The following is a 121,896-nucleotide window of genomic DNA, read 5'->3' on the forward strand; positions in this document are numbered from 1 at the left end:
GATCATCAGAACCTCATATTTTTTTGCACATCGTTCTGGATTCTATTCTTAATGAGAGACATCTACTTCGGATATAAAGTCGAGTTATCCTTACAATTCCATTCAAGATTCTGTCTTGGTTACTGAAAAAGATACGTTAAATAAAAATTAATCGAATCCAATCGGAAGTTTCTTATGTTGTTAGTTATAGTAGACTTCGAGGCCTAAATATGAAGAAAACATTCAGTGAAACGAGGAAAAAACAGCAGCTAAACTAATTAGCAAATGGAGGTGCTGTAGTTAGTTAACAGGAAGGGGTATCAAAAGTTTATACATTTCTGTGCTATTGCGTAATGCTAGGAATATAGATTACTTGCCACTGGGCAGTTTGCCACTATATAATTTGCCCCCTGACAACCTGTTACTTTATAATGAGATATAGTATATTAAAGATCTTTTTTTAAATAATAATAATAATAATAATAATAATAATAATAATAATAATAATAATAATAATAATAATAATAATAATAATAATAATAATAATAATAAAACTGATTTTGTAAAAGAAAAGGAATAATGTACGAGTAAAAGCAAAATATTGTAAGCAGTACAAATGAATAAAAAAAAAAACTTATGTGTTTTATGTTTTCCTTTCTAAAGAGAAGCAAGATCAATGTAAAATTAATAGACATATTTCAATGAGCTTACCCGGTCATTATACACAGATAATATTCAGAAATGTTGAAAATTAATATTATATTGCTTTATGGAATTGCGATACTTTGGTACAATTGCAAATAGTAAAGTAGATAATGTAGAATTTAAGTGCTTTGTCATTACAATTTTTTTTTAAATATCTTGCTGAACAGAAGTAATAATGAAAATGAAATCATTCAGCTTAATGTCCCTTAGCTGTCCGTTAGGCTAATGGAGACGGATGATTATGGTAAGTTAGGATGGAAGAATAATGATGGAAGAATTGGTAGAGTTGAGTTGAGTTGAGTTTTGTTTAGCGTCCCGTTCAGCAGCGAGGCTATATGAGACGTGGACCTACTGATTAACGTGGAATCCGAACCACATGAGCTCCCGCCGGGAATCGAACCCGGGTCTCACACGCCAAAGGCGCGTACGCTAACCGCTTAGCCACGAAGGAGCTCTGAAGAATTGGTAGAATAAGAAAGTGGGAGGAAATGGGAGTACCTCGAGAAAATCCACGGACACGATGTTATGCATCACAAACTTACTTGCCCGGCCGGGGATCCCAAGCTCCAAAAGTAAATGCTCTACCGCTGAGCCACTGTGCCCCCGATATAGTGAACAGGAAACAATATACATTCATGTTGGTTAATGGTCAATTAACGAACTTTGGTTTTATCAATGTTTGCCTTATGTGAATAAGAAAGAGAGGCAATTTAGCGGAAAGGAAATAAAGAGATACAAGCTACAGGAATTTGTATCTCTTAAGAAACCAAAAAAACCTATTATACTATAACACAGTTCACTGAATTTAAGGCATATATTCATCATTTTTTTCATAACAAAATGAGCATAAACAATAGTATTAATATTTTTACAACGTAACCTTTCGCTACTTACTAAATATAACATAAAATAGCCAATTGTTCACAAACTTGATTAAGATGTACTTCCGCGTCAGTTTCATCTTCATAAGTGATGTGGTTATTGCACAACAGCAACTTGTAGATTTACAAAAAGAGTTGAGTTGATTTTGAGTTTAACGTCCCGTTCAGCAGCGAGGCTATATGAGACATGGACCTACTGATTAACGTGGAATCCGAACAGCATGAGCTCCCGCCGGGAATCGAACCCGAGTCTCCCACGCCAAAGGTGCATACGCTAACCGCTTAGCCACGGAGGAGCTCTAGATATACAAAAAGGATCGCTTTCCTCAATTTTTTTCGAATAATGTGCATGAGTATTCACATTTAGCCATGTCATTTAGTTCAACACAATTAGAGCTATCGATTGCTACATGTCCTATTTTTTCAGACTTTATTTTTTCGTTAAACGTTAATAATATTGTACACTGTACCTAATATATTAGCGTTATTGAGCAACACGTCTGTTAATTAACTAAAACGCTTCAGTGACGCATTTATCAACAATTACATGCTGAAACATCTTGAACATATTAGACCAGTGATCGCCAAACCGTCGGTCGTGAGCTACTAGCAGCTCCCGGGAACTTTTCGGTAGATCGGGTTAACGCTCCGGTTGGCTAACCTTGATTCCTCCACTGAGCTGACGCTAACGATAGGGGGCGCTAGCGACAACAACTGCTTGTTTCTCTTGCGCAACTGCCATTGTCAACCTCATCTCATCTCTCTAAACGGTATGGTAGCTCAGAAGTTTCAGTGGTGACCACTGATTTAGCTGTACTAGCAGAATACCCGTTCCTCGCACGGGGAGAATAGGTTTCATTTTGGACCTAAAGGGTTAATTTTAATTTAAACGGCATCGGAAGTGTCACAGTTCGTCTCAGCGATCCCAAAAATTATGGATTCAACACTAATATCGGTCATTTTCGATCGTCTTGATATATCCCTCATTCCCTTTCCCTGAAGTTGTGGGGCTGAATTTGGATTCAAATGGCACCTTGTCACTGTTCATCTCAGCGACCCCAAAGGCTATGGATTCGACACTAATATCGGTCATTTTCAATCATTTTAAATATATCTCTCCTCCACTCCCATAAGTTGCACCATCAAAGTGAAATAAAAACCATCCCAGGCTCGAACCTCAGGTATGTTGAAAATCTCAGATTGTGGTCTGTAAACCACAAGTAGTCCTCTTAGATTGAAGATTAGCCACAAAAAATAATAAATAAATAAAATTCAATGAATTGCGTTTCATACACTATACTATAGACAAAGAGGTATACTGTATAGATTTATATAGTTTAATAAGGTGCAGATTACACAAATTCTAAATATTTATATAGATGTATTATTACAAAATATTCTTGATAATTTTCAATTATTAAATAGAAGAAATAAAATGTATTTTCTTGTATTAATACCAATATAAAATTAAGGGAGTTTTAATTAACACTTATTTTCATTATCTAAGTATACTAGTAAAGTGGTATATGCTCAAAAAATTAAAATAATAATAATAAATCCGCTTTCAAAGGAAGACGAGTAGGGTAGTCTGTAGAATGTTCTGATTAACAAAAATGGTCTCCACTTGAACAAAAAGAAATTTGCCTCTATACTTATTTCTAGAACATTTCTATTTCAAGTGAGCTCCTACTGGCGCTGCTGTCGATTTGTGTTTTCCCATACCTCCCTCGAAAGAGAAGAGACAAGTTACTATGGCTGAGATCCTTCAATAGTTAGATGCGAATAGAGTTGTTACCAAGGATATTATAAATAGAGGATCTGCCCATACCTATCTCTCATCATATGAACTCAATGAAGCCAAAAAACAACGGAGCATCGTCTGAGCCAACACGTCTGATTGGCTACTCTCTTATCCGCCATGATTGTTGGCTCGAAACATTATGATCTTAGTGGCTCGGAGTGGGCAGAGTAGGTGTGGCGAGGCTGTGACGTATGGCTTCACGATTTTGTTGTATGAGCATATCCTCTATTTTATAAATCCTTGGTTCTTACCCCAAAGCAAAGGGAAAGTTTCCTTTGTTAAAGGGCGGCGGGGGTGGGACCGAAGTATGTTTTCCGAGGCATACTTGAAACAGAAAGGTTTTAGTATTAGTATGTGCGTCAGTAGTCTATTATACATAAAAGTTTTCTTTTATACTTTATATTTGTTTCTATGCACTAACCAACTCATACGTCAATTTACACAATTTTCTTGTTTATTTTAGTTGTTCGTCTTCATTACTGTCCTGTCAGTCACTGCAGCTGAAGTGTCGCCAACTGCGTTGTACACTGATGCCTCTCTGACTTCGGATAGTACTGTGAACAACGTTCGTTCGACGGACAAGAAGAGCGATAATGAAGTTCCTTTCTCCGTCATAACAAAAGCTGAGCTCTCTGAGGATAATGAGGTTCCTGAAGCAGAGGCAACTGATACGCCGCCGTCGTCGTCGAAATTCCCACCAGAAGACATGCAACAGAATATTCAATCAACGGATTCTTTTTTAGCCGAGCGCCAGCCGATCGTTCATTTTTTAGGACCAGGCCGAGCGACGCCCCCTACAATCCATATGACGAGTACCACGAACCATATGCTAGACTCAGGCCAATGGATTATACCGGACTCCTCAGGCCACAAAAGTTCGACATTGCCCACATTAGTTCAGGAAACTACGAAAGAACCTATATCAGACCAGGGAGCATGGGAAGCTTCCAGCCTTTACAATCCCAAGCAGAAACTACATCCTTTTTCAGGTGTTGCGCTCCGTCCTACCGCGTGCGACGAAATGCTGCACGTCCATTTAGACGATGTACACGTCAGTTACGTGTCAAAAGAGGTCTTTTCTCCCCAAGGGTTCGACCTGAGATCTGTACTTGCAATAACTATAATGGTCAGTGTCACTGCAGGGGTGTATTTGAAGAATGCCTCTACTGTTCGTTAAATCTCGATCAGTGTTTCAAATGTAACCCTAATATGCAAGATTGTATCCCAATGGCCAGTCTAAATATGCCTCGCTATATTCCATATCCAGTGCCACAATCATCGTCATTGTTGTCACAAGAGTCGTCTCCAACTGAGTATGTTGCATTGCAAAGAGTTAACCGTGGAGGTAAAGGATCACAAGCCGCACATTCGACAAAATCTGAACCATCTTTCGCGAAAAGATTATGGGATCCAATTCGAATATTAGGTTCTCGAGTATCAAGCTATATATTCCCCTCTAATAACAATAAACATGACAAACATGACAGACAGAACAAGCATGAAGTGAGCGATAATTCTACTACCGAAAGCGAAAAACACAGGCGACATATTCATGGGAATAACTCTACTAAAAAGGGCCGAAACAATAACGGAATAACGCTAAACCCTTTCTTCAGTAGATTGGTATCAATACTCCCATCTTCCCTTACAGGATATTCAGTTGTGACAGAAGAGCCACCAGAGCCAACGACAACTGAGCCACCTATAGTTGATGATCCTTATAACTCATCCTTTGTTACAAGGATTATGAATGCTATTCTCCCCCAGAGTTTTGCAACGAATTCCTTCATCAACAGAATTATTGCTGTTCGATCAACGCCCACGGAGAAACCACTGTCCCCCGCATACTTTTATACTGATCCTCCTGATGAGGATTTGTACGATGACCTTTACGCTACCACGCCACGAACTTATTGGCTTGATGAATTTGAAGAAGATTTCCCCACATTACCATCATCGACGACAATAATAACAACAAAGTCGGACGTTAGCACAGATACGTCTTCAGATATTACTACTACTACTACTACTGCTACTACTACTAGTAGTAGTAGTACGACTACTACTACATCTGCGCCATCTACACAGACTACATCAACTTCCATTATCACGCAAATATTAACATCATCCACACAAGCAACCACAGTAAGTAACATATTATCCTTAAAGCATAAATCAAACAAAATGCTGAATGATACTGAGGAAAACGATGTAATATCGTATGAAGAAAATATAAACTCTTCGCCTCAACTACCAGAAATAATGAACTCTATCAGTGAAAATATAACAGCATATCAATTGATAGATAGTTCCACTACAAGCGCAAACGATATTATGAATACTACCCGTTCTGTAGATCTCTCCGAGGTAAACGAAACGACTGACGTGCAAAGAAGTTCATCAACAATTACAGTCGAATCTATGAATTCGTCTGAAGACACCACGTTACCTTTAATCACCAAAGTTACCTCTAGTTCCAACACAACTGAAGCTAGCACAAATGAATCCGACGATGTGACAGAAGATACCACCACCACATCGACAATAAAACCTACAACTAAGAAAACTCATATATTGTCACTTAAACCAAAGCCTAAACCATCATCGTGAAATAAAACGCGTGAACATTCTTTACCTCTTAAAGATTTCGGAGTACCCTGGGACTGAGACTAAAACAATACAATACTGTATATGAAGTTGTTCATGAAACTTCACAGGTAATCTAGTTCCTAGTTTTAAGGATTTCTCTGTATTATTACCAACATAAATAAAAAGACAATGAATGATTCAAATTTCGAAGAATAGTTTCGTATTAGATAGAATTTTCGCTATCTGTATGAATATGATTAAGTTGTTATCTGTGATATATTTGACAATAATGCCACAAACGTCGTTCGATAGATTAATTGAAGGAAAATATTGCAGTATTACAAATACAAATTCTCATTACAAAATAATTACATGCTAAAAAGTAACTTTAATTTCCTTTAATTAATACATTAACCAAGGAATGTTTAATAATACTCTCTTGTACTTTGTATAAGCAGGAAGAATTCGCATGTACAAATTGAAATCAAAATGTGAATCGTAAATGAGTAAAATCAAGATATGTGTGTTTTCTTGTGTATGTAGGAGTTTCATCTCGAGTTCAAGAATTCTTATGAATGCCTCTAAGTTGGAAATTGTCAATTTTAATTCTTATTTTAAAAATGTATTTTGCATATTGTTTACTATTGACTTAGATCTTGCTTCAAGTGGAAACATGTACTTCTACTGCAAATCAACATTACTAGGAATAAGAAAATGATGATTAGCTTTAGGTGATTATCTAAAGAACTTTCAAATGTTGATAACTAAACACTTAACAAAGAACGTTCGCTGAAAATTAACAAAATCAAGTTTTAAAGTTGATAGCCATGTAGCCACGAAGCCCGCGAGGGGCATTTGGACAAAGTTGGTTTGATCTGTAACAAAAATTGTAACTCAAATTCTTGATCCTTATCCAAAAATACCTATTCTGTAATATTCCACATCTGTACTGAGGAGGTCAAAATCTACCTACATGCCAAATTTGATCAATATTGGAAGAGTCCCTAATAGACGTGTAAGAGTTATACTGACCCTTCCATTGAATTTTCAAATTCAATTAAAGGATGAAAAGCCAATCCTATACATTTTTAAATGTCTCAAATACGGTTAAAAATAGAAAGGTATAAATTAAATAGTAATTTTTAAAAATACTTGGAAAAACATAAAAATGAGGAACTAAATTGTATTGTAGAGAACCGACTAAGACTCGAAACCTTGCTTCATACTAGATAGTGCATGTTACTATCATAACTTTAGAATTTTAATTTCAATTCTTAATTTCCAATAGCAAAAATTACACATATGAATTGAAACAATAAGCTCATTTTCCAATGTAAATTATACAACAAGCAATTATTATATTCAATTATACTGAATTCAATTATATCAAGCAATTACTTTCAACGTCAATTCTGAGGTTATAACCAATCTATCACATGCCTCGTATATACAATTTTATCAACTCATTTATGTCCTACATGAGGAATAAAAACAAATTATAAGCATACCCACCCACATGCATACAGCACACATGAAAAACAGTATTCTCCTTTTAGTTTCGCTACAGTTGGGTAAAATGATTTAATATGGTTGTCCAGTGGCTTGTTTTGTTGAAAAGGAAAGTAAAGAGAAACACTCATTTTCATAAATGAGTTTATATATTTAAAAAAACTGTAAGGTCAAATCAAAAAAATTAATAAGTGCATATGTGCTAAATTAAACTAGACTTAGCCAATAGGAAATTAACTTGACCAATTTGTTAACTATTACTTATTGGTAAAATTAACCATAATTTTAAATGATTTTACTCTTTAACGAACCGCAATCTGTTTTCTTCCTTTCCTTTCTTTCTTTCTTTCTCTCTCTCTCTCTCTTCCTCTCTCTTTCTCTTAACTTTTCTATAATTTTCTTTTTGTTTCCTTTTCTTTTCTCTAAACTTTATATATAATATACATAATATTTCATTCTGAACTATATGTTATCAATTACATCTTCATAATTGCAATATGTATGTATAGTATCATATTATGAATATAATGCACATTTTTTGTTTACGGATCGAACTTTTAGAGTGGAACACAAGACGGAATATTCTAAATGACAACAACTTTTATTACTTTTGCATAAACTATATTTCACACTGTTTTATTTCATTACTACTAGTTTAAAAACTAATAATAATAATAATAATAATAATAATAATAATAATAATAATAATAATAATAATAATAATAATAATAATAATAATAAAGTTTTTAAGTAAGCATTCAAATTACCAGCTGTCATATAGACAAAAAGACAACCAAATATATTAGATCGTATTTATTGTATCTGTTGTGAAAAACAGACTACACAAAGCAGTTAAATAATTTCCCTGCTTGACCCTTTTATATTACTCTCAACTTTACGAGCCCGAATTCCACTTTCATTATTCAGCTCATTCATTTCACAAGCATCTTGTTTAATGGTCTTCTTGTGTTCAGTTGTGTCAGCCAAGATAACACTATGCTTAGGTATATACACCAGTCTGCATGAACAGACTATTGTATTCTGTATATTATTATTCACTTTGATGAGTTTTAAACGTGAAATAAATTAAATCGAACATGAACGGAACAATATGAGAAAATTAAGCGTTATATATACAAGATAACCAGGCCCCATCCCTGTTCAAATAAGTGTCTTAACTTCTTTAGAAATATTTTCTGTTTGTTATGACAACTGTATTTACAAATACTAATTATTGACAGCCTACATCTTCTGTAGTCATTTCTGATACTTGTATGTTCCTTGTCACTCAGTACTAGCTTTTGCCGTCTTCCATTTTGAGTAGCAATAGTTTATGTTTAGATACTATTGGAAAATTGCGAAAAAAAAAGGTTGGTACAAGTTGTTTCACTGTAAATCTGTTATCCTTCTTTTCTGCATATTTTACCTTCTTTATCTCATATTCTTTCCTCAGAGTTTATTCTTTCTATGAAAAATATCTTCAACTAAAGTAGAATCAGGAGTGGAGTTATTTTATCGTTGTTACATAACCGTGAATTCTCCTTTGAAATTGAATTTACACAGTTTTGAGGAATATTGTTAAAAGCTCATAAATATATATGAAATATTATCTTAATATATGAACATTTAGAAAATAAAAGTGTGAAAATTGTGAACTGACCAACACTTGAAGTTGAATATTAGATGATTGGTTATGTGTGGTTCATGTCCGAAGGAATTTGAATGCTTAATTCTCTCTTTTAGGGCATTTATATTTTAGTTAATATGAGGGATCGAAATAAATAGATTCATACACTTTTTTTTTTTTTTTTTTTTTTGCAAGATTGCTTATCAAAAAGTAGTATCATGAATAAGAAACGACAGTGAATGTTATTTGTTTTAGTATGATTATATTATATATTAATAGAGAAATTATCAAGTGGTTGTTTTAGGAATAACGTTTCTCAAGACAGTATTAGTATTGTTTTATCAGTGTGTTCGTTCGTTCTAAAGTGAAAGGAACTAAATCTTTTTCTAACTTAAGACGCTAACCAATTTTGGAACAATTTCTATAGAAACGTTTTATGATATTAATCTTCCCTTCCCCTCTCACAATATCCTTTCATTTTGATCAGTGAAAACAGGTCCGGATTTTCCCCGTAAACATGCATTTTAGGATTTAGTTCATCTCTCTACCTGACGGTTTAATTATGAGCTTTATAAAATATAGATCAAAAAGTAAAGTGTGTGATTTCATAATGTTTAAAATTTATTTGAAATTCTGGTTAGTACAAATTTATTTCTTTGTTTATTTAAATAGGGCAAAATCTTTTTCATACCAGATTAATCATGGAAGTAATCACCAAAATATAAATAAATTAACATACATATTTAAAATTTGTATCAGATATTAATATTACTTTTTACGTCATATTTCTCACCCGGAACTAGAATCCATGGTGATTTAATATGCATTGATTTGTTTTACTACTATGAAGAACTAAACTTCTTGACACTATAAGAAGTCAGAGTGCCTTGTATTGAAGGCATATTAATTGATATCTGAAACTGAATATCTATGCACTGGTATCGTTATTACTCTACCTTTGTATACATGGTACCCTTACTCCTAATTATCAATTTATTTATTCATCTCAGCTCCAAAACTTCGTTTCCCAGATATCGTTATATCGTTTTGAACCGCACGGGAAAGAAAATGGTCTCCCTATCCCTGCTTTACTTGCTTAGTAGCCCTGCCTAATTGCGTTAGACAAATGAGATAGTATCAGCCTTCCTACAAAAAATTAAGACAAACAATAGTTGTATTAGGGATAATAATTTTTTCTTTCTATCTAATTATTCTAACATGTACAACATACATAAAGGAAATATCCCATTTCTTCGAGTTCGTGAAAGGGAGGTACAACCCGTTCTGTTTTTGAGTCCCTTCGATTACGTACTTCATTCTGCTTTTTAAACTTTCAATTACTGAAGTAGAACACACTAACATGAAATGAGTTTTCAATTGAATGAAATTCAGATCCAAAACTACTTAGAGAATGAGTAATAAGTCTGAACTTAAAGAAGCTTATACTGAAAGGAGGTTATACTGTTTTACTTTATTTTATTGGGAAGAGGGATAGTGTTTGTACAGACAGTAAATAATTATTTTTTTTTATAAATAAATGTTTTCTTTTAAGGCATCACTCGTAATATTTCGACTCTTCCTCTATTATTAAATAAAAACAAATGTCATTTCTTAGTGTCAGGAATATAATTGTCTTTCTCTGATTATTTTTTACAATAATGTTTGCTCTATTACAACTCTTTCTTAGGTAGTTTCTTATCTATCTTATGTTACATTTTTTTTTAAAAAAAGTACATGTCCAGTTGGTATATGTGATTAAGTCCAGTCCCAGCAAATTACCTGTATTCCGGCAAGTTGATGAAGCTTCGTTGAAATATAGTTACGAAATGACCTCAAACCAGAGCACACTAAATGACGCGTGTTGTTCTTATGATTACAGCTATTGACCTGGTCATCAACAATGTGAAAGCAATGTAAATGTAATTGGGGCAGAAAAGAACACAAAAGTCCCTATGATAATAATTATTATGCAAGAGTGTGGTGTGTACGTAACTCTATTACTGTCAAAGAATGCAAACTTATAATTACATTATGATTCAAGCTTTGAAGAAATAAGAAAAAAAGTAAAAGGAAATTATTAAATATAATTGTCGCTGGTACGATTATGTCCATTTGTTATTATCTTTATCTTTTAAGATGGAGACGTAATGTAAAAAATTGAACAAAAAAAAGGTTATTTGATGAACTTCATGTTAGTTATGTGTATGTAAGCGAGAACTAAGTGTATCTGTAATGTTGATGTTATGTAAGTAAATGTTGATACTCATTGTTCCAAGACAAACTGTTATATTGTATGTACTCTTCATTTCATGTCATAATTGTTTGTTTGTAAATAAATGTTTTTTCAATAAATAAATAAAATTAAATTGTTTGATTTTATTTCAATTTATAAAAGATTTTTTAAAAAATTCTTAGATCAGGGAAGACTGTGAACAAGTTTGTTTGCAATTAAAATAGAAATAATCTTTATTTATTATTACTACAGTCGCCCATAGGGTTCTATTTTATAGACAATTGATTGCTCCTCCAAGCTCTCGGCTTGCTGCACTCTGTAGGTTAAAGTCGTGTTTAATTAAAAATTATAATTATCTAGGTTACATTTAACTTTTTTCGTTTGCGAATCAAATAAAACGAGAGTTTACACAAAAATTAAATATGGTTGCGGTAATTGTTTTAATAATAAAGAGCAAAGAAGCATGTTTATGTTCAGCATCATCACAATCCATTTTCAAATAATAAAAAGTGAAACAATACAGTTTTTAAGTTGCAATTAAATCGTACAATATTTTAAATCCAAATCGCGCCAGGCAGACAGCTCATGTAGCGCGATTGTAAATGACATTAGCGCGATTGTTGACTATTAGAAAATTAGCGATAGACATGCACTGAGATATTTCTCATTTATCTGCGGTTACATTACGGCAATTCTATGATATACAGTCAGCGACAAAAATTCTTTCCGTTTGGTAAAATTTATTTTTGGGAATAACAGTGGTATGACTGAAACTTACAACGGTAGTATGTCTGGAACGTACAGAAAGTTACATTTTATTTAATTTACTGAAAACTACTCAAATTGCCCTTCCATTCTAAAGTTATTTACGAAACGAATTTCATTAAACGGAAATAAACTTTTACCGCTGACTGTACACCAGTTTGTTTGCGGAAGAAAAGCAAAACTCTCCCATATAAATAGTTACAGATTTCTCATTAGTACCTATATTATTAAGCTATTGATACATATCAAGCTACAGGGCAATTACTTCCTACCCCCTACACCCTGCAGACAGGCACCCATCCAACTTCTTTGTTGGGAGGTGTCCAATAATACTTTTATATAGTTCCGAATTACTGTTATTCTACAACACGAAAAAACAAGTACAGTATAATTGATTTTTAAGTACTCTTACCTATATTTTCACGAAAATAGATAAAACTAGACTTTTATCAGAAAAGAAATAGTACAGATGATGAGTAAGGTCAAACTTTAGTTTACAATAATTCATTCATTTCTCTGCTAAACAAGTATAGTTTTATTAACAAAGTGTGCAAATGTATATTGAGTTACGAAGTTTCAGGGGAGGGAGTGCGGACCCATGGGTACGCCCCTGCCTACAGACTCAAATGACGTCTATTGTGTACAGTTTTGCTAAAAAATATCCTAGCCACCAACATATTTTTTTTAAGTATTGTATTCTTATCGTAAATGAAATAAAATGAAACAAACGTTTCTTTTCGTCAATTGAGATCTTCATTTGAAGGTAAAAAGTATGAGATTAAAACTTCCTGAGTAGAGTTGTAAAAGTAAGGTCATTTTTAATGGAAGGGAGTGGCCAGGTTTTCCTTTTCTTTCTTTCTTTCTTTTTTTTTTTTTTTAATAAAGAAAACTGTACATTATGATTGATGAAACAGTTTAGAAGTATCACATTCCTTTTATTGACGTGAACAATATGTGTGTTGTGTTACTGCCCTATTACTTTAAAACTCTAGTTACATTGTCATTTAGGGACATTTATTGGCTTATTAAAGGTCTCTGGATAAAAAAGAACGTATTTCCGAAAACATACTATCTATATATTGTAAGTCAAAAATATAAATAAAAAGTCATATGTATCCAGACGTGTATGCAAGGACAGATGAATTCCGAGTTATTTAGCTCCCCCTCTAAATAAGATGTGAAAAACAATCTTTTATCATATTAAGATACGTATATAAAAAATCCTGAAACTATATGAACTTGGAAGCTAAACCATCCCTTTGATGAAATTCTTCGTATGCTACTGTATGCATCTGTTTCATATTCATATTTATATTATCATCATCATCATCATAAGTACTCTGTCATATTGATAGGCCACTAAGAGCACAATTTGAAAATCTTCCACGTGCCTGGTCATTACCATTATCATAATTTTGACATTATAGACCCCTTATTACTTTCTTAATATCGACCATCAATAAGAGTTCACATTCTCCTCCATATTATGTCTTTAACCGTACATTTTATTACATGTGTAACATAAATGGTCTCAGGACCTTGGAACAGAAAATTAACAGACCCTCAGGTTCAAAGTTTGGGCATGGTCCAGGTTCCACATAAAACTTAGGACAAATACTGAATTCCACAAATTTCACACTTGCCTACATCATTTCACAATTTCTCTCCATTTTATACGACTTTTTAACTTGAATTCCTGGAAAGAAGCAAATAAATCCAGACATAATATATTTCTAAATTCATGTTTCATTACGACTTTCAATAATTAATAAAATTCGCATTGATAGACTTTGGTTAGTTCAAACAAAAGGTACAGGTGGGAACTACACACGCCTTTGTAACAGCCTACATGATCCCTAAAACTCTCCGATAATGTAATGTCCTAAACACTAATTTCGTCATGCACGTTTTCTCTCTCTCTCTCTCTCTCTCTCTTTCCGTCATGCATGATCTACCATATAAGCTTTCATCACCCACCTGGATTCTGCCCTTACCTCTCCTAACTTACAGTAATTTAAATTGTTAATGCTTATGCTATTAAATTAGAACAGAACTTTGGATTGATTTGATTTGATTTTTGAGTTTAACGTCCTTTCAGCAGCGAGGCTATATGAGACGGGACCTACTGATTAACGTGGAATCTGAACCACGTGAGCTCCTTCCAAGAATCGAACCCGGGCCTCCCACTCCAAAGGCGCGTACGCTTAGCCACGAAGGAGCTCGACAGAACTTTGGAAACAAACGTTTTTGAACCAAACTCAACCAAACTTGTCCAATCATTTTTTGGTTCAAATCTTTAAAAGCTATCGCTAACAAATAAAAGTTTATCAACGGTTGATATAGTGAGAGACAATGACGATTCTCCGCGGAAAGTGTCAGGGAATTAAATCTTACTTGATTTCAAGCAAGGTGAGTAAGTACAATGATGTATAAATTACCTTCGGTCAAAATATTTATCTATTTTTTTATTAATAATTTCAGTCAGTGTGTGTTAAATAAAAGCGTCAACTACAATTACTTAACATACATAAATACCGTTCAAAACAATAAATGATGTGTACGTCTATCTCTCCCTGTTTCGTAATATTTTTGTAAAAAAGAAACCCAATTTTGATTAAATTTATTGTAGATGCGTTTTTTCCCAATTAGACCATTGCTTATTAAGATTGAAATCAAGGGCCTTAACTTTAAAAAGTTATCGTGAAACAATTCTGATTTATAAGAATTATGACATACTAATATAACTTTTACATCTTTTTATCCGATTGATGATATCCGCTATATTTATTTTTAAGTAGTTATTGAGATTTTTTTATCTCTCGGACGTGCGGACACACAGACGGAATAATTATAAATTTTATAAAGTAGTTTTGGTAAATCAAACTCTTTAAAAATATTTTTTTTTTTTAATTGTTCATGAGATGACAATACGAAACAAGTTTGAAACCTTGAACTTCGTCACATTTTCGTGCGTTAGCTTATATTTCTCAAGTTTGACACTTTCAATCCTACTGTAGTTCTGGAACGACAGACTGTAAATTTAAGTGAAATCCGAATGTTGTTTGAGAATGACATGGCCATTTAAATTTTAAAATACAAACCAAAACTAAATTTTGTGTGCTCTTTTATTTGAGAAAATAATTCTGAGTACTTTGTGAATAAATTATCTAGTGGTAAACCTGATCCAACAATGCAGAAGGTGTGTCATTACCATTCACAACACTCAAGCATTATTACTCTGTAAGAAATATAGTTGTTGTTTGCAATGATTATATTCACACATGTCTTGTACAGAAACCGGCATCTTCTAGTAGATTGGTACCTTTTCTTTCATTTTCGAATGTTTCAATCGTTTAGAGTGAAAAGTTAGCAAGATATATTTAAAAAAAAAATAACCCTTATTTTCTCCAAGACACTAGGCTTTATCAATTTAAATACTTCTAGGATCCAAAGTGTTAGCTCTGTCTTTGTATTTTGAAGTGGTTGAAAGTTACAGAAAGGTAAGAAACCTTCTCTTCTGCTTTCTAGCTTTACAAATTATTTCAAAATATCGGAAATTAGGGAATCAATCTTACTATAATTAAAACCTATAAACAATCATTACACTTGTGACTTTTTCGAAAATAACAATATTAATAAAATTAAATAAAGATATAAAATAAAATATAAAAATGAATAATTACATAATTAAAATATATCATGGTCAAAAATCAATCCAATTATTATCAGTTATTTTGCATCAATTCGAGCGAAAACATATTATCGTAATATTCGTAAACAGTAATAAACCTATTATCGTAAATTATTAACTTAAATATAGTGATTTAATTTACATTTCCAATAACAAATCTTTAGCTAGATAATCAGATCATCAGTGATAACTTTATAAGTTGTCTTATGATTATTTTAATGGTATTTCTCGTCATAACGTTCCAAAAAATATGAGGTTAATTCATGTGACTGGGTATTATAACTTATAGAAAACAAGCTATGCTATTGACGTAAGTACACCTACGAATACGCAAACTGACGCAACACAAGCGTTGTGCATCAAAGTTGTCGTCCGTAACCTGAATTTCAACTTGCTAACGGTAGGCGTGACTGGATTTAACAAGAATAATTTAAGTGAAATCCCAAGCGTTTGTTTCTTAGCTTGAAAACCCTTTTACTTTTAGAAAAAGAAAACGCTGTACTAATACAAGAGTATCTGACCTAACCAAATATGAAATGCTCAATTCAATGCTGGTCGTGCGCTTCACTCCATTTTGTCAATTTGGAAACGATACACTTGTTTTGAGGATTTAAATTACATTAAATTCAGATAAAGGTGCAGCAAATAGTATGTAACAGTATGTTTCACATTATCAAGATTAGGATATTACCAAAATTCATCTTTCTTAAATTCATAATATTCAACTTTCATGCTTAATTAATGCATTTATTTTAGATAAATTTCACAAAAGGAACGTTTTGAAGTTTCATAGAAGGGGTGTTTTCTGACATATATTTTTCAGGACTACAACTTTATTAATTCTCAAGTTTCAGATCATAAAACTAAACTTTACTATTCTAGTTTCATTTTTCAAATAAATAATTATAATTCAATTTTTTTTATTTGTAAGTAAGTTATACACATGCTATCACTTTAAATTTCTAATATTAATCAAGACTAACAATGTTGAATACTGCGCCATAGCTGTGTTTTAGCCAATTGATTTATAGGGGGAATTATCTTTCTGTTTCCTGGAGTATTAACGGTTTGTATTTCACTGATTTTTTCTTCAAATTTACTTAAATATTTGTTACATCGTGACAATGAAATTTTATTCCATATAATTTTATATTATTATTATTATTATTATTATTATTATTATTATTATTATTATTATTATTATTATTATTATTATTATTATTTGTGTTTGTGTTTGTATTTAATGTCCTACAATTATTGCATCGAGACTAAGAAAGACTGATGATGGCATGGTGATAATGGTGGAGTGACAAAAGTGGGAGGAAATGGGAGAACTCAAGAAAACCCATGCAAACGGTGTTTATCCACCACAAAACCCACTTGCCGCGAGGTGGGATCGAACCAGGAACCACATGCAACAGAGGTAGTCCCATATTAATATTTATTTAATTGTATTATTATATATTATGATAAATATTAAATTTAAATATAGTTACATATTCGTCTTTAACTGGATTTAAAGAAAAATCTAAAATCATTTAATTAAAATTCCAGTTCATTAAAAGAAATAAAAACAGAAAAATAGTCTATATAAATAAATATGAAAGTGACTATGTTCGTGACTTAATAAGTCTTGAACCACCTGACCTATCTCGATCAAATTTTCGACATAGATAATGTTCGAGCCTGGGATGTTTTTTATCATTTCACTTTGACAGTGCAACTTACGGGAAGGGAAGGAGGGAGATGCATAAAAAATGATCGAAAATGACCGCCATTACTGTCAAATCCATAGTTCACGGGGTCGCTGAGATGAACAGTGACACTTCCGATGCCGTTTAAATCCAAATTCAGCCCCGCAACTTGAGGGAGCGGGATATATATATATATATATATATATATATATATATATATATATATATATATATATATATATATATATATATATATAAATGATTAAGAACAACCGATATTAGTGTTGAATCCATAGTTTTCAGGATCGCTGAGACTAACAGTGACGCTTCCGATGCCGTTTAAATCCAAATTCAGACCTCATTAATGCTCCTACGGAGGGATGGTAACATGTCAAAATAATTGAAAATGACTGGTATTAGTGTCGAATTCAGTTTTTAGGGTCCTTAAATTGATTGGTGACAGTTTTCGTGTCCTTTATATACAAAATGAAACTTATTCATCCGTGCGAAAAGCAGGCATTCTGACAGTTCACTATAAATCAGTGGGATCAGAAATAAGGATGGCGTAGATATTCCACAACGTTAGTTGTTGTAAAGGATCCCTCCTGATTCACAGTATTGCATGAAGTGTTCCAGTTCATGATTTAAAAAAAAATGAAATCAGTTTTTTAGATAAGTAATTTTGTTCGTTCAATATTTATTTCTGTGATCTACAGCAAAGAATATAAATTGAAAAAAAGATTTTGGTAAAATCAGAACCATGATCGGAAACATAGTTCACGTACAGTCATGTCCAAAATAATTGTCGCATATCTATAACTGACTTCTTGTGAGAATATAATTTGATAATGATTTTGCAGGGTACTTTTAATAGTGATATTATGTGTAAAATCGGGAAATGTATATTTGTGGTAAATTTCATAGGAAAAGAATTATAAATACGAAAATTAGAATGAGTAAAACAAAATGTTGCTAAATGAAGAAGAAAGTTTTATTTTCGTTTTATCGTTCTTATTTACTGCTCTTTTGACAATGAAATTTGTCACATGCATATTTTTGCCGATTATACACTTACTAACATTATAAGAAATACTGGGCGAATTCGTTATCAAATTATATTTCTACAACATTTTTATAGACATGCGACAATAATTTTGGACATAGTATACATATAACAACCCTCGCTTACGTACCAAAATGCACCTAAATGACAGTAAAATATTATCGGTGATTTGCATCCTTCGTTCCACATAACTTTGGTAACTGAATTTCAAACAAATAAACAACTCAATACATACTAATGACAATTTTCCTGCAGTATCTCACAACTTTCATATTGGTATTTGAGTTCATATGTCTATATCTTTTATTTTACAATCACATTCTTCTAGAGTACTTTTCCCTGACTACTAGTTCCCTTTCCAAAGTGATTTGAGTGGAACATTCCAACGTTCTAAACCAAATTTTAAATAAGTAATTCAATAACATGATTGAGATCAGAACTGAAGCTTTCCTGGTGTCGTGATGAATGTAATTGTTCTTGGGCAATCAGCCAGGTGAATTCTACGTCATCCAACGTCGTTCAATGTTGTCAGTTCTTGAAACGTTGGACGACGTGGAATTCATCTGGCTGATTAGAAGAAAATTAGTTTATAAGTTGAGATGAAAAATTCTTGCATTTGCAGAATTCTTTAAATTAAAATGTTTATACTAAATTATACTAAAATCAACAAACCTTTGGGCTTCTTTACTCTGCATCCAGTTTTGTCAACTTAAATACTGAACCATTGAGAGTTTTAGTTTTCGAAAATTACTGACAACCTTTGACATTTCATTTTTATATATATATATATACCTATATGTAATCAGGTCACAAGGAGTTAAAATGTCAACGTACCCCAACAATCTGGGTACTATGATACAATTAGTAACCTTTTTTAATTAAAGAGCTCCTTCGTAAGTAAGAGGTTAGCATACCCGCCTTTGACACAGGAGATCCCGATTCGATTCCCGATGGAGCTCATGTGGTTTGGATTCCACGTTAATCAGTAGCTCCACGTCTCATATGGCCTTGCTGCTGAACTGGACATTAAAACTCAAGAACAACAACAACCTTTTTAATTAAGAAAATTTAGCTTATGATATACTATTGATATCCCATAAAGACTAAATGAGTTTCTTTAAGTACAAAGGATTATTTTATATTTGATTTTTTTATCAAGTGATCACTGACCATACAATATAGTTTTATGTGTATTCATCAACACGTGTAAAGTTTTCACTCTTGTGTTGTGGCTTTGAGATAATGAACTACATATTCTTGTCAACATTTCACAAGTTCAAGTTCAAGTTCAAGTTCCGGAAGAGAAATTGTTATTATGAAGAAAAGGAAAGTCAACCGACAGGAAGGAAGATCGAGGTGGGTTGTCTGCAGAGAAAGTAAACTAAGGTTGCAACGAACGATGAATAACGATGCCTTTTTCTACTAATGGAGCTCAGCCAAACAGTAGAGGGGAGAAGGCCTTTCCAGTCTTTCCAAGGTCATAGCACAGTAGAATTTTCAAAATTACATTAATTTAATCTTGAAAGTCAAAGAAGTGAGTTATTTGAGAAATACGACGTGTCCCTATAATTATTTAAGAAGAAAATGGGAATAAATGTTCTATTATTTTCCAGTATGTTGATAATTTCACCTGGTAAATCAGGATATCCAAGAACCTTAACCTTATTGACCAGTTACTTATTTTTCAACTACTAGACGAGTTATACTAGTCTACACATTCCCAATACAAGACTATATTACGAATTTACAAATGAATTATTTTCTACAAATTTGTGTAAACCTTCAATAAATTATTCTGTCCCACAAAATGATAAACACTGTAAACTTGAAACTAACTTCCTCGCTAATAATTTAAGAATTGCAATATTACAGATGAAAATTAGCTCTGATTTTTGTTAAGAAACACTAAGTACTAGTGTTGATTAAGTGCTTCGCTGCGTTGAAATAAAAACTTTAAATACGTAACTCCTTTATATATCTTCCCCTCCTCTGCCACCAAGTTGCGGGACTGAATTTGGATATGAACGGCATCGGAAGTGTCACTGTTGATATCAGAGACCCCAGAAACTATGGATTCGATACTAATATCGATCATTTTTGAATATTTCCCCTCTCCTCCTCCCCTGAGTTGCACCGTCAAAGTGAAATGATAAAAAAAAACATCACAGACCCGAACTTTACCTATGTGGTAAATTTGATCGAGATCGGTCAGATGGTTCAAGAGTTATTAAGTCATAAAGGTAGTCACTTTCATTTTATATATATATATATATATATATATATATATATATATATATATATATATATATATATATATATCTCCCCATCCCCCTTCCATAAGTTGCACCGTCAAAGTTAATTGATACAAACCATTCCAGGCCCGAACCTCATCTATATTGAAAATTTGATCCAGATCATCCGGGTGGTTTAAGAGGAACAGTCACAAACATTGACTTTCATAGGTTATAGAGTGACATATCAAATTAATGCTTTTTTCGTTACAAATTAAAAATATCATTATCAACTATTTTTCAATATAAGAAAATACAGTCGTAATTACGTTCTTTGTGAAAAATGTGATCGAGCAATAATGTGATAAATGTGTAAACAGCAAATAATCATAAAAGTTTATATTATATATACTTGTATATATAATATAAACTTATATGATTATTTGCTGTTTACAGTTTTCATTCAACTCAACATAGTTTTATCATGCTGTATAAATGAAAGGCTCTGGGGAAGACGATGCTAAGCGCCACTTGGAGGTGAAAGTGAGTTATTAGGTGGAATGGATTGAGATCGGATCACAGAACAGTATGTAGGTAGTTTAATTTAGGAAATGTGTCTGCAGATGGCTGCGGAAAGCTTGTTTGGCATACGTCATTACATTGCACGGGAATGTTGAAATTTCTTTTCTAGTATACTCGAAACTTAGAAACTTTGACTACCATTGTCTTCCTCCTGAGCCGATTAAATATAACAAGTGGTTAGGATAGTGAACCGAACTCAGAAACTTCTTGCACCCAAAGATATATATATGTAAAAAAATAAAAATAAAAATGACTGCCTTTGTGACTTCATCACTCTTGAACCACAAGACCGATCTCAATCAAATTTTCAACATAAATGAGCTTAGGAGCAAGGATTACTTTAGGCTACTTACTTTGACGATGCAACGTAGGGGAGGGGAAGCGGGAAAGAAATTTTAAAATGATCAAAAATGACCCATATTAGTGTTGAATCCATAGTTTTCAGGGTCGATTAGAGAAACAGTGATACTGTTTTTGCTGTTTTAATCCAAGTTCAGCAATGACAGTTGGGGACGGGGAGGGGGATAAATATTTAAAAATGATCGAAAATGACTAATATTAGTGTTGAATCCACAGTTTTAGGAGTAGCTGAGATTAACAGTGACAATTCTGATGCCGTGTGCCGCACCACGGAAGAGGGGAGAGGAAGCTACATAAAATAATGATCGAAAATGACCAATATTTGTGTCTAATCCATAGTTTTCGGGATCATTCAGATGAACAGTGACATTTCCGATTCGGTTTAAATTTAAAAAAAACACTTGGGAGAGAGGTAGAAAGAAATATATAAAATGATCAAAATGGCCACTATCAGTGCGAATTTATAGCTTTCTGCGTCCCTTAGGTGAACAGTGATACTTTCAATCCCGTTCAAATTCAAATTCAAACCCGCAACTTGGGGGAGGGGGAGAAAAATATATAAAAAAGATCAAAATAACCACTATCAGTATCGAATTTATAATTTTCTGGGTCCCTTAGATGAACAAAGATATTTTTGATCCCGTTTAAATCCAAATTCAAACCCGCAACTTGGGGAGGGGGGAAGAGATATTTAAAAATCGTCGAAAATGACCGATATTAGTGCTGAATCCACATTTTTTGGTGATCGCTGAGATGAAAAATGACACTTCCGATGCCATAGCCTGCAACATGGGGGAGGGGGAAATATATTTGTATATATATACATGGTCAAAAAAGACCGATATTAGTGTTGAATCTATAGTTCTGGCGGATGCCGAGATAAACAGTGACACTTCTGATGCTGTTTAAATCCATTTTCAGCCCCGACACTGGGGTGTTGAGGAGGGGTGGCATATATTAAAATGATCGAAAATGAGCAATATCAGTGTTGAATCCATAATTTTCGGGGTCACTAAGATGAACATTGATACTTACGATGCAACATAGATCCAAATTCAGCCATACAACTTGGGGGATTGGGGAAGGGGGACATCATACTTCAGCATAAAATGTAAGTTATTATCAATCTACAACATCGTATTATATGATCTTTGGAACTTGGTAACAAGCTACAAGGTAAATTTAAATTATTTATTTCAACCCAGCGAAGCGGGTAATATATGCTGGTAATTATATAAATTATAATAGTGTGAAACTGTACGTTGCTATACAGTAATGAACCTACACAGAGCATTGTTGTTGCCGCTGAAGGCATTGACTGCAACAGTCTGCTTCAAAATTGATTTTAAATAATTATCAAATGTTTCATGATTTTTAAATTCTAAAATTTCACGACACATTCTATGGAATTGCGAGATACACCGTGTGTCGCGACACATCGGTTGAGAACCACTGCGTTAGTAGAAAACATATTTTAACACTTTATTCCTGTCGTTGCAAACATCAACGAATCTTGATATTTTATGCCTACAGTCACACCGAAATATTTGGGTCGCGTAGAAACTCTATAATTTGCTTCAATAGTTGGAGTTTTGTCTGATATCCTGAAGGCGAACCCATATCAAAGTCTTAGTTGCATGTGCTCTACAGAAATCAGTATCAAAACCAACGTGGCAGTAGGTTTCCATCTGTTTCAATGTCAACAAAGGAATTATCCGGTTTCAATTGCCTTCTTATAGCTAGTTTGGAAGTCTGCCACAATTTTCCTAAAACATAGCTTTCGTAATATTTGTGAAACGAATTGCTGTCGGTTATTCCATAATGCCTTACTGTTCCGCATCAAGATTGTGCCGATAAATGAAAGTGGTTATTACCTCCGAGCTTAAAACCTTATTTTCCCCTTCCGAATTCTTAAGCATGAAAAATTATGGAATATGAAATATAACATAAAACAATGTTGTTCTTGAAAATTTCTTGTGCAGTACCGCATCGCAATATCTGATGAATCAACTTACTTATTATATGACTTAAAGTGAATTCAAACGGTAGTAGTTTTTTTTCTATTTTCTCTGAACAGTTTGATTACAACTTTGAAGTTATTTCTATAAATAAAATTTACTCTAAATGAAACTAAATCCAACTCTATCATAACAGAATCTTCTTGTTCCACTTTCTTCTACGTCATTGCCACAACGGTCTACATGTGTAGGAGGCAAAAAAGTTATCTCCTAGATTTTAAATGCCACCAGACAAGATGTCAATGTTATCAAAAACTTAAACACCAAACCACTCCCCTCCCCCAAAAATTGTGGATATCAAATACAGCATATTATTTTTTTCTAAAAAAAAAATAGCTTTAAACTACAATATACAAAAGGCAAAAGTACAAAAATCGGAGATTATACAAATATTAAAGTTACCTCCAAAATGACTGAAAATTAACTTTCTATTATGTTTGTTAAAACGTCACAAATATTCCAAGAATATGAATGTGAAAAGATCAAGAATATTAGTAGAAGAGTATGAAAAGAAACAAAACAAAGTCATGTCAGTAAACGGCCATTAGGTGTCAGCCGATAAAAATATAAGGTAATGTATATACAATTAACATTACAATGACATTTTATTTTCATGAATTCAGTTATAATACCATTCATTTTTCTTGATTGTAACAATAGAAACGCTCATATTCAATGAAATTATTGTGATGGTGAAGAGGAATCAACCGTAAGTGTTCACTGATTAACGTAATTATTATTTTACTTAGGGTCTATTAATATTCACCCTTAAATTACAGTGATGCCGTTACTTAAACTAATTGAATTCCCTAGTGTTCCAATGCACAAAGGGCTATGATACTATTACTACTACTACTACTACTATGATCAGTATATACGTTCCCATTGCTGTTATTTCTGATTTAATAGGATTTGGTTTGTGGTTTTTAATTTAAGTAGCTCCCCACTTGTATCTTGATGCAGAATCAAGACTATTTTGTGTGTGCGCGCAAAAATGTCGAGGATTTATTTTCTCGAAAAGAAAATGCTTCACTAAATGACTATGGTTTCAATAAGCTCCAAAAAATCTTGATCTATTACATCTGTACCATATTTCACCATTCCATGACCAATAGGTAAACGATTTTGACTTTGTGTTAATGTGAAGGAGATAACTGAAAAAACTTAGCTATGTTGTAAGTCACTAGCTATGTATGGTATATCGAAACCAAACATGGAACTCTATCAATTATATTCAACTGTTACTACTACTACTACTCTTTCCCTCAGTACGGGGAAGTACGGATCAGTTAATAAATTTATTGAAGTAACACCTAAATGTAGTCGACAGAGTTCCACGTTTGGTTTTTATATACATTGCTAGTATATTGTCAACAACTTAAAAATTAATTGACTAATTTGAGTACAGTTTTCATTACAGTAGGCTACATACCATTTCATCATCGTTATATTAACGAAAAATTGTACTAAAATTGGTTAAATCGATCTAAAAACAGAACCTTATTTCCAGAGTCTCCCAACAGAAATTCATGTTTTCCTTTTCACTCTCAGACTTTCTTAACGAAACAGCTTATAGTTTAGTGTTTAATTAATACTCAAGTTCAAAAGCAGAAATGTCAATACAAGTGACTCTATATCATAATTATAATACTGCAAAATTAGCCATGTTTTGTTGTTGTTGTTTTGTTTTCTGTAAGTGTTTTATCCGAAAGTAGATTCTCCTCTTCTTGCCTTAACGTGACTAGGTGCTTCCTCTAAGCAAATATTGCAAGAATAGGACGTCCAGTTCCCTTCCCCTGTGGTTTAAATATTTTAAATCAAAAACTAACAACTAACAAATTAAATGGAGAGATGAATGTTGCCCACGAGACGAAACGAGAAATAAGCTTTTTTTAATCTCGTGGAGGGAAGGTGTGCACTTTGATGGCAACCGTATTTATTTCGATGAACTCCACAGCCATTTTAGCGCTCTCACCTTTGATAAGACAGATCCAGATTCGAATACTGTGGTGAAAACATGTTCTGATACAATGTTTAGCTGTAGATCTACACCTCATATAGGGTCCATGTTAAAGTGAAACATTAAAACAACCAACTTGGCAGCTTTCTTTCGATCTATCGATCTACCTGAGGAACTGTACCAAAAGTGGGCCCCCATTTTGTTTTTTCCATATATCTAAGAAAATATCGATCAGAAAAAAATGATATTCAGGCTGAAAATAATACGATATGTAATTGCATTGCTTGTTTCTTCCCATAACAATCAAGAAAAAAATAGGTTGAGAAAAAATGGATTTTCATATGGACTGCATTTTCGGCATTCGAAAAAACTGTTCCAAAACCGGGCCCCTTTAAATTTAGATAAATTACACAAAACGAAAACCTGTGTTACTTAAATGAGTTACGCATTTAAGCTACAAACAACATCCTAAACACTGGGGATTGAAATAAAATGAAATATGAATGTTTAAAAGACTTTATTAGAAGAAATTGAAACAAATTCCGAAAAGTAAAGAACACACTAAAATTGAACTTAAAACTTAAATATTCTACATTCTAGTGGCCGAAATGCAATCTGAGAGTCTTTTTCTTAACTCCAGCACAACCTTTCAAATAGATTAAACTTGTAAACTGAAAATGTATAAACTTAAATATTCCACATTTTACTAGCGGAAATAGCAGATCAAAAAGTCTTTTTTTCTTTTTTAAGCTCTAGAACAATCTTTCAAATAGACTAAACTTGAAGACTGAAACTTTCAAAACCGAAATATTCAATATTCTACTGGTAGAAATAAGAAATCTAAACATCTCTCTTTCTGCAACCTACTTATTTGGCATTTAAAAAAAATCCTCAAACTTCAGAACCAAAACTTCCAAATTAAACGTGATAAATGAAATGTTTCACAAAGTTAAGATTTATACTGGCGAAAGTCACCAATATAAACGACTTTGGCAGTCTCCTCACAATCTACATGGGCCCACTAAAAGCACATGATACAATGGACCCAGAGTTCAACTCTCGTATCACTCAAAAAAGTTTCAGTGCAGAACGTGCAGGTGGCATCGTCATCCGTGGACGATGTTTTCCCCGGTGGAACGTTTAAAGTTTAGAATATTGTTGATGCTTCCTTATATCAGAGATTGAGCCACAAGTAGAATCGTCTTCCTTGGCTCTTCCTTTCACCTTCAGCGGTATCTTTTACTTTCCTGGATCATAGGATCTTGATAATGACTTGACTCTACCACGTCCTCGACCACGATATTGAGTAATTAGTTTCGACTTTGTTTTGGGCATTTTGGTCCTCTTGAAAATTGTAAATAAATTGCACGAATCATGATAATTTGGTATGAAACATATCTTTTACTTTTGCACAACATAGTAGGGGCTCGCTTTAGGATTGACAAGGGGGCCCACTTTACGACCATACATGTTTCTACTTTCGCTGCAAATAATTTGTCACTCCTACGTCTAAATTACTAGCTAATTACATAGAACATACCTCTTACCATTAAGATTAAATAAATAAATAGTTGGTTCAATTATCTCTTTACTAACTATGGAAAACAATGCTTGCTCGTCGGAGCTTCAAAACTTTCCATTGCATGAAAACTCGTCAGATGTTCATTGCAGAACAAAGGATTAACTGATCAACACAGGAACTAGCGCTGCATGCAACAGTAACGGTAAACTACAATTCAGCTTATTTCTAGCATTCTACGCCAATACCCGGAGCAGCAATTGAGGGGGCCCGCTTTATGGACCCGGGCCCGGGTTTGGTACAGTTCCTCTATATATATATATATATATATATATATATATATATATATATATATATATATATATATATATATATATATATATATGTGTGTGTGTGTGTGTGTGTGTGTGTGTGTGTGTGTGCGCGCATTTACATTAAAGCGGAAAGTGAAACGGCTCATTTTTCCTGTATACATAGTAATTAAATGGTTTCCACATATTATCTAAAAGAAAACTCTTTTCCATATCACATTGCCTTTAACCCGGATTCAAATAACCCAAATTTCCTTATACAATTTATTGCGTAGTTATCAGTTTGGCCGTCCCACTTATATCATTTTCAAAGGACAACATAATTAAAACTACTATATCTAAAATTCAAAATAGTCGTCGTCTGCAAACACACACTTTTTTCCATCGTTCACTCCTCATCGATTAGATTCCGTGGGGAAAGAAGTCGAGAATCTCGAGATGCGAAGAAGTTGGATAGACTGCACCGTCCTTTCCGCGACAGCATTGTCGTCCAACGTGAAGACACCACATTGACCATTACTGAAAATTTGCGGACAAGATATACTACATTCAATGAAGTTTAGTACTGGAACGATCATCAGTGATGGTTCCACCTCGCCTGAGAAAAACATGATCACTCCCATCCTATACCATCAACATCTTCTGTACATAGAGAGGTGATTTAGGAAACAGTCATGGACGTTGATCACGATCCAACCATAACCTGACGCTATACGATTGTCAATATTGCCATAGCACATCCTTTGTTCATTTGAAATGATAATCCAAAGCGGGAAACATTCGTATTCCTTACACTCAGAGAATTGCATACCTGCAGATGGCGATTCTTGTTAGCTGGCATCACCTAATATTCACACATGAGTCTAACTTTTTATATTTTACCGACTCCACAGAGCAATCAAACGACAGTGGTATAGCGTATACTTAATTCGTTTGCAATGGCACGAACACTTTCTGAGAGTTTCCTTGCATGACGTTCATGACGAGCTCATCTGAACCTGTGCAGAAGCAAAGAAATGATCAGTACCCATGGGACTCTCTTTGCAATGCTGTGACACCGGAAGGAGATTTGACAAACCAACGTCGAATTTTGCATCCATTTGCCATTCTTGGCCCAAAAGCACTGTTAATATGTTTCGCAGCTTGCTGTGCAGAATGTCCAAGTTTGAACACGTAAAGAGTTTGCAATGTGCGTTCCCCATGGTACATTTTCGTACGCTCCTGTTCAACAACACACTGCCGCTGTCTAGGTACCCCAGCCTGTTTGCTTAACGTTAGACATGTGACCTTATAATCTCTGTATTGTATTGCTGAGGTGAGTTTCCCACCAGACATCGAAGCGAATATTTTATTAGCACCAGCTTTTGCAAGTTCCTATTGTGCTTCCTTGACTCGCCTTTGGAAGGAAACATCAAATGAGCTTTGAGACAACATAAGTTAATTAGGTATTTGATTTTTCTCTTAAAAGCTTACTCTGACAGTAATAAAATAGGACACAAACTTCATTACCTGTGATCCGGAAAATCGAAATAGCTTGGATCCTTGACCCAAACAGACTCGACCCAGTGAACCACAAAGATCCTTTTGGCCCAAACACAACAAAACATCATCATACATACGTAGAGTATATACGAGGCAACCAATGTAATTCTTTAAAAAAAAATCTCCCATCTCCCTTTTCTCTCTAAATCTATAATTTATTTCTTTGCTTGTGTCAAAGGTCACACTAAAAGATAGATCTATCAAATTGTAAGTGCGTGGGAATCACAGGTAAGAAAAGCTACAAGTTTTTTTTTTTTTTTTTTCTTATAAGACATGTCAAAATAATCGAGTAAGCCTTGTAACTTGTGTAGTATACGAAAGTTACCGCTGAGAACAGTTTTGTCTGAATTCAAAACTACTGTTATTTATCAGCATGGGAAGATGAATAAACATGAAAACATGTTTAAAATATTCAAGACATGATATCTTAATTAAACAATTGTCACATCAGGAATCGAACACGTGAATATTTGACCTAGAACGTTAAACATAATTAATCCATTACTAAATTATGTAATGATGATGTACAGTTGACATTATATCGACTACTTTCGAGCCAGCAGGTCGGTCCGAGTCTGAGAAGCGAAATGTAAATCCAGATGACCCGAATAAATATTGTGACCCAGATGACTCATATCTCATTTTTGTTCCGTACACGAGAGTATACTCCGAATTCATTATTTTCTCACCACCTGGTAATATAAGCTTCGGATGTTGATAATATAACTATGTTAACAGCAAAATTGAATATGCTACTATATTGCTCGCCATTGAAAATGTGACACCAAGAAGAAGACAAGATAGCACCAAAGTTGGCAGATAAATGCCTGGATGATACAAGTAGCAAATGACTAAACTTACCGATCTGTGCGACGCTTGTCAACGTAGTGACAGCAGAGCAGAATTGGCGACGGTCCAATGGCCAGTGAACACAGGATTCTTCGAATATTCGTTATTCGAATATCCGAAAAAATTCGTTATTTCAACAATTGTTTGGATAAGGAATGATTATTTAAACAATTGTTCGAATAATGAATAATTACTCAAGTATTTGAAACCAGGTATTCGGATAATTTTCAACAACACTTAGAATCCACCATATTGGCAACAACACTGGAAGACATAGAGAGAATGAGTCCTTGGATGTCCTCTTGGGGTAGGCAAGCCATACATCTTCGTACGATGGCACAGCTCATCAACTGTAGCTGGTGGAGTTCGCAGGTGTAAGAGGTGTTGTGCAACTATCGACCAGATGTGTTCAATTGGTAAGAGATCGGGGAAATGATCCGCCCAAGGATACAGATGAATATTGTGCCCAGCCAGGAAGCATGGGATAGTAGATGCAACATGAGGCCGCGCGTTATCCTGCTGGAATGTAGTTCCTTCCAGGACCTGAACGAAAGGAAACACAGGCGGGTCCAACATTTCCTCAATGTAGCTTTGACTATTCAAATGTCCTTCAATGCGTAGAAGAAACGAACGGGCACGAAATCTAATGTCACCCTACACCATAATACCCGAAGCTATTGACGTAATGATACAAAATACAGGTGTCGCCCAGTCTAGATGCGGATGTGGTCATCATGATACTGCAGACAGAAGTGGAATTTGTCAGAAAAGAGAATGTCTTGCCGTTCGTCTCTCTATGCGCGACCTTAGCGATACCATTGTATGGTCCCTCATATCTATGCTGTGCAATCAGAGGAAGATGCAGCAATGGGTGCGAGCAAATATGCCACAACATAGAACTGTTTCTGGAGACACCGGCGCTGTGAAGTAGCCTCCAGTACTAGTGCCAGTGCACAGGATGTGTAGGGATGCGCACGAGACAAGATTTGTGGCTGTCTCGTCTCGAAAATGTGCTGTAAAAGTGATGTCTCGACTCGAAAAATGCGTATTTCTCTATTGGAAGAGCCGTGTCTCGACTCGAATTTTGTCAGGAAAATCCTGTCTCGACTCGTCTCGTGCGCATCCCTAATGGATGTGACTGTCCGATCCGCCAGAGCCGTAACGCTCAAGCTGTCTGTTGTCGCGGCCTGTATTATTGCACGATCATTAGGATCCGTCGTGTCACTGCGTAGTGCCTTCGTGGAGCCATTGAGTCACATCACATCAGCATTCGCCTACCACTGAATTGCGGACTGCGTTTGATCTCACTAAATGGTATGCTCGGTGCGTTTGTTGCTTCACGATGCTGTCGTGGTAATCAATTGTTTATCCTTCCATGTTTTACGTATCATGTGTATTGCATGTTAAATGGCGAGCAGCGTATTAAAGGAATCAAGATAACACTACATACAAAGCCCAAATTTAATCGCAAAAGCTCATTTATTTGAATCATTAATAAGGCATAATTGAATGTATTCGAGGGAGACCCGAGTTCGATTTCCGGAGGGAAATTATGTAGTTCGGATACAATGTTAAACTACAGGTTTCCATCTCATTTAATTTCGCTGCTGAAAGACACACTAAACTGATATCAAGCTATTGAACGTATTCATTCAGATACATAAATGCATCCATGATTATGCCCTGTTGGCTAAAGGATCGGGAAAATAAATAAAATGAATAATTATGAAAGATGTCAAATCAATTCAATCCAATTGAACGACTGATTGATTGGATCATCTCTTTTAGCCTCTAGTGTTATGAGACTGAAATTACTGCTTAAAGTGGAATCCAAACCACTGCTCGGGTGTGAGACAATCATTCCAATTGCAAATTGAATATGGAACCACACGCACGTTGGTTAGCCATTTGGTCACGAAGAGGAGTTGAATAAAGATAGGGCAGGGTTTCTCAACCTGGGGGTCGCGAGAGGTTTTCATGGGAGTCGCAAATATAAGCGGAAGAGATACATATAATTAGAATCTACTACCGGAAAATATTTTTAAATATTATTTGAATTTTGTTCTGACAGGGATATTTTTATTTTTATACATACTCTTAAGAACAACGAAAAATAGGTCTACTAAACACTTTCCACAAGTGTAGGGTTGTTTAAAAATTAATTTAAATGAAAGAGGTACGATACGAAACTAATGAGAACTGCATATTGAAATACCAGAAAAATACAAATGCAACAAGATCTGCATATTGAAATACAATTAAAATTTAAAGCTAATGAAATACCTGAGCCTGGTGTGATTTCACAAGTGCGGCAATGTCCGGTTCAATCTTCGTGACGCACATTATCAAGTCATTTAAAATACTCAATAACTTTTTCTAATAACTGTTCAAGCTTTCTAAAACCAAAATTAGACAACAGTTTAAAAATTTTCAAACGGGCTCCGTTTTGAAACAGTACGTCGGATCAAATTTGATATTTGTAACATGAATGAACTGACCAAATTTGGTTTTAATCCATTTGTTTTTAGGGAAGTTACTATATCCACTATATGCAAGAAATGGATTGTATTATACAAATAGATGGATATCGTGAGATTTCCTCAATAGGAATATTAAAAATCCCACATAAGCTTATACAAACCAGAAATTATAAGGGGAGTCTCTGGCAAGAGGATATGATAAAATGGGGGTCGTGATAGGAATTAGATTTAGAACCACTGAGATAAGGGATTCATTTTTCCCCAAACTAAGGAAGTCCACGGCTAAAACATTGTCCACCACACACTTACATGCCCTAACATCAAATCAAATAACCTTCGTACTAGAATGTTCTATTATTGTACTACCGTTCCTTTCAGTAAAATGTATTTCAGCTGCATAAAAAATTGGCTTCTTTTAATAACACAACAAAGCGTCATTTTTATTTATTAGATTCATGCTTTATTTATATAATATTGTGCTCAATTAAGATACAACAAAACAAGTTATAGAAATAGCAATAGTAGCTGGGTTTTGTACACACGTATAAAGATAATACGCTGTATTGCATATAATGTTCAGCATAACAAAAAATAAAATCATCTGAAGTCATTGAACTCAAAAAGTTTTGCAATGGTTATTGTAATTACATTATTACCGCAAGTTGATGAACATAAAGTATACTAAAACTAATTATGAAAAAGGCAACTGCAACTGCATTTGGAATGTAGTAATAAAAAAATACATTTTGTTGAGAAACTATGGAATAAGAACAGCATAATGTTGATGATCTGTTACATGAGTAGAACAGAGCGTGAGGTGATGATTACATGTTTAGCGATAATAATGAAGAAAAAAGAATTGTCCTGCGAGATGTTGATTATGTAGGGTTTACGCAGTGGGTGTGGCAAGGTCAACTAAAACTTACTTAATATACACACAATTTTATTCTCAAGTTAATAAGCAATTATATATTACTTCAAGAGCATAAATTAACAAGGATTTGCATTCTCGTGTAATATATCATTGCATTTCTTTCTTTTTTTAAAAAAAATCAAAAATTATATAACAAATGTTCCTAGATTTTATTCGGTGACTTCTGAAAGAATAAAAAAACAGAGTAATGCCTTGAGGGATATCGCATGCAACGCACAAAGCATAAGTCAAATGAAACACACACAAAAAAAATTGTTTACAGAATTATGCGTTAATTGACACAACAACATCCACCATTTAGCATACGTACAATTCTGACAGTGTATATTCTAGTATTGCATTTATATGTTTTGCCCGTCGAGATATTGTTTTGTAGCTCGTAAATATGCACGTTAACATAGGAAGAGAAAGATTAAATAGAAAGAGATTTATTGCTGGAATTCCAGTAACAGTTACATGTAGAAAAATAATCTATCCAGAAAAGTAGAATTTACTGTGATTAAAAGTACGACGATAGGTGTAACCAAAGGAAGACAAGGGAGGGCTAGGCTCCCCCTTAGAATACCGTTGGACCAGAGATATTCTTTCAATTTTCAGATAAGAGACTACATGCTCCCCTTGTGTATTAAGAAAGCGGACGGAACAATTCTCACTCTTACGAATAGTACTTTGAATACATGGAATGATTTCTTTGACAATTTGTTTAACACGCAGCCAAAAAAATAATATGAAAGTGAAAGAAAGTGAAATGCATACAGCAGAACCGTATATTCCCAGAGCTTGACCGAACAGAAATAAAAATTGCTAAAAAGAAACAAAGAAAAACAAACCTCCGGGTGTAGACGGAGTTCCTGTTAACTTTTGCTGGAGGAGAAAAATTGTGGAATGAAGTACACAAACTCATTTTCCTCATCTGAACAAGGAAGGACAACGAGAAGAGTGGAAAGAATCAATCATTGTTCCAATTCACAAGATAGGTGACAAAACTGATTGTAATAATTATCGAAGCACCTCTCTTCTGTCAATATCCTATAAATTTATCTCAAACATTGCTATCAATATGGTCCCACATACAGATGAAACTATTTAGAGATTATTATCAGTATGGATTTAGGTGAAATCGATCAACTATCGACTAGATATTTACCATTCATCAAACAGTCGAAAAGAAATGGGAATACAATAAGACAGTACACCAATTACTTATTGATTTCAGAAAGGCCAATAACTCTGTTTGAAGGGAAACATTGTACAATGCTCTTACCAAATTTGGTATACCGGAAAAGACAGATTAATTAAAATGTATTTAAGTCAAGTGTATCCCAAAGTGAAGTCTGCGTATGAAAGTATTTAGCCACGAATTTTCACGTTAGAATGGCCCGAAACAACTAGATGTACTGTAGCCATTATTATTTAATTTTATTGTAGAATAGGCTATAAGGAAAATCAAAGGTAACATCCAGGGTCTAGAGCTAAATGGCGGTCAATAAGGTCATAAGCTGATTATGTAAATCTGATAGGAGATGATATGTGGACAATAGATAGGCGGAGATTATTAAATGCTACGGGGATATAGGTTTGGAGATAAATACAGAAAAAAAACTAAATACATCAAAGGTCACAGTGACCGTAGTACTTTAAGTTATGGATACCAGCGGCTGCTGGTACTATATGTTGCATGGTTGTGCAACCGGATATTTTTTTAATACTAAAACATTTTTAGGTATTAAAGTAGTGTATCAGTAAAAAAATAAACCTTTGCTCTTGAGCAAGAAACAGTATTGATGGATTTCTTTTAAAAAATCAATTTAAAAAACTGAAAGAAAGAGAGTGATTTACATTTCCAGTTGCAGTGAGCCTTGCCACTGGAAGCAGTAACATTGAGCATATGGCAGCGAGCTCCTATCTCTTTAACATGAGGAAGTGGATTTATTCCTGCATCGCTGCTATCCTCCCGTATTGCCCTCATCCAGTTGCACCTTTTTCTGCCACTGGTATATAGTCAGCTTCTGTAATAGTTACGAATTCCTCCGCTTGGCAGCGCTTGACTCAATTGATAGAGTGAGTGAGATATAGACGCTTGAAAAATAGAAGTCATTCACAAAACAAAAACTCGTAAAGAACAAATACGCGTCTGCCGGTAGCAGGGGCGGATCCAGGCTGAATGTTTGGGGGAGGGCGGTCGTTCGAAGTCAATAGGTTTTATTTTACATTTATAATACAAAGGTGAAAATTCTTGTTATAGGTTTTATTTTTAAAATAAAAAATATCCTATTCTGCGGCGGGGGGGGGGGCGATCGAGTCTCGAAGCGGAAAATGTCTTACCACTGGTCAAATTCCTAGCTCTGTGTCTTTCGTGCACATGATCCCGTGTTCGATTTCCGGCGGAGAGCATAAAAAATTAATCTCAAATCATTCACTTTCAATACTCATCTGTCTTCTTTCGCCTAAATTGCTGGAATGTTAAACTAATATTTTCTTTTTTCATTTTCGAAGGAAAAAATATTTCATGCTTCTTTATAGTAGAACAGCAGACAAAAATACGTGGTTTCTGAAAATGAACTCTTTGTCCCTTATATTCATACAAAGAAATGCTAAGAAAATGCAAATTGTCGGAGGAGAGAGGTGTTTCTGTACCCTAAAGAAAATAAGCAGAAAATATTTGCAGTAGCGATGCTTTCTATTCAGAAAAACTTGGCGAGCAGCATTTCAGATTTCAATGAAGTCATAGAAAAATTTGAAGCTCGAAAAGGACGAAGAAAGATCTTCCATTTTAAAATAATGCATAGTTTACTTAATTAAATAATTTTGTTTAACTGCGTGCATGAATATATGCAATTTTCTTGCTTTTTTCTTCTTTTCGGGTTAACGATATCATTCATGGCTTACGGCACATGCTATACATTCGATTTATCTTTTGTTCAATGACATGAATGAAGAAGTTTTGTATATAAATAGTGTATAAACGTACATTGATAGTGGTGTTTGAAAAAAAAAAGGAAATAGCTGATATTAAACCAATATTAGAGAATACACTTTAATCAATAAATATACAAATAGAACTTAAAAGGACTTTCCTCTTCATATTTCCTGAATATGTTTTGGATAAGACTCAAGAATGCTGGGAGAAGGGAACACTTGCGCGTACCCACACATCTTTGATATTGCAACATTGCAACCGGTGCTTCTACAGACCACGAACCGCTATTGATGGATAAGTTAAAATATCAAATAACACTTTCGAGAAAGCGGGTACTTTCAAATGTCTAGCATCAATATTAACAGACAGCGTTTCTTCTAGTTATATAGTTCCTTTATTCTTTCCAGATCCTAAGGATACGTAGTCACCTTATTAATCTTCGATTCCGAACATTTCACCTTTTTCCGACCATCACACTTTACTCAAACCCACTATGTTTACATTTATCCACTTCCACTTTAAAATTTTAAAATTTACCGGCACTTTGTAAAGTTCATCTTTTCCATGTTCCTATGCTGAAATGAGGGTTATTATTTTCTCCTTTCATGAATATCCCCGGAGTAATCCCCACCCGGAGATCCGAGTGGGGGACTATCTTACCTCCGGAATATTTTACCTCAGGAAGAACCAACATTGTGCTCATTATCCTCCTTCATCCCTCCTCGGAAAAATAATGTGGTAGTACTCCCATACCCTTTCCACATCTCCATGTTGTTGACCATCTTGTGATTCATCCATCTTTTAGAACAATTTTCCCTCCTAAGGACAAGAAGGTGCTCTGAGTTCCATTCGTTCATCCGCCCTCTAAGAAGACCGTCAATACCTCTCCAGCACTTTTAGAAAGTAAATATCGGATACTTTTTACAGTGGTTTCCAAAATACATAATTCTTAGTAATGTGAATGCTAAATCTCCCACTTTTAACCTCCTGTGATATTAAGTTAATCTTCCGTAATATTGAACTTTCGGTTTCCAGAGAGCGGGAATGAGAAGTTTAAAAAATCCGTCCTAATACTGGATAGTGAACAATGGATATGCCTAATATCGGATGGGAATTTAACAAGAATTTCAATTAAATTACATGTATTGAAAGATGGCAAATTATTCCCACAAACTGTTACACTTTAGTTACATATTATTGTCATTACACACTCTTATAGTTACAACATGGCTATTTATTTTTACGTTCAGCTGCAATTAGTAGAATTTATTCCTTTCAAATATCATGCGCGTATGTCTTCCAGCTACCACTGTCAGCACACAATTCATGTGCTCATCGTAGGCAATGGGTGCACCGAATTCACTCCACGAAATTATAGAAAAATGTTATAATGTAATATCGGATATCTGATATTTGGCAGGCCTAACTATCCGATATAGACGGAAGGTATTACAAGGGAAACAGACATATTTACGAAACAAATTCATTTAGCGGTCTCTAGAATACGCGAGCCACTACCTTATATTTCTATAATAAGTTAGTATCTTGTAGTTCCTCCTTATCTTTGGCGTGAAAGAAACCGCTTTGAAAAATATTCCGAAACTGATAAATGTTGTTTTCTTCTTAATAAACTCACAGTTTATCCTACGACGTTTCAGCTTACAATGGAACTCCGCCAGGAGTATACACTCCCAACCCAGTGGCAAATGACAGGAAATAGAACTTATTTCCCCAGAAACGCGAGTACTTATTCGATATTAGGCTGGTATTAAAAATGAAATGAAATCTTCGTTTGTCCTACGATTATGCCCGTTAGGCTAAGGGAGCAGGGAGTAGTCTACACCCCCCAAATTTCTTTACACACACCCTTGGATGGAAAAGGTATACTCCCCCAAACCAATTGTATCAATCAGTATCATATATGTTATTTATTACATCAAGTTAAAAAAGGTTTAGCATTTAGGAAAGAAGGCAATATTCTTATTTATTTATTTATTTATTTATTTATTTCAAAATACGAAGCGACCTCGTTCTCATGTACGGCTTCGAGAACCACATGATATTGTTTCGGGCGGTATTTTGATCAAAACAATTGACAAAACAGACCCGCTCATACTTACTCTCCTGGGCTTCGCGGTCGTTTCCGAGAAAAGAGATTGATGGACAGATGTAGATGACTGAAATTGGCTACGTCTTGAACGGTCATTCACCTAGCTTTTCCTCAATAAGAAAAAAGTGACAATATAGTAATAAGCCTATACCAGATTCAGTTGGTAAGTGCTACTCTGCAAGTGGTGTATCAACGGATGGAAGTTAGAAGGGTGTAGTCAAAACGTTTTTAGAAATGAAGAGATCGATCGAGGTAAGCATTATCTGAGTCTAGTGTTATGCAGGAACGCAATTATCGTTAGCTTAATTTTTTGTAAGGTATATTTTTATTCTTTGAGTTTGTTTAAAAATGTATATCACTATTCTGAGAGCACCCCGTTTTATTTTGACCCCCCCCCCCAAATGAAAATTTCTGGCGTACTTACTGTAAGGGAGACGAATGATTAAGGCAGGTGAATGATAATGAAAGAACTGGTGGAATGAAATTGTGGGAGGAAACGCGAGTATCCCGAGAAATCTCATGGACACGATGTTCTCCATCACAAAGTTACTTCATCAGGGATCAAATCAGGCACCCCGCACACCAGAGATGAGCGCTCAACCACTAAGCCTCCGTAGGCTGGTATTACATGTTCGGTCTGTTTACCATATTTCTGAATGCTTGATAGAACATAGAAGTATATCGACCAGTACTATGTTTTGCAATATTTTAGTTGCAACATAGCCAGCCACTACCAAGCAGGGTGCCTGGAGCCCTCAGGTCTCGTTTTAACTCCGCTACTGCTGTGCTAACTAGAGAAACTCAGAATATGGTCTTCGTGTCTCTTTAAGAAGCAAATTATACATGTAGATATTATAATTTTCTTGTATTGTTTTATATTTTTTTCACCATTACAATTTGTGTATGCGTGTGTATACTTAGTATTTGTACTGTACTTCAAGATGTGTAGAGTTGGGATTGAAGTGTTTGCACGTTTACTTACATTCATACAAAGCACAAGCATTCTACCTTTTTCATGTTTTTCTTTTCTAAAATAAGTTAGTTTAGCATTGTAGAATATGCATATTTTCCTTCACTTACTTATGCACGTACGTAGTACTTATGTATCTTTTCCTTTTATTTTCATCGTAACGTTTGTTCGTTTATTCCATTGAAAGTGAAAGCGACCACTAATATTTATTAAAATCTTGTCCTGTTCTTCTTAAACAACTTGTTCCAAAAGGTGCCAAGCAGGTTTAGAGGTCAGATGGCAACAACTGCCCGCGTGCTTTACTGATTTGACAGTAAAGGAAATACTTCTCTTTGAACCCAAACCTCACGTGTACATAATACAAAATTACAATGACATAGAAATGCTATTTCTACATTGATTTTTTGCTTCGTATTACTGTTATTTAAAATGAATTAATAAGTAAAATATTGTAGATAGATTGATGAATTGGAAACATTTTAGATGGAATCTATTTTTATTTGCTGTATCGCTGCATAAATATTTAAATGACTTGTCCACTTGTTTGTTGAAGTCAAAGGCGGCTCATGAGGGAAGCCACACTGGTAAAATTTAGTTTTATCTTTTTAAATTAGGGGAATAAGGTTATATAATGTATTAATTGTTGTATCCAATAGTTTAGTTAGAACATTAAAGAAATTCTCTTCTACTTTCAAACAAAAAGAAACTTTTTTTTACCATGTCACTTCTTTGACAAGCCACTTGAATTCATTTGTAGAAACATAATTAAGATCACTTCACAACAACAACAATAATATTAAAACAAAACAAGAATATAAGGAAAATAATATCATTACGTCTATTTATGGACAATGATGTTTAGGATTAAAATAAGCATATTACACATATCATTTAGATATCCCATCAAAGGACAAGATGTTATAAAAGAAGAAAAGCTTCTTTGTGTGTGCATACAAGTGCCAAAATATGACTTACAAGGAAAGCTATCCAACTCCTCGGCGAGTATCGCATTGAAACTTGCACAAGTGGAAGGACATATTGAAAGATTGAAATGTGCTTACTCTTACGATTCGCAACGTCGTTGAACCGGGAGTAGAATGATCGTTCTCTCATAGCCCCTCAAAGTTATGTACTCTGGTCATACATGCCAGAATGTGATACACTGGAACCTGTTTTCTCACGAAGACAAAATAATATTGCAAACGCAAGATGATAACAGTCGATGGTGATTGGGATCTCTAGTACGTCATTGATGCGAACCGATGTCAAATGGAACACGATACGATACACCGATCGTAAATTCGAAACGAACACGTTTACCCGCTGGAGAAAACGGACAGGCTGAAACCACAACACAAAATTGGCCTTCTATGATTATCATTATTGTTATTAGTATTATTGATATTATTATTAGTAGTATTACTAGTAATATGATTAGTATTAGTAATATGAGTAGTATGATGAGTAAAACTAATAATAATGAGAAGAAGACAACAACTGTATTGTTTGGCCCGTTCAGTAACGAAGGACTTCGGCCCGTCTTGAGTGTCCTCTAGCACTACTTTAAAGGTTTTAAAATCTACAAATAACCATGACCCAGCTGGGATTCGAAGTCGGGACCCTTGAACTCTGGCTTGACTCCTCAACCAACACGAACATGAGGTCGACAATAATAGTAAGAAGACGACAAAGAAATAATAATAATATTAATAATAATAATAATAATAATAATAATAATAATCCTATACCAGTGTCCTTAACCTAATTCCGATTACGACCCCCATATTATCACATCCTCTTGCCGGTGACCCCCTTATAATTTCTGGCTTGTAATAAACGTGTCGAATTTTTAATATACCTATTGCAGAGGTCTCACTATATACATCTATTTCTATAATAGTAGAATCTATTTCTTGTATATAGTGGATACAGTAACTTCCCTAAAAGCGAATGGATTAAAACCAAATTTGGTCCGTTCATTCATATTACAAACATCGAATCCGATCTTCATACTGTTTCAAAATGGAGTGCGTTTGAAAATTTTAAAACTTCATAACTCCCTCTATTTTGGGTCCTAGGATAAGAAAATAAAATGCATTTGCATTCTTCTTGTATTTCAATATGCAGTTCTCATTACTTTCATATCGTATCTCTTTCATTTAAATTAATTTTTAACCTACTCTACACCTTCTTTCATTTAAATTAATTTTTAACCTGTTGAAAATGTTCAGGAGACCAATTTTTTGTTGTTCTTGGCAGTATGTATACAAATAAAAATTGTCTATGACAAAAAGTCAAAATAATAATTTTTTTAAAAAATATTTTCCGGTGTTAGATTCTAATTATATTTATCTCTTTCGCATATCTTCGTGACCGCCAGGTTAAGAAACTCTGTCCTATACTATTTCTTCTTCTTGCAGACCTCGTGTTCATGTGGATTGAGGCGTCAAGCCAGCGACTCAAGGGTCCTGACTTCAAATCTCAGCTGGGGTATGGTTGTCTCTGGATTCTAAAACCCTTATAGCAGTGTTAGAGGACACTCAAGACGGGCCGAAGTCCTTCGTTACTGAACGGGCCAAACAATATAGTTGTTGTCTTCTTCTTCTCATTATTATTAGTTTTACTCATCATACAGCTCACATTACTAATACTAATCATATTACTACTAACACTACTACTACTAATAACAATAATACTAATAACAATAATGATAATCATAGAAGGTCATTTTTGTGTTGTGGTTTCAGCCTGTCCCTTTTCTCTAGCGGGTAAACGTGTTCGTTTCGAACTTACGATCAGTGTATCGTATCGTGTTCCATTTAACATCGGTTTGCATCAATGACGTACTAGAGATCCCAATCACCATCGACTGTTATCATCTTGAGTTAGCAATATTTGTCTTCGTGAGAAAACAGGTTCCAGTGTATCACATTCTGGCATGTATGACCGGAGTACATAACTTTCAGGGGCTATGGGAGAACGATCATTCTACTTCCGGTTCAACGACGTTGCGAATCGTAAGAGTAAGCATATTTTTATCTTTCAATATGTCCTTCCACTTGTGCAAGTTTTAATGCGATACTCGTCGAGGAGTTGGATAGCTTTCCTTCTTAGAACAAGAAGCAGGCAGTGTTTCCTCCAATCTAACATAAATACCCATATCACACATTTTCCATTAGGCTACTGATATGCTTCAGTAAACCCTACTAAAACAAGAGTGTTGTTGCATACCAAGAGATAACAGTCTGACTTCGATGAGTGATTAGTCATCAATATATCATCTGTATTACATTCATATATTTAAGAAAGCACTTTAGCCCGTTTAGACACGATTGTATTTTGTATTAAAGCTTCAATGGAACTATATAACTAATCGTTTCCCGGCAGCTCATATGGTTAGGATTCCATGTTAATCAGTAGGTCCCGTATCATCGCTGCTGAAAGGGATGTTATACTCAACATCCACTCAACTCAACGAACTACACAAAAATTTGTATGACGCTGAATTGTACTTGTATGCAATTTTGGGGGTTCCATACATCATTTGACGCAATATTATATTCCCACTCAACATTATTTCGAAGAAAATAAGCGGCAAGCATTGTGTAGTAATGATGTCCAAGCTCGCAAATTGACTCTCGGGTTCAATAGCTGAGTGCAACTCGTGCGCACAAGTCCTATTAATACACAATGAGCCAGAGTCCGAGTACGAGCGAAGGCGAGCCGCAATGAGGCTAGGGAGCACAAGTGAGTGTGTCTCATTGATGATCGCGAGCACGAGCTCGAATTAATCTCAGCTAGCTTGAGTTCCACTGAGAACAGTAGGCCTGAGTCCGCGTAATATCTGATCACAAGCTAGATATCTGCTGTATAGTATACAAATATTTATACTATAATATCCACAGTCATCATGCTCATCCACACTCACAGTCAGATTTTTCTCAGATATGGATATGATATGGGAGCAGGGTTGCCAAGTGGCCAGTATTTTACCGGCAGACCATTATTTTTGTCAGACTCAACTATATATTTTAAGGCAGCGTTTCCCAACCTTCTTCAACTTGCGGCACACTACGGGTATAACTTGAATTCTCGCGGCACACTTACAGATATTATTATTTGTAAACATAAAACACAGTGGTATTTTTTTCTGTGATTACTGATCTTCTTCTCACAGAGAAGAAAGCTCGATCACTAGTTTTCTCCAGTGGTAAATCATTATGCTTATTCTTCATTCTAATTTAAAAATAGAAAACAATTGCAATGAAATATTGGACTCAGGTTTTTAAAAATACGCTTTCTTTTCGAAAACTGTATCCAACCTTTCACTAAGAAGGAAGATCACTAAATAACGAACGAACAAACAAATCTCTTTTACCTTTAAAACACAAATGTACGTAATTTGTATGCATGTTTGCTTTGTCGAAGAGATTGAATAATATTTTAAATTTTCAAGTTACGAAATAGTCTGCAACAATAAAGAAACAATAATGGTCATAGCAATGATAAATATTGTTTTCAACATTAAAAATGTACAAAAAGTAACACGGTATGAAACTTAAAATTATAGATTCATAGTAGAGGTTCATAGTGGTGTGAAATAGAAATGTACATTTTTCACTACGTTTTGTAATGTGATTGCTATAGAACTCATAATTTTGTTTCGATTTCCTCACGGCACACCAGCGGCCCATTCACGGCACACCGGTTGGGAAACGCTGTTTTAAGGTATAAAATACAATTAGAGGAAAGTGGGCGAATACGACACAGGAGGGTAATACCGCGCATCAAAGTTTCTCTATGATATCGCAGAGCATGATATCTGTAATAGCAAGTGATAGGTAGCAAACAAGGAGTGAAACAAACAACATGTAACAGTTGGCTGTGCGCTCCATAATAACTGCGCAGTACATGTTGAAAGAAAAAGTGGGAAGGTGCTTATAACTTGAGCAAAGACATTAAAATGTTGTGTGTTGGATGTATTTTGAAGAACGAAATTATGTTGCTAACGTATGTAGGATACAATGTTCTTTTAAAATATAAAACAAATACCCGATAATATTAGCATGTTCTATTTTCAATTAATTTTGTATGTGTGTGTGTGAAAGTGTATATGGGGTAGTGGCGCAATGTATTCCATTAGTGCGTGGTTTTCCCCCTCATTGCTTTTAGGGTACAAAATATACTCAAAATTTTCTTCCCCTCTTATTTTCGCAGATGCGGAGAAAGTACTTAAAGAATACTAAACGGTACTAAACGCAAAAGCTGGACAAAAGAAGCATTGTGCAAATAAACTTGACAATAGTTTGTGTTAATGTTTGCAGTAGGCCTTATTTCAAGTTTTACCTCAAGTATTTAATTACAAGTTTCAAGTTTATTGTCTCTGTTTTCAGTATTTCAAGTTTTTAATACGTAGTAGATTATAAAATACATAAACATGTTTGGTTTCTATGTTACATTGGGTTATTTACTATTAGAAAATCATCTGCGCGCTATTACCCTACGGGGGTGGTGAATACCGAGCATTTGCCTCACTCACTTTTTCGCTTGTTTTTTCATGATGTAATGCAGCTGACATAATAGCTTATACATACATTTAAAGTTAAAGGATGTGATTATATGTTCCTGAGTTCTTAGTCATTTTCATCCCAAAATGTCTGCGTAATTCGCGATTAAACTTTAAGAACGCGGTATTCACCCACTTTCCTCTATCCTTCATCTGTTTTCAGCATTATGAGCGAGTGCCGGTAATTTTATTTTTCAGAGTTGGCAACCTTACACGGGAGTTCTCCATTTGTGAATATCCAAGTAACAAGAATCTATTTGGCTGCAAAGAGGTAATGAATATTTTTAGTTATGAATTTATGTTTATTATTTCTCTTCTTCAGTTATTGACACCTTATTCTTTTATCGTAATTTCAAAACCGTCCTATTGTTGATTAACTTCCAGTTACTTATTTTTCAATGCGTATCAATCCAGACGCCAGTGCAAGAAATTTAAGACTTTTATTATTATTTAATGGTCTTGCGCTTGTCATTTGAATATTTTAGTCCAATGATTCCCAATCTTGTTTACCTGGCACCTTTTTAGTAAATCCTGTACACTTCACGCCCCCTCCTTTCCGCTCATTGATCTGACCCCTTCTAAAAATTTCAGAGGCAACATTCAATTCTCAAACCTTCAACAATAATAATAATCTCACCAATTTATATTTATTTCCAGCAAAAGTTTTGCATACCATTGTAAAAGTAAAGTACTATTATTATTACCAGCTTTGTTCTTAATGAAATCACAAAACTTCAAGTTGAGTTTGTGCAGTACTTCATTTAGCGCTTTGTTACACTTTTGTAATATTTGTAATTGCGAATATATTGTCAATAACTGCGACTCCTTGCTAGCTGCGGCTTCTTGGGAATTATTGTTCTAGTTCATTGCTTGTAGTTGATAGCTTCCGAGGCAGCCAATCAGATGTAACCAAACTCATACCAATACTCCTGATTAGTTCAGTGCATTTAGGTTTTGACCCGGAATTTTATAAGCTGAAAATTGGTAGAAATGTTTAGATTTTTGTTCTGAACAACACACTCAAAGTCCCAAAAATCCCACTTGGGGGAAACCAAGATATGACCTCATCAAGATGGCCGACAACAGAATTTCTCTCTTAAATTTTAAAACCACGTATCTTCTCGACACTTCAAGGTAGAAACTTGGTTCTTGCTTCATTTCACTCAGATTCAAAATTATTATTTATAACGACTTCTTGTCATACACTATTCTTATCTTTAAATATGGCGCCTTAAAGTGAAAGGAATTTGTATTTTCAATTTCTATTTCAATCTTTAACTGTGAATAACTTTGAAACGCAATTATATACGGGAAGATGTTCTGAAGTAAGCATTATTCGCTGTTTCAAGATATTTCCATCGAGCCCAAAAGCATTGTTCTTTCTCTTAAAATTAACGCAGCTAGTCAGTTTTATGTTGAGCTAGCAGTTATCGCATACCATAATTTACTATTACGCTATATTAGTTGATCAGTAGATGGCGCTACAGCTCAAATTAACATTTGGTAACAAAATCTAATTAATAGACGTTCTATTATTTACGAAAGAAAAAGAAAAAGGGAGATTCCAAATTATTCCGCAGATTCCAAATTGGAATCGTTAGGCTTTTGTACGGTAATGACTTACCAGCGACCTTCGAAGGCAGGAACGTGCTTCTTCAGGTGAAAGATATCAGCGCAGATCCCCCAGAATCAGAAAATATCAAAAATGTTCGACTAGTTCATCTATTCTGAATGTTGGGGTACATAATGGAAGAAACTTCAAGTCCTAGTTGGAACGAAAGTATGGACGCTATGAACACAGCGAGGCCGAAGGAATACGTAACATCAGCCGTTTTGCCGCCACCTTTTGTGAATTTTGCCCCAGGAAACCCAAGGGCAATTTACATTTGTCTTCTGAACGCAGTCGAGCAATGCATGAAAATAAATCAAAAATCCTGTGTAGTGACATTTGATTAGCCACTATATGCTAAAGACATAGACATAGTTCTAGCAGCAGAAAAAGACAGCCCTCTCTTGTGCGTGATTGTGCGCCTTGGTGGTTTTCACATATTTGTCATTTCTTGGTGCTGTTGGAAACATTATGGCTGGTAGCGGTTTGGAAGAGCTGTGGGAGACCATCTACGCAAAGAACACAGTAGCCCACATAATGACTGGGCATACATATGCTCGAACTATTCGTGCGCATTTTCTGACTCAGGTTTCGCTTGCAAAGCTGTTACCAAATGAAATGAATGTAAATGGAGATTTTACTCATAGACTGAAAAGCTTGCACTTAGATGTACTTCGAGGTACATTGTCACAGGAATATATAAGCACGTCTCAATGTCTACTGGACATTCAAAATATGTTACACGAAACGTTACCCAATGTATCTGTCTCAAATCGAATCGGAATACTATGGTCGCAATACTTCGAAACGGTTAACATTATGCGTCTCTTCATTAGAGCAGAACGTTCAGGTGATTGGAAAATTCACCTTTATAAGGTCCAATGTATGATCCCTTTCTTGCATACTGCAGGCCACTTGAATTATGCAGTCTGCCGCACTGACTTGCAACAAATGCTGAAAGTAGAAACAATCATGAGTCCTGAAGAATTTGACAAATTCGTGAAGCATAGCTATTTCACAATTAGAACAACAGAAATATTTTGGTCAGGAATATGGACGGATATGACAATCGAACAAGTGTTAATGCGTACGATGAAGGCTGCAGATGGATTAACACATGGTCGAGGAATGACCGAAAATGTGGTTGTGCGCTGGGTCTGTGCAATGCCTTCACCAGCACATGTTATAGACGCCGTCGAAATCTTCACCGATGTTTTCATTTCAACGTCCGAACAACACGTGGAATTGAGAGAATCTCGGAAAGCCGGGAACAATAAGGATCTTCAGGAGATGATGACCTGCCAGCACTCGCACAATCCTTTTAAAATCTCGTCAAATATGTTGGTGTCCATATCTACTGGCTTGATGGGCGATGAAAGTGTGAATTGTGATGGAGCCCAAGACCGAGGTGTAGCTGCGATTAAATCAGTTGTGGGTCAACGCTTTATGACGTCCATCTGAAGCGAAGAGACGAGGTTCTATCGCTCGCAAGTGTATCCAAAACTATAAAATTTAAAGAAAGAGATGTTGAAGTTAACCCTAACCAGCTCTTTCATCATATTCTGTGTCGTGCGAAGCGATAAGGAATTGGCCGAATACTTAAGGTACGAGTTGGCCGCAAGACTGTCTGCTCTTTCTGGTGGTGTTTCAATGAGATAAGACAAGAAATCAGCATTGATCGCTGTTTTGGAGGAAGTTGCACCTTCCGAGAACATATTACCATCATCCGGTATATATAATCGATGGAGGTTTTCTATTGAATCGTGTAACGTGGATGTGAGCAGCCAACTTCCATCAGATATGTCTCCAATATATTAAATATATTCAGCAACACTACGGGCACAGAGTTAATGTCGATTTTGATAGCTGCTCAGGTACAAAAGATGAAGAGCACGAGATGCGAAGATGTAAAGAATCAGCAACGGAGACAATAATCGACGATTTCAAACCATCGATTGTATCCCAAGAACTGCTTTTGGCAAACGTCTCCAACAAAAGAAGATTTAACAGAGCATCTTCAATCAGCGGGTATTAAGGTACTTCAAACTTCCGCCGGCGCAGACTTCTTGGCGGTTTCAACATCAGTTACCGTAGCAAGAACAGGAGTATCTTCAGTTCTTGTAGGAGAAGACACTGATATGTTAGTTCTTTTGGCTGCACATGATGATGTAGATTTAGAAGTTTCAATGCTAATACCAGGAAAAAGAGACAATCCTCACAAAGTTTACAGCAGTATTAAACTTCAAACTGGTCTTGGGGAAGTTCTTTCTAATATTCTTTTCCTCCATGCCGCAACTGAGTGTGATACAACTTCTACGCCCTTTAGGAGAGAAAAAAGATAGCTTTTAGGAAATTTCGAGAGAACTCTCTTTTTTTTAAAAAAAAAAAAAAAAGTGTAAGTATTTAACAGATCAGACACAACTCACGAAGAAGTTATGAATGCTGGGAATCCTTTCTTCTAGATTTATATGGCTTCGATATAAATTTTAACCTGGATAAAGCAAGGTACCTTCAATACATGAGAACTGTGGCAATACAATCTGTTAAGTCAGCATCTGACTTATCTTCACTTCCATCAGCTGCAGCAAAGCAACATTCTTATGGAGTTTATCACCAGGTTCAGCAGTTGAACGGCGTGAATTTATCACCAACTATTTGAGGATGGATGTTAATAGATGGTCGTTACAAACCTATTTCAAGTGAAAATGCCCCTGTACCTGAAAATATCTTGTAATTGTAAGTCTGGTTGCGAACAAAATTGCGAATGCCGAAGAAGTGGCTTAAATTGTTCGACAATGTGGGATTATTGTGTTGGTCATGGCTGTGAAAACCGTTCACACATTCTAGTTGAGGACGATGACACGGAAGAACTTGAACTATAAGCAGTGACATAAGCAGTTCCACGCTCATTAATTATTCTTCTGTCTAACAATTATTATTTATGTGATAATGTTCATGGCTGAAGGTTAACTTGTTTCACTTTATAATCATAAACATCTTGTTTTTATAAGATATAACCTATACATCAGAAGACATCATAGCAGTTCTGCTAGTATTTTGCATAAAACACCTCCAGAAAGAATTGAACCGAAAATATAATTTATTCTTTGAATATTTATTTTAAAATGGAATTGTTTCAAAAGAAAACAATATGGATCAGTTGAACTATTAAATAGAGAAATATTTTTCAGCATTGAAAAATTAAGTTTTAGAACAATTATAACGTGCATCTGCCTCTTAAGAACATTCCCTAAGCTGTATGTTTCACACTTATTTATGGTAGAAATATAGCAGAAGTCATCCCGAATATTGCAACTATTATTTGCAATACAAATTTCGTTTACTTCCGGTTGCAACGTCATAAGTGATTTTGATGCGCTCATTTTTAAAGATAGTCGGTTACTGCGAGTTCTACATTAAATTGGCTAGCTCTGTTATTTTTATAGGTAGAACAATGGTTTTGGGCTCGTTGAAGAGATCTCAAAACAGCGAATAACGCTTACTTCAGAACACTTTTCCGTATATAATTCCGTTTCAAAGTTATTCACAGTTAAAGATTGAAATAGAAATTGAAAATACACATTTCTTTCACTTTAAGGCGCCATATTGAAAAACAAAAGTAGTGAATGACAAAAAGTCGTTATAAATAATAATTTTGAACCTATTTTGAGTGAAATGAAGCAAGAACGAAGTTTCTACCTTGAAATATCAAGAAGGTACGAGGTTTTAAAATCTAAGGATAAATTCTGTCGTCGGCCATCTTGATCATATCTTGGTTTCCCCAAGTGGGATTTTTTGGGACTTTGAGTGTTGTTCAGAACAGCAATATGAACATCACCAATTTTCAGCTTATTATAAAATTCCGGGTTTGGACCGTTTTTTGTCTAATTGCACTGGACTATGATATGAAATAGCTTATGTAACCAAACTGAATAAGATGGAATAAGAACAGCTTAACATTAACATGACATGCTGAATTAGATTCGGGTAATAGTATACATGAGAACCCCCTGATCTGCGTTTCTTCTGTGTTCTATTACCTCTTCTACATGAAATACCATAAATTTTCTACGTAGTGCAATAGTAAGAAGTATCCATGTGCACAAGACATGCGATATGCGTTAAATTCCCCCCCGCCCCTCGCCACACACACATAGTCATAGATAAAGTACAAGGGCACTACACATGCAGATATAAAGTACAAGTACGTTCTTTTTTATTTTCATATCAGTCGATAAGTAAATAAAAGTCGCTTTGTTACCCCCTTTGTAAGTTCGTACATACTCAATGAATAATCCCTAAAAGTATGAGCGTCCTGCTCCTTCGGGAACTGATGCAGCTTCATGTATACTATATCCTAGATTCGTTCTAACATCATTAATGAGTAAGAATGTATTACGGGAATGTTGTTACTTGTAATTTTGAAGCAGTCATCTATTGTTTCTTTCATTACATTTTATTAATATGGGTGGTGAACAGAAGTTTTGGGAGAAAAATTTCCCCAACTTTAGATTCAATTAGCTTGATATATTTTGCATGTCTCCATTCAAAACCTTATATTTGAGATTGATGATCAGTTGATTCTTCACAGCTAAATCTGCAGCTTTTACCTGCTACGGTTTGGAAATAATTGGTTTTCTCTTTATAGATTTTCTTTTGTCAGAATTACACTGACAAACCAAATTATATGGTCTTCCTTCTTTTAGCAAACTTATCTTCAACAAAACATATTTCTTGTAGGTTTCATTTCCATTTCCATTTGTTACACTATTAGGTGTAACGATATGATTGCAGACGTAAGCCCAAACAGGTGTATTAAAGTTTAACTGTATCAAATTGTTAAAAACGTCTTTTAGTAGTTATAGCACATACTGTATCTGGGTGGCACGGACATGGTTCCGAGATTTCCTGTTTTCGAGTGATATGTTTAAATACTTAAATTGTTATAATAGGATCCTGATACTGCCGTTTGATATATTTTGCTAAACTACATATTATTTAAAAATATCGTAACAAAACATGAGGGGCCTTATGCAGAGATGTTTTGACGCATGGTCAGTGCCATACTAAAGAGTTCGACTAACATATTTCATGCAGTAGTCAGGCCTTTAGTATGATGCTAATAATACGCCAAAACGACTCTGCATACGACGGATAAAGTCTAAAGTAAATATATTTTAAAGTAAGTATTAAAGGAGAGTATAAACTTCTTCCTACTTAATTATCCACCATCGTACTAGGATCCCCCTATAGATTCTAACGTTACAATTTTATATATTTTCTTCTCTAGCATTTTAAATTTTCAGATGTAGGTTTATACTCATTGCCACCTATCATATTTAATTTTACAAAGTACAAATTGAAATTGGAACAGCTAATGTAAATAATGTTGGGTAAAGGGAAATAAATAAGTAAACCGAAAAGGTGTCAGACACTGCCAGTTTTATCGTCCCATTCAGCTACATTGGAAAACTTTTTAACGGAATTATAGATGATTTCCAACAATCACATCAAACAGGTTTTTACCCTCAATATGGCCTCCTGACTAATTTACTACACTTAAGAAGTCCGGTCACTAATCAATTTAAGATCTCATCTTGCATTTTACTATTTGACCTTAAGAGACTTCGATGATGCCTTGTATAATAGATTAATTTTGTGAACTCTTTATTTCTTCCAACCCCAAGCAGTCTTTATTAGTCTGTAGTAAACTTTCTCCATAACAGAAAAACCTATATCGCTATTAATAACAAACAATGAAATTCACGAAGATTCAGTGCTATCTGCACTGCTATGCATGTTACATACAATATCATTCGGCATCTCCATTTCTACTTCACTGTAGATCATCGCTGTAAATCTATTAACCTCTGCAATGTCAATATTTTCAATTGACGCTGGCTTACAACGTGCAATAGGTTTATTCTCTATTTGATGTAATCGATGGAAACCTAACATTAAACCAAGCCTTAGTCAGTCAATTAACAAAGACACGAAGTCGAATACAACGTAACTAAGGTACATGGAGTTCCAGATGTCCAAATTGTAGCGCAACTATATCGCTGGAAACGCATTTAAATACATCAGTATAAAATCACGGATCTGGCCCTAAGTTGATAGAAAAGAAGGTGGTGACAGAAATCCCAACATAGTGTCCGTGGAACATCGCTAACGGGTTATACAGGATCTTGAAATATCTATTCACCTTAACAGTACGTGTCACCACCCCGAGAAGCTGCGATCAGTGGTCTGGCAAATTCCCAGTCGTATAGATGCTGGATGTCTGGACTATGGTATCGCATGCATGCTCTAAATTTTGGAGTAGCTTGTCGATGGTCGTTACAAAAGTCCGGACGTAGCCCCACACGTGTTTGATGGGGTTCAAAATTGGAAGTCTATATCAGAGTACATGAAGTTTATCGAGTGTAACACGATGAGTAGCACTGGTTGTATGGGTACAGTGGTTATCCAGTGTGAAAGTAAGAGCCCCACAGTGTTCAGATAAGTTTAGAGGACAGAATTGACGACCACGCATACGTAGGGGTCATATCCCCTGCATGACGACCAAAGGCATGGATAGTCTATGGTTTATTACCCATACCATAATATCAGGTGTGGGTTCTAAGCGAAAGGAAGCTGGGTCTTCCTGCTAATTTGCACATCCACAAACATGCACACAGCGATGGAATGTGTCTGGAACAGAAACAACTCTCATTGCTCTCCATTCGCCTCGCTACTGCACGCTATAACAATACCATCAAACAATTTTCGTAGATGTGTAGGTGTCAGGGATAATTGGACGAGAGAAAGCGGAAACGTAACTCTGCCTTCAGCAATTGTTCAATGTTTATGAGTTCACATGAGGGTCTATGATGACCCTGATTGTGCTGGCGGTCGCAGTCCAGCCCTACGATTCTTCTGTTCAGTCAGTCCCTAATGTTACAGGACCAGTAGAAAGAATAGTCTGGTGTGAAATTTCTGCACTTGGTAGCACACATAAATTATTTAATAGTATTTCCAAAGTACTAAACCTACCAATATTGCCATTGTTTTTTTTTTTTTGTTCGTACAACAGAAGAGAGTCATAGTAAAGAGAACGGATCAATATCGTTTAATATTTACATCTTTATCTCAACCAATTTCTCATTTTAAGTACCAAATTTCTGCAACACGAAGGATTTTTGAGATGGTAGCACTGAGGATGATGGCTAGCGCCTGCGTTGTAAATCGTGTTCGGTTATAGTAATGCAAAATGAGCGAGCTCTCTGAGTTAGAAAGAAGCCAAATTGTGGGTGTTCAAAGTATATCTAAGATAGCCATTGTGTTAGGTCCTCGCGAGGGATAGTGTCTAACATGATGACAGTCTACAAAATTCATAGCAAAACAACGTCGGCAAAAAGTAATAGTGGACGAAAGAGAAGTCTCAGTGACAGGGATCGCCAACATTGAAGAGGATTGTCAATAAGGACCGTACAGCGAATGAGTCAAAATTGATTATGGAACTCACTAAGCACCGAAAACAGCCTATTGCGACCACCATAGTCCGATGAATTGTATAATCTAAATATTCGGGGTCACGTTGCGATTTCCAAACTGCTGCTTAGAATGAAGGCAATGGTGCAAAAAACATTCATAATGGACGACTGTGAAGATGTAATAAAGTCTGATGAATCCTCTTTCACCTTTCTTCCAGCGACAGGCAGAGCTTAGCCATGGCAGACGCGAAAAGAAAATTCTTCTCCAAACTATCCCATTACCATGAAATTAAGAAGTGGCTCTGTGATACTGTGGGCTGCAATTTCTTGGTATTCTATGGGTCCTGTGATTTCGACACTTACAAGGACGCATCACTCCTAGTGATCGTGGGACATTTTAAGTAATCACGTGCATCTTAAGATCCAAATATTATTTTCGGCAAATCAGAATTTTTCAAAACAACAATTTGCCAATTCACACTGCTGGAGCTATTGACGCGTAGTTACAGTAACATCCGCATGAATCATAACACCTCCCCTGACTCACCCAATCTTCAGATTTCCAGTGGTCGAATTGGAAATAAATTACCATCGGTATGATAAAACAGTACTTTTTAAAAGAAGAAAATGATCGTGTAAATACTGTTCACTAAAATCCACTTTATTCAATTAACTTGGTAAAATTGAGAATAGTAGAGATTATTTAAATTTTTGCGGCTTATATATTACTGGCATCTTAGTTTACTATACAGGTTCATATCAGCCCAATTCAATCACTGTAGACTTCCACATTATTGAACACCTGTAGTCGGTTCTGGAGCTCAGAATTAGGAACAGTCTCTTCCATCTTCCCTGACGGAACTAAGCACTGCAGTGCATGAGGAATGGTACAATGACTTGTATGCCTCCATCCCACGATGAATCAGAGCTATTCTGCACTCTAACAATGGTTTCACGCAATATTAACCAGGTAATTTTTTTCCTTCAAAAATTTTATTATCCCCATAACCATCTGTACATTTTTCTTTATATATTAATATATTTTTAATGTGCTGATATTAAACAATATACACATACACAAACTTGAATATAATAATGACCATCAGTACTATTTCATTATTTACAGAAACCATGGAAACATGTAGTAACAGTTCTTTAGCAATTATTCGAAGTTAACTACAAAGGGCAAGAACTTCGAGACCTTTAAATAGTAGTACAAATTCGTTATTACCAACCATACCGAGTAAAAACATCCTTTAGGAAAAACACAATCACACATAACAATATTAGAATATTAAAGGTATTTCTCCTGAATAACCAAATTCTTACGTAATTTTTAAAAAAATCAGAGGCACGATTAATATCACAGTTACACAAATGTAACAAACACTTCACACTAAAGCATTCAATGTTTCTTAAAAATACATAAACGAAAAATGTTTGCTAATATTAAAAACATTTCCGGCTTTGCTTTATACAATGATTATTTCCTATTGGGAAGAACAAGACAATCATATTTTACACATCTTAACTTGGCAGGAAAGCAACGCCAGCTCACATTCATAATAGTACACAACTATCTTCTTGCACACAAATATACACACTTCCTACGCAAATATTTAAATAAGCATAACTTTAACAGCTAAGCAGTTTGCTCTGCCACACCTGAGTCCGTAATCTGCATTTTACCTTTCTCTAATTCGGATAACTGGAGCTGACTGATTTTATGTGAACTATGCTCAGTAAGGAGATCGCTCAAGGTAGGAACTAACGTATTACATCTGTAATGAAAGATATAATTTATAAGATTCTGACAAAACATTTTGATATATTATTATATTCATTCCTCAAGACTTACAGATTCATGAAATATACAATGTCCAAAATGTTGTGTCATAGAAAGTTTGTCCACTAAATGGTAGGTACTGATACAAGGTGGTTCAATGCAAATCATGCAAACACCACTCGTTGATGTCTTATTCCAAGAAATTCGAATAAACAATATAATTAACATCGGCATTAAAAGTAACAACCGATATAGGTTGAAAGTAAATATGACACACAAAAAAAAAAAAAAAAAAAATTGCATAATTAGATACTTTAAATATATTATTATTATTTGATTTAGTTATAGGACATGATAACCTATCGAATTATAGTATACGATAGCTTTGCAACTAACACATTAACAATAAAACATCAGGCAATGTGTAATAGATGCCTGCACATATCACAAAAATGTAAAAAAAAAAAAAAACAGTTTTATTACATAATATAATTACATTAGGTACACTCATGTTCAAAATTATTGTCGCATATCTATAACTGTCTTCTTGTAAGAATATAATTTGATAATGATTTTGAAGGGTGCATTTAATACTGATACAATGTGTACAATCGAGAAATGTATATTTGTGGTAAATTTCATAGGAAAACAATTATAAATACGAAAATTATAATGAGTAAAATAAAGTGTTGCTAAATGGATATGAAAATTTTATTTTCATTTTACTGTTCTTATTTACTGCTCTTTTGCCATGAAATTTACCACATACGTATCTTTGCCGATTATACACATACTAACTTTATAAGAAATACCGGGTGATTTCGTTATCAAATTATATTCCTAGAACAACATATTTATAGATATGAGAGAATAATTTTGAACATGAGTGTACATATATATCATGTTGGTAACACTGAATCTCGGTTAGAATAGGTATTAAAACTATTTCGCATTCATATATAGATGATGTAAAGCGACGTATTATCCTAAGTACCAGTTGAGAAAATTTCTTGTGAACCTGGTGACAGCTTCTCCACCCTACCCGATTGTATGTAGTGTTGCCAACTCATACATTAAAAAGTACAACTGTAATTGAGTGATAGCCCTATTACAATATCTACGATCTCAGCAGCAATTATAACTCAATTCCTCTTATTATACATCCAAAACAAATCTCTCATACAACATGAAATCACTGGCATTAACCTTTAGAATTTTAAAAACTAATTTTGGTGACTCATACATGAATAAAAGTTGATTGAACGGAGTGCAAGGTTTACTGAAGAATGTGGAAATGCTTTCTGGTTCCTAGGTATCTTTCCTAAAGAAAGATAAATGCTCAACAACACAACCACGTATTATTCTCAGGAAGTTCTACTTTCAGGAAATTACTGTTTATTCTTTTTATTTATTTATTGCATGTGTGCTTCAGATGCAGCGAAGTTTCAGCGTTCGACGGACAATTAACGAAAAATAGGTGGAACCAATTTATTCCTTACCAATGTTAACGGTCACGCGAAGGCCTAAACCTGCAAGTGCCCTTTCGGAACAGTATTCCGAACGCAATGCTTGTCACTTTAAGGTGTATATTGAATAATAATCGGGAAGTATAAGTTCCTGTTAGTCTAGGATTATCATATTAAAATTATCGAATACCAAACATTCAGCAAAAACTGACTTTTCAGGAAAAAAAAAAAGACTTTTGATTTGAGTTTAGCATCCCTTTCAACGAGGATATATCAAATGTAGACCTACAGCTTCACGTGGGATCCGAACCACATTAACTCCCGTCGGAAATCGAACCCGGGTCTCCCACGCCAAAGATGTTTTTAACTTTTGAAAACTTTTTTTCTATCTTCTAATTGTGCTGAAGCTGTCTCGTTTTAAACGGGAAAAATCCCTTTTACAATTGTTGTTCTGACTTTCCTCGATTCTAAAACAGAACGGCACCAAATGTCAAGTTAGTTTTAATACATTAATCGCCACCTGAATATGCTATTCATGTCACATTGCTTTCTCTGTTCAGTTGTCTCGTTTTGCAATTAAAAGTGAATACACACTGAGCGCAGTATTATGTGAAAACAGAAAAAAACCTAATGATAAAAATGAACGGCGATTACGCACTTTTCAAGACAGAATGTCTGACATACATACAAGATAAACATGTAACATGTATAATAATTTACTTATTATATGATACACGTGATACATCCTGTCCTCTGATACATTCTCTATGTCACATCGTATATGTAAAAAATTCGAAACAATATTGTATACTGCAATATACAATAGATTCTATCATTTCATACAACATACTTTAAAACCTGCTACAGCTTTGCTCAAACAAGCAATTCTTCTGTGTTTCCGCTCCGGAATCAGAAGCGACCTTGCCGAAAATACGGTTCCCGGTGCGCAACCTAAAGGCATTTCTAATAAACACCGTTTAAGGCTCGGTACCGAAACCAATCTATATATTAAAATGCTACAATACAAATTAACAGCGATTTTTTTTTAACAAGAGTTTCATTCCCATCCAATGGATGGGCTGGCCGTAGAAGACAACACCTTCTCTGTGGCCAGAGATATTTTCAACTTTTTTGAATTAGATGACATGGAGAATGATTTCAGGCTATAGAATAATGTGGATTGAAGTAAGGAACTAATAGCAAATCAAGTTGACGAGGATGTGTCAGAGGTGGCTATTGTGTTAAAATGTTTCTTGGGTACATGTACGGAGGTTATGAGCAATATATATGTGGATTTCGGTGGTAGATACGGCGGTCAGGATTATACTGATCTATGGCTTCGGTGCATTCGTATATTGGTAACAGATGATCCAGTGGTGGGTAGACATAGCGTGGTACAGCAGGGACTTGGTCTAACAGCTCATGGACGATGGATTAACAGCGACCGAGCTCTAACCTATAACCTTAGCATTCACACCTTTGATTTACGGTTATTTGTCATTTCACGTTTATAACAAAGACAAATATTTTTAAAAGAGTGTACTTTAAATAAATTACTTAAAGAAATATTTTTCACAAAGTTTATCCTTTTAAATTATTGTTCAAAGGCCTTTGCCTTTAGTAAGCATTCTCCGAAATAAATGCAAATGAATTGTGCTGCCATCTTTGGAGCTCTTTTAAAGTAAATTTATATGTTTCTGGGCAATCCTTTCCACAATGAGATCTCGGAAACTACAGGCTCTAGAAAGATGACGTTTTCACTGATCGATTGGAAATTTTGCGTAGATTGTCCAGTTCTAATTGAATATTTTAAAAACATGGCCGTTATTTCTTTATTACATTTTTTAGGGTACGCATGGAAGCGTTGAAATTAAAAAAAAAAAGCATCATACCCTAACGTTATACATTCCAACACCACACTGTTGTATATAGGGGTTGCATATGTCTCAGGCGTTTATTTCATGGCCAAATAATAATCACAAAGGAACGATAACCATTTCTCCAGTTTAACCAGTAAGATGAATCTTTATTTTTGGAGTGATTTGCCCAATGAACACCATATATAACTGCGATTATAATTAATTGCGTATGTAATGTATTTGCTTATTACACACTGCATGGAAGAAGAAAGAAAACACTGGTCATGCATGAATTAGAAACTCCAACCGGAAGTAGGCTGAAATCTTGCAAACGGTGCGAAATATTGAAGTCCCCTTTATGATACGCCATGCCGATTTTTTTTAAAATCAAGACTTTTTTCACTTGTGTCTGTAAATTGACATGTACAGATGTGAGGAATGCGAAGGATATTTATGCTCATACGCGAATGATGCGCTGTGTAGAGAGCGCAGGTTCAGCTAGTTGTAACAAAAAAACGGTTCCGGTCCCAGAACAAAAATTAGTTTTCTGAGAGTCTATTTTCTGATTCGGGGATACTGAAGTGGAAGCGAAATTACAGAGAAAAAAGAAATAGCTCAGCAACAAAATCGCTATAGGTGGTTCCTCTGAATTACCACTTCATAGTCACTCAACATCGTTTGAAACTTGTAATTATCTTTAAGTTAACAATGTTTGCAAATGATACCAAAATCTATTTTGGTTCTCTTCTCGAAACGGTGAATTATGATTTTCAGTTTTATGAACAGAACCGACATGTCGAAATGTATTTGGGTTTTTTTTGTCGAAGCACACAGAACTGAAACCTTTATTTAGGACTTCTCGGTACCGTTACCATTAATAATCCTGAAAAGGACAAGACTACACTGCTGTAAACCTTGTTTATTTGCAAGCCTATTGATTTGAAGTTTAAAGTTCTTTCACCGAGGTTGCTGTTTTATAAGTTTGATTTGATTGACCTGACGATATTTGTTAATGTCTTATTCGTAATACTTACTTTCCAAGATCAATAATCAATAATTTTTATTCCAATTAATTGTAAATCACGTGACATTTCAACAATGTGAAGTGGTTGCTAAGGATTAATTACTTGAATTATATTCTCCACCAGATATATCCTGCTATGTAAGCGAACACATTGCAGGCCATATATTCGTGGACATGCTATATGACGTCATCATCATGCTATATAACTGATTTCATGTTATTGCGGACAATAACAGTATAAGAATAACAGTGCTGGAACAAAACCTCCTTTATCATGAGAATACGATGTGATTATCTTTGTTGCGATAAACACAACAAGCATAATACCTCACTGATCTAATCCATTTTGCGATGGTTTGTCACTTTTGTTATTTGCTGTAACTTCTTAGATCACTACACTTCAATGAGAAAGGATCGACTTATCGGAGATCAGATATCCTTAAATCTTGTTTTTGTCTATAAATCTGATGATCAGTTGTTAAAATCGGCCTCCGTGAAGAGGACCCGCCACTATTCCCCCGTGTGGTTCGGCGTATGGCGATCTTCAAAATCCCCATACACAGCGTGAGATGGTCAGTAAATGCCGCACGTCGCCGGTGACAATCAATCGCGCCATTCACAGGGATTTATGACTCACGGTCGTTTGCAAAGGAGTGTGCATGCCCTGAAACCGTGTCATGTGACTGAGCGAAAATGGAGCTAAAAGAGAAGCTAAGTATGAGAATCATCTCGCGAGTGATCCGTAAAAGTTAGTTATTATCTTTGATGAGGCGCGGATTTATCTTACAGACTGTGGTAAAGTTCGTGACATCACAGACCTGTCAACGTCAAGACCCGAAGTACGTTCTTCTGCCAGTGCAGAGAGCTTCCCAAAAAAGTTCATGATTGTGGCCAGTTTCTCGTAAGGAGGCGAACTGCATCTCCGATAGGTGGAGCGAAACGTCAAAGTCAACATTGTGTACTACCAGACTCGTGTCCTGACTGAAATGTATCAGCATGAAATCCCAGCACTGTACGGACAATGCGTGAAATAGTTGAACTGCACTAAGACAAAGCATCCAGTCACACGGCAAAAACATTGCCGGAATTCTATCGCCGTATGGAACAGAAAACTGGAATTGCGGTAATTAGCTTCTCTGACATCCCTATCAGAGTCCAGATGCCAGTCCAAAGGACTATTGTTCTTTCAGGATTCCTCAAGCGATTGTCCCATCGTCGAGTCCGCACCGTCTCCGGCCTATGTAAAACCTGCAAAGAGGAGTAGGATACCTCCTCTTTGCAGGTTTTACACAGAAAAGCCTGCCGTGCAAGACCAGCTGCAACGCAGTCTCCTGCAATGGAAACTTCGATGCCGAGAAATAGTCAGTAGAGGTTGCCTGCAGATCGAACAAATGGTGGTGAAAACACGGGATTTCCAAGGTAAGTGACACATTCAAATTTGGCTCAATATAAATGAATCAACTCTGTATAATCTGTAAAATAGATTATTGATAACAATATAAAGAATTAGAATACTATTTTAAATATTTGAAAGAACAACCCACACAAACAAATTGTCTGGAATGTCACATGAAGTCAACATAGATCTGGAAGATTACAACCTTTTTATACGTCAGTGTGGGTTTTGCAACAGACTATGGAGTTTCTCTTTGCTTCTATCACGATTTTTCTCGCACATTATTGTCGTAGGTTGTCCACTTTACATCAATCGTGATCAACCGCTTCATAAATGGCTCGAGCTCATTACGTTTCATCAGATTCGCAAGTAGCAATTCATTCGAGTTAATATTTTTTAATCAGATCATGTGGCATCCTAATGTCGGGCTTCTTTACGTAGCCAGCTTTCTCCAAATAGTTTAACACTGTTTGGTGATATTTGATATCGAAATTTACAGCATCTTGGACATCGAAATTTCCAGAACGAAAGCGACTGACCCATCTTTTGGCTGTTGCTTTCGTTAACGTATCTAGTCCATAAACAGCACATATTTTTCCACAGGCCTGCGAAGCGTTTAAGCCTTTACTGAAGTAAAAATTGTAAATATAGCGCAGTTTTAAGCTTTAGCTGTCAAATGATGTTAGGCCTAACTTGCTGCGACTCATTTATCCTGCGATTTGAGACACTAACACCATCTCGTACGCAACAGGCTCACTACTTTTTAGACTTCCTGATATTGTTATATGTCTTTCAAAATGTTAAATTATCTCTTCTTTCTTACGAAAACATCTCTGAACGTACTTGGTATGACCAAAGCCTTCAGCAACTTTCCCTTTATATCTATTAGGTTTGCTAAAATCATTGTTAAATACAGTGGTGGCTTTTGAAGAAAGTCACACCAAATTTTTTTTAATTTTATCGCTACAAGCTAAGGGTACATACACCAAAAAGCCCGATTATCGGAACTAACTATTTGCGCGGGTCTGCACCGCCTACTGAACATAAAAAATGTGTGGCATGAAAGATGACTGGACTAGCTTTAACTTTTTGATAATGCCCAGGCCCATATTATGCATGGACTAACATGGGCCATGGCTCGTATTAGGAAACTTCTAGATCCAGTTTTTCCCATATCCAATTCTAGAAAATTCAGAAATTTATTGTGCACGCGCATATGCATATAGTATACGGGATTTTTACATTCGTTTTACATATTTTTCGCGCAAACAACCTGAAAGCAGAAAACTAGAGTCCTTGGAGTTCTTATATATGGTTTTCTTTTCTTAGTTTGCCGCGATAAAACTGATTTTTATCGATGTGACTTCCCTTAAGAGACGCCACTGATTAAATAATAATTTACAGTAAAAACTAACTTTCTTACCTCTCTTTGCACTTCGTTGTTGCTGTATTTATCTCAACAATATCTTTCATTTTCTCAACTAAGGTACTGCAATCTTCTCCAAACTCCTTAGTAGTAATCCCAACGTAATCCAGCGTTTTGCAAGACTGTTTTAAGCTATTAGTTACGTCATCTGAAAAGAATATTCAAATTATATGAATACTGCTTCAACTAATCATTCTTTTCAATATATATCATGCAAATAAATTCGCAATTGGATGATTGCGTAATATGTGAATTGATGAAAGTTCGGTTGCTAATTAACTAAACAAAGCTCCTGGTGAAAAATCACTGTGTGATTATTATTATTAGACAAAAATATCACTATCAAAATGGTAAATTAAGCTTTGAAGAGCCCCACAAAGAGCTCTCAACCTTCTAAAGTTTACAAAACAGGATTCCCACTTATTTCGTGAGTATTAATTCTCTGACTTTACCACGTTTTCCAGACCACGAATTACATATTTTCGGTCTATATATAATGTACAAAAGCAACTATATCCTTCACCACTTGGTGGTTCATCTACTATGCATGTAGATATATAGCATGTGTAAGCAGAGAAATTTTGCAAAATAAACTATTTTATAAAATATCCCTTACCAAATAGCTGGGTAAGGAAAATGAGAGATGAGTTCTAAGAAGTAAAATCCCGTACTAAAAATTCTGACTTTTGTAGAAGATTTTAACTTTTCACGAAATTCCATGACTTTTACAGGATCTCTAAGTTTTCCAGATCAGTGGGAACTCTGCAAACATTCAAGATCCATACTCTTGAAATTACATAAAAAGTAATTAAGAAAGAAAAACTCAAAAGCAATATTCAAACAATACACAATCACATACGTACCAAATTCTTGTTTCGTTCTCGGAACAGAAAGATCTGATGTTGGTAGTTCACTTTGTACTAGGAATAACTCTCTACTTAGAGTTTCGAAACTAGCTTTCTTCTCTTCATGATCTAAAATGAATAACAAGCTTATAAGCAAGCCATAAAGACAAAAAAGAAAATAAATATAAATAATAAATACATGAAAAAATTAAATTCATTTACACAATAAATATTTGAACATATTTTCTTATTTAATTTTTTATTATAGAAATACCATCCCTAAAGTACATTTGCTACCACATAAAAAAAAATAGAAGTAAAGTTTGATTGAAAAATGGTTCTCAAACTGTCTTTTAAAGCTTTTCTACTTCATATCTGTAAATCAAAGAACAAACAGAACACATCTTGCACAAACTATACTTATCGATAGTAGGTGCTTTCAAATCAAGGTTCCCTAAAGGTTTCGTTACTGAAAAATATATATATATATATATATATATATATATATATATATATTTAACGTTTAATTATATCTATACTTTCGATTTGAGCTTTAGTTTTATTGAAAGGGTAAACCAGGAATATTTTTTTAAAAAAAAGTGAAGATAGGTTTACACTAGCACATAAGCAATAATCGAAGTTACCGATGTTTTTATATCTTCACTCGCATCTTCTGTTGTACTATGTGGATCGCGCATTGTTCACTGCAAAGTTCTGATGCTCCAAAGTTCAGGTTGCTCGAATTTTCGGATACCTTTTATTTATCAGAGAATAAACCTGTGATCAACAAATATTTATGAAAATAAACCATTTATTTTAAGAAAACTTTTAAGTTAAACTGTACAAAGGTGTTTTGTTATGTGTAAATATTTAATTAGCCTCGTTTTCGAAGAACAAACTACGGATCATAAATTTACTATTTGTGTATGAATAAGAAAAATAAATAGAAATTTCGGAATTTTGTCAGTTAATAACTTCCTACTTGTAATAATTATACAGTAGGGCCCAATACTACACAATACTCAAATAATCGGGAAACTACTATGAGAAGACCAGAGAACATAGAAATACAAAAGGAAGAAACTTAGGGGAATAAGATGTGTGGCTAATAACGTTTCGTCAATGATTTGCAAGTTTCTTGTTTATAACAGTCTATCTGTAGGACAATTGGTAGAGATCCTCATATGTTGGCACCGTCTGATACAGTCTGTGTTGCCGTATTACACAATAATACAGTTTTTTTTTTTTAAATAATAATAATAATAATACACAACATGCCATTATCACGGATGTGGGATATCTACACTTGGTGTTAAGGTGTTGTTCCTGTTTCAGAACGATACATTCCTATCCATCCTCCCCATTAAACATTCCCTATGCCCACGAAAAAGCCACAACTGTCTGATTAATTCCCGATTATTCGCGTTTCGTGAAAAAATTTTCTTCACCTTCGTATTTTTCTGGCATTCGTGAGGACGAACGTGCAATCCCCACCGCAGGGTTTAAATCTCAAAACTATGTACAAAGTACAGGCCTTCTGTGGGTGAAAGTTTAATTTTATTCGCAACGCTCTAAAGTTCGGGCTGCGCAACTGTACGGACACACTGCATATTGATTTATTCGTCCCCAAGAATACATATTTCCTTGCCTCTATTATCATTTCTTTTCCTTTTTTTCTCTTTAATACTTTCAACTTCATTCTTTCTTGTGTTATACGATTTCCTTTCCTTTTGTTGCCTTCTTTTCCTAATGTTTCTCACTTTAATCCTTCTACTTTTATATGATTAATGATGCACATATGTGCATTTTTGGCTACATGATTATTTTTTTAAATAACATTTCATTTTGTCTCACTCGTAGTTGCCTGATAGTGACAAGATTCTCAATTTTTCGATTGTCGATAATGCATTAAGGGCTAATAGATAACCTTCTCTCTACATATGGATTTACATGTGGGAATATCAATATGCATCGGTATAGTTTCAGGTGTCAATCATTCTTTATTCTATGTAAGTAAACGTATAGTAATGTTATCTTTAACTAATCATTCTGTAATTACTCTTGCCGACAATGTACTCTGTGTGCTTTCTGAACAAAATGGAATAAAATATTCCCATGTTTATGTCCCGTAGACTCAAGGAGACATATGATCAATTAAAATGAGTAATTTGGTCAAATAAGAAGGCTGGAAAACGCAAGGTTGTCGAGTAAACTCAGACTGATGTTTCCTACTACAATTTTACAATAGCTAAAATCGAATGTTAAGCCCTACAAACTAAAAAAGATCGTTCTACACTAAATCATCTTTTGTTTTCTCATTATTTCCCAAGGTTAACTCTGCGATATTTTTTCTATTGTAACCGCACATTTAACGTTCAAAATACATATTATTTTTATGTACTTACCTAACATTAGGTCGACAGTAGCATTCATTGATTCAATTAATTTAGACTGTAACACTAAATTCTTTATTTCTCTGTTTCTCTTATTCAATTCTGCTAACTCAAGGGAATTATATTCAGCATCCTTCCACAGCATAGTAATTTGTTTCTGAAAATCAGAGACAATTAAAACTACTAATAATATAATACAATGAACAGTAATTTCTGAGATCTTTACCTGTGTTTAACTTACACACAACAAAACAAATTAATGTTTCTATTTCAAATATTCAATGAAGAGTAAATTATAAATTTACTTTATGTAAGGAAAATGTTGCTGCACTAAGATTGAAGAGATTCACAATAAAATAAGCTAACACAATGTGCTGTAGTGTTCTACATAATAATCTATAGATTTAATAACTTCTTTTAACCTCATATATTAGCAAGAGATGATTTTGAAAAATACCACTTCATATTTTCGTTTCTCTAGCTAGTTACAAAGCTGCTACGTTAGAAACCTTTCAAAAATCAATTCTGTTATGCTCATTTCATAAATTCACAAGTTCAATTAGGTATAACTAATATTTGCACTGGTACTGAAACAGACAGATCTTACTACCTTAATGGCTAACAAACTCGAGAACACGGGCGTTCGATTCGGTGAAAATTCATGTAGTTGAATACATCCCCACGCTGAACTATAGGACCATCTTTCGTATTGCTTCTTTGGGGGAATGGCAGGGTCGGCAAAAACTGTTTTTATTGAAAAAACTAAAAAACCCGTTTTTTGTTTAAACCCGTTTTTTTTGGGTTTAAACCAGGTTTTTTTGGTTTAAATAATTTGCTCGATGTATTTATATCACGTATGGACAGAAATAAGTTTGTTTCGTCTTGGTGTTATTATACATCAACCGGGTTGTGCTGGAAGGGGTCACATAAGTTTAAAGCTGAATCAAACCGCTTCTCGGCTTACATCCAAGAGAAATTGTCCTCCATTTGAACTCGAAACCAGAACTAATTAGCCACAAATGCGATACTTCTGCCAACTCACTCACGAAGACTCCTAATAAATATACGTTGTTCTGATCTTTACATATTTGTTAATTTAATTGTGAAGAGTCATTTCAGAAGGACAAAAAAATAAACAGTTGCACAAATGAAACCATTATACAAAATTACATATGAACAATTTCAAAATACTGCAGAGTACAGAAGAACTAATTTAGTCCAAGTTAAAGAAATACGACAACTTAATTTGCATATCAGTAAAAAAGTGAATAAAGATACGAATTATTTCAATCCACTTTGGTTCTGACCCATTTATACATAAATAGATACCAATGATACTTCTGATTTCAATAAATTCCTCTCGCTGTGTTTGTATGACCCTCCCTTCCCCCTCCCCCCAAAAAGTACGGCACTTCGATGTAGTTTATCAACAGTAAATATTATTAAAACAAAACAATATTTAGAATTTTTCTTTGATTGGTACTGTATAGCAATAATAATAAACTATAAAAAAAAATTCATAAACTAAGAAGAACAATAGTTGCTTTTGTAGCATAACCTCTTTGAGTACTGAATGGGGAATTTAGGCCTGAATATAATACGAATAATATACGGGAGTGAAACGTGATAACCCACAAATGTGTTTTCATCAAGATTTTACGAACATTTTACGACTTTTGGTTTAAACCAGTTTTTTTTTTTTTTTTTTTTTTTTTTTTTTTTTTTAAATAAAAAACAGATGGTTTAAACAACGTTGGTTTAAACCAGCCAACCCTGGGGAATGGTATGCTAAACTCGAACGAACTTGTGGCTATATTGTTAGGGTACGCGTCTTAGGCGCCAGGAATCACGGATTCGATTCCCAGTGGAAGTTTACGTGGTTCGGTTGGCCAGGTCCATGTCTCATATAGCCTCGGTGCTAAATGGGATGATAAACCCCAAATCAATCAATCTAACCAATCACGAAATCAAACAATTATATACAATTTTCGCATATGCACATCAGCCTCAGAGGGCCATTAATGATATATTTACAATACCAGATTATGAAGAGTGAATGTTTTTTGTGTTAATCCCGAAACTATTAACCAATTTCGATAAATCTTTAACACGAGCACTTTTCCAAGGGTCTGCTTACACAGTGTTCCTCTGGAGCTCATCAGAGCATGTTCGTCGGTAACCGCGGGAATAATTTTTCAATGTCATAGCCTCAGGATGCAATTTCCGAACATACGCCATATGGTGAGTTAATTCACCACTCCTGACCCAAAACCACTGTGATATTTTTCGCGCCAAATGGGCAAAAGATTTCAGTTTGAAATCATACGAAAGATCACTCGCAATTGTGTTCTCCACGCTGCATTTTCAGACAACCTTGCTAACAACACATTGCTTTCTGGAGACTTCAGCCTACTTTCTGAACATGCACGAAGTTCATTTTTAGTTTGAGTTTAGCGTCCCTTTCCGCAGCGAGGCTATATGAGGCGCAGACCTACAGCTTAACGTGGGATCCGAACATGATCTACCCCTGGAAATCGAACATAGGTGTTCCGTGCCAAAGGCCCGTACGCTATCCACACAGCCACGAGAGAGCTCTGTACGGAGTTCATGATGTTATACGCCTGATCACGGTCCATCTATTTATTGCATTAGAGTATGTGGCTTCCCACCAGAAGTAAAATCGAACATTTCAATTGTATCAATCCAATACATTAGCTGCTCTTAAAGGATTTTCTTTTTATATATGTCTATCGCCTTCCCAGCTTTCTTCTTTACAGTTTGGTCTTCAGACGAAATTTGCATTTTACCATTCAATTACCACTCCATATGTGGAACTTGTTCAGAACAACGAGTCTTCAATCAGATACCTCCTCTTTAACATTATTTAGTCAACTTCGCTTGTTCTTCCACTTGGCTACTGCCATGTTCAATTCTTGTAAAACTTTTTCTCGTTCGACATTTTCGAAGTTCCCTACCGATAATTATTTGCATCTGGTTGTTCATTCGGCGTTAGTCTCCCAAAATTAAAGGTCCTCGTGGATATAAAAAGTCACACCCACAATATATCTACCTGCAACATCTTGATCCTCAACCGCAGATGAGATAAATATATAAAACTTGTTTGTTATGTGACAATTATGATTTCAAAACAGTTCCTACTATAAAAATTGTAAGTACTTTCTTTACGATACACCGGGAATATTAAGAAAATTAAAGGCTATACACTCAAAATTATCTCTTCCTATTGTAAGTCAATTTCGCTAAATAAAATGTAACAAAATTTATGCAACAGAAATACAATTTTTTTTTTTTTTTTTTTTTTTTTTTTTTTTTTTTTTTTTTTTTTTTTAACTCACGAGACGTGACACAAACTATTATAAAACCAGATTAGCACTTCACATTTATTATAGAATTTTAAAGTAGAAAAGAAGAGAAAATAATTAAGGAAACTAAATTTTCTTCTTTCCTAAAAGGATAATCACACTTATTAAAAGATGTAAATAATTAATAGTGTTTAGAAGAACGACCACTAAAGTTCTTGTCTTTTCACGAATATCTACAGTTTATCCGCCATCCGCACAAAAACTACAAAGATAACGACAGAGAAGATAACCCACGGATATGGAATCCGCGCAGAACTATACCCTTCATTATCTGAAGTTTTTATTTCATGAATATTTACAAGTATTATGTGTCACTTCTTGGATTAGGAATAGGAATTATATTTCTGAACTTTCGTCAACTATGGCCATGTTAGTCCGTCACATATGAGGGCTGTCACTTAGCGATCACACTGCCCGGGGAATTGGGGAGGAAGAAAAGAATAGGGAAGAAAGAAAGCAGCCCGGAACCATTATGTAAGGTACCACCCCGACATCTGCATAGTGTGAATGTGGGAAACCTCACTCAGTATGGCTGGCCTGAAAAAACATTTACACTTTTTCGACCAAGGTTCCTGACATGTTTGTCCTCACAGAAACACTGGATACACCGAACACAACTACAACATCTCTTCACTTTCAATCACACCTCTGCAACTTTAACAACCATGCTAAACCTGCAGTAATGTTAAAAATGTGGAATCAATTTATCAGAAAACGTCACTAGGCAACTACCCCCTCCCTCCTTGCTACTCCATTACCTTTTTACACAACAATATGTTGTTGTATGTCAAAACTTATTGAAGAATGTATGAAATATTTTTATTTCGGTATAAGACGCTTCAATCTATCAAAATCTATTCAACTGGCAGTTTTTACTTCTCTTCCCTTTTTGGCATAAGCCATTTTTTGTGTTTAGTCTACAGGGTGTCTACTAAAATTCCACAATGAAATTTCGTGACTTTTTCGTGATCTTTTCTTTACCAAATCATAAAATTTCCTAACATTTTCAAGAGCGAATTTGGATGCGAATTAGAAATTTTGATCCATGCGATACCGTCAAATGGGGTGAATAGAAACATATTTTTGACTATATGAGTATATAAGTCTGGTGATGTTAAAGATTTCGCGTATCAGATTATTCCAGCAAAAAGGTCTTAATATGCTAATGAAGTTCAGTAAACGTCACATTAATTTATCAACTCCACTTTTCTTCACCTTGATTTTTCTTAATGTTTCTAATCACCCCTATCCATGGGGTGAATAGAAACAATGACTTTATTTTCATTGTTGTTTCTTTTATACTATTGGAAAGGTAAAAAGAAACAGCGTATTTGTTGAAACGAACTATTTATTTGATATCTGCAAGATATAAGTTCAATGAGACAAGTATTACCTAAGTTACAAACGTATAAAACAATACAATGCACAATATAGGTACAAACGACCATACAGTTTTGATGATATTTGAATAAGATTTAAACCACTGAAATCACTAGGGAAACTTATTATGAGTTGAGTTGATTTTGAGGTTAACGTCCCGTTCAGCAGCGAGGCTATATGAGACGTGGACCTACTGATTAACGTGGAATCAGAACCACATGAGCTTCCACCGGGAATCGAACCCGGGTCTCCCACAAAAAAGGCGCGTACGCTAACCGCTTAGCCACGAAGGAGCCCGAAACTTATCATATACTTAAAGCGTGTTGACGAACTCCTAATAAAACCCAACAGTTTCATAACAATATCCTCATGTAGTAAGAACGATTCTTCAGAAGTTTCCGAAAATTTCATTGTTTATGCCTCTCTTATAAAACACTCCCTCATATCCATCATGTTCACATTTTTGCACTTGGGTAGTGAATAGTCTCATCGAGTTTTAGCTTCTCATAAACCTTTACCACAGCAAAATCACCAGCTTTAGAAAACCATCATCTAGTTCTTGATCGTCTGGAATGTTGTCTTCTGGAGTGTTGTCTTTCTCCTCTTCCAACAATACAAGGGTAGGTTGAGTTTCGTTGTGATTTGATGAAAATGCATCATTTTCAGAAAACAAACCAAAACTCTTACCAGAAACATCTATTCTTACTCTCTTCTTAACTTGTTTAATTTTTACATCTTCTCTCATGGTCTTGAGAAGATCCATAAGGGAACGGTTTACAGTCTGAGATGCCTTTTGCTGTTCTGTTTCTTCTCGTTTATTGTCTCTTTTCGGCAGCATCCTCAGTATTTGGTCTCGACAAAGGGGAAAAATTCCACACTTTTCAAATCCAGCCCTGATATTTTCCTCCTTCAGTTTATCACACATTTTTTTTTTCAGAACACTTGGAAATTTGTTCTTATTGTTAGAGATTGTTGATTTAATCCTGTCCTTTTTTCCGCTCCTCACGAATTTTCCACTCCTCAAGAAGTGTTTCTATTCACCCCACTAATTAAAAATCATAGCAATAACCCAGTAAAGTTAAATTTTGATTAAAAATAATTTGCAAAAGGAAAACTTTTACTATGAACGTCAGTAAATGAAACAACAAACTACAAAATAGGCATATGTTCAAATGCAACAAATATGAAAATGTCATACTTACCAAGAAAGTTTGAGGAGCGCGAAAATACCGTGTAAGATTTCAGTAACACATTAATGCTACTGCCGTCTACCTCAGTGTTTCCAACTCAGTAAAACATTTTGTCTCTGCCCTGAACACTTTATCCGTTTTAGACTATGTTAAGAAATTTCAGTTTTCTTGATTAATTTATCGTCCAGATAAATCCAAAACTAATCTGAGAGTTTTGTTTCTATTCACCCCCATGTTTCTATTCACCCCATTTGACGGTACAAACGTACTTTGCTTGCGATTTGGTAGCGTCTAAAGCCGACCATAGACATTTTTGGTGTTGAATTTTGATGTTTTATAGAACAAAATTTTCCAATCTGTATTTACATTTGCACACTTAAAAAAAAAAAAAAAAAAAAAAAAAAAAAATCGTGACCCAAAAGCTAAATTTCGGGACTTTTTCGTGACTTTCATGACCGTTTTCTGATTTCGTGACTTTTTCGTGACATTCGTGACCGTTTTCTGATTTCGTGACTTTTTCGTGACATTCGTGACTTTCGTGACCGATAGACACCATGGTCTAGGTATTTATGTATTATTCAGATTCTTAGATTTAAAAAAAAATCTTTAAAGAATGAATTAAGATCGCGCGCTTAATACATGCTAATAAAGCGTATACATTCATTCTGAGGTTGCTGTTTATTTATGTAGAATTTCTCATAATGATGTCTGATGTGCAACCTTATCAGCAATTTTTGTGAACTCAAACACTTCTGAATTAAAAAGTCTTAAAAAAAAGAAAAAGAAAAGAAGTACAATACATTACAATGAAAACATAAAAGTTCGATTAATAACCATGTCCCAAAATCCTTTCATTTATACCAGCTACCTTCACTTACTGCAGGACAGAACACTTATAAAATCGAAACTAATGAGAACTAAGGAGGAAAAAAGATTCGAATTCTGTGCGCGTCAAAAATGTGGGAAGTAAGAACGACAAAAATTCGATTCTGCGCGCATTGAAAATGAATTTACCATTGTATGGTTAATCCAACTGCATTTTATGGATGATTCACCAATATGATATTCCACTGCACACATAAAAAGCAAAAGATACGCATGAGCACACCTGCAGAACATAAGTTTGTTACACATCGTTAGTGGAAAACGGGTAAGTTTCTTAGTTTGAAGTTGTCGAATAAAAACAAGCACTCAACCATATCTGAAATGATCTTAAAATTTTCATTTTTTAATGTTTTTGAAATAATACTCTTGGCAAAATAAAATTTCCTAACTTAGCAGAATTTCCTCTTTTCTCAAATTCCCTGATACATTCCTGTTTTCCAGGTTTATTGCCAACCTGACAAAGTGCCAGTTAGAAAAATTTTTTAAACTAGAATAAAATTGTATGTCTCCTCTCTTTATTAAAAAAAAGATTGGACGTAAGTTTTTTTTACAAGATTTCTTTCTAACAAAAAGTTTCCAAATGAAAATAATTCGTTACCACTTCCCCCCTCCCCTTTTGATACTATGCACATGGGATGGTGGAAAATGAAATTTGAGACGTGCGAAGCGTTCACGCGAGTTACCCAGAACTGCTGCGGAAAGTACGAGGGAGTATTGAAACAGTAGTTAAAATATATATTAATTATTAGACGCAATAAATCAAAAGGTAAATTTACAACCTATTACAAACATGTGTCAGTACCTTAAAGTTTAAAAATATTAACAATTAAAGATATATTAGATATAGAATGTTTGTCTTATGATGATTTGAAAAACACAATAAATTAGGACTTGCAGTACTGTCATCATGAATCGCAATACACTATGAAGGCCTTTTCTTTCAGTATTCAGAGTCAAGATAATCCGATCTCTCCTCCACTTAACGTTAATATTAAGGAATTTTTCTTTCTTTCTTTCTGAAGAAATGTGTTGACTTCTTAATCCTTACTTAGTTAAGCACCATCGTTTTAAAATACTAGTGATTTCAAAACCTAGAAATAGATAATTAAGAAAAAATCTCAAGTAATAAAATCTCTCTCCTCTTTCCTGGAATATAACTCCTTTAGTCCATCAGTTTATTTGATGGTCCTCACTGTTTCACAGCTTGTTTTTACGGACTCATTCTTTAGGTGTTCTGTATAAACTTGACAGAAGTTTATTAGAATATTGTTAACAATTTCTTGTTAGAAAAGATCTTCTGGACGAATTAGTACATGGGAAGTCTATAACCTTAAGTTATACGTTCTTTGCATGACAATAAATAATCGAACTAAAGAATATCACAGATTAAATATTCTACCATGAGAGTTAATGACTTCTTCCTTTTGATTAGTATTAATCAACAATCTGCTTATTAATTGTAGCGTATTCACATTAAAAACCAAGCATTCTTACGTGTCAGTTCTGTTTTCCTTTTATTCGAGTTTCGTTTGTCTGGAAGTAACCAAACTTACATCCACTATAGCTGATATAGAATAATGTTAAGCCTAACTACAACAATATACTTACATCCATATCATCTAAAGCTTTCTTCGCAATACGCTCATGCATTTTGTTCAGCAGAAGTCCCTGCAGGTATCTTCCATAAGCGATATCCAACTCAAGATCCCATTTAATATTCTCATCTCCAGACTGGAATTGAAAAATAATACTGTTCAAATTCTCTAAATCAGACATTTTAATTAGTCTTGTGTCATCACATTAATCGTTTATTTAAAATTACAAGGTATTATCACTATGTCTTGAGACCTTCAAATAATAGAAGACTCCAACTGAAACACCACCACGCATCTACAGAGAGAAACAAAGCTATACTATTTGAAACAACAAGCAGGGTCATTCCATGTCAATTAAACAGATTTTTTTATGACACCCACCATCTCAAGATATTCTTCAAATTTGGTAAACGTTTTTATTTACTAAAACTGTTAACACTGTTGATCTGTTTCTGTATAGCAGTCATTACAAAATATAGAAATGTCACGATCACAGTATTCAGCAACTCATTAAACATACGTCATTGTAGAATTTGAACTACTACACTTAGAAACATGATTCTTATGTCAAAATAACCGCTAATTATTATATATTTTAGAATCACTATTACTGTGAGATTTTTCATCATACATAGAGCCGCTAAATTTTAATGACAAATATTTTTCTCGTTTTAAGAAATTGCTCTATCTTGAAAATTGCTCATATTTACACATTACAGACATGTTCAAATTATTAGACTCACGCTCGAAAAATGCAAAGTTGATGTTGAAGTCCTAATTTCGGAATTTTAGAACACGTAATTTAATGGTTAAACCACCAACATAGGATCCTTCATTTGTTTACTGTACAGTTGAGGCACATCACCATTGAACAACAGATGGCATTAGTGGAGGGGTGGGAGTTCTAAAAGTGGTATTTCAGTTGTAAACAGCTATTGTGGTTTCTATCATCAAGTTACAATCTGAAGTATTGTGGGTGCAGTGCTAAGCAGTTACGACATTCAAAGCGTTCAATAGTTCCAATGGGTCAGTTTAAAGTAACCATGACGTGTTTTGTATATTAATCTTTAATTCTGTGAAGTCCTGTAATCAGGCATACTGAGAAAAGCCAGAGACCTTTCTCGGCGTAAAGTGGAAGTTGTAAAAATCACTTCTGGCGGAAGGAAGATATACACAGAAACAAATTGCTACTAGAGTTGGGGTAGGGCAAAAATCTCTGAGTAAAATCTCCGTTGCAATGAGCTAGAGGCAAATGTATCAGCAAAATAGGGTTGGAAAGTGTGGGGGAAAGCCAAAACTATTCCTAAGAGATATCAGAAAACTACAAAGATTGGCTCTGGGAAACAGAAACGCAACTTCTAGAGACTTAAGCATAAAAATGTTTGAGTATGGTGTAGACATTTCGCCTGAAAATGTTCAAAGGATTCTTTGTGCTGAGGGAATAAAAGCACTCAGGCCAAGAAAGAAAGCAAAAATTACTCCCATTATGGCAAAGAAGCGCCTCGAATGGGCACGAGGACTAGAACATTGGACTGCTGATGATTGGAGAATAGTGTGTTTTAGTGATGAATCATATGTCTTCGTATCTAATGAATGTTCACAATATGTGCGACGTTGACCTGGGAAATCAATTGATCGATGAAATCAACAATTTGTGGCATTATGATGCTGAATTGAAGGCAAAATGTGCTAAACTCGTACATAGCATGTCACAAATAAAAGACTTAATAAAGAATAACAGATTTCATACGAAATATTAATCTTTGTGTAAGAGATCATTTTCTTGTAAGTTTTCCATTTCATTTTTTGTTTCCAATTTGGATATACATACTGTATAGTATTTATATTTGAATGTCACGTATGCATTTGTTTTATTGATATTGGAAAACATGTGGCATGACCACAAGAAATTAGAACAGAGTTACAGAGCAGTAATTTGGACTAAGTTCAAATGTGTTTTCTAATGTAATATTGTAAGAACAATAAAATATTCAGAAACTGAATGTTGAGTCTAATTATTTAAACACGTCTGCAAAGATTTAATACTATAAGAAATAAACTAAAGAAATATTCTAGAGAAATGATTACATTTAAAGGAAAAAAAAAAACTTTAGTTCCACATTACTTACTAGTATTTTTCTGTAACACATACGTAGGTTTAATCCTCCAGTGCACTTAAAACTTAGTTAAAAATGTCTTAAACTAGTAAATGACCCATGTGTTACTGCGGCTAATAGTTTTCGTTCTTTCGTCCATATCTACATATAAAATTCGTTTGGGCTCTGTCTCACGCGAAATTGGAGTACCTCGTATGGACATCTTAGTAAACCACCAAGCCTTTTTCTTTCATTCTATGTCAAGCATTAAAAAATGTTGAAAAATTTCACGTCTCGAACCTTATAGGATTTTGAGTTATGGACATCTTGTTACAATAATTCAACAACAAAAAATATAAATTAAAAACAACATGGAATTCCGCATAAATTGTTAATGTGAATAGTGTTTTTGTTGAAACAATTGACGGGAAATATAGGAACAATTATTAAGGATAATCAAAAATCTAAATTAAGTCAATGAATACTTTGCGTTAATTGTTATTTAAAGAAAACGAAACTTACAATAAATGTAAAAGTAAGGACCCGGTAATACAGTAATATAAATGGTACTCGAGATACTTCGTGGCTAAGCGGTTAGCGTACGCGCCTTTCGCGTGGGAGACCCGGGTTCGATTCCCGGAGTGAGTTCATGTGGTTCGAATTCCACGTTAATCAGTAGATCCTGTCTTATACAGCATCCTGTCGCTGCTGAAAGCGATGTTAAACACAAAATTAAATCAAATCAAAAATGGTGCTCCTGACGTTCCTAGGGAGGAAGGAAAAAATAATAAACATGGAAGCACAAGGTGAGCCACTTTTTATATGAATATGTGCCCTATGGCTTCTATAAGTAGATAATGGTCTAAACACGTTGAACGGTATAGCCCCTAGACGAGTGTACATATATCGGGATCGGGAGGAATAGCTTTTCTGGTATGTAGGGACCACTCCGGTATGCATGAAACATGTAAATTCATCTTTTTTAACATTCACAATACTTCGTTCTATCGGCGCTGGGAAAAATGTAAGAAAATCCGTGGAACTCCCAATATCCATTAAAACCTCACAAAGTAAAGCGTGAATTTTAAACTATTGGCGTCAGAGTTAAGATTTCTACCATTACGACACTATCCATGAACCTCACTTTTACAAATCAGTAGACATGAAAATAAAACTATGGAGTATGAATATGCAGAGATTACTCAACCCCTTAACAAAATGTTAATAAATTATGACAGGAACATATTGTTACTAAGTTACATACATAAGAACATTAGATAAATACTAAAATTGTGTATCGTTTTATGAGAAAAAAAAAAAAAGTATTTAATTTAAAAATTTACATATTTATCTGCTTACATTCAATACGCAACAATGCATTATTTAAGTTTTTTCTTTCTTTTTAAAAATATATGAATATTTATTTATTTACCTTTCAAAACAACACAGCAAATAATTTTCAAATATACTTCTATCCGCACCTTCACTAGAATTTTGTCACCATAGTGATTCGATATTCTTAAAATAAAACGGAATGTATGTTTTTTTAAAAAAAAAACAATAAAACACATTGTTGTACACCGAGGAAAATTAGAAAACTGAATATATAACAAGAATTTTGTACTACTACTACTATATATATATATTAAATTATTTTCTACGAAAAAAATGAAATGAAACCCCTAAGTTTTACGTCTCACGGTTACGCTGGCTAGGCTAAAGGAGACGATGATGAAGAGAAATGAATGAAATGGTGAAATGAAGAAAGTGGGAGGAAACAGGAGAACCCCGAGAAAACCCACGCATACGGTGTTTGTCCTATTTTCTACGGGGGCTGAGGTACTTCGGAACATCGAGACATGTGAAAACAAAAGTACAAACACTTGCACGGTGTGAAAGTAATTTGAAACAGATACTAGACACAAATTAAGTGCATACGTTTCTTTTCTACGGGGAAACGGTTCTTGCGGCCACGAACTCCGGTAAATTGTGGCAACGTCGAAGGTCAGATTCCACGATACAGATAATGTACCTAAAAGAATCTAACATGTCAGTTGATTGTATTACTTTTGAAGGAAAAATATACAAGCAGGGAAATAATACCCCTATTGCAAAATTTAATGTCGTTTATCTCCTCGCCATATGAACTGACGTACGTTTACGTAATATGTGCCCTGTGGTGTTGACAATGCATAGTTGCACGTACCTTTGCTATAAACTTCATGTGACGCAAGTTGCGATACGGAATATTAGTATGTGCAAACTGAATGTGACAGAGAAAGCGCAAGAGCAGTACAAATGTACTCAACATTTTATTGACTATTCGTGACGTAAAGAAGTGATATTGCTTACACGTGCGCATATCATCAGTGCCACTGGTACGATAATCCCCTTACTTTTCCAGGTTGTTCAGGTCGCGATTTACAAATTTCCAGATCTATAAATAATATTAAAAAGTAACTATTTTTTCGATCATGGTATTGCCATGCCATCTACTATGTATTTATATTAGAGTGGGGCGAAAAAATCAAATGTTCGAGTATCGAATTCTAGTAGGGCTCAAAAGTTGCGTATTCGCATGCTAATTAATGGAAAAATAATGAAAAAATCCACACTTTGAATTTTCAGTTCGCGCAAACGGCCTAAAATTTGGAAAAATGACAAAAAAACACTGAAATTTACCTTTACGCGAAAGAAATCAGATTTTTGAGTATCGAATTCTAATAGGGCTCAAATGTTCCCTAACTAATGGGAAAATAACTAAAATAATCATACTTTGGATCTTCAGTTCGCTCAAACGCCTAAAGTTTAAAAAAAAATGATAACACCAAAATTTACCTTTACGCAAGAAATATATAGATTACTTTTTTTAAAAAAATTCCATAGCGTCCAAGTACTTTATTTTAGTTGAGTGAGGTCATGTTTGTTAATAATTCGTTAATGTGAGTAATTTTATACATTTAATTTTCATAATGATTTGGCAGCTCTTCGCCCATTTCTCAACTTCTTTTTTCTTTGAAATGACCCAGAACTCACCCTGAGGAGGTGGCTGCAATTCGAGTTCCAACCACACCCTATCGAACTATCCTATCAATTAGGATGTACTAAATTATGTTGATTTAGTCAAGGACGTTTTCTTAAATTCACAGTTTTGGTATTGTGAGTCTTGAGAGCAAAGTTGCTCTAATGTAGTCATCTCTGTTTTCTTGTTCACACACTTTTCCTACAGACTCTGTAACAAGTTTTACACATCTTTCGACTTCTTGAGTATGAAATAGAAAAATTTAAGAAGTCAAACTCATGAACAGATTTGTCGTGCATAAGTGACAAGATGTTAGGTTAGGTTATGATTTAGATTGTTGGGCTTTCGGCATCTAAGGCCATTTAGCTCTTTACGTTTTGAGGGATGACGTCCCTCGGCGAGCACACAATCCGGGGAAAGGCAGGGAAGAAAGGGTGGGAGAAGGAAGGAAGCGGCTTGGGACCTATAAGTTAGGTACCACCCCGGCATTTGCCTGGTGTGAATGAGGAAAACCCACGAAAACCTCATTAAGGGTGGCTGGCCTGAAAAAGTGTTTTAAACTTTTTCGACCGAGTGCCCCCACCGGGAATCGAACCCGGGACCACTCGCACCGAAGGCGAGAGCGTTAGCAACTACGCTACGCGAGGCCACGTGTGATAAGATGTCAAGCTTTCGAGCACTGGAGGGGGAGACAGGTTACATTTTCTCCAATCTAGAGCTCACTGTAGTCCATGGCATCAACATTTATTGAAGGTGCCATAAAAGTTCTAACAGGGCAATTCAGACAGGGTTGTGTGTTCCAGATGTGACTATAAGAGACACTAGACCTCTCAGTTACTTCCGATGGCTGGATGTGCAAACCGAATCTTACGGTTGTACGTTTCTCAAACAAGTCCTACAAACGAACTCAAAATGATTGTAAATTACATTATGAAGATACATGCTTCTGTCTGGTTCGAACATAGAGAGACATCAGTCAGTGAAATATGTACCTAAACATAACAATTAGTTCAAACAATTAGACATTTGCCAAACAACATTAAAAGAATCATCGATCCTGTGACGCGTTCTTGTCTCATCCAGAGAACATATTGCTGGCTATGACAGTGGACGAGAGACATCACGTACGAGAGTTGGGTCACAGGAGAGTGCTAGAGGCAAGAAATCAAGATCTGAAGGGTAAATCTGTTTGAACTTTTATGGGACCTTTAATATTTTGATGTCACAGACTACAATGAAAAATTGAAGAAAATTTAAGCTGTCGCCCCCTCCAGTGGTCGAAACTTGACAACAGAAACTATCTTATCACTTATGCATGACAAATCTGCTCATGAGTTTGACTTCTTAAATTTTCCGTGCCATACTCAGGAAGTTGAAAGTTGTGTTTAACTTGTCACAGAATCTGCAGGAAGTGTGTGGACAAGAAAACAGACATTACATTAGAAGCAACTTTGCTCTGAAGACTCACACTGCTAAAATTTGATTTTAAAAAATCTGAATTTAATACAACATCCTTGACTAAATCAACATAATTTAGCACACCCTAATTGATAAGGGAGTTGGGTAGGATGAGGATGGAACTCGAATTGCAGCCACCTCCTCGTGGTGAGTTCTGAGTCATTTCAAAAGTTCAGAAATGGGCAGAGCTACAAAATCTTTATGAAAATAAAATGTATAAAATCACTTACGTTAACCAATTAATAATAAACATGACTTCACACAACTAAAATAAAGTACTCGGACGCTATAGAAATTTTAAAAAAACAATCTGTATATTCCTTGCGTAAAGGTAAATTTTGATGTTTTTGTCATTTTTTTCAGACCTTAGGCTGTTTGCGCGAACTGAAGATCAAAAGTGTAAATTTCTTCGTTATTTTTTCGTTGATTAGCATGCAAATACGCAACTTTTGAACCCTATTAAAATTCGATACTCGAGAATTTGATTTTTTCGCTCCACCCCAATGTACAGTCCGCGGAAAAAAACCTGCAACATGAGGATGTAAGTTTATTGTGAAACTACGCCTAACAACGCAGGGAATCAACATAACGTCTAGGTGGCACGAATCATGGCAGGAGAAACCTCGGCGTCCTCCCCTGCACAATTATTTTGGAGCAAAAGACTTCGTCGTCTCACAATAAACTTACATGCTCATGTTGCAGGTTTTATGCTTCGGACTGTACATGTATATAGTGTGTATATAGGTAGAAATATATTTGTTCACTCACTGCGTGCAAAAACACAGAAGAAAGCGATAACGTACATATTGATTACATGGAACTCTTAACACATATATATAGTGATGCATCGTGAATATTTATATGGGTCGGAAACAATACAGTAATGAAGGATGCAGAGGAGAGTTCCTTGATGAAAGAACAAAAGAGTGCACAAATCGACTCCGCTATATTGCAGCTTACATCATTACCATTTGAAGTTTACCAACGTACTTGACAATGTGTTTCTCAGCACATCTTTTTCCTTGATAAGTCCGTTCCATTTTATTCCTTGATGTTTCTATTTTTCTTATTTTTATTCTCCGTGATCAAGACTCCAGCAGAGCAGAAAGCTCGGAAACAGGGTTGGCAAAAACCAACCAGCCATGGTTTTTATTGAAAAAAACAAAAAAAAACGTTTTTGTATGTTTCTTTGTTTAAACCCGGTTTATTTGGTTTAAATCAGGTTTTTTGGTTTAAAAAATTTCTCTATGTATTTATATCACATATGGACAGAAATAGGTTTGTTTCGCTTTGATGTTATTATGCAACAACCAGTTTATGCTGGAAGGGGTCACATAAGCTTAAAGCGGAATCCAAACCGATTCTCGGATTAAATCCGAGAAAAATTGTCCTCTATTTGAACTCGAAACCGGGACTAATTGGCCACAAATGCGATACGTCTGCCGACTCACTCACGAAGGACTCCTGATAAAAATACGTTGTACTGATCTTTACATACTTGTTAACATAATTGTCAAGAGTCACTTCACAAGGACAAAAAGATAAACATTTGCAGAAGTGAAACCATTATATAGAATTACATATGGACAATTTCAAAATACTGCACAATACAGAAGAACTAATTTAGTCTAAGTTAGTTCACTACGACTTTTATAGTCTAAGTTAGTTCACTACGACTTTTATAGTCCAAGTTAACGACTTGATTTGCATATCTGTAAGAAAAGTGAATAAAGATACGAATCATTTGAGTCCACTTTGACTCTGATACATAAATAGATACCAAAGATACTTATTATTTTAGTAAATGCCTCTCGTGGGGTTTGTACTATCCCCTCAAAAAAGTACGGCGTTTCGATGCATTTTATCAATAATAAACATTATTAAAACGAATAAATATTTAGAATTTTTCTTTGATTGCAATTGCATAACAATAATTACAAACTATTTGAAAAATCACAAAAGAAACAGTCATAAACTCATATATATATATATAAAAAAAGTTGCTTTTGTAGTATAATCTCTTTCAGTAATGAATGGAGAATTTAGGTCTGAATATAATACGAATAATATACGGGACTGAAACGTGGTAACCCACAAATGTGTGTTCATCAAGATTTTACGACCCCTTACACTTTTACGAACATTTTTCTTTTTTTGGTTTAAACCAGTTTTTTTTTAACACTTGATTTAAACCAAGGTTTAAACCAACCAACCCTGCTCGGAAGTATAAAGAAAATTTAGGAATACAGAAACGTTACGTAGAATGATAGTGAGAATTTCTGAGCGTAGTTTTACATTGTCTGTAACTGTAACAAGTTGATACCACTGAATCAATTCGCAACATGAGAAAACACTGAGGACTAAATTAAAGTAAAAATGACCTTTACGGACTTTTCTATGAACTAATAAACTGAGCCTCTGAGCAATAATCTTTACGAAGGGACTGAAAATATTTATTCTGGAAAGCAATATGAAATGCTATATTTAAGAATAAATATAGCATTTCATATTGTTAACTAAATATATGAAGTTATAATATTGGTTTTTCAATACAATTTTTACACAGATGATTTCAACTACAATTTCATTATTCAAAATATAAGGAAATAATGATTGTTAACCTTACCGATTCTTCATCCAACCTTAATGCTCTTCGAGATCCAGCAACAGCAGTCATATTCGCACCCTTAAATAATTGTCTTTTGGAAGTGACTGGTGGCTTAAGAAAACTTGTAGAACCTGTAAGTATATTGGTAGCACTAGTATTATAAACCGATGTTAAGTTATTTAATACAATGATAATCCAATACCTTATTGAACGGTTATAGATGAACGGTAAACGTTCTCTAGTAAGTTCAACTCAGGAATGCATCTAAATATTCAAATAATGCAGAACTTGTCAATAGGAACACCCACATTTGTCAGTGGCTTATACTTTAGATAAACACTATATAATGAAATCAATGAGATGTTATTAAAATAGCAGTGTTTGAATTTTACGTCCCACGGTTATGCCGGCTACGCTAAAGAAGACGATGAGGAGAAAATGAATGAAATGGTGAAATGAAAAAAGTGGAAGGAAACGGGAGAACCCAGAGGAAACCCACGCACACGGTATTTTTCCACCACAAAGTTCACTTGGCGCGAGCTAGGATCGAACGAGTGATCCCATGCACCAGAAAGTGAACGCTCTACCACTGAGCCACCGCCGCTCCAACATCAGTGTTTGTTTACGTTACGCTGACGAAGGTGAATATTTCCACTGAAAATTTCGAAATTAATAAATATTTACATGCATTCTTGAGTTTAAGTTAACAGTTGTAATCACGAATCACTTTAGTTTCTTTAGTGGTTAACGTTCTCCTTTTACAATCAGGATATTCCAGGTTAGAGTACCATTGGCAGCCATTCGGACACTATTTTTATTTATTTATTTTCTTAATTTTACTAAGTGAATACTGCGATGGTATCTTGAAACACAGGGCCTGCCTGGCCTTTCTCTCCTTGTTTGATTGTTATTTCCAAATAATTTTACAGCTGTAACTATGTTTACGAATAAAACAAGTACTCTTGAAAACTTCAATTGATACATAATCACGAAGTTGCGTAACTTGGACAAACAGGAAGGACAATATAAACCAGAGTAAATGAACATATTTTACATTTAAAGAGTGAAATTAAAAGAACAGATGTGACTGAACATTCCACCCAACAAGGACACCTACAATATGTGTGTTCTATAATTGCAGTAATTAGCATCAAAGAATAATTAAAGAGTCTATTGATATTAGAAAACACCACAACTTCAACAGTGAAACCGGATACCAGTTTATTTATATATGGAATACCTTTTGAGGACCAGAATGCCAGGAAGCAATCAGATTACGCATCATATACCAGTCTGTGATTGGCCCACTCAATAATCGGGATCAGCAAACAGTAGCAATTACATATAAATATCAGTACCTAGTTTTCTAACTTCATACTAACCCTTAAGACCAGCGAAACGATCGTCAGGATTAAAAATACACTTACCTGAAAACCATAGAGATATATGTTGTATACTGTTCTATGTATTGAGTGAGATTATTTTACATACTTATAAATAGTACCGGAAAAATAATAGCAATATCACGTCATTTTGTAAGTTTACAAAGTTTCTAGAGAAATATCTACCAAGATTCCCAATTACTCCCCGAGCACGAATTTCCTTACATTTCCAGGCTGTTCAGGTCGGGATTTACAGATTTCCAGGTCTACATACAATGTAAAAAAATTAATTTTTTTTCTTATCACGAGATTGTCATCTACTATGTATGTACATGTATATAGTGTGTAGATAGGTGGAAACTTTTTGCAAAACAAATTCATTTATTTCTATAAAATATCCCCTACCTATCTATTTGTGTATGGCAAACAAAGAAATGAGTTTTGAGAAGTAAAAATCCGAACTCAAAATTCCTTACTTCCCCAGTTTTCGGCTATAATATTAACCTGACCTTTCATGGATCTCTTACGAGTAATCTGAATTCCCTGACTTTTCAGGTTCTCCAGGTTGATGGAAACCCTGTCTGCGTAAAAATGTAAATAAATATAATATGTAAATCAATTTAAACAACGTTTTATGCAGAATAAAAATAAACTATTACTTATATCTGCAAGAATGGAAGATAATAGCAAAAGATTGGCACATTGTTAAAGAAATGAAATTGAAGTACACTGTACATTTGAACTAGTACTTGATTGGATGGCCACGCAATTTAAGCACAGTGTTTTGGCATGGAGTCTACTAGTTTCTTCAACAAATCACATGAAATGCATTGTTGCCAGAATTAGTTACTGCTTCCATAAAATCTATTTGTGTAGCAGCATATTTTTCATGAAAAGTGCGTTGTAAAATCTTTATTAATTTTAGATTACATTTAAATTCAATGAATTATTGAGCTAAGAATGTTGTCCAACAAGACTTAAGGGGTCTGGCGCATACTTTACGATTACTTATGTTTGCGACGATTTCCTAGTTCGATCCAGGAGCGTCATTTCAAGATGGCAGGGGGAAAATTGCACTCCCCTGAGTTTGAGAGAAACATGTTCTTTAAATAAATTATATATTAATAAAATAACGTTGACTATCCCCCCCCCCTTCGGACAAAACTTGAAATGACGCTACTAGTTCGATCCCAGGACATGTAAAAGTTTGTGGTGAACATAATTCTGTAGGTTTTCTCTGGGTTATGCCGTTTCCTCCCACATTTTCATTTCACCATTTTTTCCATAACAATTCGCTTTCATTAACCATCTGTCTCCTTTATTAATCCATCCGTCCCTAAAGGGTATAATAGTGTGTATAATAGTATATATTAAATTCGACTTTCACGACTAAGGCAGTATGTATTAATTGAGGGGTTAATTTGGACAAGGCGGTACTAGCAATTCTTCAATTTTTCAGGAGAGAAGAAAAACAAACGCCCTTATCCAATTAATCAACGTATTCACACAATATTTTTGGAGACAGGTGTTCGCTACGGAGCAGATATATTACCTTAACACCACCTAGACACATGCGGACATCCTGAAACTTGCAGAAAATATGTATATCTCATTTTACCGAAAATAGGTCGATACGCCCTTATCCAAATTACCCCTTCAATTAATGACTTTTCTCTGGTGGCAGGGAGCAGAATAGTCTGGAGAAACGATTCTTTCACCATTGAATTGCCCCTTCTCGAAGTCATCATCATTTGGTCCCCGGTATCAGTTTGTGTGTTTCAGAATTATTAACATTACCGCAATATCAACACCATTAAGAGCAAAACACCTCCAAATCTGGGTACCACTTGCTGGGTACTTCGAAATTTTAACAGTATATGCAAACTAAGTGCTTTATTGAATACTAGCAGCGTTCACCCCGCTTCGCTGGGGTCACCCCGGAACGCAATAAACTTTGTTACTTAGATAATTTTTACTTTTTCGCTTTCAAGTGATATGATAAAAACCATAGAAGATTGCAGTAAATGTTAACATTATATCGCCTGTCATTTATGTTAACCCGCCGAGTGACACGGTCATGTGGGTTGCATATAAATACGGTTAGATTTAGCTATGATGAGCTAACAAAGGATTTCTACGTTATGGACACTTGAATGGTCAATTATCTCAAGACACTGGTAATTGAAAATTAAAGTGATATGATAAAAACCATCTAGGGTCCAAATCTTAATAACCCCCCAAAAATGAAAGAAATTGGTTCAGCCGTATTAGCGTGATGAGCTAACAAAGGATTTGTACGTTCTCTTTTATATATATAGATACAATATTCCCTAGCACCATTTCCATAAATGTTTATTTTATCACTCAATAGTACTTTGTGCCATTTATCAACAGTCCAGTCCATGTAGATTTTGACCCATCCTACAAACAAACTTTCTACAACGTACTACTTTAAAAAGTAAATTATATCTATATCTATATCTATATCTATATCTATCTATCTATCTATCTATCTATATATATATATATATATATATATATATATATATATATATATATATATATATAAAAGAGTGATGCCATTTCAAATCGTCCAGGGTGGTCCACACGACTGTCTCAGATTTAGTTCATTTTTTAAAATAAGAAACTACATACAAAATTATTAGACCCATATTTTTTCTTTTTGCTGAAAAAAATTTTTTCTTCGACATACAGCCTTCCAAAATGGCCGCCCTCCTCTCAGATTGCTCGAAAAACTGAAAAACATGTCAAATTAAAAATTTTATTGTAGAGAAACGAGTGTACTTAGTAAAGTAATCGCAATAGCAGGAAGAGTATAAAGTTGTATGTTTCGTTGGAGGGCCAAAATTCGTCTATTGGTCCAATAGGAATCGCGCAATTCACTCGCAATGTTGCCAACTTTGATGAAATTTTTGCTAACTTCAAACCTTTTTTTTTTCTGTCCTCACGAGCAATATCAACCATCTGCTTCTAGCATCGAAATCTACTCCATAAGGTCTCTTGAAAATGTAAAGGACTTACGTTTCTGATTATTATATCCCACGTTATAGCATGATGAAAAGCTGAAAATTGCATTAAGACGCCATGTTTGGACGCCATTTTCTCAAAAACCCCACCTTTTAAAAATCTGAATTTTTTACATGTATTGGAGAAGTACCTAAGTATTTAAAATCCGTTAACCGTTCATGCGGCTGCAGCCCCTAACATTCGCAATTAATTATTGAAATTTCGATTTTTGTACATTAAGGCGATTTGAAAGGGAGTATGAACATTTTGAGAGTAGAATCCTGACATCAAATCCAGTAGAAAAGTTCCTATAAACATGAGTCGAATTCCGCTTCGTTTTCGAGTTACAGGGTTTCCAACTCGGGATCCAAAATCGGTTCGGGACAATAGAAAATGAAATATATATTTCGCGTTAAATCAGAAACTGTGTGTTAAAGCTTTGATAAAGTTCAGAAAGTTGATTTGTATCAATATGATGATTTTTACGTGCGTTGCAATTCAGTTGACAGTGTTGCCAACTTGCTAGAACTTTTATTTGTTTCCAAAAGACACTACGTGGATTTTATTTGATATTTGGTATTCATTAGTGATTGACAACATCACACGAAGCACAATTTTCCCTCACATCACCACAGTTTTCGAAAACTTACATGTATTTCATTAAAAGGTTTTATCTCGTGCGTTATTGATAGTTTGTGTGATTCGGTATCGTGAACATAGTCCTAATGTTCTCTGAAACCATGAAAAATTGTTTACACTGGTAGCATGACATTGTAGTGCACTAGTTAAGTGTTTGTGTGAATAACAATGGGGAAGTCCTATTACAGTAAGGACCGTATTAAATGTGTTGCTTATGCTAAAGGCCGTAAGATGATTGTGCACAGAGAGAATTCTAGACAAAAAAAAATTATCTTGCGGTAAAATATATGGATTGCGTACAGCGTGTCAGCCCAAACGTACTATTAGGGGAGGATGATTATTTGTGTCTTGTACACAAAGCGATTTGAAAGGCAGTATGAAAAATTTTGAGATGTGAATCCTTCACCGTAGTCTAGGTTTCACCGATAACGGCCGTTTTATTGGGGACGCATTCGTGTTTAGCATGTTAACTATCTGGTTAATAGTTTCCAAATCTACATTCAGAGGAACAAATTCTTTATCTTGCTGGTGCATAATTTCATATTTACATCTTCTTTCGTGATCACCAATATATCACACACATTCACGTTGTTCACGGTAAATAGTCAAAGCACCCTTTACACGAATAATCATCCTCTCCTAATATTACGTTTTGGCAGACGCGCTGTACGCAATACATATATTTTACCACAAGATAAAATGTTTGTCAAGAATTCTTTCTGTTCACAATTATCTTATGCCTTTTAGAATCATCAACACATTTAATACGGTCCTTACTGTAATACACTGAGAAAAAAATTGTAGGTGGTAACTTAAAAAGATAGGTTACATGCGTAATTCCTGTATTTTTTGGACAACGCACAGCAGACGTATAACTGAAAATGCATGTTTTATAATACTTTCTGTATAAGTGTTCCATCTATACGTACTTTCTGTATGAAACAATGTAGGCGGTCAGGATCTCAGATACAAATGGACGTATATAACATATAGCTGGCGAAGGTAACATAAGTATATACATGTGATATACGGAAAACTGTTAGATGTCAGACATCCTGCAACAGCATGATGTAACATCTAAGGGCAGTGCCTATGTAGCATACGAATAGCGTATGCTCCGTACTGATTTCTATAGTAAGCAAGAGGATACCGTACATTTGTACAATATACCGCTGTACGGAGAACGGATTTTTCTCTGTGTAGGACTTCCCCATTGTTATTCACACAAACACTGTAACTAGTGCACTACAATGTCATGTTACCAGTGAAAACAATTTTCATGGTTCCAGAGAACACTAGGACGATGTTCACGACACCGAATCTCGTAATAAACTGTTTCGTGGTTGCAGCAGAACTTCTTGATTAAGTTCGAACTTGATGCGTGGAGTTACGAGAAGTTTTGCGATAATAAAAAAATATTTTTCTTCTTCATCTTTATTATTATTATTATTATTATTATTATTATTATTATTTTATTATTATTATTATTACAACTTACACAGATGTAGTTTTTATTCGACATTTTGGTTTTACTAATAATGGCATACATCAAGTGAAATTCACACGTAATGTTGCAAACTATCAATAACGCATGAGATAAACCTTTTAATGAAATACATGTAAGTTTTCGAAAACTGTGGTAATGTGGGGAAAATTATGCTTCATGTGATGCTGGCAATCACTAATGAATACCAAATATCAAATAAAATCCACGTAGTGTCTTTTGGAAACAAATAAAAGTTCTAGCAAGTTGGCAACACTGCCAACTGAATTGCAACGCACGTAAATATCATCATATTGATACAAATCAACTTTCTGAACTTTATCAAAGCTTTAACACACAGTTTCTGATTTAACGCGAAATATATATTTCATTTTCTATTGTCCCGAACCGATTTTGGATCCCGAGTTGGAAACCCTGTAACTCGAAAACGAAGCGGAATTCGACTCATGTTTATAGGAACTTTTCTACTGGATTTGATGTCAGGATTCTACTCTCAAAATGTTCATACTCCCTTTCAAATCGCCTTGTGTATAGGACCTAAATGCTCATAGGAAATATTTACATTGCAAGTACAAAAATCGAAATTTCAATAATTAATTGCGAATGTTAGGGGCTGCAGCCGCATGAACGGTTAACGGATTTTAAATACTTAGGTACTTCTCCAATACATGTAAAAAATTCAGATTTTTAAAAGGTGGGGTTTTTGAGAAAATGGCGTCCAAACATGGCGTCTTAATGCAATTTTCAGCTTTTCATCATGCTATAACGTGGGATGTAATAATCAGAAACGTAAGTCCTTTACATTTTCAAGAGACCTTATGAAGTAGATTTCGATGCTAGAAGCAGATGGTTGATATTGCTCGTGAGGACAGGAAAAAAAAGGTTTGAAGTTAGCAAAAATTTCATCAAAATTGGCAACATTGCGAGTGAATTGCGCGATTCCTATTGGACCAATAGACGAATTTTGGCCTTCCAACGAAACATACAACTTTATACTCTTCCTACTATTGCGATTACGTTACTAAGTACACTCGTTTCTCTACAACAAAACTTTTAATTTGACATGTTTTTCAGTTTTTCGAGCAATCCGAGAGGAGGGCGGCCATTTTGGAAGGCTGTATATCGAAGGAAAAATTTTTTCAGCAAAAAGAAAAAATATGGGTCTAATAATATTGCATGTAGATCCCATATAAAAAAAATAAATGAAATCTGAGACTATGATGGGGACCAATTGTGGTTTGCCTGGACGATTTGAAATGGAATTGGTCAAAAGAAACAAGCTTTTCGAGAGCTCTGTGCGCAGTTTTAACCTTTCTCACTGTACCAGATGTTTCCTGCCAGTTTTTTTGAAAGAATGTTAATGATTGAAATCGATTTGCAAGATTCCCAGTGCACAATTAGCCTGCCTTCTATAGACACTACAATCAGCTTTTCGTCTACGATGGCCAGTACGTGAGACCTTCAAAGTAAGATCAGCATGCTCTCTAAAGACATTTTCTGTTGCAAATTTAGTTTGAATCGGAAGTGTATACGGCATATTCTTAAATACATTTTCACAAGTACGTTTTTCTTCTATATTTTGACTCGCATCAAACGGCAAATGATATTCTCCCAATATCTACGTACAGTAATTTGTATAATATTTTTTGTATGTGATCCGAAATCATGCGATTTTACTCGCATTACATCACGTAAGAGTATCCTTCAATTGACTAAAAGCTACGTTGTCAACTAGTTGTAAATGAAATCCGAAACCTGCAATGACAGCCAAAACTTCTTATAGAAGTGAATCTACTATAAATCGAAATTTCTTTTTTTATCAATGAGTTGCATATTATGTGGCAAGAAGTGTCAGAGTGGACGTCTTTGTCATATTGAAAGAGCTGTCAACCTGACTGTGTGTGTTTGTTAATATTAGAGAGTTGTCAATATACACGTACGTAACCTGAAGTTGTAAGCAGTTTCAACTAAATAGTGTTGTAGTCCCTGATAATAGTAACTGTTCACATTAGAAAAACAACATAACGAGTGGAATCATTTTTTATTGACAGTAAGCCTTATCTATTTCATTAAGCCTATTGCTAGGTGGAGCTAGAAAAATACCTCTTACGTGTTACTGTGAACCTGTATATATGAGAGAATAAAGCAACTGATGATAAGAAGTGAAGGTAATATTACAGAAATCGAAATTTCACACAGTGAGGAACTAATTGAATTACGACAGCCATAATACATAGGAAGTCAATATCACAGATTCAACATAACTCTTTCAGTATGGTACCAACTCCCAAAACACTTATTACCTATAACAAAACGAATCTAATCCAACAACAATTTCTTTTGATAATGCTAAGCTCAGTTTTTGAAGATTTTTTTTAAATTAAGTTGTAGCTTACATGGTGATTCTGTGAACTTATGAATAAACTTGTTTGTTCCACTAAAATTATGTAGGCGCATAAGAGAATGATTCAAATTAACAAAAATTGGCTACTTACCAATAAATCCTCCCGTGGGAAAACTAAACACTCTCTACACGTATTGGAACAACAAGCTAGTTCTGTCTTCAGTGGTAAGGTAACAAGGATAAAAACGGATGAGAGAAAAAAAGGGCGTGGAAAAAGGAATACATATCACAGAATAAATACAACGTAAAGGATGCTAAAATACCACGAGCAGAGCACAGTGCAAAAGAATGAGCCGAATTGAAGGAAGCGCGCGTTACGTCACTATTGCCAGACCCAAAATATACATCAAAGGTAGGTAGCCAGACTATATCAATGTTGTGAAAATCCAGATTTAAAGCCAGTTTATATTTACGTATGAATAAAGAATGATTCTTTAATCTCCCGTTGTTTCTTTGTTTTTGCTGAACCTATTACACTAACCTGTTTTATATTGTGTGTGTATTGTTTTAAGTGAAGCGCTAATCCTGACATGTCCTCTTCTTGTGACCTTTTTTGATTGTCTAATATGTTCTTTAATTTGATTGTTAATATTGCGTTTTGTTTGACCTATATACGAGAAGTCACATTCGCTTGAGCACGATAAATACCTGACTTATTTACTGCATCAACAAGATAACTTTTAAATCCGGTAAGATGTTTTTCTAAAATTTTCGGGGGGATACTGAAAAGAGATGTTATCCTTTGCAAGAATACGTTGAATTTTTGTCGATAATTGTGGAAAGTAAGGAATTCCTATCCACGTTTTTGCTTCTTTGGGAGTAACTGTTTTTTGGGGCTTGCACCGATCTGCGTGTTTGGTTAAACCACTTTTGTAAGGTACGCAATTTATACTCGTTTTTTCCCTACTTGATGTAAAAAACTGTATTTCGTCATTAGGATCATTTGGACGATCACAAATTAATAATGCTCTGCTAAAGCATTTTTTCGAAATATTGGTCTTGTGCAGAGGTGGAATGGGTTGACTGTAGATGTATGTAAGTAGTGCCCGCAGTAGGTTTTCGATATACTTTTATTATAAATTTATTGTGTGATCGGCTAATCAGTAAATCGGAAAATGGAAGACAGTTATCAGATTCACGCTCGAAAGTGAACTTCAGCCTAGGATGCTAATTGTTCAAATATTTGTAAAAGTGTATTTTTATCACGTTCAAGTAGTAAACTTTACAAATATTTGAACAATTCAATAACAAAATTTTACGTTATTTCGTTTGCTCCATTCTCACTCCATTTGACTACAAGAGAAAGAGTAAAAATATATACTCCCTGGAATACTTCAGAATTCTCATAATCGAATTAATTTGCTTTCGAAGAATTGTGATTCTCACCACAAAAATCCAGGTAATAATAATAATAATAATAATAATAATAATAATAATAATAATAATAATAATAATAATAATAATAATAATAATAATAATAATAATAAACTTTGTCACAATTTTCCCACCATTTTTGGGGCAATGACCCCCCATTCCCTTCCCGTTAGGTCTACTCCACTTGGACTAAACTAGAAATCTTCGATTAGTTTGTAATTCGTAACTAGAAATTTAATTTAATATTTTAAAAATTTAAAGTTTGCTCCTATTTTATGGGAGAGCTTCCCAGGTTATTATTATTAAGCTCATTGAGCCATATGCATATTCAACCTGAACGGAATACAGTGGCCTCAGAAAAAAATGTTAATTTTCCCTTTGATTATATTAGTTCACCCCACAATGTAATTTCTTCGCACAAGATACAAACAAAATATAGACATGGAACACAATCTTCAATCAGCATAATCACCTGAATCTCATATAAACATTTTTAATATCTTGTGCCACTACGTACCAACAGCCAAAAAACAAAATTGACAAAAACCAAAAAGTTTGATGGAGATACTTGAAAACCGATATATCAAACTGATCTCAATAAACCTTCAAAAAAGTCTTAACTTAAATTTCTGAACTGTTTAGGTTATATGTCAATATACTTTACAAATTGATCCTTTACAAAATAGTGAACTCAAATAATTCGAACCTATGAACACGAAAGTCCAACATATCAGTATGGTGCTTGAAGAATAGCACACTTACCAAAGAAAATCAATATACAATTTCTTCGCAAACTAATTTCAAAAATGTTCGATTAAAAATATCAAACAAGTAATGAAATTTTAACAGTCTGAATTCTGCATTACACAACATGAACGGCTATTACTGATGGGCAGTATTTAGTTGAGTGGTCAGCACACAGTTTCCACAGCTATTTCTGACTTTCTACTCTCTAGAAGGTTCGTTACCTCTTAATCAAGAAACTTTACAATGCAGTGCTGTATCTAATATCGAACAATCTCAGCGAAGTACCACTAGGCACGCACACACACACACACACACACACACACACACACACACACACACACACACACACACAAAAAAAAAAAAAAAAGCCGAACAAAAACGTTAGCATTTTGGTTACACGAATTTAAAATTAGTTTATTTTTTAAGAATCTCCTTAAAATAACATTGCTTTCTTTGAAGTAAAATAAATATTTTACCTTGCACTACACGTCTTTGTTGCTGAGTGCTTGGCGGCACAATTGCCGAAACATCAAAACTAGTTTCAGCAATATCAGGCATTTCTGGTGTTGAAGCCTTCATTCCTTGCTTATACATAGGTGTTCTAAAAACAAACGAAATTTACAAATAAATACATCATTCGGTTAGACGCAATCTTTAAAGTAACAAATTACCTGCGTTATGCTGTTTAGGTTAAAAGAGGGTATATATATACTGAAATTTACATAATTATTAATTAATGCGACTGATGTCAACGAAATTGTTAATCATACTGTACAAATAATAATAATAATAATAATAATAATCATATTTAAAAATTCAAGAAGTAAAAAGTGCGGAAGTGAGCCGAGAATCAAACCCAAATCTACGACTTACCGTACCAGTGCGCTAGCCATTACACAATCCAGTCTTTTCCCTAAATAGTCCACATACACCATTCACTTCTGGTCGGTATACCTCCAATCTTCTCATATAAAATCACTACATTTTTTTTTATTGCTGGCCCTTTCTGTATATTTCTATTTCCTACTTCTTCTTCCCCTTTATATTTGATGGACATTTTTTATATATATTTTACTTTAATTGTGATATGCTATGATGCTTGTTACTATTTACTGCTAATTTTTCTTAACTACTTGAAAGCATATATGCCTAGCTAGAACAAAGTCTCCGCCTGGGTATAAGAAAATACACGATTAAAAAAAAAAAAAAAAAAACATTAAACTCCACCCATATTATTACATGGGCGCATGGGGGGATATTCAAAATTAACAAAAAATTGGCTACTTACCAATGAATCCTCCCTTGAAAAATTTAAAGATTTTGACGAAGGAAACGGCTGAGAGTTCCGAAACGTCAAAATCTTTAAATTTTTCAGAGGAGGAGTCATTGGTAAGTAGCCATTTTTTTGTTAATTCCACCCATATTTCGATGATTGCCTGTCATCATCATCAGTACTGTAGGATAGTAACGCGGTAATAACTGTCACAGACGATCATGGTACATGGTAATGTAAAGAATGTTAAAGGAAGAGAACTGAGTTGGTTGCTATCAGTTCTGTTATTTCGACCTTCAACTTGACAGATATGGTATTCGATATATCCTGGTTGTATGTGGCTCTGTTCTATTGTATAAAAGTCTAAGAAAGATTACGAATTGTAATAAATTAATAAATAAAGTCAGTGTGTGTACCAGGCAAGCTAATTGCATATTATAGTGTATATACGTATTCTCAGTATATCTATAGACTAGTGATTGTACACCTATAGGTTAGATCTGGCTTGAGTTGGTTTACACTCAAAAGTCATCAGATTGACGAAAGAGATGAAGAAGGAATTGACTAGAACAAAATGAGTCAAGCATTCAATCTCTTATACTTTCAGGACACTTTTTTTATATATATTAATGTTTTTAATGTAGTAAATATTTATTTTTACATAATATCTTGCTTTCAAGAGGGTTTAAAACCCTGAAATCCCCTTGAGTACGCCATTGATAACAGTGTAAAACAGTAAGTTTCTAATAAAGTAGTGATTATGTGGCATTGGGCACTGTTGCTACCGTTGAAGGCATTGACTGGTACATTCTGTCTAAAAATTAATTATTTGGTTCATTAAATTCTAAAACATCGTGACACACCCTATAGGACTGCGCTCACAACAGTGTGCCACGACGGGATTCACTGACATATACGATGGTTATAAATGAAAACGTACTGAAAAAATATAGAGAAAAATCTTTCACGACGGAACGTTTATCAATATAGAGTATATAAATGAAAAAGGACCTTATCTGTTATAACAGAAGCTGTTAAACCGATTGAAATAAATTTTTAAACACACTTAGTACCTACCTTGAACTGGGTTTTTATCATGTCATTCTTATTAAAATGCGTATCCTAAGAGAGAGAATGAGGTTCAAAATTTACATTTAAAAAAAGTATCTCAGATCAAGTTAGAGAGATGAAACTTGTTATACAAACTCTTCATTAAAAACAAGCAGACTTCTCTCTGAGTTTTCGAGAATTCCGCTTTTAAGGGGGACAGGGAGCAATTTCTATATTTTTTTATGTAATTTAAATCAGCGTTGTATGTCTCATCATCGTGGACTCAACAGTTTGAAACTAATTTTTGAGCATAGCACTATTCTTGCTCCGGGCTTTTATCATATCACTTTCATTAAAATGCGATCTTAAGGGGGAGAAAGGTGGTTTAAAATGTATGTCAAAAAGAGAGTATCTCATGAGTAGAGACTGGATATTAGGCAAAATGTCTATTCTTTAATATTAAAGATATGATCAAAAATAACATTTTAAAGTTTATATGGGGGCTATAGGTTCAATTTAAACCAATTTTATTTGGCCTATTTTGCCTATTTCACCTATTCCTGCCTAAATAATTGCTTTAGTGCCTAACGTTGTTCATTATATTCATTTTTTTTTTTTTTCAAAATAAGACTTTACTGGGGGAAAACTATATAATTTAGTATTTCATGAAAGGATACTGCCTTCTTCGAGAAATACGTATAAGTGTTGTTTGTAGTGATAAGATGTCGTAAAACTTTGGACTGCTGTGTGTATTGATAAGTGTATAAAATTTGGACTTATGTGTAGTGGTAAAGTGCTGCACAGAATGTATTTACCAAGTATACATGGAATACATGTCAAACTTCGTTTTTATATATAGAGTAAAATAGTATATTAACAAATAGGTATGTTTTTATATTCTTTGAATATTATCTATGGCTTGAATTTATTTTTAATTGTATTGAGTGTTTATCTTCACTATTTCAAGTTACATTTTAGTGCCTACTTTACTGCCTATTTTTAAAATTTTAAGTGTTTATTTGCCCGCCTATTTTCCAGGTTTTTAGTGCCTAAACATCCGGTCTCTACTCATGAGCTTGTCACCTTAAATAGATCAAAGCAGTATATAAGTTTCTCATTTAAATAAGCAGTCATGTGCTTTAGTGTTCTCGGAAATTCCGTTTTTAAGGGGAATAACGAGGCATTTTCCAAAATATTTTTCTCAATACACAAAAATGACATTGCGGTTGTCTGTCACATCATGATGGGAAAATTGCTGAATCTTTTAAAATGAATTTTTAACATAGTTAGCACTGTCCTCGGATTGCATTTCTATGATTCCACTTTAGCTAAAATACGTCTCCTAAGGAAGAGACAGAGTGTTATAAATGTGCCAAAAAGAGTATTTTACAAGCTCGTCACGTTACAGAGATGAAACTTGCCGTATCATTACTGAAAACACGTGGATACGTGCCTGACCGTTTTCTGAAATTCCATTTCTTAGGGGAAAAGAGGCAATTTCTATATATATATATATATATATATATATATTTTCTGAATACATACAAATGGCATCGACGTTGTCTCATCGTAAGGAGATACCTAAACCATTTAAATGAATTTTTGAACATAGGACTTCGCTTGGGTCGGGTTTTTATCGATATTTTTATTAAAATGTGTATCGAAAGGGGAAGGGAGATTAAAATTTACACCAAAAATAGATCATCTAACGAACCCCTTATCCAAAGAAGACAAAATTCGGCAGGTAAAATCCTCGTTCAAAGTGAGTGACTACGTGCTCCATCGTTTTCGAAACTTCCGCTTCTAGAGGGGGGTGAAGAGGAAGTTTCTAAAATACGGCAGGTTATCTATCCACATCCGTACTATCCGGCCTAATTAAAAAATCTCCTTTATATAATTAGAAATAATTTTTTTAACGATCTACTCGACTTTTACCGCCTTAATAAAATGTGACTTCACCAAGGCCATCCAGTAATTTATCACGGACTGTTTCAATAACTAGAAACTAAGTATTGACAATTTTATCTCAGGCCAACCCTTTCATATTTGTGTAAGCATTAATCATCAAACAGCAAAATAACTTTAAATGATTTTTCTAAGAATTAAGCATACGTTTTACGTTAATGTTTCGTTTATTAAAAAAATGTATCTATTAATTTGTACAGTGTATGCCATTTTGTTTCCTGCAATTAAGTAAACATAATAAAATTTATATATGAATATAAAATATGTATAATATTTTATTCCTGGACTTCCTTTTTCTGTAATACATTTTTAAAACGTACAGGCCTGTAACTAAGTGAGTAATTATAGAACATCGGTCTAACCGGCTTTTATATATATATCCAGCCTGCCCTTCTACCACATTAAGTAGGATAGTCGGGAGTCTATTGTATTTAATTTCCCATTTTGTATGGCCAAAGTGAGGAAAGAGCAAACGTTTAAAATGAATCTGAATTTTTTACCATTATATTCTGATTAATTGGACTAACGTCATTTTCCAACATCAAGATTATATGAGATGTGAACCTTCAGTTTAAAGTATGATCTGAAACACTGTAATGCGTTCAATACTCTCTCATCGGGAACTGAGCCTGGCACAAAGGCCGCGGGAATTAGATAAGAAGGTGTCCATACCAAGAATCCAACCAGAGACTACGCTCAGAAAATATACGTGTTAGCTAGTTGGCAATAAAGAGGCACTGACGAAAATGAAGACAGTGTAAAGTGAAGGAAGTTGAAGAAATAAATAATATATCAACAAATAGTATAAATATCTTGTCACATAACTTTGCAAGACAACATGACACCGAAACTGTTTTCCCAGTTACTGATCTTTTCTCTGGATGACACGTACGTCAGAGAAACAGCTAATTTATATTTTTATTTATGATTGTACAGTACATTTTTTTCTATCCTATTACCTGTAAGTATACAAATATTTACTCTTATAAACCATTTTTCACTATTACACACTCTTTTTAAATTTATTAGTTATTAAATAAGTTAAGCAAATTTAGTGTAAATCATACATAAATATATAATTCAGTTATTAAATTATTTAATTAATATATTATCTGTAAGATGGTCCGTTTCGTGGAACCAGCGATAGCAAGCACAGATAGGTTTAACTGCACTTACTTTAAATCTATCATTTACATACCTCAACTTAGATGCACTTCCAAGTCTGCCTCTTTCTTCCACCTTCTTCGCTGCATCCATATATTTTGACTTGACTGATCTCGCTTGCAGTTTCTTCTTAGTACTTTAATGAGACGCATAAAATACATTTTTGTATTTAGGTCTACTTGCATTTAAGGAGTGACAACACGCTACCTCACTTACATCAAATTTTAATTTTAAAATAATCCTTACATTCTTAAGTTTTTGGCTATCCAATTAAGCCTCATTCACCAAAGATAAAACAGAAGTTTAAAAATCTGATTGTTTGATTGCATTGGAGTTTAGCGTCCCTTTCAGTACCAAGGGTATATGAGGCGTGGATCTACAACTTAACGTAAGATCCCAACAACATGAGCTCCCACCAGGAATCGAATCCAGGTCTTCCACACCAAAGGCGTGTACTATTATATAGCCACGTGGGACTTCAAGTAAAAAAGGAAAAAGAACAGACTCATAGCGGAATGCCATGCAAAAACATTTTCTTTGTATGAGAAGTGCTGAACCATTATTGCCCCTGATAGGAAGAGTTAAACAAAAATATTTGTGCTTGTAATAGGGTATGTTCTAAAGTATGCTTGATATGAAGTACACAATTTATTGATACTGGCGGTGTTTTCTGTGTTTTGCAGGTAGAAAGTGCGTCCGGATTATGCAAAAGGAGAAACTGGAGTGCATGTCGGATCAAATACTTCCAGATGAAAAGTCTAACAACATCGACGGATATGCACGCTGATATGGTTAATGTGTTGGGTGATAGTGCTCCGTTCTACCAAGTGATAAAACACTGGTCACGTGAATTTCGTTCTGGCAGGCAAAAGCTGTAAACAGGGAAGTGGTGATAGTCCTCAAACAACAGTGAATACGCAAGGAGACATTTTGTTGTGCATGATCTGGTAATGAATGATATAATAATAACATCTATCTGCCATTCCTTATCTACGTACAATACTAGTACAATCAATTTGGGGAGAATTTGCTGTGTGCAAAATAAGTGAAACCATTGAGTGTATCTATCGGTGCAATAAAAAAAAAAAATGAAAATTTAGGGTTGAAAAAATTGTCTGACAGATTGATCACAAACATGTTTTTAGCTGTTGGTCAAAAGCGTGAAAGAGTGTGTGTATCAGAGATCAATTTAGCTCTGTTCGAAAAGAATTCTCAGAACTTTATTGCCAGATATGTAACCGCTTATGAGACATGGTTATACCATTTTAAACCTGAGGGTAAGCAGCAAAGCATGCAGTGGCGGCACCAAATATCTCCCTTTTCCCGCAAATTCAAGACCTAACCATCCACCGGCAAAGTTATGCCACTGTGTTTTGGGATGCCAAAAGGTTCTTCTCATCGATTATATTGAACACGGACGCACTTTCGCAGGACAATATTACACACCGTTAATTTACATATTACAAGCAATCACCAAGAAAAAAAGGAAAGGCATTTTACGTGGATAAGTCGTCTTGCATCAGTATAATATCCTGGCCCATAGGAGTCACCACACAATGGCAGTAGTGGAGGCTGCAAGATCCCTAGATATCGCTCCCAGTAACTTTCATTTAGTCCCTACGTTAAAGCAGCATATTCAAGAGAAGTTTGAAAATAACGCGGCTCTTACACATGCTGTGGAACAATGGCTTGCAGATGAACTGCTTTTTGTTTTCAAGGTGTAACAGTTCTAGAACAGAGGTGAACGAAGTGCATCTCTCTAATGCAGGAATGCAAATAATCACTCGCCCGGGGCGAGTGGTTCATCGGTGTGGGCGAGTGTTTAATATCATACCGAAGGTAAGTAAATGATTTCTATTGTGGGACTTGGGCTAGTAGCTTTCTTTTCTTGGGCGAGTAAAGTTTTGTTGCTTATTTGCATCCCTGCTCTAATGGGTAACTTTGTGAAAAATAAATTTTCTTCAATATCAGGGACAATAATTGTTGAACACCCCTCGTATATAATTATCTTTGCATTTAATTCAAATAAGAAACACTACTCATACGTAATATATAATACCGGTAATGTTCTCAAGACCTTTCGTATGGAGCAGAAAATTTGAGAGTAACAATTAGAACGTCATAAACTGCCCACCCATATTTCTAGCCTACACGATTTTTTTTTTTAATTTTATTTTATTAAGCAGATACAATCTGACTCACTTTTTGTTTATATATTCTTGTCTTTAAATTATTTACTAAAATCCACAATAGACAGTACGATAGTGAAGACTCTTCAATCTCGTAGAAAATTCTCTTCCCCTATATTTTGTTTGTTAACTGATGAATGTGCTGATCTATAGTGAACATACTATGTACCTGTGTATGACTTGATACTGTGATAACAAGCTTATTATTATGTCGCTTAATATTAAAATTTAAATAGGTAAATTTATCTTCCACTCATACTAAACCACGAATTTTAAGTTTGGATGAATCTATTTAATTTACTGATTAATAGCTCCAATTGTGAGTCTTCTTTATGCAGAAATAGTAAGGGATCAACATACGGATATTAGCATATAGCACTTAATTAGTGCCAATTAAGAATTTTACTTTCAAATATATAAAGAATTAAGTTTGTTAGAAAAGGAGATAATGATTTGTCCGCCAATCCCTCTACTTACTGAAATACATTTCCTAAAAATAAAAATAAATAAAATAAAAATTGTACGTTATACAGCACTATTCTTTATCTACAGAATAGAAATTACATATTCAAAGAAAAGTTCAGTGCAATAGTGAGAAAACTATCAACATATTTTATAATGCGTTACTAGGTGGAGCTGTCCTAACATAATAGATAATAGATTTCAAAGGGACATCCTATTTATGGATTTTTGGAAGACAATATTTTTCAGATTTAGTCTAAAACCTTGAGTGACCTGTGACGGATCAGTAGCTTGATTAATGGGTCTTCTCCATATTTTATAAAGAGTTGTTAATTTTGTAAAGACACTCATTACTTTTTCTAGTATCAAAATTTCTGGCTATGGTGACGTATTTGTTCCCATTGTCTCATTTAATGCAACAATTATAAACTCCGAAATGAAGTATATCCTTTTTCTATTTCCTTAGTGCTCTTATTTCACTACTTCAATTTCACCCTTCGTGAACAAGACTCTAGGAATGAGCCTAAACCTGTAACAGATCAACAACTCAAGAGTTAAAGATAATATTTACGAAGGAATTAATATAATTGCTTTTAATGAGCTGTAAACTTAAAGGAATAATGTTTTCAAATATCACAATGCAAACAAACATAAAATAGCATGTTTGTAATTTAGTGTGATTTTTTAAATTAAACTTTTGTCTATTTCTGACTACATTTTTTAAGCGTGATTAAGTAAAATCATTCCACAATTGAATTAAAAAATAGTTATTATGACAGATCAATTACCATTTTAAAAAAAATACCATAGGTTGAACCGTATTTTAAAATCTGTTTACTGTTATACGTTTCCTCAATATAAGCAAGTTTTTGAAATAGTCTTGTTTAAAAGACAAAAAATCGTTCATCTAAGATTACCACCGAACGTAATTTACAGTATGTTTCTGCTTGAGAGTAAAATTATGCGTCCAGTTTGTTCTAGTTCCTTAAAGTAAAACGTTGCAATATTAAAAGAAAATTGAATGATCTTAAAACCAGGATTTCCTGACTATCGTTGTGGCACATCAGCATAAACTCTGAAGCACATTCAAGAAACAAATTTTCGATTCTTCAAATTCACAGTTACAATAACAACATTAACATTCCATTTCTCATTTAATGCAACAATTATGAACTCCTATATGAAGTATATAGTGAAAAATGCACTTGTTCAGAAACATACACAAAAGCCTCGGACAAGGACTGATAACTTGGCACGACCTCAGCAAAAGAAAATGGACATGAGATTTGAAATATGGAATATTAGAAGTCTTTATAGGGTAGGTGCGTTCAAGTCCGTAACGAGTGAGTTAGAGAAATACAGGATGGACCTAGTAGGAGTTCAGGAAGTTAGGTGGGAAGGAAATGGATCTGTGAATTCCGGAAATTTTACGTTCTTTTACGGGGAAGGAAATAAAAATCACCAGTTAGGAACAGAGTTTTTCGTTCACAAACGAACATTACCAGCAATTAAACGGGTTGAATTTACTACTGACAGACTTTCTTTTATTACTCTTAAGGGACGGTGGTGTGGTATTATTGTTTTAAATGTACGTGCCTCAACTGAAGATAAGGAGGACGATATAAAAGACAGTTTTTACGAAGAAATGGAACGGATATTTGACCAACTCCCGCGATACCATATGAAAATTCTATTAGGGGATTTCAATGAGAAGGTAGGACGAGAGGATATTTTCAAACCGATTATAGGGAGCGAAAGTCTGTATAAGGAAAGTAATGACAACGGTGTTAGACTCGTGAACTTTGCAACATCCAAAAACCTAATCGTGAAGAGTACAAAATTCCCACATAGCGACGTTCATAAATACACTTGGACATCACCACACGGAAAAACACATAATCAAATTGATCACGTTTTAGTAGATAGAAGAAGGCAATCTAGCATAATTGATGTCCGGTCGTTTAGAGGCTGATTGTGACACTGATCACTACCTGGTAGCAGCGATAATACGAGAGAGATTATCGTTGAATAAAGGTAATATTGAATGTCCGAAATCGGAGAGATCTAATTTAAAGAAATTAGAGCCAGGTAAGAGAGGAAAACCAGATTGAAGTTTCGAATAGATTCTCGGTTTTAGAAGATTCGGAGTACACTAGTGTTGAGGATACTTGGATTGAAATTAGAGATAGCATTAAAAGTTCAGCAATAGAAAAATTGGGACACGCGGAAATACGTAGGAACAAACCATGGTTCAACCAGGAATGGTTATTAAACTAGCAGAGAAGTGAAAACAGGTAAAATTACATTGGCTATAAAATCCGAATGAAATAACTACACAAATTTTCGCAGGTACCAGGCGGAAAACTACCAAATCTTTTAGAACAAAGAAACGCGACTTTTTGAAAGCTAAAATTAAGGAACTTGAAGATAATAGTAAAAATAAAAATATTCGGGAAATGTATAAGGGGATCAGCGAATTTAAGAAAAGCTATCAACCTCGTGCTTATATATTAAAGAAAGCTGACCGAACAGTTCTCACTGATACGGATATCATCTCAAATAGATGGAAAGATTTCTTTGACGATTTGCTGAACACGCAGTCTAAAACTAATGTGCGTGGACAAAAGGAGATACATACTGCAGAACCGTATATTCCAGAACCCAACCGAATAGAAGTAGAAACTGCTATAAAGAAATTTAAGAAACACAAATCTCCGCTGTAGACGAAATCCCGACTGAGTTATTTTAACTGGAGGGGGAAAATTGTAGAACAAGACATACAAACTCATTCTCCTTATCTGGAATAAGCAGGAATTGCCACAAGAGTAGAAAGAATCAATCACTGTTCCAATTCACAAGAAAGGCGACAAAACTGATTGTAATAATTATCGAGGCATTTCTCTTCTGTCAACATCCTTCAAAATTCTCTCAAGCATTCTATTAGCAAGATTGATCCCATACTCAGGTGAAATTATTGGAGATTATCATTGCGGATTTAGGCGAAATCGATCAACTACCGTCCAAATATTTACCCTTCGACAAATACTCGAAAAGAAATGGGAATACAATACTCCGGTACATCAATTATCTATTGGTTTTAGAAAGGCTTACGACTCGGTTAGGGGAGAAATATTGTGCAGCATTCTTACAAAATTTGGAATACCGAAAAAGCTAATTAGATTAATTAAGATATGTTTAAATGAATTCCAAAGTAAAATCCGGGCAGGAAAATTTTTGTCCACGAGTTTTCATGTCCAGAATGGCCTGAAACAAGGAAATGCATTGTCGCTATTATTATTCAACTTTGTCCTGGAGTACGCTATAAGGAAAATCAAAGGCAACAACCAGGGCCTAGAGTTGAATGGTATTCACCAATTTATGGCGTATGTTGATAATGTAAATTTAATAGGAGATGAAAGGATAACAGAAAGAAATGCAGAGGTCTTATTAAAAGCTTGCAGGGACATGGGTTAAGAAGTAAATGCAGAGAAAACTAAATACATGGAAGTTCATCGGGATCGTAATACGTCAAATTATGCGTGCGTTAAAATATTAAATAATACTTTCGGTAAAGTGGATACTTTCAAAGATCTAAGATCAATATTAACTGACGAAAAACATATTCACGGAGAAATTAAATGTTCACTAAAAGCAGAGGAATTCGTGTTGTTATTCAGTTCAAAATCTCTTGTCGTCGCGAAGACCTAGGCGATGATGGGAGAACAATATTAAGACGGATCTCGCAGAAATAGGAACACAAAATAGAAACTGGATCCAGATGGCTATGGATAGAAGTCAGTGGAGAGCTCTTGTGAACGCAACATTGAACCTTCGAGTTCCATAGGCCACAAAGTAAGTTAGTTAACTAACAACAATATGTTCTTCAAATAATATTAAATTTCTGAAAGTTATTACAACTAACGAAGTATTTATGATATGAATGATAAACTAACAAGTATTAATCAAGGAGTACAGTGTGATTAAAAAAGAATGATCCGATTTCAAATAATAATAAAAATGTACATGTATTATAGGTTCAAAAATTACGAACTATTAAGTTCTCAAGTTCAAGTCATCAAAATTATAAATGATCTCTACCCCTTTCACCGCTGCATGGACAATGTGTCTTCTTCCACAAAATTTCCGTTACTATTTCTGATTTCAAGTCAGTAGGCAATGATGGAACATGTTTTTTTAATGTACCTCTACAGGGGAAAATCACAATTTTTAATGTCTGGAATACCTGAGATTCAAGGTGGACGGGCTCTGCCGAAAATATTTTGAATTCGTTGTACATTTTTCTCTAAGTTGAGTAATCACCTGATCTCTTTCCCTTACATAAGTTTATATATATATATATATATATATATATATATATATATATATATATATATATATATATATATATATATATATATATATATATATCAACGACGAATGGTTTCTGCCACTGTTGGATTAATTCGTATCGTTGTCGAAATGCACGCTGTACAGCAATTATGGACACAGTTTTTCTAAATCCCAGAAATACGCTGTATTATAAACTTCTTCCTACCCCACAGATATGTGAATATATATATATATTTTTTTTTTCGTGTGAAATATCAATCGTGGAAAGTCTTCAACCCATAATACTTTGTAACAATAACTTTAATATTCAAAAATTTAATACTGCATAATTAAATGTTGGTGTTTCTATTGGGGATTAATACAGAGTATCTACTAAAATTGCATTCTCTGAATTTAATCAGGTTTAATGAGAACGTGAAGTGCACTAAGAAAGTATTTGATTCTTCACAATAATTTGTACATGAATATGACCGAGCTCGCACAATGCTTCGAAAACCTACTGCGGACTCCCCTCGCCCTTGAAATGACATTAGTCAAGCCTTTTTCCTGCGATACCAACGAATTCTCCCCATCTTACTTGCGTGCAGTCAGTGCAACCGCACAATCAGCAATCAAATTAGAAGCTCCATCATATTTTCTTCTCTCCCGCCTGCTGCACGGAGCTAGGTATAAAATAAGTTTATTTAGTCACGGTAAAAGTGTGATTACATTGTACAGAAGGATAGGCGTTTAAACGACTGTTCTGTGAGGCAGGCTAATGCAAGAAAAAGTCAAGCCAGAACACGTGATAGGGGGTAACATCAAGCATCGTGACTTCCGTTATGTTACCAAATCTCTTGTGGACATCAATCAGGATTGCAGACTTGATATTTTACTCGATTGTGTCTCATCGCGTACAGAAACAAATGTCCATAATAGATCTTTTCAATATTTTTCTTCGTATTATTTGGAAAAACACGTGGCTCTGTGACTACAATAGGAAACCTCCCTTAGGGTAAAGATGGAGCTTTTGAGAAGGAAGTTAGCTTAACATGACTATATAATCATTGTATTTCATGATAAATTATGAAAAACCTCGTAGCAATTGCATGCAAGCAAAGTCAATTTTCAACATCACTGTGATATGGGAGGCTTGATACGGATCATCCCCTTTGCCTACTCCACTGTGAATAAGAATGTTTTTTCAAGTTCCATCGTTTTCGTCATTTTATATAGTTTATTAGCTGCACACCTGGTTCAGGTGAGTCAGATAGTGGCACAATTAAATATATATATATATATATATATATATATATATATATGAACTATTGAGCATGATCTTCGTAAATGTGTTGCTTTCCATAAATCGACTATGAAGAACTCTACTTACATTGTAGCATCATTACTTGTCCTAGTTACAAATGCCATTTGTAATTAGTGTTGACACCTTTCTTTTTCTAGTCAATCACACACATACCACAATTCAAGATCTGACCCAACTAATTTTACCTGAAGTACAAAGAAGAATATTGTCATCATCAATAATATCAGCTAATTTGATACTGTTTCTTTCTACTTGCTGGTATTAAAAAACATTATAATACAATTTACATTATTATACTTTATAATTACATTATCAACAATAAGAATCACATAGCTATTTATTTATTATTATTTTGTTGTTGTTGTTGAACTGCCACCTCCCTTTTGCAGTTTTAAGTAGTTTATTTGTGAATTATGTAAGGTTAAGGAGAGTAAATAAGGCTGTTATTTCATAGAATTCTTGAATCAAAAAATAAGATTATTAACAAAGGAAATTATAATCTAACTGCACAAAACTACAAAACAGCAGTTCATTTTTTACACTACTTAATATTTACACTACTAACTAAATACGTTTTCTTCTTGTAGTGCTACAACACAACCTAAAACTTTTAAATGTTATCAATGAAATAAGAAATTAAAATACGTAACACTAAGTTTATTGCTTAAGTCTTATATTTCAATTTTGGTTAACTAAAAAGGGGAAAATTATACTCAGCGGGTAACATTTTGTAACAAAATTTATAGCTTTTTTTATTGTTGCCCACGGGACAAGACGAGTTTAGAAATAAAGTTTTCTCGTTTCGTTTCGTAAAACTTGTAGAACTCACGCCTCATCTCGATTCTCGAAAATGAAATGAAATTTTTGAGTTTTACGTTCCACGGTTATGCCGGTTAGGCTAGAGACGGTGATTATGAGAAATGAATGAAATGGTGGAATGAAGAAAGTGGAAGGAAACGGGAGAACCCCGAGAAAACAAACGCACACGGTGTTTGTCCACCACAAAGTTCACTTGGCGGGGGCTGGGATCGAACCCGGGACCCCAAGCACCAGAGGTGAACGCTATACCACTGAGCCACCGCGGCCCCATCTCGATTCTCGAATTTCTTTCACTCACTCTGCCTTCGTCCAGATCTGAGCTACCAGATCTTAACTTCTTTCTTTCTATGTTCAAAACTGAAAGAGAATCTTCGAAGGCAACTGTTTGAGTGTAGAAGAGACTTCGAAGTTGCAAACATCAGCAAAGACTGGCATGGGTGCCCCCAGGCATTATTTCAGAGAATAAAGAGATGCATAAGTCATGAGGGAAAATATAGTATTTTGAAAATATGTGACTGTAATTTCCACGCTTGCTCTCTTTTTCCACATCCCCAAATTTAATTAGTGATCCTCGTGTGTGTGGTTATATATCAGCTATTATAAGTTGTACTACTACCCATAAAATATTCCACAGGAAAAAAAATTCTTTTAGTGTTCATGCTCAAAGGTATGAAAGTATTTTTATTTTGTAAATGGAACTCACGCCGTGGCGCTGGGATGGAAGAACATTTTTTTTTCAACTATTTGTTAAGTAGTTTTTTTAAAACTTTATCAGTGGTATCACAATTTAAACATTCAATATTAAAGAACTGATTTCTATAACTAAAGAAGTGCGAGGCTGTACAAGTGATACTACCAAGGATGGTCCTGTTGTTCTTCAAATAATTCAGGAAAATCCTGTTTGAGGATGATTATGTAAGAAAAGATAAGCAACTAGAGGTACTCACAAAGGCGCCAGAAAGCAGAAATCATATAAAGAACTATTTTTTTAAAATACAAGTGAGTATCTATTATTTATTTACAAAAATAAGTTGGTTTTGAGTTTAACGTCCCGTTCTGCAGCGAGGCTATATAAGACGTGGATCTACTGATTAACGTGGAATCCGAACCACATGAATTTACAAAAAAATTTCACACAACACTTAAACCAGGATAACTTTTCTATTACGAATGTTCAAAATGGATGTCTTTCATCACACGGCAGACGACCAAATGGTAATAGATTTGTGTCAAATCCGTTGGATCGTGTCTGTATCGATGGTGGCAACTGCTTGTGTTATCCGGTCCCGCATTTTGTCGGCGTCTCTGGGAAACTTTATTCCATACTATAGATTAAGAATTGTTCAACTCTTAGTTCGTACGTCTAATTAATTTTCGTGAACTATACAAGAATGCCTACCACACCTGCTCGATCATCTTTTCAGAGGCTGCAGGCCTACCTTGACCAGCCGTCCTGTGTGCTACACAACAGTGTCGATGAAACGATTATATCATGCAAACAGTCTGTCTTTAGGGTAGCTCTTTGTGATAACGTGTCCTAAAGTTTCTCTTAAACGGTTAATCCAATCGAGAATCGTGAAACCACAAACACTGCGTACCCTTTGCATGTGTATAGAACGCCACGATTGACGCAGTACGCACTCAGAAGCACAGGAGTGCGCGTCATCCAATGATGGCTTTTGAAACTCTCCAACTATAAGACGTTAAACTTGACGAAAATGTTGAATTCAGAGTTGTGTGAAACATTTCTGTAAGTCATACACTTTCTTCAAAATTAAAGGTTGTATGTTTTGAGTGCTAAACTTGTGGACGAGAGGATTTATTTTCTCAGAAAGTGATGTTCCTTTTTCCACTGCAGTATTAATATCCACATTTCGGAAATAACTCCATTGTTTTTCTCAGAATATTTCAGTGACCATATCATCTGTTAGTGATTTCCTCCTGACCTGTCATCATACAATCTTCGTTTTTTCAAAATATTTATAGGTAAGATTTTTTGTCGAACACAAGTGTAAAAGTTTCCTCTTTCTATACAAGATGAAAGAATATTAACTAATTTTGGAACAGATTAATAATAAAGAAAGTCAAGAAATATTCACAGTAAGAATATGGGTACTAAATATTTTTCTCTGAATAAATTTGAACAAGTGCCAATAAATAGGTGTAATTTGAAACATATAAGCTAGTAATACATTCATTATCTGAACAGTTTTAAGGGAAAGCATACTGAAATTTGTATTTAATAAGCAAATTTTTTAAACATATAATCTGATTTAAAAACGATCTAGGCAAAATAAGATCAACGCTTTGATTAAACGTAATAATAATTATACATCAATAATGCTTAGCTGTACCTTGTGCTTGAAGTACTGCCACCTGAAGTAGACTGCTTGCTACTAGATGAACAAACTGAATCAGAGTCTTTTTTATCCATTTTGCTGAAAAAAAAAGATAAACAGTAGAACAACATATATTTTCTTATAAAAGTATTTTTTTTTTAAATCTAAATCACATTTCTACCATGACAATGTTAAAACCTACATCAGTAATCAAAAATTATTAATATTTTATTTAATACCATTAAATAAATACTAATTAAATAAAATGTGGACGTAATCTCATTGAACAAAATTATATACTATTTAATGTTGCAAGGACTTGAAATTCTAGGTTTATTTGTTGGAAAGAATCCCTTATCAGAATTCACAAATGTAATGTCAGGTATCAAGGTAGTTCCGTAATAAGGTGCACATTGATGCGTTCGAAGTTACGTTACACCTACAAGAGAAAACACCTGTACAGAAAATCTAATACCTAATGTAGCAGTGGGTAATAGTACCTAAGTCTTTGCTGTATATTGCAAAAGTACAAAAGTTATTTTGTAGTTAATAAACATGTATCAATTCATACCGTTAAACAACTAAACGCTATGTATATCGGAAACGTGGCTCACCTTATGCTTCTGTTTATTACTTTAATTGAATATTTCCTTTCAGCACCATTTTCATTACTGTATCACCGAATCCTTGCTTTTACACCTCCAAATGTAAGTTTTGTTTCCTTTAAAGAACAAGTATTCAATGACTTAATTTCGATTTTTGATTGTCCTTAATAATGTGTTCCTCTATTTCTTTGTTTTTCCAAAAACATTATTCACATGAATATGCTCTGTGTGGTTGTTCCCCAAATTATCTTTCGTTGTTGCAAACCTTAATTCCACTGGCAGATTTAACGTTCCGCAAATTTTGTAAATTTTAGGGTTAAGGTGGTTGAACACTTATTTGGTTTGTGTAGTCTGTCAATTATATCTTTTCCAAAAGCTAGTTCTACATTTTTGTTGGCACCAGGCGTGAATTTATGGGATAATTTTCAGCTGACAATTGAACTCCAACTGAGGGTAATGTGTCCAGATCCAATTTTTGAAGTAATGTAAATATCCTCAGAAAACACCTGTTGAAATCCTATTTAGGTTCCCCAATAAGATTGCTAAACTTCTTAACGGTGCAATTGTGTGAACTGAAAATGATCCTTATCCTCAAGCATGTTTAGTAATGAAATACTGCACTAATAAATGATAATTTCAGTCCTGAATTCCTTTCTAACATTCACTGATGTCTGGAAAGTTAGAAAGGAAAGAACCAAAATTAGTATAGATCTGAAAGTAAGGATCGGATGATACAGTAATAAAAATTGAGCATAAGACGTTCCCAGGGAGGGAAGAAATATTCAATTAAAGTAATAAACAAGGAGGCATAAGGTAAGTCACTTTTCTTATGAATATGTGACCTACAGCTTCTGTAAATAGCTATGTACATCGGTTTCTCGGAGTATGTCCTTGTTATCCCACTTTATTTATTCCATTAAATAACGAACATAGCTTATTACGTAAATGTGAAAAGAGAATAACCAATTTTGAAAGATGGTATAAAAACAAATGATTTTTAAGCATAGCATTAAAAAAGTCACAAGGTACGAGGAATTTTTGCTCACTAATTTACCTTCTCTAGCAGCTAAGGTGATATCAAATAATACTAAAATTATAATAAACACAATATTGATTGAGTAGAGTTTAAATGTGAGTTCTTTGGATATCATAATGCACTAATGACCCTAGTTTCATTTTCTCCATTGTCCCTTGCATCTTACTCGTATAACCTACGTACTATTACGATGAATCGCTAAAAACCAAATTCGCCTTACATGAACATGAAAAATAAACAACTACATGCCAATTTTGAACACCAGGCTAAAAAGATTGAGCTTAACTAAATAAGTATCCTTGTGAGCGCCTGAAATGTTAATTTATACTTACTGATTGAGTGAGAATTGTATTTATAGTTTATGATACACATTACAGCACGGAAAGAAGATAATGGGGAGCATTCCGTAATTTTTCCAAAGCATCCGAACTCCTATAAATGAAACCCTTTTGCAATCCTAAACAGAATCAGGGTGGATTGATTTAAATCAGTCTGATTTAAATCACGATTTTAATCAAGATTTAAATCACTTGACTTTTTTAATAAAAATCGTTGATTTAAATGAAATTCCGAAATGAATTAATTTAAAGTGAAAGTAAGTAAAATCCCGTTTCTCTTCTGTAATTTCGATTACGGAAGATAATAATCATAATACAATGAGACTCAAATGTATGTAAGCACAGTATGAAAACTAGTATCATGTAGGGAACGATAAGGGAAAATCCCATTTGAACGGGTTACGGGTGAACCCTGCTTTCTTCTCTTTGTAACACAAGGTTTTAAAATTTCTATTCCAACGGGGAAATCACCATGGACATTTAAGATGAAAACTCTTTCGTGTGCGCGTCTATTTGTTTGTTTCCAGATAATAGGGGCGTATTTAGAGGCGTCCGATCCCCTCTCCGAAACAAGAAAAAAAATTAGATTTTAAAATTTTGGGCGAAATTTATGTACTTTATATGGATTTCGTGCCGCTAGCTAGTTCCAATTGTTTAAAAATATGCCCCTGCCAAATAGCAGTAACTTTCGTGAAAAGAAAAGTGTCATGTTGATATACATTGCTGTACTTTTTCCTTAATGCTTAAGAAACATTTTTTGGGATTGAAATAGGTTAACGATTGGGAATTAATTCAAAATTTAAACCCAATATTTCACGTAAATGACATAATTAACATTTAATACTAATTCCTAATGTTTTTTCTTCAGTTCGCGACTTGTATTATACGAAGAAAAAGATTTGATTTAAATCAAAAAAAATCAACAAAAATGATTTTTTTGAAAAAAAATCATGATTTTTTTCCACCCTGAACAGAATGCATAAGAACGAAGGGCTGCTGTGACTCAGCGATACAGAACTCACTTCTGATGCGTGGGTCCCTAATTCGATGATCCCAGTATCTGCAAAGTGGGTTTTGAAAAGGACAAACACGGTATGTGCTGATTTTCTCAGAGTTTTCTCCCGTTTCCTGGCTTTTTTTTTTATTATTATTATTCCACTATTTAGTTAATTATCACAGTTACTTCACATTGAAACAAAATCTTGTTTCATTAAATATATCTGCTTCACAGTAAAAGGAAGCTGACGGAACAGTTCCCATTGATACAGATAGCATCTTAAATAAGTGGAAAGATTTCTTTGACGATTTGCTGAACACGCAGTCTAAAACTAATGTGCATGGAGAAAGGGAAATGCACACCGCAGAATGTTTATTCCAGAACCTAACCGAATAGAAGTAGATATCGCTATAAAGAAATTTAAGAAACACAAATCTCCGCTGTAGACGAAATCCCGACTGAGTTATTTTAACTGGAGGGGGAAAATTGTAGAACAAGACATACAAACTCATTCTCCTTATCTGGAATAAGCAGGAATTGCCACAAGAGTGGAAAGAATCAATCACTGTTTCAATTCACAAGAAAGGCGACAAAACTGTCTGTAATAATTATCGAGGCATTTCTCTTCTGTCAACATCCTATAAAATCCTATCAAGCATTCTATTAGCAAGATTGACCCCATACGCAGGTAAAATTATTGGAGATTATCAGTGCGGATTTAGGTGAAATCGATCAACTATTGTCCAAATATTTACCATTCGACAAATACTCGAAAATAAATGGGGATACAATACCCCGGTACATCAATTATTTATTGATTTTAGAAAGGCTTATGACTCAGTTAGGAGAGATATATTGTGCAACATTCTTACAGAATTTGGAATACCGAAGAAAAAAACTAATTAGATTAATTAAGATATGTTTAAATGAATCCCAAAGTGAAGTCCGGATACGAAATTTTTTGTGCATAAGCATTCACGTCGAGAATGGCCTGAAACAAGAAGATGCGTTGTCGCCATTATTATTCAACTCTGTCCTGGAATACGCTATAAGGAAAATCAAAGATAGCAACTACGGCCTAGAGTTGAATGGTATTCACCAGGTTATGGCGTATGCTGATGATGTAAATTTGATAGGGGATTATAGGAGAACAATAGGAAGAAAAGCAGAGGTCATATTAAACGCTTGCACGGATATAGGTTTAGAAGTGAATGCAGAGAAAACTAAATACATGGAAGTTCGTCGGGATCGTAATACGGCAAATGATGGATGCGTTAAAATATCAAATAATACTTTTGATAAAATGGATACTTTCAAATATCTAGGATGAATATTAACAGACGAAAACCATATTTACGAAGAAATAAAATGTCGACTAAAAGCAGGGAGTTCGTATTACTATTCACTTCAAAATCTCTTGTTGCCACGAATTCAGTCGAGGAATTTAAAGTTTAAATATATAATACGATAATCATGCCTGTTGTTCTGTATGGTTGCGAAACATGGTCGCTTACTCTGAGGGAAGAACATAGCCTGAAAGTATTTGAGAACAAGATCCTGAGACGAATATTCAGACCCAAGAGGAACGGGAACGGGGAATGGCGGAAACTTCATAACGAGGAAGTACATAATTTATACGGTCTACCAAACATTGTCAAAATCATCAAGTCTAGGAGGCTTAGGTGGGCAGTTCATGTAGACAAGATGGAAGAAACTAGGAACGCTTTCAAAATCTCAACTGGAAGACCAACCGAAAAACGACCATACGAAGACCTAGGCGCAGATGGGAGGACAATATTAAGATGGGTCTCGCAGAAATAGGAATACAGAGTAGTAGCTGGATCCAGTTGGCCAAGGATAGAATTCAGTGGAGAGCATTGGTAAACGCGGCATTGAATCTCCGGGTTCCATAGGTCATAGAGCAGCGTTTCCCAACCTTTTTCAACTTGCGGCACACTTTCAGCGTAACTTGAATTCTCACGGCACACACATTATTATTATTATTATTTGAAAATATAAAATACTGTAGTATTTTTTCTTATTACTGACATCCTTCTCACAGAGAAGAAAGCTCGACCACTGTTTTTCCCCCGTGGTAAATCATTATGCTTATTTTTCATTTTAATTTAAAAATAGAAAACAACTGCAATCAGATATAGGGCTCAAGTTGTTGAAAATACATCTTCTTTTTCGAAAACTGTATTCAACCTTTTATTAAGAAGGGGAATCACTAAATAACGAACTAACAAACGAATCTCTTTTACTTTTAAAACACAAATATAGATAATTCGTATGCATGTTTACTTTGCCGGAAGGATTGAATATTTTAAAATTTCAAGTTACGAAATAGTCTGCAACAATAAAGAAGCAATAATGGTCATAACAATAATAACAAATACTTTTTTTTTTTTTTCAAAATTAGACATGTACAGAAAAATCTTATACAGAAAAGTAACACAGTATGGAACTTTAAATTTTAGATTCGTAGTAGTAATGTGAAAAACAAATATTAACGAGAGCGTTAGCGACTACGCTACACGGGGCACCCGTTGAGGCTTAAGTTTAGAGATGTACCTTCAGTTTCAACCTAACAAAAAAGCAGTTAAAACCTTAAAAATTCTTAAGTTAGGTTACCTGGTAAGACTTTAGTTAGACTAGAACAGTGACTAGACTCGGTTCTCATAGAACCTTCAATTATCACTTAAATTCAGTAATCTGTGGTTCTCATAAAAATTTAATAGATTCTCTTTATTATTGTTATATAATTATGTAAAACTCAATGCGGAAATATTACATTCAACGCACCGATTCGCCATTCTATAAGGCTACCATGCAACTGAATCACAGAAATCTTCCGTGTCTTACAAATAGTATCCACTTCTACATATCTTTCCCCGCATTAAACGTAACTTTACTGCCAAACTTACACATCTAAACATCACATAAGAATTCCAAATCATCATTTCTTACCTAATTTCTCCTTTAAATTTTCGCAATTTTTATAAAAACGGAGAGGCACCTCTAAACTTAACCGGAAGTTGGTTTGTGTTTTATGCACTGTAGTTTTTGTTACATATCCAAATGCTCTATTTACATTCAACCTTCCTGAAGTCAGTCTGTATTCATTAATGCAATTCATCCTGTAAGAAATAGCTACTTTCTAAGGCAGTGAGTGCACTTCCTGCTAAGAAAAGTTCATATGTCATGAATATAAGTATAACCTCATAAAATGAGATAGCATGGAAAATAACAATGTAGACTACATTAGGGCATTATATAAAATAAAATAATTTTTGTACAGGTTTGCTTTTGGCGCATCACTACAAAGAATTGTTGAAAAATTAAAGTTTTTTTTTTTACAATTTGCGTATAAATACGGCTTCCGGATATGTAGCAATAAATCTGCAAGGTTAACTGCCGCAGACGGCAGCCCCTAAATACAAAATTTACGGATAAATGAACTGAATCAGAAGAAAGGTGATAATGAGAGTAATAAACGTTAGAAAGGTCATCGCTGTAGAGTGATTAATAAAGGAGAAAACGTAAGTTAAATTGTGGATTATATATGTTCGTGGACGATATCAGGTGAGGAGGCAGTAGAGCATTATCTGACAGTGTTTCAAACCCCACTGCGTTATTAACTAACTTAGGACATGTATGCTGCTGCATTATCATGGGGGTCAAGGTGGAACGAAACGAGCCCTGCGGGGCTTCTAACCCACTCCTAGTACTACGGATTCGTATAGTAAAACTGCAAGCACCTTAAAAAATACCACGTGACATTACATCAGGCTTGGGTGGGGCAACACACATTTAATCGGCCCCATTGTTTTAATCATTTATGAGTAGTGCGTAGTTTGCAACACCTAATAGTTCCAGGGTACTAATTTTGCGCAGTAATGTTTGTATTGATGCATACGGGTGTAGGAAAGAGCAAAATAATCATCAAAGCAAGAAATATATGTGATTAATAGTGAATAGGGAAGGTCAGGAATGAAACAGGGGTAATTGTAGGTAAGATATATGAACGTAAGAACAGATACGTTGTAATACAACGTTGAACACAGATTTATGCGTGTTTTATCTGGGGTCGCCATCTGCGGCAGTTTAGCCAACCCACAGTGCAGAAAAAACAAATATATGCTAGGTGGCAACTAAAAAGCATATATGCTATCTAAGCAAGTCAGAGCAGACCGAAGCTGGTGAACCACTGCGGGGTTTGTCAGATAGGAGCAGGCACGTTAGCGGTGGTAAGTATGCGCGCAAGTAAGAGTAGTGAAGAAATGTGTCGCAACTGGAAATTAGCATCAAATAGAGCCATATTTCATATGTATTCAGTTATTTTATCCGTCGTAAAACACTTGTAATGATTTTACACTAGTAACCCTACATTTGTAAATCTAAAATACAGATGTATTCCTTTGTATTTAATTCTGTCGCCTGCAAAAATACGTTCCTTAAAAACATGTCCTTCATGCAAAGTATTAAATTTTACCTGTAAACCTTCCAAAATGTGGTACGCCAAAACATCACCTGCACCGTAATTTTATAAAGTGGTCCTCATTTCCCTATCTGCACGCTATAGAGTTTACCTGAATATTTACAAATATTAAGTCGCTAGTAAAAATATAAATCATATGGGCATTTATTCCGAAGTTGGGCGTCCGCTTTCGTCAAGTTTTTTCGCTGTTATCTCCTTTCTACACTTTCTGCAATGTGTTATTAGGTTCATTAATCCGTGCTCTTCACAAACTTTTAAAAGATTTTGCTCGTTATCAATGTATTGCTTCACAAATGTTAAAACTGTTAGTTCATTGCCCTTGTACATTCGCCATGTTGATAACATAAATGTTCGTTTCTTTCCCACAATACAACTGTTCGGTTACCTTGCGCCAAGTAGTTCCCTCCGCTCGCCGTATAGTCCCATGTTTATAACCGCTTATATATAACAAATAAACAGATTTTTCGAGACTCTTATATATTATCAAGCACACAAATGATCAAATTATCCATATCTTTCCTGTAAATTTTAAAAATTTCGCTGGAAACGGACGCCCAACTTTGGAATTTAACCCATAATATGTAACAGGCATGTTGGTTACGATCTTTTTTTTTTTTTTTTTTTTTTTTTTGTCCGTCCTACAGATTTCGCATGTCTCATCTTCCGTGCACGAGGAGACTTCTTACTGTTGTACTGCGTACAGAAATGATTCTATAAACACTATTATGAACTGCGGAAAGTATTAATGGAGAAAAAAGGTGTTACTTTTTCTGACCGACAACTAGTCCAACGGGATTGTGACATATTCGACCAAATATTAAATAACACTATAACAAATATTATTATACATATGAAGACCCCACTCCTTACCTTATAACTTTTACACTACTATTCACAACTCGAAGCGGCTCTATATTACTGACAGAACTTTAAATATATTATTATTATTAATGCCTGCAACTTGCCGCCAACCTTTAAAATTACAGAATCACAGAAAACTTCTTCTTCTTCTACTTCGGTATCATCTGATACTTCTTCTTCTGCGGTTGCTACTTGTCACAGCGAAGATCGCTCTCCCGGCAATTAGAAGCGATGATTTCAAAAGAAACAGATGATGAAATGAGATGAATCTTTAGAGATGCTTATGAGATGCTAAATAACGTAGATCTTTGTAAATAAAGATAGTAGGCAGTAAGAACAGGTGGGGATAAGGTGAAAATTAACGAATCTACATTAAATGGACCAGAACCGTGAAATTTATGAAGAATAGAGAGAAATGATGGCGATATTGTTGGTAGAGAGGACAAGAGAAAATGAGATGATTGATGGAGCCTGTATCGACTTCGATATCTTCTTTCCTTATGGGGCGTTTACACTTGGTCGATTTAGTCAAGTTCAACCTGCTTCTATGTATGTTGCTTTCGTTTCTCTGTTTTGTGTGTGTGCGTGTTTTAAAAGAGAGAGAGGAAATAATCTATATTATTACTTGTGAAATACATTGCATTATAAATCATGATTTATGTTCACTTCTTACGCGGTACAAATAAATTATCCTTAAATAAGTCTTCGTCCAAATAAAAGTGTTATAAAACGCATTTCACATGAATGTTATTATTGTCTACATTTTTAACATTTTTATTAGATCAGAGAGGTAATTTTGCAGAAATCGTGCACTTAGTTATGCAACACCATTTGATTTCAAATTTATATACAGAACTTGGGTTCCACCCAATTGATGATGTAAACTTGAAAACGTCTTGGCCTTGTTACTTTTACCATGTACAAAAATATTTCTAAGATTAATTTTACATTGCACGATCCAGTTTGTCTTTATTTGCATCCAGAAGTATGTCTGGTTTAGAAGTATTTTGTGGCAAATAACGTTGTAGTGTCGTTATTGAAAAGCCATGCTCGATTCAATTGCACGTGAAATGCTCACCAATTTGAACTAGATAGCCATTATTAGCTAGCATTCTTTATGAGCCACATAAGGATACCAACTGGAGTACACAAAGTAATTTGCATTATGTTTCGTTGGAGTTTAGCATCCCTTTCAACCTGTTACAAAGGTAAGTGGTAGCCCAAGCCATCAAACCAGTATACGCCACTGCTGCACAGACTGCTGCATGTGTACTCTCTTAGTACAAGTATATTTTAGGCACACATTAACTTCCCCCCACCTCGAAGTGCTTCAATTACCGCACTGGCAAAATGTTTCGAAGGCTGTATCCAGTGGCGTAGCAATAGGATAGGCAGGGTACAAGAGTGCCTACGGTAGGGGATCGAAAAAATAGAAAGTTTGAGGATTCCTTTGCGGTAGTGCCGAAAAATTTTGCCTGCATGTAAGTATTACCCCTGTAAAATTTCAGAAACTTAGGATAATATCTTCTGTTCTGACAAGGCCTATGAAGTTTCGAAAATTTTGTAAAAAAAAAAAAAAAGAAAAAGAAAAGAAAGAAAGAAAGAAAGAAAAAGAAAAAAGAAAATCTGAAATTTTGTAAATTTTCAATAGAATCATAGGCCCTTTCGCTGTAGTGCGGAAAAGTTATATCTACGTATAGGTATTACATGTGTGAAATTTCAAAACCCTAGAATCATAACTTATGTTCTGGCAGGGGGTGCAAATTTTTAAAAATTCGTTGA

The 121,896-nt window shown here is 34.6% G+C and overlaps 1 protein-coding gene and 1 non-coding gene across 5 annotated transcripts; both read right to left on the minus strand.

Moving 5' to 3' along the window:
- Positions 1 to 54,619: 54,619 nt before the first annotated feature.
- On the minus strand, positions 54,620 to 120,280 carry LOC145691349 (uncharacterized). 4 transcript variants are annotated; one of them, XM_081766896.1, is made up of 11 exons: positions 120,124 to 120,275; positions 111,792 to 111,875; positions 108,685 to 108,803; positions 100,349 to 100,450; positions 95,339 to 95,463; positions 83,804 to 83,916; positions 74,615 to 74,737; positions 66,181 to 66,325; positions 63,794 to 63,904; positions 62,928 to 63,078; positions 54,620 to 55,754 (listed from the first exon to the last, which is right to left on the minus strand). In XM_081766896.1, the coding sequence occupies exons 3-11, from the start codon at positions 108,720 to 108,722 to the stop codon at positions 55,616 to 55,618; spliced, it is 1,047 nt and encodes a 348-aa protein (XP_081623022.1). In that variant the 5' UTR covers positions 108,723 to 108,803; positions 111,792 to 111,875; positions 120,124 to 120,275; the 3' UTR covers positions 54,620 to 55,615. The 4 variants fall into 4 exon arrangements, with proteins under 4 accessions (XP_081623022.1, XP_081623018.1, XP_081623021.1 ...); XM_081766895.1 differs by lacking the exon at positions 108,685 to 108,803 and adding an exon at positions 117,723 to 117,892 and having other exon boundaries at positions 54,621 to 55,754; positions 120,124 to 120,274; XM_081766892.1 differs by lacking the exons at positions 108,685 to 108,803; positions 120,124 to 120,275 and adding an exon at positions 119,248 to 119,792.
- On the minus strand, positions 80,294 to 80,367 carry TRNAR-UCG (transfer RNA arginine (anticodon UCG)). Its single transcript has one exon. It is a non-coding gene; the product is annotated as a tRNA-Arg (tRNA).
- Positions 120,281 to 121,896: the final 1,616 nt, after the last annotated feature.

This window comes from Thermobia domestica, chromosome 1, assembly GCF_964235325.1.
Source record: "Thermobia domestica chromosome 1, izTheDome1.hap1.1, whole genome shotgun sequence".
Taxonomy (NCBI): Eukaryota; Metazoa; Arthropoda; class Insecta; order Zygentoma; family Lepismatidae; genus Thermobia; species Thermobia domestica.

Coding starts and splice junctions, on each gene's coding strand:
- LOC145691349 (XM_081766892.1), bottom strand. CDS start 119,282: ATGTTTTGGCGTACCACATTTTGGAAGGTTTACAG. Junction 111,876..119,247: donor ACATTTTGGAAGGTTTACAG/GTAAAATTTAAT, acceptor TTTTTTTTTCAG/CAAAATGGATAAAAAAGACT. Junction 95,464..100,348: donor GGAAGTGCATCTAAGTTGAG/GTATGTAAATGA, acceptor GTTTGTTTTTAG/AACACCTATGTATAAGCAAG.